This window comes from Cavia porcellus, unplaced genomic scaffold (assembly GCF_034190915.1).
Source record: "Cavia porcellus strain 051 isolate PalLab524CR breed Dunkin Hartley unplaced genomic scaffold, mCavPor4.1 scaffold_14, whole genome shotgun sequence".
Taxonomy (NCBI): Eukaryota; Metazoa; Chordata; class Mammalia; order Rodentia; family Caviidae; genus Cavia; species Cavia porcellus.
Window position 1 is genome coordinate 74161721 of NW_026947497.1, and position 144179 is coordinate 74305899.

Consider the following 144179-nt stretch of genomic DNA (forward strand, 5'->3'; position numbering starts at 1 on the left):
GGGGTCTTTGAAGTGACTTCTTTCCAAGGGGGTGCGGTGGAAAAACCCGACCAACACTGCTCCAGCCTCATGATCCAGGGCAACATGGGCGGGTGCAAGGGACGCTGAGGACACACATGCTTAACAAAACGCTCGTATACTCTCCCCACACACCCACAGCTAGGCATAAGGAAAATGCCAGCCAAAGGCCATGACAAGGACAGGCAAAGACTTCAAGAAAGAGGAAAGTTTGGGGAATTGTCACACTCTACATGCATTCTGGTGTCCCACCTGGGTGGATTCTGGGACACATAAAAAGCAAGAGGTTAAACCAAGGAAATCTGAATAAAATATTATCCAGAAAATACTGGATAATAACAGTGTGGTGATATTGGCTTAACTTACTGTGACAAATATAAAGTACAAATGTAGGATGGTATCAGGGAACTGGAGTGTGGGGCCTCCTGGAGCTCTCTGTACTATCTTCCCAATTTTTATATATGTCTAAAATTTTCTATAATAAAAAATGTAATGTAAAAATTGTGCATAAAATATTCTTTGGTAACCATAAAGCAAAATTCTTTCCTTATTCTTTCTCTTTTGAGATATGATTGCTTGTAAACTACTACCTGAGCTGGGCATGGAGATGCACAGCTGTAATCCCAGCACTCAGGAGGCTGAGGCAGGAGAATCACTGCAAGTTGGAGGCCAGCCTGGCCTACATAGTAAGTTCAAGGCCAATCTGAACTGCATAGAAAAACCCTGTCTCAAAAAATATATATATATTACCTTTCTAATGTATGACTTGACCATTTTATCACACCATAATCACAAAGGTATTTTACTAGTAGGATCCAGGTGCATTTCCATATTCTTAAAATATTTCTTCAACAGATAAAGAGAGGAAATTTTAGGGTGTTTGTTTAGAGAATGAAAGGACAAAGAACTGGATTGCAAACTGCATACTGCCAACTTTCTGATGATCATCAACCTCCCAGTACACCCTTTCCCTAGGGAAGCAGAGGCAGGACTTTGCTTCCTGGTCCCTACCAAGCTATAGAGCCAGGGGAAATCAGTCACTCTATAAGCTTCAGGCTTTGTATCTGGGACCAAAAGGTAATAATCTCTCCCCTCAGGCTGGCTGCTGACATTATATGAGTTCATGTGCGTAGAATGCTCAGCACAGTGGCCGGGATTTATAAACTCTCACAAATGGTAAACATCCCCAAGTCCATCATGCTAGAACTAAATGTTTAAATTAATAAATGAGGAGAACAGATAACTGCCTGCACAGATTTTCAGAGAATCAACATTGGTAGCATAGCTTAAAGAGGGCTATGTGCCTCCCTGCTCCTCGCCTGTGTGTCAAAAAGAGTGATTCCTTTCAAGAGTACAGTGTGGGACGCAGGGTTAGTGGGGAAACCTGATAAACTGTTTTGACCACCAAAATTGATATGTGATGCTGGTAACACGAGGGGATAGAAATGGCATTTATCACTTCTGATCTTCCTCCTAAAACCCCACAGTCCCTGTCTAACAGTGAGGAAGGACCATCAATAGAACCATCAAGCCCCTGGCCAGGGCTCCTCGAAGCTGTCAGGGTCAGCAAAAACAAGGGAAGCCTGAGAAAATTCAGCCTAAACGAGCCAAAGGAAACTTGACAATTAAAAGGTGGTTTATTGGATGAGATCTTAGAACATAAAAAGGGCATTAAGTTAAAACTAAGGAAATCTGGAAAAATATGTGAACTCTATTTAATGCTAAAGTCAATATAAATCCTTTCATTAGCTGTGATAAATGTACAGAATTAATGTAAGGTGTTAGCCACGGGCTAGGAAACTGGGTTCGGGAGGATAGGAACTCTACTATATGCTACTCTATTCCCAAACTATTTGGTGAAACTAAAACTGTATACAAAAACCTTCATTAAAAAACCATGTGAATACAACGCATTTGTCACAGTAATTAGGAACCGCCTATTTTACATTACACATGGTTGTCTTTCTTTAATCATCTTGTTAAAATAACTGAGCATACCTGATAGCAATGTCAACAATTAGATCTAGATTGATGATAGAAACTACCTGAGGTTTTTACAAAACAAATCTTGATTTCCTGAGACAACTCTGCCCCCTAGTGGCTAAACATTCAGCATACAGTTACAGCAAAAGACATCCTTTAGACTCCTGTTACATTTGTGTGTTTGGTCTGGTTTAATTTTTATTTTTATTCTTACAGGTTTGCAGTACACAATGATTACATTGGTAAGGCACATAATACATTGTAATTCTTGTTTTATGCTCTCCCTCTTCTCTCTCTTCCCCAATCCCTCTCTTTGTCCCCTTCTCTTTTGTAAAATATCTATTTCCGTTACCTATTATCTGTTATTCTTCTCTTTAGTTTACTTGTTTCCTGTATTTCAGTATAAGAATTATGCAACACTTAAATTCGTGTATCTGATTTATTTCACTTACTATTATGGTCTCAAGATGCACATATTTTCCTACAAATAGCTTGTTTATCGTAACTTACAGCCAAGTAATATTCCATTGTGTATAGATACCACATTTTCCTCATTCATTCATGATGATGGACATATAGACTCCCTCCAGGATATAGGCATTACAAGTTGTGCTGCTATACACATCAGTATGCATGTATCTCTGTAGTGTAACATTTTTAACTCTTTCAGGATATCTTTAACCCAAGAATGGACTGGCTAGGTCAAATGGAATTTCTACTTTCAGCTTTTTTGAGAATCTCCATACTGATTTCCATAGCTGTTGTGCGTGTTTACACTTTCACCCACAATGAAAAAATGTTCCTGTAACCTCACAGCCTCGCCAGCATTTGTTACTATTTGATTTACTGATGATGGGGGCCAGTTACTTTTAAAGAGTCAGGGTGTACTCCCAGTGGCTGATCTGCTGGGGCCACAGTTTGTCCAGATAGGCAGAATTTCACCCAGCTGGCTGATCACTAAAGACACCAGCACACACATTGGGGGAGCCAGCCCGGGGGATGCCAGGGCTCAGCACGAGGGCCTTTGACAAGGTGAGGGATGAATCTTAACAAATTTGATGTTAACTGCATGTCTAATTATGTTTTGCAAAATTAGCTAATGGTATAAGTCCTTTGGGTGACATTTACTGGGTTTTGATTTTAGATGGAAATTAAGAAAAATGTCTTGAGTTCCATCGGCTCGGTTGATTTGATGAAATGCCAGTTCCAAAACTGAATTAATTTGGAATGGTGATTCCCAACTCGGAGTAAATTGCTCTCAATGGACATTTGGTAATGTTTGTAGGTACTTTTGTCTTAATTAAGACAAGAGAAACTACCGGCGCTGAGTGAGGAGAGGCCAGGGATGCTGCCAAAGCACGCAGAAGAGCCACTCACGACAAAGAACTGTCCTTCAAGGTGGTGTAGCAGCCCACACCTGTAATCCTAGCGCTTTAGAAGGCTGAGGCAGGAGGATCACAAGTTCAAACTAAGAGTAGGAAATGTAAAAATATTTAAAAGACCTGAAAATAGAGCTCAGGATTCAATCCTCAATTAAAGAAAAAGAAAATCCTGCAGCCTAGGACTGAGATGTAGCTCAGTAATAGAATACTTACCCAGCATGCTGTAGGCTCTGGGTTCAATCCCTGGCACTAAAAATGATCCAGCTTACAGGGTCAATTATGTAAAATTTGAGAAATCTTGATTTAGACTAAGGAAGAAAAAGATCTAAGTGTCTAAGAGAACCGAACCCTCTTTCAGAGCTCCCAGGAATCTTCACTGGATGTTCTGCTATCTACAGGTCATGTTTGAATCAACCTTATCCACGTGATCAGAGACAGAGCGATCGGAGTTTGTATCTGGGTTGTGGTGTCTAGTAAGAAAAATAAATCAAGGTTCTCATTTCCAGTAACAGAAACTAACTCTAGAGAAATTGTGCAGGAAAGAAATATAATAGCCATCGGTGGACATTTCATAGAGTCGCTTAGCGGGTGAGGGATGGCATCTAGCTGCTAAGGAGGATGTACACACGCGTGCCCCAGAGCTGGCCCGTGAAGACTCGGAGCCCCAGCACTAACGCCCACACCGTTGGGCAAAAGGCTGTATGTCCTGGCACCGCGGTGCAAAGGCTGCTCTCTGAAGGGAGGGAAGGGAAGCGCGGCACCATTTTAAAGGTGTTTAAATCACTTCCATATTAATATCAGAAGATGAAAATTCAGCCACTTGAGCTCAAAACCTTGGGATCATCTTTGACACCAGGATCATAACCTAAGTCAAAGCATGTTTGAATTATCACCTTCTCAGTGGTGTCCCTGCTTTTAGCCTTTGACTTTTAACCAGCCCTGGTAGGTAAACCTCCCTAGAGCTCCCTTCAGACCATGGGATTCTCTGCAAAAGAAATTATGCGTAAGTTTCTTCCAGTGGAAGGTGCTCAAACATACTTCAACACCGTTCAAACCTCCCTCTGATCTCTTCTGACCCTACTTCATCCTCTTCTCCCACCCCTCATCCAGGCAAATTGTTTCTTCACCCTACATGTATCAAGCAAATACTTTTCTTCCTTTGTATCTTTTCTTCACCATTCTCTCTTTTGAGTTGTCCTTTGCCCTTTCCTTTGCTTATTTAAATCCCACAGTCATCCTTGAAGCTCCAGTGGAAAACTTACAAACCATCTAAAAATACCACCAGCTTGTGTGTGACCTTGAGAAAAAGGACTATATTTTTCAGTTGGAGTTTCTTATAAACTACAGAACAGAAATGGCATTGCCTACACGGCTCCTGGAGGAACTGGTAGCCTTAAATCAGTTGTCCTATAGCACCTGGAGGGGGGCTTAGAGCCAAGTTCTTCCTATGACTTTCCTGTTGGTCCAGTAGCTTCCTTTCTAAATGCACCTTTTATTGGGCATTACAACTAGCAATATAGAAAAGACAATACATCAAAAAGCCTTATTGTTCCAATGCCCTGAAAACACATACACTTTATTAACATTATAATAGAACAATGCTGAAAGTTAAAAAAAACACTTCAATCTCTTTTAATCTCTTGCACTGAGCATATAAGGGATGATTAAAAAGTACTGTGAATATTAAACTTTAAAAAAACCACAATAGTAGGAGAAACATTGCCAAGAACAACAGGATAAGTGTATGCGAAGCAAGGGAGAGCATTTGAGGAGGTTACTAGCAATATTTCCTTTACTGTGATCTATTTCAATAAATAATGTATAATAAATATTATGTATATTTACATCAACCAAATTTTATCTTTCAGCCCTCATTTAGTATGTTCTAGAAAACTCAACCAATGACATTTTGGCAGTTCATCCATCATGGAAAGTAAAATACAATTAAATTATTCACTAATTAGAGAGAGCGTGATGGTCAAATTTAAGTGTCAACTTGATTAAAGGAAGCCCAAATAGCTAGGAAAGCACTAATTTTGACATACTTGTGAAGGAGTTTCCAGCAAAGACTGGCATTTAAATCAGGGAATGAGTAAGAGAGATGTGTGCTCAGGGCTTGTGGATAGCCACTGTCCAACCCCTTGAGGGCCCTGTTTAACACAAAAGGACAGAGGACAAGCAGATTCATTCCTTTATAGTAATCCCCTCTACCCTCTGAGCTGAGACTTTCATCTTCTTCTGCCTTTGGAAATCAGAACTTGTAGCATGGATCTAGTGTGGCCCTGTGCTGAACATCAGGAAAGTGATTGGATTGGGGAACTTTACAGCTAAGTATGCTGGTAGCGGGCAGGACCAGTTGGAAGACGTGGATCAGAAAGAGAATGGCCCAAAGGATTCATTTCTCTCCTGCATCCTCCCTTCTCCCCATGCTTGCTGGTCTCCATGAGGCGAGCAGCCCTCCTCAGCCAGGGCCTTCCACATGCCCTGCAGCCTTGGAGTCAATTGTGGACTGAAACTGTGAGCCGAAATAAACATCTTCCTTCAAGTTGCTGGTATTGGGGTATTTTGTCCCTGCAAAAGGAGCGTGACTCAGACAAAACCACGCGTTCTCCAGCTTTCCAATCCTGGGATTTGCAGCTGCAACCTCTCCTAGATTTTTGGACCTTTGTCCTCAGAATTGTATCGTTGGCCTCCCTAGTTGTGAGGCTTTGGGAACTGATCTGAGCCACTCTCCCAGCGTCCCGGTTCTCCAGCTTACAGACAGCCTGTCATGTGGTTTGTCTGGCTCCATAACTGAGTGAACCACCTGGCATCCAGAACTGTAAGATAGCAAGTTAGTTCTGTTTTATGTCCCCAGATTTATAGCAAGTTGTTAAAGCAGCAATGAGGAAAGGAATATGAGCTGGAACCAGTTCTACATGACTCAGGAGGCTCTGTATGCTTTGCCTCTATAACCTAGAATTATACAGAGGAAAAACAAAAGTCTGGGTTAATTTTTGCAAGAAATAGAGATGCATTTTAAAGATTTAAAAACATTCTAATGCAAATGGTAATGTACAAACTGAACAGAAAAATGTAATAAATTCCTCATCCACCTAAACCCAGCTTCTCTATCAGCTGTGTCACAGTTGTTTCAGCTAACTTCTGCCCACTTCCCAACCGCAGTTACTTGGCACATCTTTATTTGTGTGAGATATATACTCAAAATACAAAAACCTAAGCTATTTTGACAAAGGTCTGTGTCCCATCACGATGTGGACCACTTCTATCTCCTTAGAAAGTCCCCAGGGTTCTCCCCCATTCTCTACAACTATTGTTTTCCTGTATTAGAACATTAAATTAATGGAATCACATTGTACGTCCTTTTTTGATGGTGGCACATCTTCCAGATATGCCATTCATGTTCTCACACACGTCCGTGTAGTTCATTCTGTTTACCACTGTATGTATTTGTTGATTCCATCTTTTTGTTCATGAACATTTGGTTTGCTTCCAGTTTGAGGCCCTTCTGAATCAAGTTCTAAGAAAACGTTTATGCAAAACTTACTTTTAGATAAATTCCTAAGCATAGAGTTGCCTGCCTAGAGAGAAAGTGAATGTTCAACATAGAAAAAAAAACTGACAGATTTGTGCCTTTTTATAGCCTCACCATAAAGGCTGACACTTCTGGTCACTCCATGCCCTGCTCAACTCAGAAATGTGAGACTTCTTATTATTAGTTTCAGTAGAGATAGAGTGTGGTTCTAACTTTAATTGCTCTGATATCAGTAAAGTGGAGCATTTTTCCTTGGCCATGTATACATATTCATTTATGAAATATCTGGTTTTTTGGCCCATTTTGTTATTGAACCATTCATATTATTACTTAGCTATAAAAATTACCTGGTCCATTTTTCATTACTATAATGAAATACTTGAGGCAGGCTAAATTTACAGGAATGGGGGTTTATTTTGGCTCTCAGTTCCCATCCAAGATGGTATAACTCATTAATACTCAGCATTAGTCAGTAATGCAGTAATTGTGGTCATTTCTGTGCCTGTCCTTGTGTTCAGCTTCTCTACCTACGTAACTACCTAAAATAGACATAATAGTGTAACACCTTTGCTATCTTTGATTCTTTTCTGTAAATGCTGCATTTTGATTTCCATTGCTTCAAATACAAACGTCGTTTTAAATGATCTGTCACATCTCCCCGCTGCAAGACTTTAGTTCAAACCCCTCGTAGCTGAGCTTCTCAGTATCTCCCTGCCCAGTCTTCCTGACCCTCAGCCTCCTTCTTTACATATTCATTCTTTTTTGATTTTCTAGAACAACCTTCCTTAAGCCTACCTGATTACATTTTGGCCCTGCCTGAAGGCGGTATAGTACTCCTGTCAACCTCAGCATACAGTTGCCCACATTGATATTTATCTGCTTACTATGAATGTGTCTCTCTCCATCCAGGCCACAGACTGTGTTTCACTTTTAACATCACCTGACAGCGTTCGCAGGAAGTGATTTATACATGTTTGTGGCTGAGGATTATGACGTGAGCATGGAGGCAAAATGTGATGATGACCATGATGATGTAAATATATGTGACTCCAGGAAACCACAGAGAAAAACACAGTATCACAGAACTTGGGTATCTTCCAGGAAGGTCTTTCAAAATAATTATAAAACTTAAAAACAAATATTCCAGCTTCCATTAGCATTTTTTTACTTCCTTTTCTGAAGTTCCTGGTCCAGGACAACTGAAAAGTATTGTTTTGCGTGGCTAGGTAAATATTTTGAGCATTTTAACTGGTGGATTGTTTGATTCCCTCCTAGCTGAATCTAAGACTTTAGCTTTGTTGTAGCTTGGCGTAACTGATGCCATCTTGAGCCTGCATTTAACTAGTTCTCTGTTTTAACCCAGAAAAATAGAAAATTACTCAGGGTATAAATCCCATGAGAAAAAAAATGAGCTATACCCACAAAAAAAATTAACAAAAAGAAGCAAGATTCAGGTGTCAACTAAAAATTAATGTAAGATCCTAGCTAATCTGTTTTCAACAGGATGTCTTTTTGTGGTTCTCTGTTTAAAAGCTTTATAATTTTCCAGTCCACAGCCACTTGACGAGACTCTAAAATGGGTCCACGTGTGTGGTCACTGAGCTCAGCTAATTAAATTCTAAATTTATCAATCTGGCTGCTTGGATTCCTATATTGTTTACGAACCCACTTCAATCTTTAAAATAGTAAAATTATCTCATGATTCAAGATTAGAATATTTTAGCATCTATCTTATTGTAAATAAGACATGTATTCAAATTTAGATATTTAAAAGATTTACAACAAAAGTAATTCTTCCTACTTTTGACTGAGTTCTGCTGAGTCCTCTCCCTTATTAGACTCATCAACACAAACAGTCTCTCAGGTCAGATATGCAACTCAAATGACACAGGAGTGTTGGTTGTATATCATGTTAAATTGCATTCTTTCAAAATCAACAGTTTACTTGCATAATTGTGTTCTTCTGAGGAAAAAGCAGTTTTCATTGTTTTTGGAAACACTTGATTTTCATAGGCTTTCATTTTCTCTGATTTGATATAAGTAGTAGGTCCCTTCCTGAGTTTTTTTAATGAAAGCACAAACATCATGATGAATACCAACTAACATGCTGAATCTCAGAACTCTTTAAAAGCAGTATGAACTATCATAGAAGACACAGATGTCTGAAGGAGAACAGTCTTACTTGGCTTCCAGGAAATTTTTTTGCGTGTAAGAAGGAGGGTTACATGCTGTCAAGTTTCCTGATTTCTTAAGAGAAATCAAAAATTTTTAAATGTGAAATTTCTCAGTTTTTGAATGTCAATGACAAATTTAGTGTTATTTTTATAACTCTGTATAGGCAAGCCCTGTGTAAGCCAAAGAAAACAAATCTATGGGCTGAATTTGGACCAACGGTGCAAAAAATAATCTGCTCTTTATCTCCAGACGATACAGGTGCTCTTCACCTGTGGGTGGGGCTATGTTCTGATAAGCCCATCATAATTCATTGAACACACCTAACCTACCAAACATGGTAACTCAATCTCACCTACCTGACATGAGCTCAGAACACTTATATTCCTTTACAGTTGGGCAAGATCATCTGACACAAAGCCTATTTCATATAATTTCATATAATAATTGAATACTGAAAAGTGCAATTGAAGTAGTTTCTACTAAATGCACATTGACTTGATACGACTGTAAAATTTTAGAAAAACCTAAATTGAGCTATTGTAAATTAGGAACCACTTATATCAGAAATAATTCCTTATAAGGACTTGGTGCTAATCTATAGGCTTTCATGTCTAGTATGATTATATTTATTTTCTAGCTCCTATATATGGATATTTATGTTGATTCCAAACCTTTTAGTACTTCCTATCACAGTAGACATCATCATGCATACATCCTTGCCCAAACAAGGGCTTCTGTGAATTGTAAAAGTAACCCACTCATGAAAGGGATTGTTATTCGGTTTACTGTTTTTATTTTCTGAAATACTTAGGAAGTAGCAGTAACAGGTGCCTGTACAAACCTACAGCCCTAGAAAGAGCTACAGTTTACACTGCCAGTACAGCTAATCCCACAATAAATAAAGGAAATTCTCAGTCCTGCATTTGGGAAGTTGACTTTCAAGCAAAGAATAAGCAAAGTATAGACTTTTTCTATACTTGGTGGTCTTCTGAGTGGGTGGATCTGGATTTATGGTATTGATAGTTAAGGAATTGTGTTCTGTGTATGTATGTGGGCAAGTGGGATTTACCCCTGAAGTAGCAAACTGGGCATAGGACAAGACACTTCGATTTTAGTTCAGGCTAAGGCCATCCGTGAATTCCATCGACTTTCACAAGCCATATCCTTTATAAGGGTTAGTTTCTTCATAAAACATGTAGTGGTTGAGTTGAAAGAGAAAAATGATATTTACAGTCATGCAGCTGATGTTGCATGATGATTTAGGAAATGTACCTAGAGAAGAGATCCACTGTGCCCAAGGTGAGGGAGCTTCCAAGATATTCGGGGTAGAAGTAGGCAGCAAAAGAGACTGGACATCAGTAGCTCCTGTAGGGAAAAAGAAAAAAGAAAGAAAGAAGCGCGGAGAAGCAAGCAAGCAATATTCTGAAAGCCCTAAGGGCAAAGTACATTAAGTCACTGAGAAGTCACAGACCACTGGCAATGTGGAAATGTCAGAGACCTTGACAAGGGCCATTTCAACAAATTGATTATTAAAATTCAGATTAAAGCCGCACGAGTGCAAAAGCAAAGTCATTCTGATTCCTTTATAAACTCCACATGCTCATCCCAAACCCATAGCTGCCCTAAATGACCTAAGTTCCACTCTGGTCTTATCTCAAAGATTCTAAGGCATCTAAACTATCCATGATTCCGTATCTTACACTCTGATTTTACCAAGTACACGAAAATGCTTTTAAACAAAGTCGAACAGCAAGAGTAGACCAAACGGAAAGTTTTTGTTACATTATTCGAGTATTAATTTTCGTACTCATTTTACGCTAAGCCCCTTCATGCTCCCTAGATACCTAAATCTTACTAAATCAGTCGCCACCAGTGAGCACTCATCAAGCCAGATTTCTTGTCCTTCATCCCGTTCCAAACTCCCCACTCCAAGGTCTCTAAATCTTTAACCCTCGAGGATTCAGTTCAGAATTCCAACCCGGAAGCAAAGAGAGCGAGGGAGGCGGAGCACACTCTAGGCGCATGCGCCGATCCTCTGCGGGCCTTTTATGCAGCCCCACCTAGGATGCGCAGGGTGGCGGTTTCAGGGACGGACTGAAGTACGGGTGCCGGGCAGGTTTTTGCGGAAGTCCATGCGCCATTGGGAGCGCCTTCGCGGCGGCTGTGTGCCCTTGTTGCCGAGGGCCTCTTCCTGGGTCATTCCTAGAGTAGGCGCCCGACTGGGGCTGACATTGGGGATCCCACGTGGCCGTCTTGGCGCCGGTGTGACCTCTCCGCCGGCAGGATGTGGCGACTACATCGGGCCGCCGTGACCTGGTAAGCACGGGCTCCGACCTGGCCCCGTTATTTCTTACCCCCGAGTCCTCTTGGGAAACAGGGCTGACCCATCAGGACCTCCACTCTGTGTAATTGATTCTCATGCCCCACTGAGGACTGCTGAAGAACTCCTGGGTATTTTCGAGGACTCAGAATTGACGGGACGCGGAGCCCTTGTCCCTGTCCCTGTCCAACTCAAAGATTTGGGGCGCCTGTCTCGGTTCTTCCTGTCTCTATTGTCCTTTCGTTCCTGCCGTTTACAACCTTGTGACCTGGCTGTTATCTCTGTGCCCCCTGCCCCCGCCCTTCTCTGCCTTGGGTGACTGTCCATATTATCTCCCTCTGCATTTCGCCTCTCTTTTCTTCCATCCCCTTGGGGAGTGTGCACTGCACCTGCAGGCACCTGGGCGCTTCTCCTGGGTCCAGGGCTCTCTCTGTATCCCTGGCCCTCTGATTGGAGTCAGATCTAGAGCAGTGACGCACACGATGTCAAAGGTGGTGTTTAGAGATGCCCTCTTCAAAGCAGTGTTTAGGGGAGGAGACTTACATTTTGCTGCCAAGTGGCGAATGTGGCACCTTCTGCCTAATCACTGTCATTGTTGCCCTGGCCTGGTTTAATCCTTCAATAGAAAGTCGTACTGTACAAGTCTTTTCATGTCTGTGGATTGCTATATGCATTTCAATAGTATTAAGTTTGGTTTTATCTTGAGAGGCAGTTTGTTGTGGTAACTATTACCTTAACTTACTGTTGCAGGCATTCGCTAGGGAAGATTGGAAAATTTTAACTTTTCCCGAATTAACTCTACATCAAAACACCTCTAAATTCCACCTATACACTCAGCACCGGCCCTATGTTCCTGCATTGAATTGTTCAGAAATTTCAAACTGGCTGGGGATTTAGCTCAGCGGCATAAGCACCTGCCTTGCAAGCAGGCAGTCGTGAGTTCGATCCCTGGTACCGGTAAAAAAGGAAAAACACACACACAAAAAAAAGAAATTTCAAACTGGTAAAGCTGGTCATGGTGGCACACACTTGTAATCCCAACACGTGGGAGGCAGAGGCAGGAGGATTGCAGTGAGTTCAAGGCCAGTCTGAACTATATAGCAAGACCCTATCTCAAACCACACCCTCACCAAAATAGAAAATTACAAAAATAAAATGTTCTAGATAATTTATGAAAAAGGAATCCATTTATTTTGTGACAGTTAATAGGACTCCAAATGGAAAACTGGGTAAGATATCATAGTTATAATGTTAGCAAATTGGAATAATTGTATAATTATTTTTTAGTAACTCCACAACCCTCAGTATTGAAGCAAGTTATTTACAATCTTTATATTTTTCCTTTCAGTGTTTAAAGGGTAAACATCTAATTTTCTTCAAATTAGAAGGAGAAAAACTGAGGAAAGTAAAGTAGTCTGTTGGAGAAATCAATGTGTAGGAAAAATTTAGAGGTGCATGTACAAACAAACTGATTTAAAATTAGTGTTTTTCTTTATTGAGTTGGATGCTGTTGGACTAAATTGTGAAGCCACTTCAGAATCACGGCTTTATAGAATCATGGCTTTAAGATGTCTCATGCTGCTAGCACAGGTTAGCTACCAGAAGAAATGGAAATGCAAAATGTCACAAGCTCCACGCTCTGAAATTTGTCTTTTGCTGTGTATAGTTCTTCTGCATGCTTTGAAGGAACACATTTCCTGCTATTGAACAGATGAAAATGTAAATACTGTATGTTTGATATATACATATAAATCATGTCTGTGACCATTGAGCAACATTTATTTGGATACAGTAAATATTTGTGTAAAATTAATACTAAAAAATACATATTAGTAGATTACATATAGGTTATAAGCAAGAGGTAGGTGCTTTCTTAGGGAAACTGTTTTGGATTACATTTGGTTTTTGTTTTACTTACATGTGGATGCCTATTTTTCCTTTCTTGTGAGCTTCTAGAATTTTTACTTTTTTCGTGTCTTGACTTGAATGTTTTTCAAGGTATTGCCTGTGCATGGGTTTTCTTTTTCATCTGACTTGATACTTGCTGAGCCTTTCCTATTTTTATTCAGTTCCAGGGAATTTTTTCTCTTTATTTTCTTGATTTTTTTTCCTTTTCTTTTTCTTTCTATACATCTTTTAAATGAATATTAGTCTTAAATAGATCCTGTATATACATGATCTACAAAATATGATCTGTATCCTTCATCTGTTAAAAAAAAGCTATGTATATGTACACATTGATTTTAAAATCATGCATGTGTGTGTATATGTATCTTTAAAAGTCTACCCTAAAATAATCTTCCAGGATAAAAAACCCTGCATCTAGAAATTCTGGTACCTTGTTCCTGAATCCCAGTGCATCATTTTGTGTCTCTTTGGCATATATTCCACCCACCCCTCTTTCCAGTCTCTTTGAATACCACTTTTCTGCATCTTTTAATTTTTCTCTGTGTCTTCCACATTTTTTTACTTTATTCTACTTTATAGGGAGTTCCTTATTTTCTAGTATTGCTATTGATATTTTAAATGTATTGACCGTTGTGACTTTAATTTCCGTGGACTGCTTTTTAATATTTGTTAAGCTAGTTTTTAATCTCTTAAAGACATGATTAATTCTGTAAACTTTGTATTGTTCTTTGATGACTATTTTTTAATAACAACATGCTGTTATTTAATGTTTGCAGTGCAGATTTTCAGCAATCCTTGTAAGAATACAGGTAAAAATTGCATATATTTGCTTCCAGTGTTGTTTATCTTGGTGCTCACCTTAAAGAGTTGCTGGTCTTCTTCAAGAGTCTGATTATCTAACGATATTTAAACATAAATGACTGATGATTGATATAGCAGTCTTGTGCAGGCTGCCTCTGAATGAGAAGACAGATTGAACAAACTGTTAGGAGTCACAGGCTTTATTAGAGCTTGTAAGTAGTAGGCAGACAATCTGAGATTCTTGAAAACAGCATTGTCAGAGGTGCCCCAATCTGGGGAACCCCCTCCCCCCCGTACGTACGTGCATGGACACACTTGCGAGCCTTTGCTCTTCCCTGGAAGATTGATCATTCGCTCTGGAACAAGTGGTGGTGGGGAGTGACCCATGTAGCTTTCAGTCACATGGAGCTTCAGTAAGTCACAGTTACCTCTTCTCTCCTGTATCTCAAGAGGACCTTACTGTCCACTAGTCCACTGATACATGACCACTTATTTTTGAATTGGAAATTCTAGAAACGGTTCTTGTGGATACTTTACCAAATACTAGAATTTGCTTTGGGTCAATTGTCTCTTCCATGAGACTAACTGAAGAACATTTCATGTAGCCGGCCTACCCTACCTCCCTGTTCCTACCTCTGCTTCTCACCGTGGTTGTTATGGCTGCCATTTAACTGGCAAGACAACTTTAGGAATGTCGAAGCAAAGGAGTGTGAAAATAGTGAAAAGCCAAAACATCCTTTAGGGATAAAATCACCTGGAGTTTATCTAGTAAGCTACACATTGGATTAACTCTTTTCTAGTATGGGGAGATAACTCTTGGAAAAATAACGAGCTATTTATTCATTCATACATTAATAGAGTTTAGTGCAAATTAATATTCAAGTGACATTATGGAGCACTTCTTTGCTCAGTTCTTGCATTTGTTTTTCAGTCTAATTCTTCAAATAATCTGTGTTCATTCAACAAATTTATTGGGTGTCTACTATTTGTGAGGAGCTAGACTTTGAGAATATTGTGGTAAACAAAGCAGGCAGGGCTCGGGCTGATGAAGATTGCGGTTTACTGTTGGAGGATATTAACCTAATCACTGCATTACCATGTAATATGAACTTTCGGAGTGCTTTGAAGTGCAGAGCCCAGAAACTAACTGCTGCAGGAGGACCAGCATCACAGTGAGGTTTGGGGAAGGGAGGCAGCGCTGGAGGAGGACTGACTGGAATGGTGGGAAGAATGAGTAGGCAGAAGGTCTCTGGGCTCAGGCAGGGCGGACTGGCAGTCCAGGAGCTGATACTACTCGGTGTGGGTGGAGCTCAGAGGACAGTGGCACACAGATCAGCTTGGCGGAACCTTCCAGACTTGTGGTTTGGATTTTATTCTGAGTGCAGGGAAGCCACTTAATAGATTCATGGAGACATGGAACAGTGGTTAAATTTGCATTCAGAACGCTATGCAATGGTGAGGATGAGGGAGGTGTCAAGAATGATCCCCAGACCTATGGTGTAGCAACTGCCTGTGCCATTTCCTGAGACAGGGAGGCTGCAGGAAGATCAGGGTTTGGGGCACAGCAGGGAGGGAAATGATGGCTTCGCATGTCTTGAATTTGAGGTGTTTTTTGGATATCTAAGTGGTGATATTGAGTAGGCATTTAGATACAAGGGTGTGGAATTCAATTCTTTGTGTTAGAAATTTGAAACATGTGAATATGTAGGTGGTAATTGAAGAAGTGGGTGTAAGGAAGACTTCCAGGAAGAATGAACAGAGAAGTAGGTTATGTGTAAGCCTTGATGACCTTTCAACAGTTAGAAGGTAGCTGAGGGAAGAGACTGAGCAGGAGTGGCCAGTGGGGTCAGGGCAAAACTCAGGACTGCCAGGGGGAAAGGCAGTTCCAAGGAGGAGGCAGGTCAGTGGGTCATGGCAGGGACACACATACTGAGAAAAGCAAGAATTGCAAAAATGTGTTTGGGGAGCCTTTCTTCTGTACCTGTGTAAAAGCTGTTTTGCTGCTGAAATGGAAATCAGATTGGTTTGTCTTTTAATAAAGTGGCCGGGAAATTAGTGAGAAATTAGTGTTTTTTCCTGTTTCTTTAAGAGGGAAACTTTGCTTATTCCTGAGAGGGCAGAGGGAAAGAGGATACAGGGATTTGCCTTGAGTGGACGAAGCATGTGTGGCACCCTATGGGGAGGGGAAGGAGAAGGAGAAGGAGTGTGGGTGCAGCGGGTGCAGCTGAGGCTGTGCCCCGTTACCGTCGCGTCTCACCCTGCGCTGAAGCGTTCTGTGCTTCCATGTTGTCTGTGAGGCGAAGTTCATACTCCCGCCTGACGGTCAGCGGCTCAGCAGTGTGTCCCAGAGCTAGACTGCCTCTGCAGCTTTGTTTGTTACCGTGAACTTTCTGGCTCTTATTGTTCACCTCTGTGCTCTTCTCCTTGGCTAGGATTTCTCTTCTTTCTGACTCTTTACTTTCCACTTAATTTTTAAGTTTTACTTTTTCTAGGAAGTTTTCACTGAATACCTCAACTCCTAAGATCATTCACTTTCTTCCGAATTCGTTTCGTGTAGCACCTACCTATCTCTTACCTCCTCTGATTTGGTAGAATTTGTTAATAGTTTTCATATGCGTTTGCTTGTTGGCGTAGAGGCAACTTAAGCTGAGTTATCTTTTTATGAATGCTGAGTTTGAGATCAGAAGTCTCTTCCTTTATAAAAGAAAAGTGAGATTTGCTTTTTATAAGACAATGGAAATTATGATTTATCCTGAGGCAGGGCTTTGAAAAAACTAAAAAAGTACAAAATGGCTACAGCTTTTACAAAGGTTTATGCGACCAGAAATAGCACTTGCATATCTAATTACAAATGAGCAGTGTGCTTATGGTGGCAGCGTGTCGTTTCTCCTCTTACCGTGTCCTGTGTCCCTCTGGTCTCCTGAGTTGGACCGCTCCTGTAGAGTCCCAAATTGGAACAAGGCACTGTATCCTCCTGAGGTTTCCCGCATGTCGCCATTGCCTCACAGCCTGTCTGCTGCTTCCCACACTCTTACCCCACTATCTTTTATTGAAGGATTTGGGCTTTACTGTTGGGCTGAACCATATTGTAATCTCTCTTCCACCATTTACCAGCTTTCCTACTTTAGGCATGACAGGTTTTTAAAAAACAATCTGTAAAACAAGGTACAGATTTTTCCAAGAAGCATGCAACATTGGCGTTTGTGAAGACTTCCAGCGAAGTGTCTGGCCCTTGGTGGGAATACAGGCGATACCCTTTGCAGACTGTCCTCCTCTACAGCATTTTTGCTGTGTTCCGTAATTCATTTTTCTTCATGAGTGAAGAAATTCATAATTAAGTGAAGCAATATTTTATAATGACTTAGAATTGGGCTTGGCTGTAGTCAGCAACTGGGGCTGTGTACTGAGGAAGATGAGATACATACCTCTGCAAGAAGGAGAATGGGGGAATGCACACAGCTGACATGTGTGCGTAGATTCTCTTTGCTTTGGGGGCTTTTTTGCTGCTTTTGTTTTTCTGGGGAGCCAGGTGACTGAGGTGGAATTGATGAATTTCCATTCATGGCGTATTTTAGAATTGACTGATATAGGTGAAGTGGCGAAACATAACCAGTCTAAATTCCTGGAATGTTTCACTTAAAAGCAAAACTTTATGTTTGTTCTTAACTTTTACCTATAGTAAATAGCAGCTAATAAAATAGATACCCACCTTTTCTCTGTTTGGTTTCAATTCCTTGGACTAGTGTTATAGCCCACATACAGTGAATTAGAAGACAGGCTCTGGAGTCCCAGCCTAGCTTTGAATTCCTTTATTCCTCATGTTACTTCTCATGTACGTGGGCAAGTTGTGTTTATGACTTTTTGCCACATTTTCCTCATCCTTCAGTAGGGTTAATACTGGTACATGCAGGGTCTCATGCAGCTCGCGTGGGATAGCAGCTGCTGTGACTACTGTCATACAAGCGGTTACTAAGTGCAGACAGCCGTGTATGCTCACTTGTGCATGTGTGTGTTTTCCCCTTAGCATACCGTATTGCTCTTTGTGCGTCACCTCCTTTGTGTTATTACGGCGTTTGATCTTTCTCCACACTTGTTTTTCTTGCAGTGAGGTCTGCCAGTCCTTGGTGAAGCAGAGCCCTGGAATGAAAGGAAGCTCACCACTCCAAAAACTGCATCTGGTTTCACGAAGTATTTATCATTCACGTCATCCCACCTTAAAGTTTCAGAGACCTCACCTAAGGACATCGTTGCAGCAGTTCTCTTCCCTTACTAACCTTCCTTTACGTAAACTGAAGCTTTCTCCAGTTAAATATGGCTACCAGCCTCACAGGAACTTTTGGCCAGCACGGTTAGCTGCAAGGCTCTTAAAACTTCGGTATCTCATCCTGGGATCCGCTGTGGGTGGTGGCTATACAGCCAAAAAGGTAAGTTCAACTTTCCTACTGGTTTTCCATTTACACCAGCATGATTATTTTAAGTTTTTGTACCGTGTCATTTTTTTAAATGTAGTAAAATATAATTGGATATGTAAACATTTATTGTGTACTTTGACCAAGTCCTAGGTTGCCTTAAAGAAAAATGCCTTCTGAATCTTCACTGTAATCAAAGATGACAAAGATGACCTAGAGGAGAGGGCCTGGGTGGGGAGAGTGGTCACTGTGGTTTGATTTTGAGCCTTGCCACTGAAGAGCAGGGACAGGAAGGTTCGCTGGCTCACAGTACTCAAGGGGCCAGTTCTTCACGCTCTGGGCCCTGAGGCAAACAGTCCCACGTCCTGCTCTTTTGTCCCATGGAGGTATTTAATGCCGGCATGAAACCTTGAAATGGCCATATGTTTTGAATTCTTAAAGAGTTTCCTTTACTAAATAGTGAAAGAGTATTTACACATTTTATTTACTTGCCTTCTAAATTATTTATGGAAGAAGTGAGGTCATATAATTTGTTTCTTAAAAATTTCGTACATAATAGCTTTTCATAAAGTTTTTTAATTTACAGTTTTTCTTTACATTTTTATATGGCATTTAGAGTATTTACTTGATAATTTTTTTATCTTTTAGACTTTTGATCAGTGGAAAGACATGATACCAGACCTTAGCGACTATAAATGGATTGTTCCTGACATTGTGTGGGAAATTGATGAGTATATTGATTTTGGTTTGTATCATCAGCACTAAAATACTTTTTCAAGTTATTTCTTTAGGAAAGAGAAATTTTTTGAGATAATTTCTTAACTTTCAAGTCTAATTATGGTACTTTATTTCAATATAAAGGTCATAAACTAACAAATAAGATTCTTAATTTTGAGTCTAATTATAGTACTTTATTTTAAAATGAAAGTCATAAAGTATCAAAGGAAAATTTTGTATGGATAAAGAATATCTAATCGTCCATCACTTTAGTACAGTTGTTGCTGTCCTGCTGGAATATTTTCTGACTGTACTGACTGTACTGACTATGAATATGTGGTTAATGTTTTAGTTTCCTTTTAATAATTTCCCTTTTAAATGTCTGTATAAATTTCTTATTATAGCTATATATGGAGGTGGAATTTCTACAAATAGTTATTCACAGCATGTTTTGTTTTGTTTGAGCCAAGGTTTCACTGTGCAGTTCAGGCTGCCGTGTACTCACTCTGTAGCCCAGGCTGGCCTCAAACTCAGAGATCCTCCTCCTCAGCCTTCTGAGTGCCAGGATTACAGGTGTGCACCACCACGCCCAGCTCATAGCATTTCTTGAGGATAAAACAGTGCTACATTGACAAAGGCTTTTTAGAAAATACATACTTTCTGGGCCGGGAGTATAACGCAGCAGCACAATGACCGTCTGGCAAAAGGTCCTGAGTTCAATTCCTAGTTCCAAAAAAAAACCCAGAAAAATGCATGCTTTCGAATTGTTTTTATAATAGTCGTGAAGAGTCCTTTTCAGTTGAATACATTTGCCGGTACTGCAGGGTAGTGGCCTGAGCATCTGGGTTCTGAAGCCAGATTGCCTGGACCTGAACCTGGCTCCTGCACTTCTTGCTATGTGTCCCAGGGTTCAGCAGTAAACAGCGTGATGACAGTAGCTCATTTGTAGACCTGCCTTGTTAATACTTATAGCCCTTGAATTCTACTATCTGATTCATGTTCTTATTTTGATACTATTTATGTGTTTTGATCTTCTCCAGAGAAAATTAGAAAAGCGCTTCCTAATTCAGAAGACTTTGCAAAGTTAGCCCCAGACTTGGACAAGATTGTTGAAAGCCTCAGCTTATTGAAGGACTTTTTCACCGCAGGTAAGGACCCACTTGTTTAAGTAGTTAAGAACCATAACAGAAAACTCCATCTATGTACTTTTTACCCCTATATTTTAAATTAAAACATTTAGTACAAATGAAAATGGTTATTTTTTTACATTAAGGTATACACAAAGCTTTCTTTTTTGTGTGTGTTTTTTCCTTTTTATCGGTACCGGGGATCGAACTCACGACCGCCTGCTTGCAAGGCAGGTGCTTATGCCGCTGAGCTAAATCCCTAGCCCCCACACAAAGCTTTCTTGCGCAGTGGATTTAATTTTTGTTTAACTCAATAAAGTGAACATAAGAAAATATGTACTGGTTTTTCCTCAGGGAGGGAAAAAATATTAATTATTCTTGACAAGTAGATGAGACTTCCTATGTATTTGCTTTTCATAATTGATCTGAGCCAGTATGATGATTTTAAAACAAAATCTAATATGTTAAACCATCATGACTAAAATCTCTAAAGTTAGTTTTGGCATATTTGCCCCTCACTACCCTGCTGTGTTATAAATCTGAGGTCTCAGTCTTCTTTGTTTGCTCATTCCTGTTAAATTTTATATTTTCATTTCCTCTTTTGCTGATTTTTCACAGGTCACAAATTGGTTAGTGAAGTCATAGAAGCTTCTGACCTGCTTCTCTTGTTAGGTGTGTAAACAGAAATTTTTGCTGACCTTAATGTGCCTTTTTAGTGCTTCTAATAAACTAGTTGCAAATAAAATTGCACACCAAATTTATACTGCTGCCTATGCTGAACTGTTAACCTCCGAAACTGCAGTAGGCAAACTTATTATCCTGTAAATAAAGTAAAAATAATTATTTTGTGATGAAACTAAAATTCCTAAATGTATATATGTAAGATTAAAGCTATTAAAAAAAATTGCTTTTCCAAAACATTTTCTTGAAATAGATCTAATTATTTTTGATAATCAAAATGAAAAGTAATTTTAGTTTGTCTCATCTGCCGTGTCAGTTAACAATTTAATTTTTTTTTTTTTGTATTGCACATATTATCTAATGGCAGTGATGCATGGTTAAACTGTAAGTAAGTTCATGTAAAATAGCCTGAAGAGTGTCACCTCTTAATCATAAATTCAGGCTGTATGTCTTTTAAATAGGTTAACATGTCCTAGAATTTTTGAAAGTTTTCCACATAATTTAACTAATGCTCCCTAACATAAAAATAAAAGATATTTGATGCTTTTAACCTGAGTTACTATAAAATTCATCTACATTTTAGTTGATTAGATATAATTTGGAATTTGGCTTAGGCTAACAAGATCATTGGAGAATTTAAAGGACTGCATATTTACATTTCAGGTTCACCTGGAGAAACAGCATTTAGAGCAACAGATCATGGATCTGAAAGTGACAAGCCTTATAAAAAGGTAAGTATGAAACAGTGCTGCTCACGGTAGTCTTTAAAGATTTTTAAACAATTTTACCTTTTTGGAAAATTTGAAAGTGATAATATATGAGGAGCCAATACTGAGTCGTCTCACATATGTGTTCATTAATCTTAGTGTATGATGTTAAGTGACAGTTCTGGACATACAGTTAGAGAAGACTGTCTCCTGCAGCTAGCTATGTTTTGTGAAACGGAAGTTAAAGGTCGGCCCTAAGAAAGGATTTGTTATTAAATAATGTGTGGGAAAAGCTGAAGTAAACAAAGCAAGCAGATTTATTTTCTATAGCGCTTTCCAAACTTTAATATATTCATGCATTGTGAATCCTGAGAGGAGTCAAAGCGTACAGAATTTGTCACAGAACCCTCCTTCACTTCATGGAAACTGTAAAAGAGTAGAAAGTGAGTTACTTGGAAATAAGTCGGTTCTTCCACTGAGAGTTGTATATGGGCACTCAGAGTGTGTCTCCTTTAGCACTTCTGTATTCACAGAGTCTCTGTGGAAGTTACGAGCGAGTCACGTATTAAAGCTGTACAACTGTTGAGACAACATGCTTCCCTGTTATTTATAATCATTAGTTTACTGGACATTTCTTCATTCTTTTAGAATTAGAAAAATAAATGATTACTTGAAAAGTCTTAGAAAAATAATAATCTAGTTAAATAAATTTACGGAGAAATATTCTGTGAACATTTTAAAATTAAATATGGAATATATAGCTTTTATACTGAGCTTTCATACATATAGAAAATAATTGTGGGAGCAGAACAAAGTAATAATTGCTGTTAATAGATTTTTACCTCTTTCACTCTGTTTCAACTTTGAATCCCATAAGCTATCCCAAATTTTATTTCAGAAGTCTTTCTTTGACTTTTTATCTTTTGGAGAAAACATTTCAAAAGCTGTGTGTGTGTGTGTGTGTGTGTGTGTGTGTGTGTTGCATTTGCCTTTTAACTTGATCTTTCTTGACGTGTTTGCATTTACACAGTTTTAACCAAAAGAACGATCGTGACTTCACTCTCGCTGTGGGGAGCAGGGGGATAAACACTAGCCTAATGTGCAGCTTATTTTGAACCAAGGCCTTGGTGAAGTAGGGCAGGTCAACTTCTGTGCAGAGATGAGCTCATCAAATGGGGGCAGAGGAGCCTTTGCTGCCAGTCTGGGAGTTTGGTTCTGGGAGTGACAGTACTTCTTTTTGCCGGATGCAGTTAGAGGAGCATGCACGTCTGCTTTCTCTCTGATGTGGTGTGGAATCGTTTTGGTGAGTGAGAAACTTAGTCCAGGTCTTGATTCAGTGGCCCACCAAGGTAACAAGTGAACAATCAGTGATTGAGAGCTCTGTCGTGTAGCTGAAATAAGACACTGCATCTTTTTAATGATATTTATAGGTTTTATTTCATGCTGTAGACATGAAAGTTATTTTATTGCTTTATATAACTTATTCCTTTGCTTGCTTAATGATAAAACCCCTTATAGATTATTTCCCTATAACCTTTTCTTTTTATGATAGTTATTTTGCCCATAAAAACTCTGCAAATGTTTTCCAATTATTTGTTGTAACTACTGAAATTGGATTTTTAGCTGCTTTTCTTTTATTAAGGTTAAAGCAAATTAAAATAATGTTAATATAAAAATTTACCATGTGAAAAGCTGTGTCTCCCACCCCAGGGGATGGCTTTAAATTGTTATACAGCATTGTTGCCTGTGATACTGGAGAATAGTGAGCTGCTCAGGGAAACGCAGATACACTGACCTGACTTTAAGAAACTTCCCTACAAATTGACAGCTGAGGGAAACACAGATGGTTTGACTGGCAAGACTTCGAGCCTGGATTTTGGGAAGTTTAAATAGAAGGCTTCAGAAACTGTGAGAAGCATATGTTTCCCCATAATGCTGCACAGGCTGAGCAGTTACCAGGTTTCTTTGGTTTTACGTGGACTTACATTTGTTTAGTTTGTAGATACTAGTTATTTATGCTGTGTTCACCCAAAGTTCTGATACGTGTCTTTGATTAATAGATCATTGAAAAAATAGTAAAAGCACTTTTCAAAACTAACTTAGACCACTTTATTGAGGTCTGATTGACATACAGTATAAACACAATCTAATAAGTGCTTTTACACTGTGTCTCCTGGAAGAATATACAAGAAATAGCCCATGGTGTGTATTGCATAATATTCTTGAGGCTTAGAAAATTTAAAACTACTTGCACATAAGTTGGAAATTGGAGTAATAAGCCTATTTTAGTGAATTAATGGAATCACTGATTTGTAAACCATCAGATTTCTGTGTATGAGTCCATATACTTAGTATATCTTAGATACACTTAGTGTATCTTCTTTTTTAGTTTCTATAAGACTGCTGTGTTCTAGTGAGAACTGATTTACTATATGAGACATCATCTTATTTCCTGTGCTTTTGTCCTATCATGTTTCTTTTTGGTTATAAACATCTCACAGAAGTAAGGAATATGGCCATTCTGAAAGTAGCAAGTACGTTTATAATTTAAAGAGAATGTTTTTAAAGGCCCAACTCCTACAAAGTAGTAGTAGTAGTGTCAGTGTAGTAAATATTAATATATTAGTGTTCTTCCAACATGCTACTGTGATTCTTATTTTTATGGTCGTTGATGTATCTTCCAGCTGAAGTATCCCTCACCCCTTTTCTTCTTGCTGTGATTACTATGAATTGTTCTTGGCCTTCATATTTGGCAACTGTTGAGAAAAGCATGGAGTTAAGAGTTTTATGGGTTTGATACTGTGTTTTGCTTTGGAATGAAGCGATGTTGCTCACATAGGATTTGCATTTCTGAGATTTCTTATACAACAAATAGTTGTAGTAATTATTGCAAAATTCTCACAATCTGCACTGTGAAGTAACCACAAGTTGCAGGAATTCTTGAGTTTTCTGGGCAAGTAGCAGCTAAGAACTATGCTTGGTAAGATTCTTATCTGGAATCCAAGCCATTGTGCATTGGCGTGTTAGTAGGTGGATGCTGTGGGGTCAGAGGAAGAGCAGGCAGTGTTTCCATGCAGAAGAGTGGAGGGGAAAACAGCCGCCCTTCATTCCGTAATAACTGTGCATCCCCCTTTTAAGTCACGGAAGAAACAGTAAGTGCTTTTAATATGTGTGTACATATAGAATGCTGTCTTTAGATAGCTGTTTAGAACAAAGGAGATTTACTCTTAAGAACTGAACAAATTGTAATGCAAATTATAATTCTGATAATTATTGGTAACACCTGTTTTGTTTTGTTTTGTTTTGTTTTGTTTTGTTTTGTTTTTGTGGGACAGGGGATCAAACTCATAGCCTTGTGCTTGCCAGGCAGGCTCTTACACCACTGAGCTAAATCCCCAGCTTTGTTCATCCTTAAAATTATTTGTAAAAAGTGTTCAAATAGTGAGGCAGGATATGTTTCCAGGTTGGAGCAAGTTAAATAACCCCAAGTGACAAGATCTAGTTCCTTCTGATTACCAGTATTTTTCAGTTGGCTGTAAATATCTCGAGGAGAATTACATATTACTGGGAGAGGAAAATAGGAAAATAGTTTTTTTTAGCTAACCAAATAGCAGAGAAGCAAAAAGTGGGCTGGAATATAGCTCAGCGGCACAGTGTACCTAGCAGGTAGGAGGCTGTATATTCAGTCCTCGGGCCAAAAGGAAAGAAAGAAAAGCAGAAATTTTTTCAAACTTTGGAAAATGATTGTTTAGGAATGTGTTTTTTAAATAGGATAAAGAAACTTCACTTTTATGAAGTTCTTTGCCAAACCAAAGTTCTTGCAAAAGTTTTAAAGCTGAGGTTGACAAAGTTTTCCTTACAGGGCCAGATAGTAAATGTTTTATTTAAGCTTGCAAGCAAAGCCATAGTGTCTCTATAAACTGCTCAACCTGCTCACCAAAGTTCAGCAAGTCCTACTCTGATGTAAATATACCTTCTGTTGTGTTATAGTATTACCATTTTCCTCTCTCAAATGTACTTAGAACCTCATCAATCAAAGATAATTTGAAAAAGGTGGGATCATATTACTGAGTGAAGTCAGATACACACTTCATGGTCACACATTCAGAACCTGCTTTTCCTGCTTCCTAAACTGTATCCTTGGGCAGATTATTTACCTTCTTTGAGTTTCTGGCTTCCTCTTCTGTAAAAGGGCAAAGGCTGCCTGATGACATTATTATGAAGATTGCATGAAATCCTTTAGCATGAGATCTGATAGATTATCAAACTAAGGAAATGTGAGCTCTTTGGAGGAGAGGGGGCAACGACAATGGAAGTTACTCTCTTTCACTTTGAGTTACTGCGAGGGTTAGCAGCATGTTAGCATGATTTCATTCATTTCTTCCCTGTACTTTTCTAGGGAGTCTTCTGGGAATTGTGAATGCTGGAAAAATGAATTGTAGGGTTGATGTGTAGCTTAAAGCTTAGCTTACAAATTAAATTAAACAGTTAAAAAATTTGGAATTTTATTCTGAAAACTTTATATGATTAGTAGGTAAAAGTAAGGACTAATTTGATTCATTTGAGCAAACAAACATGTGCTATATCCTGCTCTCTGCAGTGGTTCTATCACAGCTCATGTGTGCCAGGCCTTATTCTAGGTGCTGTGTAGGAATGAACAGGGTGCTGTGCACAGTGGTATGTGCCTGCAGACCTGGTTGCTGTGGAGGGTGAGTGGGAGGTCAGGAGCTAGAGACCAGGCCAGACAGCCTACCCAGACACATCTCAAGAAAAGTGACAAAAAAACACATCAGGATATGGGGCTTAGTCTGCTATAATTTTAAAAAGTTACTTTTTAAAATAGTGTTTAAAATAATAGTATTTTAAATATACTCACATGAGGGACTTACAGTTGTTTTAGTGTATTCAGGTTCCTCTAACAAAAAATGCCATGTACCAAGATAGGTTATAGAGACTAGAAATTTATTTCTCACATTTCTGGACGCTGGGAAATCCAAGGGCCAGGTACCAGTGTCTGATGAGGTCTCCTGTATAGAAGGCACACTGTCCTTGGGCATTTACATGGCTGTCGGTGGGGACAGCTCTCAGAGTTCTTTTAAAAGCACAGATCCCAGAACCTCATCACCACCTAGTTCATCTCTCAATACTGCCACATTGAAGATGGAGTTTCAGTAGGAATTTGGGGTCAAGTCTTCACTAAACTCATTGAATTTTTCCATAAGCACAGCATTTTAGTTGATATTCTAGACTTGAGTTTTTACTAATTGTTTTTTCTGATGTTATCATTTTTAAAAATGGAGACCATCATACATGAAATATAAGGTGGAGAACACTGCAGTGTCAAATTGACAATGACCAGGAGATGTTTAGGAAGCATATAATCTATAATTGTTAACAGCAATTACTTATTGTTATGTGTGACAGTTAATATATTTTATAAGAAGCATTTTTAAATTATTATGTGTATGCTCTTTCTTGAGAGAAAGATATCCTTGGGAAAATGTTTTTGATAAAAATGTAAGTTTTACATCCAAGGAGTATTTCTGGCACAGTATGTACACACATCTTTTTCCCTATACTCTTCTACATGCTCTTAAGTTAGAGCTAAATAGCCTATCATTTTGTGTTTAGGGTGAGATTTGATGCCAAAATTTGGGAAAAGGTAACCTCCTTACAATGTATAGCATAATGTAAGTAGCTTTTTCTGTGTCTCACTGTTTCCTTCCTACTTTTTTCAGGAAGTAACAATTTCACCACATAGCAGAACTTCAGACACAGACCAGAGAGGAAAGAGAGGCATCACCAGAAAGAGAATGTTTTCTTGTAGTGAAGTAAACATTAGAATCCTGTATTTACCGTACAGGTGCATCCAGATACAAGTAATGACTTAGAGAGGGGTATTTAAGCTAGAAGTAAAGAACCTGGGCATCGTATAAATGGAAGCTCCAGAGTGTGTGATACAGCAGATGTGTGCAGCCAAGATAGGCGCAGCTTTCAAGGCAGTGTTTTAGAAATCTAAACACACGGAGGACTGAAAGACTGATGACCAAAATAAGTGAGCAGATGTGTTGTCAGATTGCTTTCTGTTGGATGAAAACCAGTGATATTTTAAAATTATAGGAGTGACAAGGACAGTTAGATTAACTTTGATAGATTTTTCAGTGACCATTAAATTAATGTATCTAAAAGATATTCCTTAACGATAATTTCAAGTTTTTATACATATGTTTTGTACTATTGAATCTGGAAACTAATGTTGACATTTCTCCTGTTATGCAGAAAAAAAGCAACTAATTTTATTTTGTGTTTAGAGTAAATCATTTTACTCACTAATATTAGCAGAGATTATACTCTAAAATATTAAAACTAGAATCAAAAATTCTCTAAATTACTTATTAACATTGTATAATTTCAAAAGCTTTACTATAGTACTAATATTTCTGTTTATTTTCTGGAAAATCTTTAAGTTTATGGGTTTTTGGGTTCTATTAATGTAAATTAAGTAATCCTCTGGTGACTCTTACTAATTAAATTTTTGGTATTTTTAGTATAATGTTAACCAGCATTTTAACATATTTTCCTAATTATGCAAAACAAAATATTTTTGGCAGTAACTTGAAAAAGTTCCTCTGCTACTTAAAACTCCTAACTTAGACTATGTTAATGTTCCTAACTCTTTATGTTTATGACTTGGTGAAAACTGATCCCCTTGTTCCTCCAAGTCAGTCACCTTGTATAATCCAGTCACCTTATTGACTGGAACTTTGCCTTTTTAGGATTTCTAATTGAGAAAAATTTAGGCTTCTGACATTGTCAACTCTTAGTTGTTCTTTCCTCCACATTTTTCAGTTGATTATCTCAGAGGCCAGCAAGTGAAAAACACTATTCAGAAAATGACACGTTTGTTGACCATGTCAGGCCATATGTGATACACTATAAAAATTGTACCTATTTAATATTTCATTGTTAAATGGGATTAATATTAGCAGCAGAAAAAGTAATTATTTTGTTTATAGGTCTAAACTTTTGTTTCACTTTAAGTTTTCATAGTAACTGTCTCTGTATCTTATGCTCTTTCATAGTGCTTTTGCTTAGTAATTGATATATCCTTGCTGATATTCTCAGAAGCTATTTCTATTTAATGTCAAAACAGCTCATAAAAAGTGAAAACAAACAAACTAGTTATTTAATGTCATACAAAGTCAAATAGAATCTAAAACATTTTTAAATTTATGAAAATCCTAAATTTCAATATGTGTATAAAGGCACATAAATATTTGCATTAGTATACAACCTTGATTAATTTGGTGCTAGAAAACTCAGATTTTTAGGTTTTTTTCAAGACTGTAATATTTATTTGAAATCATGCCAAGGAAAAATGCCTATTTAAGGGTAACAGCTCAATAAGCATTAATGATTATGAGCCTCTAATTAGCACTGTGAAAGTTATCATTGAGAATTAGAAGAGTTAGGCCTGAAAGATCAATGCTGTGTTTAAAAAAAAAAAAAAAATCAGCTTGAGGTTTTTTTCCTCACATATTTTAAGCTAAGAGCACATATTAGCAATTCAAAGCTCAGGGTTTTGCCAGGAAATTCAGTTAAGGGACAATACTACCTTCTTTGAGCATTCCAGCCAGTCTAGTTTTCACTGTGTTAATGTTGTGTGTCTGGCTCATTTAACTCAGCAGTTATTACTGCATTTTTGCTTTTCACTTTTTAAGCTGTGCTGTTTTTTATTTAGAGGATAACCAATCTTGCTAAAGGCAAAATGGAAATGCTGTCCAGGGCCCAGTCCTATGAAGGCTCTGTGGGTGCATGAGTTTCCATTTTTGTTTTAAGCTGTCCATTCCTTCCCCTTACATCTGTTACTTTGTTGTGCCCTTTGATTTAACATTGTTCTCCTCCCCAATTTTCCCCTTCTCACTGTAAACTCACGGCAGGGTCTGCTTGGTGAGCTCATTCTCTTACAACAGCAAATTCAAGAGCATGAAGAGGAAGCACGCAGATCCACTGGCCAATATGGCTCAAGCTATGCCCAGCAGAAGCGCAAGGTGATGGATGGTTTAACGGGGCTCCTGATGTACTCACACTAATCAGCCATTTCTGCCGAGATCATGTCGCCTTAATCCTTTCTTGGACTTCAACTGTGAAAAATCATTTTTAACAAGGATGCATCTGATATAAAGATGTAACTTTTCTGGAATGGACAGTGTAGGCAGAACCTAAAATATCAAGTTCAGTCATAGGAATTTAGGTTTTGAAGGTGGGATTGTCTGTGAGGGCCCATGGGTTTATGTTTAGAATAAAATTATGAATTATTGTTTAGGTAGTCCGGTTGTTGAATCGCCCATATATTTTTTATTGGTGCGATCAAGAGGTCCTTAAAAAATAATCTTTTGCCTGTTAGGCACTCCCACAATATATATTCCTAGGTTCATATTTTGAAGATACTTAGATCAAAGTGATCTAAGTATTACACTTACATTCTGAAATCTTAAAATCAGATAATTATGTTACATCTATTAGGTCACAGCAGAGTTTTACAATTAAATACAAATCTTACTCAGGAAGAAAGACTCAGTCATCTAATTTACTTCTTGTAGGTTCTCACGTCTCAATCAGCCAATATTGAAGATAAGGATTTAGTGCCGTAATGCTACTGGCTAACCTCATCTCATTGGTGGGCGAGTATTGGACAGTAGTTATCATAATCCCATTTCTTTTTCAGTGTAACTCCTGGTTTTTCTCAACTCCATGGCTGTGGAATCAACACCTATATTTTGTTTAGCTTCCAGTCAATGAATAGCTAAACAAATAGGTTAAAAAGAAAAGAAGTTATTTTTTTGTGTGATTACAATAGACATATTACACCAGAGGAGGATTTATTTTTGATAGTACTTGCCATTCTCTGTTCTGTGTGCTGTGAGTGTACCATTTAAATATTCTAAAATTGGCTGCTTATACTGAGTTGTCTGTACCTTAGTTTAGTTACAGAAAGGATTGTTCTGGTATGTAGCTTAAAAATACTGTTGTAACTACTTACAAATTATTCTTTGGTTTTTTTTTTGTACTGATAAAATTGGAATGAATCCTATCTACCTGGCCACTTTAAGATTCCAAGATATATTTTAAAATTACTAGTGTGCCTTTGAATCTGACAATTTATTAATAATGAATATTAATATATTTTCTACACTGCCAAAGATGAATGTTCATTTTAGGACTGATTTATTACTTTTTATGGAGGCCTATGGGGATCATTCCTGTTTCTAGTGTTTATAGGGTTATCCACATAAGTCTTTGCATATGTCTCTGTCCCCAGCTGTGGACAAGACTGGCGGGACTGCTCCTGCGTCTGTTGTGTTTATGAAGTCGCACTGAATGGGCACCGGAAGGGCTTGTTCTGCCCTCTTTATAATTGCCTTGTATGAAACTAAATAACTTGCTTTAAGAAATCCTCCCCCTATTATCCTGAAAGGCCAGTTACTTAGTTTTCCCTCCTCCTCTCCTGTAGTTAGTAGAGTTGCCTTTCATGTTCTTTGCTATTGTGATCAAAATATATATTCATAAGAATTTAGCGTGCTAGGCACTTGAAGTTTGCTTGAGGCACTAAACAGTATAGCTACTGTTTGTTACTTTTATTCCTTTTACTTTCTTGAAAATATAAGGTCTTTATTTTTTAATATTTTGTCAGAAGCCAACTAATAAATATTCTTATATCTTCTGAGCAAAAGATCTTAAGCAGAGACAGTAGATTAAAACTGCCATTGGTAGTTTTGCTTCCTATAATATGTATACATTTATAGAAATTTTTGCAGTGACCCGTATATACATATTACACTCTTAGAATGGCCACAATGTCTTACAAGGGAGAAATACTTAAAAATTTAAAATCAGGCTTGGTTTTGTGAGGAGCTAGTAAAGGTTTTTCTCTTTCAGCTTTAGCTTGTTTCTGCGGAGGATTCCGCTCTTTCTCCATCAATTTCACAGCCCTGGAATTGTAGAAAAACTCTGGTTTCAAGACTATTGATACCATTTCTGTCAGGGTGAGTTTCAAAATAATTTCATAATGAAAACAAAATATATTAAACAACAAGACATGAACATACCCAAGTTACTAGTTAAGACCTAGATTGAAAATACTTTGTGCTGTTCTCGTAAGACAACATGTATCTTCTCATCAGTGTTTACTATTTATTCTGTAAACATTGTACCAGATTTTAGGAATTAATTTTTGACTCCACCACCACCTGTTCTTTTATGACAAACACTAAAATTAATTTTGATCTTCCATTAAACCAAACACATAGAAAGAATATTGATAAACCATGCATCACCTATTCATCAAAATTGTGCCAGAGCAGCAAATGATAAATTTCAGTACTCACCACCCAAATTTATAAAAATTATAATAGTCATGTTCACAAAAAACTAATATTAAAATCAGGATTGTAATATTCTTTAGAAAACCTTATATCACTTAAATTTGATATATAACCTTTTTGTTTAACCAAACTACTAAGTTAAACTTTTATAACCATTGGCTTATAATAAGCATTTTAATTTTTCTTTATATAATTGTGTTAATCTCTTAATTATTGCCCAGATGTTGAGTAATGTTGAACTACCTTTAGCAATTTAAGAGGTAGTACATAAAATTAGTAAATATTCATATTCTAAGCTTAAATAGTTGAAACTAAAATTCTTATATATTTTACACAGTTGTAGCTGCAATTGAAACAGAGTAAAATCAAAGCATCTTTTAAAATGAGTTGGAAATTTAGTCTCCATAAGAAATGGTTTATGACCACATTGTTACAGAAAGACGGCATGCCATGTGATCATAATGCGGAATTCTTTATTTCTTCATTGGCCTGCTAGATTTTGTTCTTTGGGTTGTGGGCTCCTCCTCAACTTCTCTTCACAGTTTAAGACAGTTAATAATTCTTGTCTATTCTATACAATCACGCATAGTCAAAATAGAAAAATTGCTTTCTATCAGTAAACCTGCTTGCTGGAAAAACATATTAAAGTTTTTGTTATATTATACTTTATGTAATTACTAAATTATTTTTAGAGATTTTCAGATGTAAGCTAAGGCAAAAAATAATACTTATCATTTTTAGCAAGCATTATAAAATATTTAAAAGTTTGAAAACTTTTTGAAAAAGTATTTAGAAGTAAGAATTGAAAGATGAAAGTAACTTTTTAGGGAATGGACAAGATTTATTAATAATCCAGTCATTTTAATTTTGGATTTATATTTGCTGCCATGATGTCTTAATTGCTTAAATAATCAACAAGTGAAGCTGTACAAAGATTTAAATCAAAAAGAAAATGGATTTAACTTGATTTTTTTCCTCCTATGAAATATATATTACAATTTTTTATTTTCAGAAACTAGACAATTATTTTTAAAGGCTGAGGATGACAACTTTGTACCTTATTAAGTCAAAAAAGTCATGTGGATTTGTCACAAGTGACATTTTTATTATAATTGTCATTGTATTTCGTATTTGGAATTGTATTGTGACTACTTTAAAACCTGTAATATAATAAAATTCTTCAAGTTTTTAAAATATTCTGTCTTAGAACTATTAGTAATTTGAAGTAGTTTACACAATACCTGTGGATTTTTTGTTTTGTTTTGTTCTATGTTCAAGTCAATTTTAGTTGCTTCACTTTCATCACTACAGGTGAAAGTCATATATTATGGGTTAGCAGATTTGGCCTTGAAATTGAATTTAAAAATAAGCATCTGCCAGGTGTGGTGGTGCATAGCTAAAATCCCAGCACTCAAGAGGCTGATGCAGGCAGGACCACTGTGAGTTAAAGCCTGCTCTAAAGTAGTGAGACCCTGCCAAAAAATAATAATAATAGTTAATTAAGTAATTAAAACAAGAGTCTGACTCTACTCACTGAAATGAACGAGCACTGAAAATGCAAGTTCTTTGTAGTTATTATGAAATTCCCTAAGTACAAGATACACAGTAACCAGTGAGCTTTTTCAGTGACTATATATAGTACCATATCTAATTTCCCAAAACATGATTCTAATGGGCAGACAATCTGTTGTGAATATAGTAACCATCTCTGTTGGTCTCTTATTTTTTTAACAAGTCTTTCACAACAAATGATAGGAGTGGCAACAGAAAAATTACTCATTTTTAAGTTTTTTTTTCTTTTTAAGGTTTTTACTTCATAATATAAGATTTTGAGGAGCTATTCATGATTTAAAATTTGTTATTAAATCATGCATATGAAGCCAGTAGTTTTTATACTTGTTTAAAAAGGTTCTTAATACTTGTTTAAAAATTTTATTTACTGTGCATTCTACATAAACCTAATTCTACTCAAGTAAAATTTTTATTTTAAACATTCAGGTATCAGACAAAGAGAAAATTGACCAACTTCAAGAGGAACTTCTGCATACTCAGGTAATTCAGATGGGTAAGAAAAACTAGGTAGTTTCTCTTAGTAGAGTCTAGCAAAAGTTGGATGCTGTAAAAATTTACTTTTCAATAAAACAAAATTGGGAGGAATGGTTAATAGTATATCCTGTTATCAGTACATACAGAACATAATTGAGAAGGCAAAAGAAAGAACAAGTTGGAAGTATTCAATTAACTCATTTATTTGTAAAAGTACTTTGAGCGACTCTTGTCCTTCTGATTTTAAAAGTCAGCTGCAGTGCAAAAAGAGAGAAAGGTTTGTTGTTGAGTAAACATATGCTTGCATTTTCCACTGATAGTCCGGTATCGGTAGCATTTAAATTTCAGTTGAGTCTACTCAGCAGTTCAGAAGTCCACCATGTGAGAACTTGTTAGAAATGCCGATCTTGGCCACATCCTAGACCTATTCAACTAGAATCTCTAGGAGTGGAACCCTCCAAAGTTGTTTTAAGAGCCCTCGCTATACCTGTGATGCATCCAAAGTGCAGAACGTAGTGCTGGTGAACCTTGCAGACACACTGCCCAAACTGTGACCCAGAAGTCACTTACTTACCACAAAGTGTCAACACACCACAGTTAAACCTGAATCCTGAGGTTTTAGTTCAGAAAAAACAACTCGTACATTAATATCTTTGGTCTTAAAAGGAAAAACAAGTAACACAAATGCCATAAGTTCTCCACCACTTTACCTGGTCCATTTTGGGGGACAGGGAGGCTGCAAGTTGACCCCTGTACCAAAAAATGAAAATGTAGACTCGCATTTTGCAAAGAAATGAGCAATTATGTAAAAACATTGTTCTTTTTTATTATTTCAGTCTCTAACCCTAAGTTCCTAAGCGGTACAACCCCTGCCTCATGGGGTTTCTGACAAAGCTAAAAGAATTAGTGCACGTGTAATACTGGCTCAGCATATGAACTTCTGTCATTTGATATCATCTTGATTAAAAAAAAATAATGTGGGCATAAGGATAATCTGAATTTTTGTTAAATGGCTGCAACGAAAATTTAAAATGTTGATATAATAGAAATTATTGGTCTTTAAGGTGTACCTTAGGACTTTAAATTCTTATTTCTAGTATTTCTAGATAATATAATTTCTTCAATGTAAGTAACAAAGAATTTTTCAAGTTAATGCTAAATTGTCAAAACTAATTTCAGTTTATATGAGATATTCTTAGTAGAGGCTTTTAAAGTAATAATTCATTTTAGATGGTTGGGTGATACGACTTAAGAATTTTAGAGGATTTTAATTAATACTTAATGTTATTTGTTAACCCATCTTATATGGGTATGTTTTATTTTGTTGCAGTTAAAGTATCAGAGAATCTTGGAACGTTTAGAAAAGGAGAACAAAGAACTAAGGAAATTAGTACTGCAGAAAGATGACAAAGGCATCCATCATAGAAAGCTGAAGGTATTTTAACTTTCACTTTTAACTCTCAGAACTTTGACACACTTAACACTGATAATAGTTTTTAAGAAACTAAATTGTTTTATTCTGTTTTTACCCAGTGTCAACTTATCACAAGTTGTAGTCCCCAGAGATTTGCTTTATATTGTGTTTTATAACATCCCCATAAATTGCCTATTTTTAAGAGTAATTTCTTCAAGTTTAGTATATTTTTCTGAAATACCTATTTTATATTTAGGCTTTCTTCTGTGTCTGTAAAGTTAGAATTGTTAGGTTGATGGACATCTAACTATAACCTATTATCATTAATGAGTGTGCCATCCCCCCTAACTAGCAAATTAAATCTTATTATTCCCCGCCAATCCAGATGTGTAAATTGAAGTAATTATTTTAACCTAAATCTCATAAATAAGCAGAATCTCATAATAAGGAAACATGATTTGCTCCAGTATAGCAAAGCAGCAGTAAATCATGGCATTTACTTTCGGTAGCCGTGGTCCAAAGATCCATCCTGGTTTCACCAATGTACATTAACGCTCTGAGTCTAAATCGTGGCTGTACCAAATGAGCACTTTATTTACAAGTGGCACCTAGCAGTGGAGGAAACTTATGTTCAAAAGTCACCGTATGTCAAGAGTTTATCTCAGAAAATGGTATTTTCTCTCATAAAATGCAATGATAATGAATATCTTTTGTTTATTTTTAATTTGCCGCTTCACTGCTTCCAGGTATTAAGAGAGGAAAGGGAAACTTATTTTTTACCTCGTCATTAAATCTCATCCTTAACCAAGCTGAGCAGGCTGGCGTACATAAGCTAGCACTCTGCAAGAATGAGGCAGGAGGAGCACAAGCCAAGCCCAGCCTGAGTGGTTTAGCCACACCTGCCTCAGAGTAAAAATACAGAAAGGCTGTTGTATGATTACCCTTTTTCTCGGACCTAATTTATTTGTTCAGCAGATATCTCACTTGACACTTACTGCATGCAAGGCATTATGCTCAGTCCTGGTCCAGAGAAAGAACGGTCCAGGCCGCCTGTCCCAGGTGCTGTCCTGTGCTAGTCTGCCCCGTCGCTACAGGCCATTTAATCCCTCTGACTGCTTCATGTAGTCTTCCAGTGACCATTCCTCCAGCTCTAGCCTCAGCACCCACTTGCACATGTTCCTTACCCTCGCCTCTTGTCACGCACACATCCCACACTTGGCAAAGGACAATTTCCTTGTCAGTTGGTCACTTCTCCTTTGGCCTTTTTGATGTTTATGGTTTTCGTCTGCTGACCTGTAAAATTCACTCATCAGGATTAATCACTCTCCTCTTTCAGTTAGAAAGCTAGGAAATCCTAAATTAAGGCACTTATTTAATCATTTTACTTCAAAATAAACTGAAGAAGAAATGGAATTTTACTCTGTCTTCTTTAAGATTTTACCATGTAGATGTATCCAAGTACAGTAATTAGAAAAAAGCAATATAATGATTATGAAAAAAGTTTGAATTTATCAACTTTTTTCTCTTGATACACTTGAGTTTTTTCTTAATATTGTCATTGTATTATAATATTGTTTTTTAAAATTTTTACAGAAATCTTTAATCGATATGTATTCTGAAGTTCTTGATGTTCTCTCTGATTATGATGCAAGTTACAATACACAAGATCATCTACCACGGGTAACTGAAAAAGTAGCAGACAGTGAATTTGCTCATAGAAAAACATCACATTAGCTTCGGAAAAGCAGCGTGAGTGCGTGCGTGCGTGTGTTGTATGCACACACATGCATAGATACAGACTGATACAGACATACAGATTTTTTACCTGTATAATCTCATTTATTCCGGTGACGTGTTCAGCTTCTAGTGTTACTTGGCTTTCTGTTTTGTTCTATATAAATGTGAGTAAACATAAATGTCCTGTAACTGTGTATTACTTACACTTATGTATTGTGGGAGAAGACTCAGATAGGTGGCATTATGAAGTATTGTGGTATTAAAATAGCTAAACAAACAGTAGATTAAATCAAGGATATAAATGAAATTTGATCTATAAGAATTCAAACTGCATTTGTAAAAAGTAAAATACCTATGGAAAAGATTTGTGGAAAGTTAGTAATATGATTTTAGAAATAGTGGTTTTAATTAGGACGCTTTTTACAAAATAAAAGTTTCACTATAAATAATGGTTCCAATTAATGTTTGCTATTTATATTTTCAGTGTGCCTACCATTTGAACCATTTTTTCATGGGTTTTTCAGAAATCATTTTTTATCTGTAAATATTTTAAGATACTAAAAGCCATAGGGCAACATTCCAGATCTATTGAAATTTAATTGGTGTCAGAAAAATGCGAATGACTGTCCTTCATTTTCATGGTAAGGTTGTGGTGGTTGGAGATCAGAGTGCCGGGAAGACGAGCGTGTTGGAAATGATCGCCCAGGCACGCATATTCCCGCGGGGCTCCGGGGAGATGATGACGCGCTCGCCAGTGAAGGTGAGCAGGGGCCACTGCGTGAAGGGTGGCCGCTACCTGCAGGCAACAGAAACACAGACTTGGCTGAACAAGGTTTTATGCGGTGTCTGGAACCTGTAGGAGGCGCTGAGTGAGTGCAGTGGAAGAGGACAGAGGACACAGCAGGCCACTGAAGTATGTGGGGTAGGGACAGTTTATATGCCAGTTACAGAGACTTAGTGAGGGGAAATAATGTGAGAGAAGGCACCATTGTAAGAACAGTAAGGTGAAGGGGCTGGGGCTGCCTGGTGAGCGGTCTGTAAGCGGAAGCACCAGCAGCCCATCCGTGGGCCCTGAGAAAAGTGAATGACTGTAGAGGTTTCCATTAAACACTTGCGGAGCTCTTAATCTGTGCCAGCACTGTTCTGGGCCATATGTTGGCACACAAATCAAATGATTTTGCCATAGCAGAGAACATGTTCTAGAGGAGAGAGACAGACAGCAAGCGAGACAGGTAACTAAATATTTTGTTGGAAGATGAACAGTGCTATTCACCGTGTAAAGACAAAAATTGGAGCCAGGCAAGTAGAACAGGCATGGCAGGGTGCTTGCTGAAGCGCGTAGCTGCATCGAGAAGATGGTATTTAAATCAAGATTTGCAGTGCGTGAAGGAGGGAGTTCTGTTGCTTCCTAGTGCCATGATGTTCCAATAAAGCAAACAGCTAGTACGCAGCCCTCAGGGGATGAGGGCTGTCATGTTCAAGGAACAGTGTGGACGCTGGTGTCACCAAACCAGATTGAAGAGTTGTAAGTCATGAAAACAGATGGGAGAGGCAGATTTTAGCACTTTGTAGGCCAGTGTACAGACTGGTTTTTATTTTGAATAAAATGGGAGTTGAGTTTTGAGCAGAATAACATTTTCTTTTATATGGCTCTGGCTGTTGTGCTGATAAGAGATGCGGACAATACAGAATCATGGACACAGATGATGCTTGGACCAGCGCAAGAGGAGTGAAGGCAGGAAGAAGTGAATTCTGGATCTCTTTTGAAAGTAGGATGACAGGGATTTCCTGCCCATTTGAGAGAGACAAAGAGAGTGTATGCTTATAATCAAAGAGGCTTTGAGTCTGAACAAAGGGTGGAGAGATCTGGGCTGTAGACGTAACTTTAATAATGATAGTATTTAGAGCCCTGATCTTGATGGGTGAGATCTTAAAAGCAGTGAGTGAGAAAGAAGACAGAACCAGGACTGCATCCTGCACCTTCCCTACATTATGAGGTAGAAGGAAGAAGAAACAAAGAGAAACAGGTGAAGGACCAGCCAGTGCCATAGGTGAGAACCGGAGCCCGCCATGCGCCAGCAGTCAGGTGGAGACAGCACAGAGAGGAAGTCATCAGTGTGGTGCAGGACTGCCGACAGGCAATGAGGCTGAGAAGCACCCGCTCAGGTTACCGGAGAAGCCCAGGAAGCGGGAGGACGTAGAGTTTTCTGACTGCATCTGCTGCCTTTGTAAAAGGAGCCAAATTACAGGGTGCTGAGGACAGAAAAAGGAAAAGGGATTGAGTTTTTCCTATAGATCGTGGAGGCTCTAGTAGTGATTCGATGAAGCCAGGTGATGCTAGGATTGCTGAATTGGACTGGCATCTCCATTAAGGTCTGGGGGCGTAAATTTAAAGTGAATCTTGTGTGCTTGGGCTTTGTGTTTTGTAGGGTTCTTTCCTGTCATGTTCAAGTGACACGGGTTGTTATACAGTAATCAAAGAATTGGAGAAGTAAAATCACCAAGAATTATGGCTAGAATAGTGGTAGAAAACAAGACAATGAAGCTGTTGTGAAAATCTTTAAGAAGTGAACTCTATTTGTAAGAACAACAGTGAGTGTTGGGCATCTTAGTCTTATTCAAACAGAGTGTACTTTCTGGGGTCTGTGCATTGCACCACGTGATGTGACCCTGGTTCCTTCATCATTCCTCTGGTATTGAGTGAATGTACCCTGCTTTCCATGTCCACTTTACTGTTACTAAGGATTTAGGGTACTGCCAGCTTAGGAGAAAAAATCTCAATAACCCATTGGAAAACCTGCCTTTCATACCCTCATTGCAGAGGCTGTGAGTGATACGTCAGGACAGAGTTAACCTTGTTCTGGCTGGAAGTTATGTATGGACAGATTTCCTTGAAGACAAGCCTGATCTCTTTCCTTCTGGCCAGCAGTCTTCTGTGATTCCCAGGGCTTTGTCTCTTCATTTGACCTGATCACCATATTTTTGTCTCCCCAGAACACCAAAATTGGCAAGTGCTGCCCAGCCACTTTAACCTCTTCAGCAGCTGCTTTTTGCTTGGTTTCTTCATATTCATACTAGAGGAACTAAAGGAAAATGGCGCACACGGTGCAGAGCTTGGTGTTAGAGGTTCACTTCTGTGGTTCACTTTTTCTCTGGGATTTCAGCATGGTAGTCACAGCAGCTTGATAAACCTGAATTCTGGTTTTAGTTTATTGTACCCAAGGAGCTGTTAAGCTTTCCCATGGACCTTTCCCGTGGGCCACAAACCACCAAGTGCTCTGATGGAAAATCTTTGCAGGAAAATCCCACAAATCGTTTGAGATTCTGGCCTCATAATCCAAGCTACCGTAGTTCCTTTCGACAGCTGTTTTTCTTTAGCCAGTTTAGCTAATCTCAATGGAAGGAGTTGTCTTTTTAAAGTAAAATAGTATAGTTATAGAGGAGCTTTAAAAGTTACAGATAAGGAATGGAAAATATAAGAGTTCTCATGAAACCACCGTGGATATATATTGTTAAATATTCTTGGCTAAATGCCACCCATTGAGGGAAGTGTGTCTTAGCTCTTATACCACACTGTTCTCTGCTGTGGCCCCCAAGCATGGTTGCATTGTTCTGTTAGGTTTAGGGACAATCTGTGAGCTCCAGGGACAGTCAATGCAGTGTTTCCCCGTCTGCAGTACTGGGCAGAAAGTGTGTGCACTTACGGATGCTGAACAATGAATTGTCCCCTGGCTAAGTATACTCTTGAAATTAAGTGTAAATTTTTCTTCTTAAGTTTTAGAGTAATGCTCCTGTACTTGGGGCTGTATATAACATTGGCTAGGAAAGACAAAATGGCAGCACTTTTGGTCTAAAAGCCAGCCATCTTGTTGGGCAGTCACGGCATGTGTGATGGCTAGATGAAAACTCCAGACCTACCATGCTAACAGCACTAAAAGAGATGCTGCTGGAGTGTATTGTGAGGGTCTCTCAGACCCAGGCAGGGCAGTGGCAGCTCTAGACCTTGTTGGTGCTGTAGAAATCAATGTTAATTGCAAATATGTTGTTACATGCTGGTTGTTTGCTCATTTCAGGTGACTCTGAGTGAAGGTCCTCACCATGTGGCCTTGTTTAAAGATAGCTCCCGGGAGTTTGACCTCACCAAAGAAGAGGATGTAAGTAGAATTTCTCTAAGGTTAATATGTATAGCATTATTATCCCTGTGTATTTATAAGACAACAAAATGAAGTGTTTGCAAACTAAGATTTTCTTCCGATTTTATTGCTTTCCATTAACAGCTTGCAGCATTAAGACATGAAATAGAACTCCGAATGAGGAAAAATGTGAAAGAAGGTTGCACGGTTAGCCCCGAGGTAAGAGGTGCGGTTCTTTTCAGCAGTAAGTTTATAGGTTCAAAGAAATGGTGTGGTCGGTGTCAGTGTTTACAGTATAGCTGTTCCAAGATACATAGTGTTTTTTAATGTTCCAAATAATGTATCACTTTATGCATAATTTTCTAGTCATTATTTTAGAGTTAAAAAAAAGAATGAATTTTTTCTGAGTGCCATACTTTAATGGAGAATTAAGGGGTTTTCAGAGTGTGTATCATCAAAAATTTTTTAACAAACTTCCCTAAAACCTAGAATTATTTTTCTCTTTCCTCAACAGACCATATCATTAAATGTTAAAGGCCCGGGACTACAGAGAATGGTGCTGGTTGATTTACCAGGTGTGATTAATGTAAGTGTACACAAAATGTGAATTGATTCTATTTCTATTGTGGAAAACACTCACAGTGACATGTCAAACCTTTTTCTTCAAGACTGTGACATCGGGCATGGCTCCTGACACTAAAGAAACTATTTTCAGTATCAGCAAAGCTTACATGCAGAACCCTAATGCCATCATCCTCTGTATTCAAGGTAAATGACATGGAAGATTTCAGATATCCTGATACGCTTTCCAAGCTTTGTCCTAAATCATACTCTTTACGTAGACATGCAAGACAAGTGCTTTTTACCCTTTTTGTTGTTCATTTTATTAGTACAATAAATAGAATTGAAGTCGTGGATATTTCAATAATTTTCCCCCGAAGCATCATAAAAAGTTTTATTAGCTGAAATTTTCTTTCATTTAAAAAAAGTGATTTTTTTTTTTTTTTTTTTTTTTTTTTTGGTGTCAGGGATCAAACGCATGACCTCATGCTTGCAAGGCAGGCACTTATGCCACTGAGCTAAATCCCCAGCCCCCTAAAAGTGAATATATTAACAAAATGTTTATTACTGTGATGTAAACATAGATACATTTGCACTAAGATTTATTATCACAGTTTCATCTTTCAATCTTTTTTTCAGATGGCTCTGTGGATGCTGAACGCAGTATTGTTACGGACTTGGTCAGCCAAATGGATCCTCATGGAAGAAGGACCATATTTGTTTTGACCAAAGTTGACCTAGCAGAAAAAAATGTAGCTAGCCCAAGCAGGGTAAGGGCAAGTTCTTTATCATGAAAATTTATTCTTTGTGCAAGCTCCTGCCGTGACAGGAGTACGTTAGGTAAAAGCATAATAATAAGTATATGCTGACATGTAGTCCCTGACTTCACTGGTTTCCTTCCTTCTTTCTTCCTTTAGTTGGTATATATAAACTAGTGCTCGTATAATTTCATTCTCTATTCAAGACTGTATAACGGATTGTTATGTAACACAAAAGACACTGCATTTGAACTTAGACTCCAGCACTTTTACCTATGCTCCTCACCTGCTGGCTCTGTGTTCTTATGCAGCCTGGTCGGGTTGCTGAATTTAGCCAGTCCAGAGTACACTTCATCAGTCTGTTGAACTAGATTAGGCTAAGGCCATTTTCATTTCTGAAAGTCTATGAGTTCTATGCATAATGTTCAGTGACCTCCATCTGTGTGTTTATAATTACATTGCTGAAGTCTCCAGCAACTTCCCTCCCTCCTCCTCCTTTAACAAGAAAAGAGTTTTATTGCAAGGTAGTATTATGTGTCTTGTTAGGATGCAAGTGTTGACTTAAAACATGCTCTCTAATTAGTTGTAAAGGCCTAAGGTGATGGTTAAGGGATAGAATCTACAGCCAGCTGGCTTAGTTTCAACTCCTGGTCCTACCATTTGCCAGCTATATTATCTTGGATAGGTTAACTTTTCAGTACTTAGCCATCCTCATCTGATAGAATTGGAGATAATAATGGTACTGTCTCATAGGTTGTAAAGTGATAGGAATGCTTCTTGGCACAAGCCTTGTGTCTATAATGGCTATCATCTCTGAGTATTATCATCCCGTTATCTTCCATAGAACAACTTGAGACATTAGGGACCCTGCCCCACTGCTGCTGTGCAGAAGGGCTCTGTTCCACTTACACTCACACTTTCTGGGACCGTGCCTCTGCATCAGAGATCTCCCAGACAGGCAAGTCCAGATTTATTGATTCCCTATGAGTTGGACACAGCTGGCTTGCCTGGATCGTGCTTAGCCTGTGAAGAAGAATTGCCTTAGGCCGCATAGAACATAGTTAATGTATGTAAGTAACAAAACTTCTTTTTAAGAAATTTTTTTTTTGTAATGTAAGTATGTTCAAGCTGTAGGCCACAGATTGGACACATCTGCTCCAGAAGGGCTCGCAGGACTCACACACAGTTGTAGGAACACCTGAGATTCATTGCAGTGAATGGGTACAAAGCAGAGTAACAAAGGAAAAGGGGTGGAGTCTGGAGGCAGCCAGTCCAAGCTTCCCAGAGTGCTCTTCCAGGAGAATCACACAGGCAGTTTCATCCCTGGCGACAAGGAGACTCAGCACCTGAGGCCTCTCTCAGAAGCGCGTTAGGTCAGCATCGTAGCATACCAAATTCCAGGCTCCCAAAAGAAAAGCGGTGTTCAGTGCAAGACATATTGCTTGCACAACGAGCCACTGTTTCTTAGGGAAAGTTTTATGTCAGTGTAGGTGATTGTTTCCAGTTAAGCTCCCAGATACCAGGCGAAGGCAGGCAGGGCTTTTTAAGGGATCTCAGGCTGCTGGGTTAGCTCTTCCTTCCTGGCCCCCTTGGTCTCTGCTTGCCTTGCTTTTAAGGGAGAGGCCTGCTGTAGGAGATTGTCCTGGAGTAAAGGAGGGCAAAGTGGGCTCCCTTCTCTCTTTTCCTTTCAATGCTTTCTCTTCTCTAGGAGAGTCAGTTTGAATTTCATTTGAAATGCAGGCTTTTTATGTCAAAGATTCAGGATTCATGTGGATGGTAACTCACATTAATGGAGAGATTCTTACTCCAGATTAATCTGAATGTGTCTCAGAGGGTAGAAACTTTTACATCATATGTAGATGAATATAGATCTCTGCACTTTTTCAGGGTATAAAGTCTGATTTTGTGCATTCTCAGAAAAGGAAATTTGACCCTGCAGAAATTGAGAACTGTTGGATACAAGTATTAGAATGGGAAATGGGGCAGACAAAATAATAAAAGTTAATCCTCCTTGATTAGAATTTAGTTATTTGAAGAAATTATGGGGAAATGATAAACACTGACATTTACTGAGTGTGATCTCTATGGCTGGCACTGTACTGAGTGTCTCGTAATCTCAGCAGCCCTTTTGGAAACATAAAGTCAGTCACTTCAGGCCTATAGCAAATGAGTGGCAGAGCACATGTTGGGACTGTGGGCTCTCTGACCCCAAAGCACTCCCCATCTTTCCAGAGTTGTGTTGTGGTACGCATCTGCACAAGAGATTGTCAGTATAGTAAAATTGAATACATTCATTTTTCCTCAAATAGCAACTGTATTCTAATGCTTTCACATAAGTCTGCGTATTTTGATAAACATATTTGTGTAATTGTACTTATTTTACTCTCTGAATAATATATTCTTTTAAAAATTACATAAGTCTATATCTCACATTTATTTTTCCCACTTTTTAAAATAGATTCAGCAGATAATTGAAGGAAAGCTATTTCCAATGAAGGCTCTGGGCTATTTTGCTGTTGTAACAGGAAAAGGTATGCAAAGATGAACTATTATAATGTAATTTAATGGGATTTTTTTTTCTTTAAGATAATGCATTTTATTGGTGAAAATGTTGCTGTCTTTCCGTAGGAAACAGCTCAGAAAGCATTGAAGCTATACGAGAATATGAAGAGGAATTTTTTCAGAATTCAAAACTCCTAAAGTAGGTACCTTGTTAAAATATTTAAAGATTTTACAGTGAGACAATGGCTTAAATTGAACTGTATTCACTTAAAAGTTCATGTTTTGCAACTTAGTTTAACTTTGACTAACAGTCTGTATCTAATAAGCAGCTCTAAGCTACCTTTCAGCAGAGTTGGAAGCGGTTTATTATGCCTCATGCATGTGCAGCATGCGGGTGAGATGAACTGCCCAGACACATGGGCATAGAGAGATGGCACGCACTTACTTAAGAAGGAATCTCTTTAAAAATTAATGTTTTAGTTTTAGAATATGTCCACACATTTCTTACTATATTAGGAAAGATAAAATAGAGGTGTCAAAGGAATATCCCTAAATCGATATTGATAGAAATTGTCTGAAAATAAGGTACTAACCAAAAAGCAAAAAGGAGGGCTAATAGGGTAACTGAAATGTTTTATATAAAACATCTCTGGAAATAGATAAGTAGATTCATATAGTAAATCAGAATAGTTCTTGCAAACATAGTCTGGAGATGTATATATTCAGAAGAAACCAAGCCTGTGGAACTGCACAGTCCTATATTGTAGTGATATGTCCTGTGTGGTAATTAAACTTCAAAATAGTTAATATGCAGTAAAGTTTTAAATTCATTTCCTCAGTCACAGCAGCCATGCGTTTCGAGGGCTGGGTAGCCCATGTGGCTGCCAGTTACCTTGTTAGACAGCTCAGACGTGGAACACACTCTCTTCTTGCGGAGCATTTCACTGCATGGCATTGGTATGATCAGTGTAAATAACTGTGTCTGTTGTCACAAGTGCCACTCCAACTCAGTGATAAGTTACTGTGCCTTTGTCACTTTAATATATTTTAACTTTTTAAAAACTAGAACCAGTATGCTCAAGGCACACCAAGTGACAACAAGAAACTTAAGCCTTGCCGTATCAGACTGCTTTTGGAAAATGGTTCGAGAGTCAGTTGAACAGCAGGCTGATAGCTTCAAGGGTAAGTTGAAGTTTTAAAATAAGCAAACAAACTTAGACACTTGTATGAGCTGAAAATCTTTAGTAACCATCAGATTTTTCACTCCCTTTAATAGTTGCTTAGTTTTGATTTACTATTAGTCAATATGTAGAAATTGGAAAAATGAAACCCTTCCATTAGATTGCCTCTTTCAGAGGGAACATTGCTGGGAGCCCATTGCAGAGTACCAACCAGACAGTCTGCAGTGCTGACAGTGAGAAAGATTAGTGAACTACAGGGAACATGGGTTCTTTAATAGGGAGAACGGAGGGAGCTCCCTGGGAAGCCGATCACCTGTGCTTCAGCTGTGTGCACCGCTCCCTGGCTGCTCCCCACACTGCCCCCACCAGGCTTTGCTTCCATGGTGTCATCTGATGGGAACACACCCTCTCTTTGGTTTCACATGGAAGATTTATTTATCCCACTTCTTGGTACATTGTATTATCTTTATTCCTGTTTTCCAGAAGAGAAGACATAGGTACAAAGTAACTTACACCACCAGTGTCACAGCAGGTAGATGTGAATCTCAGCAGTATGGCTCCACAGTCCATTCCTCAGATGTAGCCTGCTAAACTGCTGTGGCTGTGGCTTTGTAAAATGAAACCAGAATCAATGCTAGCTATTGCAAGGGTGAAATTGTAAGATTTTGAAAACCTGGGGTATAAAAGCCATAGGAACACCCTCTGAAATCCAGTTAATACAGAAGATAGGCAAGATAGCCATTAACCTCCATAGCTGGAAGGGAAGAACCATCAAACCTGAACATAATCTCTTCTTCCTCAGCAACACGTTTTAACCTTGAAACTGAGTGGAAGAATAACTATCCTCGCCTGCGAGAACTTGACCGGGTAATGTTTGGGTACTTCATATATTTTGTGTATGTCTTAATTTACTTTATTCTAATGAAATTGATGTTGATGAGAGAAATATGTTAAGCTAAAATTGCTTTGGCATTGACCAGAACTACCTAGGAACATTTATCTCTTCTACAGTAATTTAAATTGTTTGTTATGTAATATTTTAAGACAACTAGGAATCATAAGCTGTCAAAAGCACTGTTTAAAATATTTTCTAAGAAGGTAAAGAATATTCTTTAACGATCATAGAAGTAATACACAATCTATTTTTAAAATAATGCATTACCTTCTGAGCATTTACCGTGCAGAAATGTACTCTTAATTTAGTGGAAACAAAATATTGTTCTTCGATTTTAAAATATCATTAGTTATAAAACACAGAGTTAATTTACTGTTACTGGTAGGCTAAATTGACTGTGTATTGACACTTTCATGTAACATTTCTTATGTGGAAATCTTATGTGAACAAATGCTATGTGAAAAATACCATTCAGGATTGAGGAAGGTGGACATTTGTATCAATTTCTTTTACTTTATTTGGCTAATGATATTCCTGAAAGAATGAGACTAGAAAAGCATTTTTGAAATACATGCCTGCATGTTCAAACCTATACCAAACTGATCTTCATGTCAAAGATTTCCCTTTGGTTATCTCTTAAAATCATGACAGCAAATTTACTACTTTCTATCTGTATTGCCTAGAATGAACTATTTGAAAAAGCTAAAAATGAGATCCTTGATGAAGTTATCAGTCTGAGCCAGGTTACACCGAAACATTGGTGAGTATTTGACTGCTATTATCCTTGTCTCAACCACTTTACTATGTGAGTTACAGTGAAATACTAAAATGTAAATTGATCAAATAGTGAATGATTTTTGCCTTTGGTCACCCTCAAAGTAGGCAAGATAAAAGCATGACTTTACAAAATAGCTGTTACTGTAGCCTACCCGGCCGAATTCCTAAGCTAAATGTCTTGGCACTGTCTCGTTGCTGTGGCACAGTACCAGTATGTACGGTTTGAAGGCCTAGAGGTTCACTTTGGCTCACAGGTTCGTAAATTTCAGTCCATGGTTGGCGGGTGTTCATGCAGCAGTGGCACAGTGGAAGGGACTGTCGTGGAGGAAAGCTGCTCACACTGTGTTGGCCAGGCAGCAGTGAGAGAAGGGAGGAGCAGTGAGGAAAGTAAACCCCCAGGTCACCCACACCTCCACCTGGGCCCCATCTCTTAACAGTGCATCAGGTGTGGCCCCCGGCCTTTAATCACCTTCCAAACACATGAGCCTTCGGAGGCCCTTTCAGATCCAAGCCATGACAGTAACTTTGTGTTCTTTTTACATCTGCATTCATCTTTGTGTTTTCTTTATCTTTTATTTAATAAATCCATAGTCATGATTTCTATAAAATCATTTCAAGAGAAGTTTCATAAAATTGTGCTTTCAGTTGGGTCTGGTGATTATTGTTAGAGTAACCATAGAGCACAAAACCAGAGAAACTTGGTTTATAAAAGAGAGCAGTATGTATTTTCAGATTCTCATTTTAAAGTAAGAATAGTTGGGCGCTTTTTGTTAATATGTGCTCACTGTATTGTATACAAATCACGTTTTGAATTTAATCCTATTTAAGTGTTTTTAAAAGCAAGTGAATGCATCCTTTGAAAAATTCTCATCAGGCCTTTCTTAAGGCAAACTATCACTTTCTACTTAGTTTTATGGAAACCAACATTTTTAAATTTGTTGGAATACAGCATTGCAAACAAATAGACTATATGTACTGCAAATGTGCTGAGTATAGTTTTGAAGTTTTTTTGATATTTTAATTAACCAATTCTTCATCCCTAATGAAGTCTGTGTTTTTAAGAACTTACTATTCTTGAAACAGAGCTATACTTTGGTACCTTTTGTATTTGTTCAGCCAGTTAAAGGTTGTCACCACTGACTCAAAACACAAGGGCCTGATCCTTAGGTTTGAATTTGTTCTCCCTAGTTTCTTCGTGTCAGTTTGTTTCTTCTTCCGGCATGCCAGTGATGATCCCTCATCTCTCCTCAAGGAGTCAGTGTTTGCCCATTTTTAATCTTGCCTTATCCAAAAAGAGAAATGTGTAAAGTCAGTTAGCTTTGGAAGTTGTAAGACATACACAGATAACTAGGGTGTGTATGTGTTGAAAGAGTATAGTACTAATTATCTTTTTAGGTTATGTGTGATGTTATGTACATCAAAAATGATTAAAACATTCAACGCTGTTTCAGATAGGAAAAATGTGATCCTTCTGCAAATTAATTTCTGGCACCATCAAATGGAAAGGTTAGTTTTGTTTGGATGGAGTAGCCCTAAAATCAAATCATGCCTACCCTGAAGCAAGCCCAGAGGATGAATGTCATGTATTAAACATGCAAGGTCTAAGGCAGTGACAGCAAACCTTTTAGAAACCAAGTGCAGTGGGGGATTTAGCTCAGCAGCCTAAGCATCTGCCTGACTTGCACACAGTCATGGGTTTGATCCCCAGTACCAGAAAAAAAAAAAAAAAAATGAAGAGCTCATAAGTAGTGAATACACATATCTGGTATGCATTGCTAGAAATATATGGAAACAAAGGCATACTTGACAAAACTTACAGGCCTCACCATGGTTTTGTTTACAGATGTTAAAAATAGGACAATTCATGTTTTTTATTTGGAGTTACATAGTATTTAGTTTACTGATAGAGTAAATTACTCTGCACAATTGAAAAATTAGTATATTGACATGCGACACTATATACAATATACTTGTAAGTTTAAAAAGTTTATCGATATTGGTGATATGACCCACTGTGTAAATGCACACACCCATATAAACAATTATGTAGGTATTATATTTTTAAATGATAAACTGGAAAGTGGTTGCCTCCTCAAAGAGGTATCATAGGGACTTAGTACTTTCTCTGTACTGATTGAAATTATGTTCTGTAAGTTCGCTCCTTTAAAAGAAAAAAATTTCATTTTAAAAAGATTTTTTTTCTTTAAAGTGAAGTGTGGGTAAAGTTCTTGGGGATGAAGAAGATAACAAAACCACAGCATTACGTGCATTTTGTGTAATTCTGGGTGTTATCCCTGGATGGCAGTGACTCCTGTAAGTCCAAGCATGCGGGACACATGCTGGGGAAACTGGTGATGAGCAGCTAATAGGGTGCAACCCGGCAGGCAGGCGCAAGTACGGAAGCTCTGAGGGGCCAGTTGAGGACTGCTGACCTCACAGAGACTGTGAAGTGAGGACGCGGTTCTCCCTTACTAACTCTGAAGCACATTCGGCTGCATAAGGGAGAGCCAGAGAATTTGAAGGTGCAAAGACCAGGGGAGGAGAGTGAGGATGTGAGGTGGTTCACTTGTTGGGAAAACGATGCAAATTGTGATAGAGAAGAGCAGCAGGAGTCTGGGACAAAGACAGCAGCTCCGTGGTGAAAGGGCAGGGGAGGCCGGTAAGGACAGGTGGCAGTGGCCCTGCCACAGATCGGGAGCAGCAGCTTGTCAGGACTGCACTGGCTGCAGTTTTGTCACAGTTTCCTTGGAGAGTATGGGGTGTAGATTCCTGGCCCACGCACTCCCTGGGAAGAAATTACAAACCGGCTCTGTTCTGAAGCAGGGACAGAAGAATCCTGGTGTCAGAGGCTGGATCCTGGGCTTCTGTTCAGAAATCTTCCTGAACTTGGTTTAAAGTCTGAGGCGCAGGCCCTGCCAAGCTCCTTGTCTCCCATCTTCCTTCTTAAATTCTCCCACATGATGTCAGGAACTCCTTCAGACCTCAGACACAGCCTCTGCTCATATTCCTTCATTTTCTGGTTATGGTAAAGATTTGTGAGGTGAAGCCAGCAGCCGAGTGCTTTGTTCAGGGCACTTGGGTTTGCACAGACTGTTTAGTGGGGTGGGGTTGTTTGCAGTATAGATTCTGCTTCCCCAGGACAGTGCCATTGGCTTAGGGGCAGCAGGAACATTTCTGCTACCTGAGTACTGTGGCTGCGTCCTGCACAGTTGAGGTTACTTCTAAGATTGACCGCAGGATGCGGTGACACACACATGTAATCCCAGCACTTGGAAGGCTGAGGCAGGAGGATTGTCCTGAGTGCAAGGTCAGCCTGAACTACATAGCAAGACCCTGTTCAAAACAAAAGATTGACCCTGATAAACCATACAGTTTAGGCTTTTGTTTTTGTTTTTATCTGTGATATTTTATTGTAGTAGACTTTAATTAATGGAAAACAAAATAAACGTTTTAGGATTTTTCCTTAATCGCTGTAGTTGTCTTTTTCTTAGAGATTTGCTTTAAAGGTTCTTCTTTTTTTTCTTTTTTCTTTTTTTGCTCATTAGGGTATTCAGGCTGGCCTTGGACTCATTATGTAGCCCAGGTTGGCCTTGAACTTGTGGAGATACTCCTGCCGTAGCCTCTTCAGTGTAGGATCACAGGCATGTGCCACTGGGCTCAGCTAAAAGATGTCTTTTGAGGCAAAGCCTTTTTACTTTATTATCTTTTATATGTTGTTATCTTAATCATGAAATGTTGACATAGTCAACCTAGCAGTGTCTGTTTCTATGCTATGTGATGTGGTCTGATAAAGTACAAAAGTTTTGGCTAATAGTTTTTAGTCTTGACCAGGTGTGATGGCATGCACCTGTAATCCCAGCACTGGGGAAGTAGGAGGATCACAAATGGGAGCCCACCTGGGCCATTTAGTTATTTAACAAGACTCAGGGTAATGGCTGATACATTGTGTCAACTTGAGAAGTCTAAAAGCTTAACTAAGTAATTCCCTAAGTAATTCTACATCCAAGGGTTTAGAGGGTATACCTTTACCTCTCTAGGATGTGTTTGTTCACTGTGTCAACTTAGAATTTAACTGAATGATTCACCAGGAGGCCAGGGTCCTGATATTGTAAACATCAGCCTGTCCAAGAGGATGGCCAGGAGAGGGCCAGGAGAGGGCCTGGAGAGAGCCTGGAGGGGACCTGGAGGTGGTGTTAGTGCTCTGCCTGCCCCAAGAGGAAGATGGGGGTTAGCCTGCATACAGTATAAGGCAGGAAAAGAGACTTGTTCTCCCTTTGGCTCTTGCTGCTTTTGCTGTCTTCTGCCTTGCCACCCTTCTTTGGAGCCAGCTGATTATAGACTGAGTCCTCCATAAACTGTGAGCTAAATAAACCTTTCCTTTAATTTTGGGTGGTTTGTATTTTGTCTCAGCAATAAGAGAAAAATAATCAAGATACCTACTCTCAAAACATAAAACATAAAACATAAAACAAGGTTTGGTGGAGTCTGGCAGTGTAGCTTAGTGTGGAGGTCCCGGATTCAGTCAGCCAGTACCGCCAAAAACAAAAGTTTTCAGGCTTGGACCTCGCAACAGAAACATAAGCATCGTGTGTTAATACTAGGCAAATAACAGCATGAAAAGAGTCTCAGAATGATCAGTCATTAGGTAACTGTAAACCATAGTGAATTGCCACTGCAAATCTACTAGAATAGGTGAAGGGAAAGACTTCATACCAAGTGTTTTCAAGAATGAGAGGGTCTAGGGCTTTCATTCTCTGCCAGTGGGAATGTAAAATGATGCAACCATTTGGAAAACCGTCCAGTAGTATCTTAAAAAGTTAAATATATACTTCCCTTGTGACCCAACCATTCGGCTCTTACATATTTATCCAAGAGTAACAACATATATCCAAACAGAAATTTATAAGTGTATTGCCATAACAGTTATTTACAACAGCCAACAACTGGAGACAGCCCAAGAGGCCATAAGCAAGTGGATGGGTAAACAAATTCATACAATGGCGTCCTACTCAGCAGTAAAAATAAGTGAAATATGAATGTATACAATATGATTAATTTTAAAATAATTATGCCAGCTTTGCTGGATGAAAGAAAAAGGACAAAAAAGTACCTGAGTACATGCTTTGGGGTTGCAGTCACGGAAAATTGTAGAAAATACAAATCAATCATAGTGATGGCAGATCAAGTCATTACACCTTTGGGGGTTGTGACACGTTTTCTATGTTAATTGCTGTATTCACAGATGTTTACCCACATCAAACCATAAATATGTGCAACTGATACTTCAATCAAGCTGCTATTAAAGACTTTGATTTGATGTTCCTGAAAGATTATTTTTTTAATTTCAGGGAGGAAATCCTTCAACAGTCTTTGTGGGAAAGAGTATCAACTCATGTGATTGAAAACATCTATCTTCCAGCTGCACAAACCATGAATTCAGGAACTTTTAATACTACAGTGGATATCAAGCTTAAACAGTGGACTGATAAGCAGCTTCCCAATAAAGCAGTAGAGGTTAGGATCTAATTTAATTAGATGGGTAAGAAACGGCACCTGAAGGGAGTAGGCGCTGTGCTTGCAGGTTTATTCTCATCACAGCCGCTATCTTTTCTTTTGGGCTGTGTATTCCAATTCCACTTTGTCCCTCTCCTCTGTACTGGGACTAACCGAAACACTGCTGCCAGTTACAAGTTGGGAAAATGTACTAATTGGTCAAGGATGTTAGTTCTTCCGAATATAATATCTAAGAAAGCCAGCAAAATTTGCTTTAGTGTGAAATATTTTCAACTTCTGTGGATTGAGATGATATAAGGAAAATGCTTAATGGATCAGTCATTTTATTTGTTAATGTTCCACAGGGATTGGTTATACTTACATAATCATGTTGTTAGGATCCTGCCACATTAACTGGGAGTTACGAAAAAATACTTTTGGAATCCATTTTTTGTTGCTCATGCATCTGGACTCTCCTACTTATTAGCTGTGTGATCTTTGGGCTAGTTGCTTTCAATCTTTATTTCCTCATCAAAAAGCAGGGGTGATACTGCCTATCTTACAGCATTGTAGTGAGGGTTCAGTGATTCTGATAGTATCTGGTTATCTAGGTGGATCTGTCCTGCACATTACGTAGTGCATTCTAGCTACGAGTCAGTTGTCCTGTGCTCTGTGTGAGCTGCTCACTGAATTGGTGCTCACGGGCGGTGCTGGAAGTGTCAATGTCTGAGCCCTGAGGTGTGACCTCACTCCTGGACTGTCCTGCTCCAGGCCTGTTCCTAGCACTTCCTCCAGTTTCTCCCTCTAAGAACTGCTGCATCCTGTCTGCCTGAGGTGCATGCTGCTGAACCTTGGTCTCAGCACATCTAAGTGCGCCAGCTCCCCTTGCTGCCCTCCCTGTCTTCTGGGCCCTGTCCTCTGAGCAGGTGTTTTCCTAGCGTAAGGCTCAGGCAGCAGAAGTGCTCATAAAAAGTGTACTGATTTGGTCTCCTGGCACTTCGTACCCTCAGCCTTAGGAGCAGTAGGAAGGATGTCACCAGGCTAGGGTTAGGACATGCAGATTGAGTACTCACCCCATCACTCACTGTGTGTTTGGGGGCAATTACCTGTCTGTATACCGTAGTTTCTTTGTGTTTAAAATGACAGTGGGGTAAATATAAAGTCTCATGCTTCAAAGGCACTACTACTAAGTCATAACTAAGTTTAGTGAGTTTTGCCACCATGTTTTCTCTTCACTCTTCAGATAATTACAAGTTAGCACTAACACAAAGCTGAGTACTACTTAGCTCTGTTTAGAACTTTTATCTTTGCCTAAAGGCAAAGATAAGACACCTGACTTCATAACTAAAAACCAGTCTCCCTTTTACAATGTGGAACAAGCAGACAGGCTCGGCAGCCTTGCAGGGCAAAGTAAAATTGAGCCTGGAGCCAGGCTTGCAGTGCACTTCCAAATGTGGGTGCCCACTTGGCTTCACCAGGCTGCCATGCGCCTGTTTCCATGGTGCTAAAATACACTAGAAACCTAGGTGCCTCTATGTGGTCTCTTGATCTTTAAATGTTGACAAATAATTTTTAAAATTTAAACCACTGTGCTTGTCTAACAAAGCACATCAAGACCCCAAATTTAAATCTGCTCCACTCAATACCAGTGCGAGATCTCTAGACCATATTGACCTGTATATTTACATACTTTCATGTGTATTTTCTGAATAGCTGATTTATCACATCTCTTTGGCTTCAATTCATGTGTTATTTTTCATGTTATATGCATGTGTTATTTTTCATGTTATATATTAAAAGTATGTAGTATAGTGGCAGCTTTTTTTCTTTTTAAATAATTTTAGGTTGCTTGGGAGACCCTACAAGGAGAATTTGCCCGCTTCATGACGGAACCGAAAGGAAAAGAACACGATGACATATTTGATAAACTTAAAGAAGCTGTTAAGGAGGAAAGTATTAAGCGCCACAAGTGGAATGACTTTGCAGAGGACAGCTTGGTATGTCATTTACGATGTCAACATCATTCGAAAAATAACTGTCCGAGCTGATGTTCTTTCACAGGAGGCTGTTTCTACATGACTGTAAAAGGATAGCAACAGATTTATAATCGTAAGCAGCCCTTTAACATTTTCCCTTCTTGTACTGTTTCCTTCTTGGCTGTCAGTTGAAAGAAAAACAGAGTTCCACGATAAGTAGGCTACATAAACTTGCACAGTTGCCATCCGTTAGTCTTTCCGGGCCTGTCTGTAGACAGGCGAGTCTGCAACTATAGCGCCTCTCAGCGGTGGTGAATCCTGGGTGTCAAAAACTGTGCTGTGCATCGCTCTTAGTCCGTAACCAGTCCTGGGACTGCCACTGGCAGAGTGGGGAGTGCAGGCTACTCTGGCTGACAGCAAAGCCACTCTGACCTCACTACCTGCTGACCCACTCCCACCATTAAACCTTCAGTAGCCTCCTGCTCAGCTGGGAGAGCCACAAGATGTACTGTTAAATGAAAGGATTGAGCAGTTTGCTTGAAAAGTACGCAGTTTGCCATGAGCCAATAGGTTGTTTTGGGTTTTTTTGTTTTGTATTGTTTTCTTTTGGGGATTGAATCTAGAACCTTCACAGTGAGCTTCATCTCCAGCCCTTCCTTTATTTTTTCTTTTCTTTTTTTTTTTGCTTTTTCTTTTTTCTAAGTTTACTGTTGGAAACAGAATCTCACACAACTGACCATGATGGGCTCAAACTTTAGATTCTCCTGCCTCAGCCACCCTGAATGCTGGGATTATAGACCTGCATCAGCATGCCTGATTGATAATTTTGTTTTGAAGAAATGTTTATATTGATGTTTGAAAAACATATTTATTTGTGTTAAGTGCCTTAAAGACTGGCTTTCTGAGACAATGGTGTCATTTTCGTTCATTCACTCAAAAGTTACAAAATTTGAGCCAGGCCTGGTGGCACACAACTTTTAATGGTAGCTGCTTTGGAGGCTGAGGCAGGAGGATTGCAAGTTTCAGGCTAATCTGCAGTTAGTAAGACTAATCTCTAGTGCCAAAAGAAAAAAAAGTTATGAAATTTGGAAACCAGTTATCAGTTGTAATAAACAGCTAATATTTACATCTAGACTTTCCAAGAATTTACCACACACACAAAAAATTTCTGTTGCTGTCAATAGTGGGAAAATGGTAATTTTTTTCCTCTTTCATTTTGAAAATGTTACTGCATAGTGCATGTGAGGGAAAGGAGAGGTAAAGATGATCTAAATCTTTAGCCCTTAAATATTGGGCTTCTGGGAATGGTATTGTATGTAGTTAGATATACAGTATACCTATCTCCGTATCTCTCTTTGTATTTTCTGTCATAGTTTACTTGTTTAATTTGGGCCAAGAGAGAATCTACACTGCTTATTTTTCAGATAGAAATGTGACAGGCAGGCATAAAAAAGGCACTCCTGGCCAGGCACGGTGGTACATGCCAGGCAAACCCACACTCGGGAGACTGAGGCAGGAGGATCACCCTGAGTTCAAGGCCAGCCTAGGCTACATAGTGATTTCAGGCAGCCTGGATTACATAGGGAGACATTGTCTCCAAAAACACAAAGAGAAGAAAGAAAGAAAGGCACGCCTGCATTTGTATTGGAGGGAGATACTGTGTGACCTCGGACACTTACTGAGCTGTGTGTGCGGTAAGCTTCTGAGAGCACAGAAGCACACGAGCCTGTTCTGTCCTGCCATTGCAGAGGGTTATTCAGCACAACGCACTGGAGGACCGCTCCATATCCGACAAGCAGCAGTGGGACGCGGCTATCTACTTCATGGAAGAAGCGCTCCAGGCTCGGCTCAGAGACAGTAAGCAGGGCTGCGGGCTGCGGGGCTCGGCATTCGTAGCACTGGGCGCTGTGCCCCTCAGCAGACATCGGTTAGGTGCTGACTGGCACTTGGGCGCTTTCCTCACCTATGAGTTAGGTGTGACTTGTGGGAAGTTTCTGTTACTTCATGACTACTTTACCATTAGATGAATTGGACACGTGACTCGAGTGCGCTCTCAGGGTCTACAATGTTATACTTCAGAACACTGCGTTTGCTACAGCCCTTCCGGGATGTTGCAGACAGTTGTGCTTTTCGTAGCTATCAAACACATGCTGTCTGTAGTTTTCTTATACATGTACCATGTAATTATTTCTTTTACTTCAGCTGATTTTGAATTGGCATAGCACTTACAAATAGCTAAGACCACTATTACTTGTAAGACCACTGTGTAGTTATGTGTCCATAGTAAATGACAAAATTCTGATTCATGTGTATAATTTTTATAGCTGAAAATGCAATTGAAAACATGATAGGTCCAGATTGGAAAAAGAGGTGGCTGTACTGGAAGAACAGGACCCAAGAACAGGTAATAGCAAAGCTCTGGTTTCCTAATGATGCAGACTGGTTCCTCTTAGGTCAAGCCTTAGACCACAGCCTTTGCCTGACCCTAGACAAACCTTAGGAATTTCAGATATCTAAGAAAGTGATTTAAAAAGTGAAGTAACTTTGCTGATAAGAGACATGAAACAGACCCTTTTAGAGTCAAGTACTTTGTTCATCTCAGTTCCCTATATGAGATTTTAAAAAGTCAAAACTTACAAACAGAAAAAATAACAGTGATTTCAGAGGATGTACAGTGAATGTAAGTAGGAAGAAAAGGATATAATGATTTTTCTACCTCTGGATTTTTCTGTTGGTAGTCTACTTAAATTACTTTATGCTTTTTTATTTTTTTCCTAGATTTGGGAAATATGTATAAAAATTCAAAGAAGGTAGAATTGTAGAATTCATTCTTTTAATAGTCATTTAATGGGCACTTCTGCAAAATTGTAAAGCTAAAGAATAATTAACTTTAAAAGTTAGTAAACTGCAGGTAAATGTAAAGGCCTTACCCCCTTTCTACACCGTCTGTATTGTGGTTTCTCTTCCTGTCCAGCATTCAGTGTCATGCCGCTGTGTCATTCCTCACGTCAAAGAGTCCAAGTAGAATGTAGAACCTATAAACGAAGAGGTAGTGAATAGAAAGAGTTGGCATCCAGCCTACTTTGTGTTATTTCCTTTGCTCCTTGAATCCATCCACTTCTAGAAAAGGAACCCAAAAAAGGAAAAAATTAGGAGAGGAGGTAAACAGAATGAAAAATTACCACAGGATATCTCCTTTTTTAAACATATGTTTTCATTTTAAATATAGTGAGGTAAATTATGTCATCAATCCTCTGGTTCCCCACATTTCTCATCTCATAAGTTCCGTATCAGATGTCTCAACTTGAAACACTTTTCCTTCTCTCCCTTTCTTCCTCTTTTCTCCCTGCTGCTGTGATTTTTGTGGAAAACGAGTCCCTAAGAGCCTGCAGAGGAGACAGGGAAGAGGAAGGGACTGGACCAGGCCTGTTCCGGGTGTGTCAGTTATCTCTGCCGTTCGGCTGGCTGAGAGCAGGATGTCCCCCACACAAGAGTTTCTAGGGGACCTGTCAGGTTTCTGGCTTCTAGACAGGAAGAATTGATTAGAAAGAGCTGGCGTAAGGCAGATAAACTCAAGAGAAAAATGGCATCTGGCCTTCAGTGCTCAGTGAAACTGGGCCTAAAGCCTTAAGAACAATCAACAAGAGCAGAATTTGCCTCAACCACTAGGGTAGTAAATATGCTTTGGCCAAGCACCTGTGGAGAGAAAGGAGTCTTGGTTATGGGTTATTTTTCACCAGAAATTGAACACAGGAGATTCCCTTCAAGAAAGGCAAAAGAATTAAAGGTCAGTGCAGAGGATCAGTGAGCCCAGAAGAGGAAGCTGGGAGCCCGCCAAAGAAAAGTCTTCTTCCCCCAGAGTTTCAGAGCAGCATGCAGGAGAGCCAGGCTGATGTGGAATGGAAGCCATGTTTGGACTGTAGAAGGAGGGCGCATCAGCATCACCAGGAGGAGCTTGTCTGTGATCCATTTCCTTAGAAGATAGCATCACGCCCTGTGCGTTTAACAGACGGCATCATGGCTGCGGCAGCCTCCTCTGATGTTGCTCCTCCTCTCCCAGTGCCATTGTAAGCCAGTGATCTGGGCTTCAGACCTGGAGGTCACAGTGAGACATGGATTCTGGAAGGGACTGAGGGTGTCCCCAGATCTTGGGTTGTAAGTGTAAGCAGCTGTGTAGTGAGTCCTCCTGTCTTTTGTGTGACTAGATTTAGCAGGGAAAGAAGCCTAAGATTTTCCTGTGTTAAAGATGAGAAATCTATCACAATTCCCTGTTACTTTTTCATTAGTTTTCTAGAAAATTCCCACCCTTTGAAGCATTCTCGCCATACCTGAGCAAGACTAATGGCCAGGACAGATGGGTGAGAAGTTGTGTTTGGAAGGTTAAGTGCAGCTGCCAGGAGAGGCGCTTGGAATAGGCACAGCTGCAGAAACAGACTGGGCGAGATTGCCTTCCTACTGTAGGCTGACTAAAAGTGTGCGAGTAAACACCGGTTCCTGAAGTATTTCTCCTCAAGTGTTGTGTTTTCAGTGCTGATTCACAGTTCTGTTCACAGGCTGGCTCGTTCTTCTTGTAGAGGTACTCAGATTGAGTAGATGCAGTACTCTTTGGGACAGTACTGTTGTGATTTGTTTACAGTAGTAAGTGAACCGGAAGCTAGCTTCTTTTATTGTGCAACGAATGAAGGGTTGAAGATGATAAATTTATGGGCCAGGGGTTTACCTCAGCAGCACAAGTGCCTGCCCGGCAAGCACAAGGTCATGAGTTCAGTTCCTAGTACCAAAAAGAAAAGATAAAGTTTATTTGACCACAGTATAAGAGTGTGGTTTTCAAACCCACAGCTAGTGTGAGTGTGTTCTCCTTTGTTGAAGGGATTTATGAACAAAGAGGCTGAAAGGGAATTTAAGAATGGTAGCTACTTCACAGGTGCAGTCTGAAGTACAATTTTTTAATGAAAAGTCTTTAACGCTCAAACTGTGAATTTATGTTTATTTCATAAAAAATCATATCAACAGATGTGAGTCCCATTATCTTTTCCCATGCTTTCAAGGTACTTTTTCCTAAATCTAAATTTAACCCAAAGGTCCACAAAGAAAGCGTGTATTAAGGTACCTGGTGCTGTTGTAGCAAAAGTAAAACCACAACAAACAGGGCCACTTCCTGTGGTTTCCCCTTTTGTGAAGCCAGTTGCTCTGCATTCGAAGACCGCTTACCTGTGTTCCTAAGTCAAGGCACTGGCTTTCACTGGTTTGTGCGGTAGAACTTGTTCACTGTTATGCAATAGTAACACATTTACCAAAGTCGGTACTCTGTTTTCACAAGTGCCAAATTATGACCCATGTAAACGAAGCCCTCTTTTAAACATTTTAAAGTGTGTTCACAATGAAACCAAGAATGAACTAGAGAAGATGTTGAAATGTAACGAGGAGCACCCAGCATATCTTGCAAGCGATGAGATAACCACCGTCCGGAAGAACCTCGAATCCCGAGGAGTTGAAGTCGACCCAAGCCTGGTAATAAATGTGGTTGGAAAGCGTGAATCCACCTCCTTAAGCACTGTTTGTTGCAGCGCAGTGTTACTAATTCTGTGTGTTACTTAGTTCAGAGCTTGATTTTCCTTTGATTGTGTATACCTTTGCCAACAAAAAAGTTAATAGTTTCGATTGTGTGAAGGATAGAAAATTATTTTCTGTATTTCTTTTTAAAGGTTAACTTGTAGGTGCAGAAATTTAGACATAAGAAACTAGATTTACCTGGGCAAGGCCAGCTGCTGTTGTAAAAAGGACTTCTATACACTTTGCACTGTGTCAGAGTGTGAGACAAAACTCCTGTTTAATTGTGGCTTACTTATGGACAGATACATACATATCCCTGTGCGTGCATGTGGGTTAGGGAACACCTGGGGTAAGTTTCTGTTGAATTGGATAAGACCTTTGGGTTCTGCCATGTTTCTGTCTTATGGTAAATGGGAGCATTAGGACCGTCTGTTTAGACCGTACTTGCCGTGTGGCCCAGGCTGCCTGGAACCTGCAGTCTGCCTGCCTCAGCCTCTCAGGTGCTGGGATGACAGGCTCATGGCTCCATGCCTAGCTCTGAAGGATAGTTTTTACTTCAGAAGGCTTATTTGTACAAATTTGGTTTTTAAAACTTTCTTTAAAACTTTTTGTGTTTTTAAAGCATTTATTTCCTATTGCTTAGTAGTTAGATTGTAAGAAATTCAAAAGTTCATTTTAATACTAGCTAAGTGAACCTCTGAGAAGTAAATTTAATGGGGAAGGTAATCATATATTTCAGAGGCACTATAATTTTTTTAAAGTTTACCTGCTATTTATGTTTCTATGCTTGATGTGTAAAAGTTGCTACTTTAAATTCTACCAAAAGTCAGAACAAGAAAGTTGGTAAAGGTCACAAAGTTTCTTCCTATATCCATTGTTATGGAACATGATATTTTTAGTTGGCTATAGATTTATTATGTCTGCATTAGCTCTCATTAACAAAAAAGTCATACATATTGAGTATCCCTAATTTGAAAATATGAAACCCAGAATGCTCCAGAATCTGAAACTTCAGCTCAATCTTGAAGCCACAGGAGGAAAATTCTACACCTGAATGACTTCAGTCAAAACGCAGGCACACTAAAAATATTATTTAAAATTGCCTTCAGGCATGTGCGTAACGGGTATATGCAACAGAAGCAGATCTGGTGTTTAGACTTGTGATATGTTACCAGGGTATCTCATGAGTATGCACATATTCAAAAACTCTAGAGAATTCCAAAGTCGGAAACACTTCTGGTCCTAAACATTTTGCATAATTTTTACCCTACCTGTATAATACTTTTAAATTTTATGATGCTCTGATAAATACAATAGGAAGAATTTTCTTTTGATGTGGACTGGGAGAGGTTATGTGTTTTTCCTGATTTTAAGCTTTTGCCCTTATCCTAGGGTATGGATTGGATGTGTATCTAAATTTCTGTAAGCAAAAAAATCTCAGATTTTTTTCAAGTAACACTGTTTAGTATATTTTATAAAGCTCTAAAACAAGTAGCCAAATTCTAAGAAAAGAATTATTAGATATTAGGAAACATGCATTCTAAAACAATTGCATTATATTATCAGTAATACTGCCTTTTGTACTTGATAGCTCTCTAGGCTTCTTTTGTGCTCTGTCAGATAGTACTAATGATGTTGGTTCCAGCTGCTGCTGCGTTATCCTGTTCACAGCAGAAGACAGTAGCTGTATGAAAGAGCATTGAGTTCTCAGTACAGTGGTAGAGATCATCCTGATCTGACCAAGTAAAATTTAATAATCAACAAGGAGATTGAATTGGGCTGATGATGTAGTCTGAGACCATCTCCTGGTCCTTACTCTCCTTAGACAAGGCTTTCCACACTTTTTTGCCATAGTTTTCTCACCTGTAGACAAAGATAATCTCCACCCTGTCTACTCTACAGAGTGACTGATTATAACAACAGTGTTTGTTTAAAACGTTGCAAATGTTGAAGTACATAAACTAGTAAATCTGATCTTTGTCTTGAAAAATAATGTAAGTGGTTAAAAAGAACCGGTAGAATAGCAACATTGCTATTGCCTTCAGTTAAACTTTTTATAGTAAGTTTTGTTTACTTTTTTTTTGAGACATGTTCTCACTGTATTTCCACCTGGTCTTGAACTCACTGTGTAGTCCAGGCTGGCCTCAAACTCCTGGTGATCCTCTTGCCTCAGCCTCCCAAGTGCTAGGGTACAGGCATGCGCCACCACAACCAGCTGTTTATAATAAATTGATCAATCAATATGAAGAATGCACAATAACTTTTTTGTTTGTTTTCTCACCTAGATTAAGGATACTTGGCATCAAGTTTACAGAAGACATTTCCTAAAAACAGCTCTCAACCATTGCAACCTTTGTCGAAGAGGCTTTTATTACTACCAAAGGCATTTTGTAGACTCTGAGGTAAAGATTTCCCAAAACCAGTGAAATATTTCATAACTATAGTTGTTTAAAGATGTATAAAAGATTAATTTAGCTTTATACATTAACTTTTAAGTCCTTTTGATCATCTTGAAAAAAGTATATATCATTTATAAAGAATGATGTAACTTTTCAAAGACACTTGCCATTTGTAATACTGGCGTCTTCCAAGCCTGTCATTGGTCATGCCGTAAGGACGTAAAAGACTATGTCCAAGGAAATGTCAGTATTTTCGCTGACTTGGAAGTCATTTTACTTATCACCTTTATGTATTTATTTCAACTTTTCTACACAGAAGGAGTGTATATGTAACCACTTACTTGCATAGTGGGACTCATATAGCAAAATAATTTTTGTTCACTTTTCATGTATCATAATTCATTCTTTATATTGCCACAGTCTTAAGTGATCTTTAAAAGAAATATATAAAGTTCTTGGACTTTTGTATTATTTAACGTCACATTTTTTGCACAGTAGGCTCTAGGTGGCAGCAGTTAGGCGTATTTTGAGCGTTTCATTACAGTTGAGAATGCTTGCAAATACATATCCTTTTGAAAAAGTTCTCTTAGTCAATGTTCGTACTTAATTGAAGCATCTAAAATGCTTTTCTGTTGATTTAAGCAGCTTCAAACATTTTGTATTGTAACATACCTGTAAAAGTAACCAGTTTCTTGCATAATTTTAGTCATTGAACAGACCTTTCTCTACCAAATAAGGCTTTTTTAAAAAGTCAGTTTATTTTCATGTATACTTGAGTTTTAAAAATACTATGAGTGCACACAGGAATAAAATAAGTTGACTTAAGAATATATTTAGGATCTTTCCCATTTGACTACCACGTTTTCTTCTGTGATAGATTTTGTGGCTATGCTTATGGGACAGATGAAAGTTGCCATGATCTGAAAGAGGGCTTTTCAGTGCCCTCCTCCTATATGAAATGGCTGAACAGAAGGAAAAAAAAAAAGAATATATTTAGGATAAATGTAATTGTTAACTAAAACTACATACAAATTGTGGGTATTTGTTATTCATTTCTATGTATATAAAGCATAATGAAATTTTGTACTTTCCAAGTTCATTTGCTTTGTCATTAGAATTAAAACAAAGCTGTATTTGTAGGGAATAATAAAGCCCAAATCCTGCAGAATTTTATGAATCTTGGCAGAAACATTCTACATCTCTTATAAGATAGATGTTTTAGATAAACCTGAATATTTTTTATTATCTATAAGACTATACATACTGACTTTGGTAATTATACATGTTTCTGATCATTATTTTTACTTTTAATTGTATCTGGGAATCTTAATTACTTAATAATTCAGCTGGAATGCAATGATGTGGTCCTGTTTTGGCGAATACAACGCATGCTTACTATCACTGCGAATACCCTACGGCAGCAGCTTACAAACACTGAAGGTGAGCCACTGAGAGACTGCTTTCTAGTTTTGGTGTTTTTAATAAAAAGATGCTTATTCAAAGATAGCTTTCTCATAGCCAGACACAGTGGTGTACCACTGTGAGCCCTGCACTTGGGAGTGAGGCAGGAAGATCATGAGTAACAGGGCATGATCGCGGGCTACAGGGTGACCTTAAGAGTTCAGCCTGGACTGTACAATGAGACCCTTCTCCAAAAACAAACAAAAACATTTATTAGAAAAGCTAAAAATTATAATTTTCCTTTAAAATATTAATTCAAAAAAGTCATAATGAGGAAATATGGGCACATAGCTGTAGTGTGCTATGTTGTATCTGCTGTCATCACACTGAAATTCTAATAGAGACGGGCTCCTGAGCATCACTTACAGTTCTGAGACATCTGCTCCCACTAAAATGCTACAGGGTAAGGGTGTCGTTCTCTGTAAGGGTGGACCAGTGTCATGCTGACAAAAGTACCAGGTAAACTGAGAAACTGAACTCAAGAGCAGATGTAACAATGATAAAAAGTAAGAACTGTGTTCCCACACATGACTATTTTATCATCCTGTGCATTCATAAAAATTGGCTCCTCCTATTTTTTGTTTATTTTTGAACAGTTAGGCGATTGGAGAAAAACGTTAAGGAGGTATTGGAAGATTTTGCTGAAGACAGTGAGAAGAAAGTTAAGTTGCTTACCGGTAAACGAGTTCAGCTGGCAGAAGACCTCAGTAAGTCTCCTGTTCACCCCACTTCCATGTGTGCTCAGCCATGCGTGTTAATCTCATGTGATGAAAAGTTTCAGCTACCTGCAGAGAACTTTTTCCTCGGAACTGTTAGCATGAGATGCTAACCTAAAGTCTTGTCGCTTCCAAGCACTTTAATGTGTGTTTCCTAGAACAGTGATTTGTTCCACGCAACTTATTGAAAATACTATGTTAACGCCGGTAATGTTACCTTACTGGATCCTCAGTCCCTATGCAGGTTTCACTGTTGCCCCAATATTATCCTTCCATAGAACAGAATGTCCCAGGTTCATTTCCTAACCAGGTGACCTTTCTTTAGAAAATGGTACTTAGATGCTTTGTACTGTCTCTTCCTCCTTACCTTCACACGTGCATCTACTCTTTACCAGAAGCCAGACCACGCTTGTGTGAAGATATCCTCTGCATCCTGCCTGTGTGCATTTCAAAGTAGCAAAGGCTAGTGTAGATACAGTGTTAAAATTTCGATGCATCCATATTTTTATCTGGTTTTAAATAATTTCATTATTTCAGGATCCACTCAATATTCACTAACTGATTGTCTTCTTAAGATGAGCACATAAGAAGTAAAACCAGACCATATGCCAAATTCACTATTGGAGTAAGGCTAGAGATGGAAGTGATGTGGCAAGAGATGTGGGGAGACACTTTCCAGCTTGGAGGTTGAGGAGGAGTCTCACCAGGACACTGGGGATGGGGAGAGCAGGCTGAGGCCGGGGCACTTCCGGGTGTAGCAGTGAGGAGGTGCTGGAAGGGCTGTGGTGCAACCACACAGCGACAAGCAGGACCCACAGGCTCTGAGCCTCTAACTGACCGAGCCTGGGATACTTTGGGCATCAGAATAATAATGACAGTCACAACTTGTAACTCATTGAATGACAGCGACCCATGAATTGGAAGTTCTATTAATAAATGGATAAAATCCATGGTGAAGAATAGCCACACAAAATACCTCCATAGAAAATGCTTATTAGTTAAAAGAGGGAAATTTACATGGAGAAGGCTTACAATCACCACCTTAGTCAAGTGTTAATATCAGTAATGGTCAAATCAAAACTTGTGCCACCTTTGTAGAATGCAGTGAGAAGAACCTAACATCACAGCTGGGCGTGGTGGTGCGCGCCTGTGACCCCTGCACTCTGCAGGTTTAGGCAGGAAGATCAAAGGTTCAAGCCTAGCCTGGGCAGCTTAGCGACTTAGAGACTTTCAAATATAAAAAGGGCTGGGCTGTCGCTCTGGGACCCTGGGTTTGATCCTCACTACTTGCCCACAGCTGGGAGCCCAGCATCACTTCTTGGATATTGTTGTTAAAGATACATAGTTTAAGTTCAGTCATAGTACCTAAGACAGGCCCAATTAAGATACAGTATGGAGGCCGGGGATGTAGCTCAGCAGCCTGCACCTTTCTGGCAAGAGCAAGGCCCTGAGTTCAATTCCCGGTACCAAAATAAAAAAAAAAGATACAGTGTAAAAATCACTGGTTTATGTTCTTCAAATGTGTCAGGACTCTGAAAGACAAGAAAAGGCTGGGGGCCTGTGCCAGGTTGCAGAAGAGGGAAGGACCTGAAAACTTAAATGCAGTGTCCCATCCTGGACTGGCTGTTTTTGTTTAAGTAAAATTTGACTGTTAACACATTAGTGACAGTTTTAAGATTCAAAATATTGACCTGAGATTATTTAAGAAAATATCCTTACTGAAAGCTAATAAACAAGGTTATTTGTGGGTGATGGGACATAATGACCATAAATGCTTCAGGAAAATGTGTTCTTTGTATTTTTCCTGTAAGCCTGAGGTTAGTTTCACATAAAGAATAAAAAGCAGTGTGCATCCTTATAACTAGTCCTAGATATATCTGAATACTTTTCAGGTGCTTTCAGTGAATCATTTGCATCTCCTCAGAGATCTTTTGGAAATGAATGCAGTGGGTCTTCTCATTTTACAGATGAAGTAGAGGCCTACTAGTACCTAGCTCGTAGGTGTTAAAGCCAAGATTTGAGCCAGATCTCTTTAAGTGCCTGTCTTAAACTAACTTAGGGAAAAAATCAAGCCTTTGGCAGATATAAATATCCAAAGTTGTCCTTTCTATTCAGATTCTTCCTTCGTTAATGGTGCCCTTCACAGGGGGAGAAAGGCACATGTTGGGGTTGATGGCTGTGATTATCTTTACCGTCCTCCTGTATACGTCGTCTCATATAAAACGCTCTGGAATTTAAACTTTGATACCATAGGAAAACTTTGATAGCACGTAAACAAAGGGACTCTAAGGTGGAAAACTTTGATAGCACGGGTAAAGGGACTTTAAAGTGTATATGAAGTCATTAAACAGATTTAAGGAAGTTAATATTCCTTTTGTGATTTATAAACATAGCTTAAATGTACTCACATCTCTCCATAATTAAGTAGCACCCAGATTGCCCAGAATTCAGTCTTTCAGTGTAGTTATGTGATCATATTCATACTTACTGAGACTAAAGTCCGCTATGATAGATAAGGAATCTTTAGTTGAACAGAGTGACTGTTTTTCTAAATTTAGCCTTTTGTTGAGCTAGTTTGGGAGTGTTGAAATGTTAAAAGGTTCAGTATATTTCTTCATATTTGCCAATGCAATGTGAAAACAGTAATAAATTCCTTTACGTGGATACAACTTCCAGGCTTTTGTGTGGTGTAGTTTAGTATCTTTAGTGTTGAGAACAGTGTAACCTAAAGAAGCAGGCGAGGAGGAGTTTTCAGTGTCCTCCGCACTCCCTTCCCCTGTTCATTTGCTCTGCTGACTCCCTACACGAGGTGGCAACAGCTGGCCTTTTTACTGGAGCTCAGGGGATTAGAGAGCAGGAACCACAGCAGCGTGCTCGGCCTCTTGCCTCTGTTGACTGTTCTTTATTGTCTGATGCCTGAGCATCTCCCAGACAGCAAGCAATTGTTTGTGGAAACTTAGAGTTTGTTTCTCTTGGGCATGTACAATGCTGTGGGGCTGCTCTTTGTGTTTCTTCACGTTCCCAGTCTCTTATCCTCCACCATGCTTTCTCCTGATAATTAAAAAGCAGCAAAGACACAACCTTTGTCTGTTGGTCTGCATGAGATTCAGTTGTGACACTGAAATTTAGCAATCCAGACTGCAGATGAAAGTCTCTTTTTTCCCTGGACTACCACATACTCTGAACAGAAATTACTTTATTATGAAAACTTTGTTCTTCATAGTTAACTGTTACTTACTGACAGAAAACAAAAGTTTTATTGCATATTTTAAATCATGATGATCAAAAGAGAGCAACAGCAGACTACACCAAAACTGCCAATTGGTATTTGTAAGAATACGTCATGTTAAAACTTGAATTAAAAAAAGCAGGCAGAACCTAACTAAATAGAACGGTTTTCAATAAAATTGTTTTATTTTAATGTATTTAGGAAGGGAAGATGCCTTAGTGCTCTTGAATTTAGTTTCCATTGCTTACTTCATGTTCCTAAACTTCTTCCATACCTGCCATATCTTTGAGGGTTATCATGGGTGAGAAATTCTGCAGAAAGATTATGATACTCAAAATGTGGACTGTGAAATTACAAGAAGGGCGAGTTGTCTGTCTAACACTTCTTCCTGAGACCGTGTTCTGGCATGAATGCTTTGACAAGGCTCCACAGGTGATCCTTGCCATCTACCATCACCACCTGTGTGGTGAGGCCCCTGAACCTGTCTTCTAGATAGCTCTTCCTGCTCACAGCAGGACCGTCTGTCATTCACCAATTGGGAAACGATCAATGTCCTGTGAAGTGTGACTTTCAGAAATTTGTTAAGTTATTTGAACTCCAGTTATATTACTATGTTCATTTTACTTCTGTACACTTAGCCAAAGTGAATTTTAAAAGCATTTGAAGGAAGAGAAGGTGACGTGGAGTTGTAGAGTTCTAGGGATAGAGGGGATTGTTTTTAAAGGGGAAAATGTAGAACCACAGAGCACAAGAAGGTGCCTTGGAGAGCAAATGTGACCTGCAAGGGCTGTAACCCCGCCGGGTCACTTCTCAGCCCTGTCTCAGTCCTGATGCTGTGTGTGTTTGCCCTTGGTGTCCTTTCCTCTCCCCTAGTTTCCAGCACATCACTAGGTCATCTTCCTTGATCGCTCGCGCTCTCTCCCCGCCTCCCCCTCACTGTGCCTCCTCCTAGACCATTATCACTTGAGCCGGAACATGTTTTCCTCCTGCCTGTGCAGTTTGCCTCCCTCCCGTGATTAAAACCTTAATGACCAGCATGCAGTCTTCCCAGCATGTGGGCACCTGTGCGTCAGCCCCAGTAACCATTTAAGAAAAACACTTCATGTCTATTTTGATTGATAAGCTCTGCCACAGTGACTTGGTGCATTCATAAATTCACCGTGCCATGAATAATAATATATTCAATAAATATTTGACATGATTTTCAAAACAGGGTCTTCATGAGGCCCCTTCTTTTGACTCACAAGGGGGAAGAGGGAGACTAATTCTTCATTGTAGAAAGCTTTCTCCTGCTGTCTTTTTCTCTTTAGAGTAGCTTCCATTTGCCGTATTCACTCTTACACTGCCTTTCCTGTGTCTTGCAGTTTGACTCTAAACTGTAGGAAAACCCCTTACAGGTCACCAGTGATTTCCCAGTTACCCGTCCCTCCAAATCGCCAAAAATCTTTCATGACTTTTCATGTTTATTTGGAGTTTTTAAGCTTATTGGAATACATTTATTCTCTTTAACAGTCAAGTACTTCTTGGAATTATTATTACTAGAAATGTGTGTTTGAGAAAGACAAGACTAAGGCAAAAGGGTCACAGACGTAGGCCCAACTGGGCAGCTTAGTGAGAACCTGTCTCAGATGAGGGAAGAGAAGGGCTGGCAGTGCCGCTCAGTAGGAAGGCTCTGGGTCTGATCCCCAGTAGTGGGGAAAGTCTTTAAGGTTGAAATTAAACACTTCCAGTCTTTTTTAAAGTTTTTATGTGTTCTCTTCTATGATGAAGAAAATGGAACCTAGGAATACAAACCTAAACCTACTCAAAAAAAACCACTAACCTGTACAAAGTACATTAAACATAAAATTAACATGATATAAAAATACGGTTTTGAGAAGGAGAACTCTTGGAAGCTTGGTGGGTTGGCACATGCTGAACTGGTAACCTCTGAATGTTGTCCAAGTACAGTAGCTGCAGAAATCAGTTAAGGGTACAAGGAATTATACTTTTTTTATTAATGCATATGTTCCTAAGTCCTTTTTCGCCAAATGAGCACAATTCAAGATGACGTAAAGTGTCAGATTTTAATTGTCCTATTCATGGGAATGATGAAGTGACTCTAATCTTAAAAGTCACGTATTTTCCCAAATAACTTCCTGGTGGTTGTGATACCGAAGGCCACTGCATGGACCAGGCATAGTTGCTGACGGAGGAGTGTCTGGAAATCGCACTGTATCAGTCTCGTTTCCAGTAGTTTCCTGTCTCATGTCTGTGCTCTCAGAATGAATGAGATACTTCTTGAGCTAGAAAAGTTTTCAAGCTTGTGCAGCCTATTTTATTTTTTCAAATTTATTTTTATTTGGTACTGGGGATTGAATTCACGGCCTCAAGCTTGCCAGGCAGGTGCTTATGCCAGTGAGCTAATTCCCTGGTCCCTCAGCCTATTTTAGGTAATAGATTTTCTCTTTATTAGTTACCTGCTATGTACAGAATGTTCCACTTTTAATTTTTTCTTGGAAAAGTGCTTTCCTCTATTCCCAATCTTAATTTTTTGAATTGTAGGAAAACTTCACTATCTTTAGCTTCACTTAGATCACCTTCCTGAGCCAAGAATCTGGTATTTGTCCGTCTTTGCTCTTATTGCACCACGTCACGCGGAGTCACGTGCTCAGATCTGTGTGAGACTTTCAAGTACACTACCAGGACTGTAGGGTTTTTCGTTGAACATCCTTTATTATTATCATTCTTATTATTATCAAAGAATTAATACATTCATATTATGATAACTAGCAATTGGAGATAGCAAAATTTTGTACATAACCCATTAGCCAGAGAGTTCCACTGTAAGGTTGTAAGAATTTTGAGCGTGATCCTAGGGACATAATTTCTGTGAAGAGTTTTTGTGAAAAACTCGAGTTGGCTTCCTTTTACCCCCACATTTTTAGTTTGTTGCCACTGCCCTTATTTCTAGTTTCTCATCTGTTAGAGTGGGCTAAATATAGCTTCTTTCTTTTAGATGAACTTAATTCAGAAATATTCACTCAGAAGAATAAGTAACATTAATAAAAATTAAACCTATAGTGCCAGTTACTTTATATAATTGTAGTGTTCCAGTGTAATATAACTTGCACTTAACATCACTCTCCTTGGGAAGCTAACCCTCCCCCTGTCTTTTTGTACATACGCTTGTGTCTTCATTCTGTCCCTCTCCTCTCTTACATTATATTCAAATCATTCTCCTCTTACAACCAACTTCACAGTTTTGCTGCTTGATTCTCTTTTACTCAGAAGAACTCTGAATGTTTGCCTACTGCCTTATCTTTTATTCTCACTTTTACTGAAATAACTTCTCCCAAGATTATTGAAAACCAAAAGAAAGCAGTGATCTGGGTAAGCATGTAGGAACAGGAAATACTCAGATGTAACTGGGTCATGTGGCACTTTGGAATCCATATCCTGCTTGAAGCTCTCACATCTGTGCCTCACATCTAGAGTGCTTTATAGTTTGGAAGACTTACGCGTCTTCTAGAATCATATGAAGCCAGCAAGGCTTATCCCTGTTGTTCAGCTGGAGAAGTTGATGTTTATTTCAGTTAATGATTAAATATTTATGGTATAGGTGGGGCTAACAATATATGTTATAGATACTATCTTTGGGTTTGTGTTTGTAGATAAGTATAGTTAACCCAGTTTGCATCATTTGGCTTCACTTTTTTGCATTTTTGCTGTTAGTTTTGGAGTCTAATCTCCCAGTGAAACTAGTCATTGAGAATTAGAACAATGAGGGCTGGGAACATAACTCAGCAGCACAGCGCCTGCCTAGCAAGTACAAGGTCCTGCGTTCGTTGCACAAGGTACCAAAAAAAACAAAAACAAAAAGAAATGCAGAACAGTGAGTTTGTCTCCATACAGAATTGTTTAATTCCTTTAAAAGACAACTCAGGATTATAAATCTATGTAGTCTTGTTGCTATTTTAATTTTGTGATTTTCCTTTTCTGCAGAGAAAAAAATTATAATTTAAAACTTAAAAGTGGTTTTCTAACTTAATATGAAAAGTTATGAAATTATTTTCATTTCTCTGATTTATGGAACCAATACAGGGTTAACATTCCTAATCCAAAATCTAAAAAGCTAACAAATCTGAAACTTTTTGATTGCTCTCATGGCATTCTTCTGAATTTTGGATTTTGGCATATTTTAGAATTTAGATCTTGAAACTAGGGATGTTTAACTGCTGAAATATAAGGTAGATAGTTCAAAAGACAAAAGTTATAACATCTGAAACATTTCTGGTCACAAACACTTCAGATCAATGATACTCAGCCCGTGTCATCAAGGCTCCCAAAGGGTTGTGATAAGTAACAGAACTACAAGTCAGCCAGACAAAGCCGGGCAAGGTTAGTGACAAGTTCAGTAACGCTTCATCATAGTACACTATCTTATTTGAGAAATGTAACTGATATTTCATCTTGCTGTTCATCTCAATTTGTAACTATTGAAGCCTGTAATTCTTAATTCTGTACTTTTTTCATTAATTTTTACTTCAGTTAATAAGTGGAATTATGTTCTGATTTTACATTTTTTTATGTTTAAAATTACATTAATAGGCTGACTGTTTAAGAACCCTTCTCAGGAGTCATTCATCTGTTGCGCCTGCTTTTTAAAGCTTGGTGACTGAGGGTCTTTTGACAAACCAATATTTATAGCAGTTTGACAGTAGCATGAGGAACAGCATTTGTCTTTGTAGCAGCTTGAAGAAAGACCCTTTCCAGGACTCAGTCATGCAGTGACAATCTTGACCTCTTTCTTGTGCTGGGAACATGCATACAGCGGCACCTCCCAAGTGTTTTCCTGTCCCATCGACTGTCCATTCACTTCCCATCTGTTTTGCAGTCTTAAAGGAACAGAAGGGGCCCTCTTGTTATAAATCTGTCTGTCCAGGTGATAAATGATGTCCCATCTCTTTAAGGGCTATCTGGGTGGTTTTCCTTTTTTTAAGATGTTTCAACTATTTTCCCAACAAAACTCAGAGGGAAATACACTTTTAAGTCAGAAAGGGGGAAACATATATTTAATTGATCGGGACAATATTTGACTGACTTTAAAATCTCAAATTATTCCCTGAATTATATTTTTTAAAATGTATTGGTATTTAGGTTTTCATATGAGTCAAAAGAAATATGTTTACTTTTAAAATACACATTTTAATCTTTTTTGGAGAAAAAAGTATTACTAATGAGCAGGTGAAACTTTTAAAACTTTTGGGGTTATAATTTGAATTGATGTATAACATTTTATGTACAAAATAAAGCATAATAGACAATTATAATCTTATACAATCCATCTTTTATATTTTTTTAAAGATGATCGTGAATCCCATAAAACTTTATATTTTATTTTTGTTGCTGAAAATAAATGCTATAAATACTTAGAATGTTGGATTTTCTAAGAATTGAGCATAAGTAAAAGTATCTTTTACCATGCAGAAGTTACTCCTAGGTTAAATGTGACAAATATTGGTGTTTCCACCCTCACCTTGCAGAATGACCTTAAATTATAGATAGAAAAAGCCTTCCCCATATAAAAAGACCACTTTCAGAATAGAATAGTACATTGTGTAAATTAGCTGGCTAATGGAATATCTTCTACAAACTAGTGTGTTAATTTCATTATTGATTCCATGGCTTACCCAAAAAGGATTTGAGGCAGCTTACAATCAATATGTGAAAGATAAAAATACTGACCTGAAAACCTGGGCAAATGAAATCAAGTAAAAGTTGGAGTAAGATTGGTAGCCTCTCAAAACCTACATTTAATTAAAGGTTCTGCATACTCTGCAGAGATCGCTGGCTGGTGCCCAGTGGAGGAAGGTAGCACTGATGTCCTGGTGGCCTCAGACCGTAGCACAGCAGTGTCTCTCTTAGAGGGAGCACGGTGTCCCTGGCTCATAAACCTGACAAAAGCGTCTTCCATCCGTGCTCGTAAGAGGGCACTGGATCCTGAGTTAGTGACACACTGAATCAGAGGACTGTATGTGATCCAGAATTTCTTGGACCTCTTTATTGTCATATCTCTTGGTGGAGGCCAGCAGTGAGCAACCCTGAGGTAGTCCCAAGGATGTAGTCCAAATGCATGGCAGTCTGGTTTGGAATTCACATTCCACCTGCCATAAATATTACATCTTTTAATCATGACCAGACAGCTCAGGGTTTTATACCAGCTGACACTGACAAGTACCTGGAATGACACTACTATTCCTTGTTAATTGAGGCAGATTCATAATCATTATGAATAGTTAGCTCTCCTGAAATTAGAGTTGACATCTACTTAGAAGGATCAAAGGGTCTAGCAAGTACAAACACCTAAGTGGAAAGTTAGTCCATGTTCAGACTGAAGTCTTTTAAAGAATACACTTCAAAACATAAAGTGTTTGAAGAGGTTTTGATCATACTAGCCCTAAGAAGCATGGTAGACACAGGCATAGTAGCACATGCCTGTAATCCCAGCACTTAGTAGGCCGAGGCAGGAGGATTGTTGTGAGTTCAAGACCAGCCTGGTCTACACAGTGAGCTCAGGGCCACCCTGAACTTCATCGAGAGACTCTGTCTCAAAAGAAAAAAAAAGATAAAATATTTGCATTAAGTTTTTTTTTTTAAATATGTAGTTTTAAAACAGCTGAACTTTCTACAGGCTGCTCTTCAGCTATTTATATATTCAGCAGCATAGTAATAATTTACCTCACTGTTTCATGAGGCAGTTTTCCTCGAAATTCTTGTTGGTTTGGGTGATAAAATAGTATTTTTAATAATCATTTTAATGTTTGAATTAAATTCTGTTCAGTGAGCTCTCTTAAAACTATGAATGACTAAACAATGAAAGAATATTCTTGTGCATCTCTGTTGTACTAGGCAGGTGGTTTGAAATGAGTCTTTTCTAAGTACGTGATTTGTGTAAGCAGTCCCTGGTGGTCCTCCATTGATTCTTGGAAAGCATCATAAAACTGATCTTTCCAAAGTGAATCGTGTGGCCTGTGAGAATAGTAGTACATTTTGTGATTGCCTTTCTTTCTTTTTTTTACCAGAGGTTAACATCAAATAAATAGGCACTAAGGAATAAACAGAGAGACATGTTTAAAAAGATGCAGTTACAAACGTGTCATCAGGATGGTCCATATGACTCTGAATTGATTGTTTGTTTCTTTGTGATATAATCTTGCTCTGTAGTTCAAGCTGACCTTAAACTCATTATTTAGCCCAGGCTGGCCTTGAACTCGGAGTGATCCTCCTGCCTCCGCCTCCTGAGTGCTGAGATTACAGGCATCAGTCTAAATTTTAAAGTAATATAGGCTTTGAATTCTACATCAGTTCCCTCATTCTATAGATAAGCTGTGTCTGTGAGTCCCCCCACAGGTTAAAAGTAATGGCAAAATACACTGTAGTGTATCATGTAAAGTATACCTTATGCTCTTCCCTATATGAAATGACAAAAAATAGCTGAGACTGTTTTTAAATTATCATCAAGCCTTTTGTTGTTGTATGTTCCTATAAAATGGATGTTTTAGAAATAGTTGTCTATAAGACACTTACATTCTTTTCAGTTAGAACAGATACTGGGTATAGCTCCTATTCAGTCTAAATAAACAATTATTAGGAGAATGGGTATAATTCTGTCCCAAACAGAAATTTTCATTTGGATTTTTAAAATAATGAAATAAGCCAGACTTTATAGACTCCAGAAGTCCGGTAGCCCAGCTTTGACAATACTAAGCCCATCTTAAATAGTTTTATAGAATATAGGAATTAGAGCCTCCTACTTCTATAATAATCAACTATTTGTGTTTATCTCTTTATTGAGTCCGTTTAAAGGTAGTCATGTCCCTTTTGGGGTAGAGACCTAGACACAGAAGGTAAATGTGCTAGACTGAACTGTGTGCTTTGACCATGTCTCTAATTCATCAGATATAAAAGGGCCACGTATTTTTCTTGTGCTGAATCTTAAGATGTTGAATCTGGTCTTTGGTTCACCTCCCTCCCCTTGTTCCTCCATACCCTAGATTCCTTGCCAGACTTCTGAAGGGCACTTTTATAATGCAATTGCCTATAAAAAGAAACCTGTTCGGGGACAATACGGGTTGCACAGGGAGCCTTCCTTTCACTTTCAGCCCTTGCATGAAATGCCCATCACTAGAGTCTTAGCTACGAGGTGTCAGAAAACGTGGCCTGCAGCCTGTCAGGAAAGCATTACCGCGGGGTACATTTGGATCTTTGGGAGTGCTTAAAGCACACTGCCTTAGGAAGTTTGCAGCTCATTCCTGCTTTCTTCAGAAACATCCAAAGCTGTAAAAGGGTTATTGCAGTGCCTGTGGTAGTGTTTTGTGTGTGGCTCTTTGTCCCTGTTCTAAACTCTTATTAGCCACTGAAGTGAACCTTCTCCCGGGTTTGGCCTTTTGCATTCACAGTGTATTCAAAACCTAATTACAGATCAGTCTGTATTTGAGAGTTTTAAAGCAAGTATCAGAAAACTCAAAAAGAAGATGAGAGTAGCAGTATCATTTCACGTGGAGATAAAGAGACCCAAAATGTGAATGGGTGTCAAGTCATCTGAAGAAAAGAAAAAAGGAGAAGCAACTTCATTCACTGAGCTGGTGGTTTATGAGCTGGGGATTATGGAAATATTCATGACTCAATCAAGAAGCACAATGAATTGATGTTTGAAATAGCTCATCTTTTAAGTAAACTTCGGGTAAATGGAAAGTAGACTCCCTATTCATTGCATGCAGAACTGTGTAGCAGAAATAGTTGTGTGCTAATCCCTTCCTGAGTTGCTTTAATTTGTGAAGTAAATCACAATACTTTTAGGAATTCTCTAGTTATGAATATTTCATTCAAATATTTAATAGGAAAAGGAGTAGGCTTTGTAATTAGCCATAATAATCTATACTTGTTCTTGACTTTTACCAAAATGTCTTTTTTCACATAAAAGTAATATTTATAACAAGTAGATTCTTCACTTTGCCACCAATTAGATTCAGCAGGTGGTCACCCATCTAGGATGCATTTCTGAATCAGAGAAGTGCAAGTGGGCTAATTCTTTGTTTTGTTTTGTTTTGTTTTGTTTTGTTTTTGAGACAGGGTCTCGCTATGCAGTTCAGACCAGCCTTGAGCTCACTTTGTAGCTCAGGCTGATCTCAAATTTGTTATGATCCTCCTGCCTCAGCCTCCCAAGTGCTGGGATTATAGGTGTGTACCACTATACCTGGCTCATCATTCTATCTTCCATCCTACTGGAGTACATACTCCAAACTATAACTTTGATTACATCACCCACCCATCTCTTATCCTGGTTCAAAATTCCTTAATGATTCTCTTATGATATCTAAAGTGTGAATTTCAAAGCCTTGAACTCACTTTGTAGCCCAGGCTGGTCTCAAACTCATAACAAACCTCCTGCCTCAGCCTCCATAGTGCTGGGATTACAGACGTGAGCCACCATGCCCGGCTAAGTGGGCTAATTCTTTAAGCTATACACTCTCGTCTTTAGCATTGATGCCCACAGGATCGAGTGAGGACCATGTGAAAGATCAAGTTTGAAATCACTCCATACATAGTAGACAAAAAAATTTTGAATGAGACAGAAAGTAACAAATGTTCCTCAAAGGTGGGATATCACCTGTGTCCCAATACCATTCCATCAGGTCCATTGGACAGGGACAAAATGACAAAGGCAGAACTTTTTTATTGTTGAAAGAATACACCTGGCCATTATTCTTTTTTCTTGTAACCCTGCCCTCCATCCACTCCAATCCCTGTCACGTCTAGTAATTTAAGTTCTTCTGTGCCATTGGGGAGGTTTCCAAGCAAGGTAGTACTGTATCCTCATATCATAATGGTAAAACCAAAAAAGTAAACCCTTTTAAAGGGAATTTGACAGTTTTTTATGCTTTGGTTTTCATGTTAAGTAATCCCTTTACTTTCATATAGAAAAAAATTGCTTTCCACTGAGTTTTAGATGGTTTTGATTTTCACTTAGATAGATGTTGCAGAGTTACACACATACCTCAGAGCGACTCTGAGCATCGTTTAGTGCAGATAGCTCTGGGCCAGGGATTTAGCTCATTGGCGTAAGTACCTGCCAAGCAAGCACAAGGTCATGAGTTCGATCCCCTGTACCAAAAAAAAAAAAAAAAAAAATTAGAGTTCCCATTAAGGTCTTTAACCCTGAGAGATGAACTAATTAACATGAGATAGTTCTGCCATGTTTGGGGAGTGCCCCCCCCCCCCGGTGTGGCATCTGCAGACAGTCTGTCAGTCAAGCACAGAGCTCGTTCACTGCTGGGGCAAAGAGGGGACCCCCAGCCCTGGAGCTGCTGCTGGCACTCAAGTCCTGTGTCAGACAGAGCTGCATCTTCCCTCCCTACACTACAGCGTTCCCCAGCAGAAAGACTTCTCCATGAAGAGTGTAGAGGAGTTATGAGGCTCAAAACCCTCTCTTCAGATTCTCAGTTGTGCCATTCAAGGTAGATAAGTTTTAAAAGACTGTCCCAAAATTCTATGAAGCAACTTAAAAGATCTTTTTCTCCTACCATCATCCTTTTTAAAAATTCTTCCACTAATGTTAGAACGACACTTATGCAAAACTTTCTAAACATATATTGAAAAAAATTAGTTCAGCTGTTTCTAGGCAACTAGATGAATTAATTTTAAAATTAAGAATGTGATCTTGTTTGGGGAAAGCAGGTATGTCACTGGTTTAACTGCTGTTACAGAAATGGAAACCAACCTAGCAAAAAATATTGACTCAGTTTCTAAGAGATGGGTTGGGATTGTTTTCTCTACTTTAATGTTACATAAAAGAAAAAATGCTGCTATATTGTGATATCTAGTATTGTATTTTCTTAGTAAATAGTTTGATTAACAGAGCCTCCCCCCCCCCCCCAGACCTTCTATTAGTTCTAATCTAACACCAGAAACCTAGAGCCTAGTGTTAGGTTACTAGAAAAAGAATATAAAAATACTATGCTCCATGTATGCAGCCGCAGTAGGCTTTGTTGATTTCCTGCAATGCTAAGAAGAATTATAAAAAGGACAACCACTCCTTTCCTTGGTCACTCATCACCAATGAATCATTGTTAGTAAAAAAAAAACAAAAAGATACCAGAAGGTACAAATGTGGTATATTAAATGCATCTCACATGATCTTCCAGTGGATAAAAGATAGTTTGCCAGTTTACTTCCAGACATCTGACTTGGAATGAATCAGCTCACTTCTGCTGGTAGCTCCCACTGATACGTGAAACCGTGCTGAAAGAACAGAAGTGTGTGTGTTGTCATGTTAGCATACACTGAACTCTGCCCCAGGAAGTCAGCAGCGGAGCGGTGTGAGTCATGACTTCCCTGCTCTTAGGGCGAGATCAACATGTGCCTGCAACAGTTTGCACCTGTGGTGGACATCTACATTTCAGAGAGAAATTAGAAACTGCTTGGAAGCCTTTAAACTTAAAAAACTAAAAAGGCAAATAAACAATGTAAGCCTACTTTTAGTTGTTGTATTTTTAAACTATATTCATTGACAGCTGATAAGTACTTTATTGTATTTTTAAAGTATTAGTTCCCTTATTTGTTGTAAATATTTCCCATAGTTTTGTCTTTATGATTTGGACATATGAACAAAAGTGATTCTAGTCATAATCGGTTGATCGTTGCTCTGTAATTTCTATTACTTTATACTTAAAACAATCATTTTTCATTCTTAGGCCAGTTAAATACCTGCTTGTTTTTTTTTTTTATTTTTAAAAATTGTTTTATTTTCCTATTTCAGACATTGCTAATTATGAAACTTAACAAGACTTTAGAGAGTCAGAGAATTTATTAAAATCATACCCATAATTATACATGTATGTTTTTGTACATTTTTCTGTGTAAGAGCCCACAGGTTTTCTTAGTGTCCCAAATGAGACTCACACACCTCTCTTCTTTGCTTCCAAAAAACAGCTAAGCACCGCTACACCAAAGTATCTGGATATTATTTGGATCTAAAGTTACTCAGACTCTAATCCTTCTCTTTCTTTGAAAAAGTTTGAGAAATATACCAGAGCGTTTAGTAAATTATCTTCTATAATTTGAGATGCTTTTGAGAAACTAATTTTTCTTTAAATAATTTATTTTGTTTTCTTTCTTAATAGAAAAAGTTAGAGAAATTCAAGAAAAACTTGATGCGTTCATTGAAGCTCTTCACCAAGAGAAATAAATTGTATTAAGTGAGTAAAACTTCTGCTACTATGTTGGTTGCTAAGTACAAAATTCATATAGTAAGGCTTCCTAATGGTTTACTCTTGCCAGTTTGTTCCTTATGATTTTAGTGGTGTGAACCTCTGAACTGGCGTATAACATTCCTTTGAGTAACTTGGTTACCTTCTGGCTGAACTAAACCATTTGGACTGGACAAAGGTGAATAGAGGGCTAAGGTATTTTATAATATGCAGGTGCTCAGTTTCCTATATGTAAAGAACTGAACTATAGTTGTCAGTATTTTATTCCTAATGTGCATAATAAATAATTATGCATATGTTAGTCAACATTAAAAGCTTGTTATTTATCTAGTTTAACTAAAAAGTTTAATTCTTAGACTTAGCCTTTTGTTTATAAAAATATCTAAATAAGGCCTTTTCCTGTATAAAGTCACTTATATCACTTTGAATTTGATGCTTTTCTGAATACGTTGGCTTCTGTCTGATTCTGTAATCAGGCATTGTAGGAATGTTCCTAGAAAAGTACATATTTAAGGATTTGGTAGCAGAATTGTTAATTATCACTGAAAAATTATAATCAGTAAATCATTTGCCTCTGTTGAAGAAGTCTAGAAAAGAATGTGGTGATTAAGCCACTATTATTTACTTAAAATATTTTGTCACTGTGTCTGTCGCATCAGAGTTCACATAATATTTTTGTTTAGATGTAGCTTTGAGGAGGGATTTCCTGAAAGCCATGGAAGCCACAGCTGCATTGCTGGGGGTTTTATTTAGTATGAGGACATCCAAAGCCACCCAGCATTTCTCGTAACAGTTCTGTGCTCTAACTTGGTCAGCAGAGGTGCCACAGCTGCCCACTTGTGGCTGGTTGCTATCAGAGTGTCTGTCCCCAGAACAGCCTGGCCCAGTCCTGTAGGCAGCTGGTGGTACTGTGTCTGCATGGAGAGCCCTGGCCAAGGGAGTCCATACTGATTTCCTCACTGCCTGACTGCTCAGCTCCAAGGCCCGCTCAGCCCTGGTGATTTATGGCCTTGTGAACTTAGGAGATATCTGTGACGTGGACAGATGATCTGTTTTGCACTCTGCAGGTCCATTTAAAAGAACAAATGTGGCTGAATGATAGTCTTGATTCATTCCAACCATTTTATAAGTTACCAAGCATCTGAAGGAATAGTTCTCAATAATTTTAGCATACATTGGATTTCTCAGAGTGATAGTGTTGCTTTTTAAAAAATTAGTTTTCAGTAATTGTAATTCTAGCATTTGCTGAGGATGTTTCCATTCAGCATGGTCATACAGATTCTTCAGTACCAATTTTTAATTTATTCTAAAGTCATTGTGTAAGAAGTTAATTTCAGTATATTTTTATTGTCATATCATGTTTGATAAAATCATGCTAATATTTTATGGTAGGAGATATTCCAAATAATTTTAGTAACACTACCAAACTTAGGCAGTAAAGTTCAATTTTTTATGATCATGAAGTAGTAAGTTTTTCTAGAAATTTCACATTTGTCTTCCTAGATCCAAATTTATCAAATAGGTTTCTCTTTACAGATTGCTACAGATAATATAATCACCTCTGCATACCTCTGAAGAAAGAAAACTTCAGTCTTTTGTCCTGCCTCTTCTGCTGTTCCACCTTTCTAAACATACAATAAAGTCACGGGCTAAAGTATCTGATGTGTGGTACAGGCGCGCTGACCAGCAGCTGCCTTTTGAATGGAAGAACAGTGGAGATGCGTTACCGTCCCATTTGTACTGACAGGACAACTTGGGGTAGCGTAACTGGTGTGGCTGTCGGTATGGCCCTTGAAAATAAGAACCCGGCTGTCTGCTTGTTGTCTTTTGTAGTGGCGCTAGAATAATTCATTAGCAGGTATTACTCACCTCAGTTTCTTTTCCAGAAATGTAATGCTAGTTGATTTGAAGTACAATTTGCAGCAATTGTTAAGAGTTATCAGTTGTGGGGCTGGAGGTTTAGCTCAGCGGCGCAAGTACCTGCCTTGCAAGCAGGCAGTCATGAGTTCGATCCCTGGTACCGATAAAAAAAAAGGAAAAAGACAAAAAAAGAGTTATCAGTTGTATATAAAATGATGGTAGCTTACTAAATTGCCATCTGTATCTGTAATGTCTGTATGCAAGGAACCATTTGACCATGAAAGTGAAAGTCCGTGTATATTTACCTTGTGAGAAAAAAAATAAAAACTCACTAGCAAAAGAACCCTCCAGACAGGTTGGTTTGAATGACAACAGTTCAGTGTATTTTCATTTCAAAAACTTACGCCTTTCATTGCTAGCTTCGAAATTTGCCCTAGAAGCCAGCTGCCCTCCTCTTGCTATTTTCTATCTCTGTATCCAGTGAAAAAACTCATTTTAGATGTTATATTCTTAAGTTGGCTGTTTGCTGTGAGGCTTTCTGTTTTCCCAGAGCCACTGGGTTATGACACAGGGTGAGTAAGTGAAGGGTGTCAGTGGAGTAATCGCAGTTAGAATTGTGTCTGAATGTTGGAAGCACGCATAAGGAAAGTGCTTTATTTTGTGTGACCATTTTAGTTCATTTCTTTCTTCTTGTGTACTAGGAGTCCAACCCAGGGCCGCGCACCCTGGGCAAGCACTGTACCGCCGGGCTGCATCCCTAACCCCGGTACGCACTGCACACAGAAGTCCTGTCAGCAGTTAGGCCTCCTGAGCGTCCCCTCTCAGCTGGAAATGGAAAGTTGAATTCATTGCAGTTCAGTTGCAGTGATATCCTCCACACATTTTCTTTTGTTTTACAGTATATGATTTTTTTAATTGGCCAAAGAATTTTAAAACAAAGAAATATGTTATATTTTACTTAAACTATCTTTCTCATCTCCTACCTTTTTTTTAAGCCTTTCTGTTGTCATCGTGTGACTTTTTATTTTACAAGGTATTACATGTTATAGTTTCTTTGGGTTAGTTTTTTTTTTTTTTGGTAACAATTCCCTTGCTATCCTTTTTTTGTTTTGTTTTTAACGTCAGCAAGCTCTTCTTTATGAAGATCTGACACTTAATATGCAAGACTGGAGAATGTCACAAAATACTGGTTTTTTGGAAACTCTGAACTCAGTAGCTAGTAACAGAGGGTGTGTTCTTGGTAGATGAGCAGTCGTGGGAGCCTTTTGTGTTTCTTTAGTTCTCGGTGTGAGCAGAAGAGCGAAGCTGCCCTGCTGCACCCTCGGGCCCCGCGACCCCGCCCGGAAGCAGGCAGACCTCAGACTTCATGTGGCAGCAGTGACGATTTTCAATTGCAAGACACTCATGTCAGCCACACATCTGTTTCTAAAGCAGGAAGAATAGGGCCGTATTTTTTTCTGTGAACTACAGTTAGAGAAAATGCCATCTGCTGTATTTCTACACATTTCTCCCAAGCAAAAACCTGATTCTGGGCAGTAATCTTATCATGTCCCGGAAGCTCTCCAGAAAGGAGAGCCATATTGTGACTGAAATGTTTAAATAGGTGGTAAAAGTACATTAAGAATCTCACATGACCCCTGACATTCTCCCCACTGGCCTCAGTAATATCGCTTCTTGTGTGGATTTTTTTTAGCTGATCTCATATTAAGCATGTTTTTCCCCCTTGAAAGATAGGTAGTTATTAAATGCAGATGTTGCAGGAAGAAAAAATAAAATTCATTCCCAACAGTGAATCCGTGTGTTTTCATGCATTCAGTCTACAGAAGTTAGAGGCTAACTGGACAAGGAATCATTTGTTTTTTCATGACAGAATTTCCAGCGTATGGAGTGGCGAAAGCGCTGTGAGAAAGACTGATTAATTTTAAATCGCTGCTCTGCCAAGTGGACAGGTGAAGATTATGAAAGCGAGCCTGGCACCGGGCAGCTCCTGCCGCTTCAGTGGGGCTGGCGGAGCTGCAGCGTGGCAGAGCGCCCCACCTTGCTGGTACCCAAATTTCCTCTCCTCTTTCCCAGGCTCTTTCCCCCATGGGCTCCTTCTCAGAAATTTAGTGACCAAAGGCAAAGAAACACTGTAAAAATGAGCGGGTGACATTGCCAGAGCGGGCTTCCTCGCTGTCTAACTTGGGGATTTCACATACAAGACTCAGAGTGCAGGTTTAAAAGACTAATTCCTTAACTAGCTAATCGTTTTGTATTTATTTATTTTAGGTATATTTATCTGAGAAGAGAAACATGATATTTTCTCCTTCCAGTAAATGTGATCTAACAGTGGCTTTTATTTCAGTTACCCAAGCTGGCATATCTTATACCTTCCTACTTTAGCAGTGTGGAAATGTGCTTGAAAATATGCTGACTTTTTTGAATGATCATGATTATGTATTTTGTAAACATTCAGAACTTATCTTGTGTTTGCTCGTACACTGTGGATCAACTTTGTATTTCTAAGACCTCACATGACATGTAGATATTACAGAACTTATATTTTGCCTGTGCTTGTTCTAAGTTCCTTTGTGTGGCTGAGTAATTAAAAGATACTTAAATCACATTATAACTCATCATTGGAGAGCATCTTTTAAAGTTTTCCCTGTTTTATGAGGCAGAGAGAGAAAACCCGTGTGGGATCCTTTGAGCCCCCCAGATAACCAAATCCGTGAGGTGGCAGACGTTTACTGTGGCTCTTGCGGTGCTTCAGTTCCCCTGCCATGCACTGCACAGGTGTAACCGTGTTCGCTGCATGCTTCGTCTCTCCACAATACTTAGCAGAGCATTGTGATATTTTTCTTGGTGAAGCACACATAGCCTCTCCTCTGATTGTGCTTGCTGCTACGGCCATCACCTTCCTGAATGATGCTGATTTGTTCTGTTACTCTTACGCTTGAGGCTCGCTGAAAAGTGCCAGCCGGGTCAGACCCAGGTGGAGCTGTGAAGATGGCCAAGTCCCCCAGCGCCTCAGTAAAAACTCCGTTGCTCATTTTTTATTTTTTATTCCCACCAGCACTTTGCTCATGTGTGATGCTAATTTCTTGATCATTGGATGTGTAAAGTCAGGCAGAGTACAGGTTCCTTACTTGGCTAAAGTCAAACCCGGGAAGATTCCAAAGTCACGATTACATCTGTAAGTGACACATATCTTTGGTCAATAAGTGTCAGGAAATTTTTTTACAAATTCCTTTAGGAGAATCATAGGCAGTAATTGTATTTAAATTAATTTTCATCATCTCTGTGGCTCAAGTTAAAAGGTAGTTTTAAGAAAAAGTTCTGAAGACTTAGCAGTTGCTTTACCATGTGCAGTTGGAGTGTCAGTCAGTCTGTCCTGTGCTGTAGATGATACAGATGGCTTCATCCTAGTTTAAAATAACCATGAAGGGGGCTGGGGATTTAGCTCAGCGGCATAAGTGCCTGGCTTACAAGCAGGCAGTCGTCAGTTCGATCCCCGGTACCGATAAAAAAGAAAAAGACAAAAAAAAAAAAAAAAAAATACTTGGGGGCTGGGGATTTAGCTCAGTGTCATAAGCACCTGTCTTGCAAGCAGGTGGTCGTGAGTTCGATCCCCGGTACCGATAATAAATAATTAAATAAAATAACCATGAAGCCAGGCATGGTGGCGCATGCCTGTAATCCCAGCACTCGGAAGGCTGAGGCAGGAGGATCATGCAAGTTTGAGACCAGCCTAGACTACAAAGTGAGCTCAAGGACAGCCTGAACTGCATAGCAAGACCAGTCTCAAAAAGACAAAATAAGCATAACCCCAGATGGTGATTACTAAGCTGATAAACCCGGAGTACTTAGGAGAGAAGATGAGTACTGCAAAACATTGTTTGCAAAGATTAAAAAGTCACACTGTATCAAGAAAGGTTAAATTGCAGGTGATCTTTAGTTCAAGAAGACAGTTTATAAAACTAAGCGTAAGAAGCACCCACACTGTAAATCTTCAGGTTAGAGCTGCACCCCAACACCAGGGCTGCCTTCCCAGCTTGGAGGCTGACAGTATGTTGTGCTGTCTGCGAGGTACCAGGTGAGCGGCGTCCACGGCCTGTAGAGCCCATGGAAAGGGTTATTCGGGATCCAGTCCATGGCGGGGTAAGTGCTGCCTGCTTTTTCAGATCATCTTATTAGTACGTAATGTTCTTTGCAGTGTGTGATGCTGTTCTCCCTGTGGAGCCAGTGCTTGTAAGCAGCACGTCTTCACCCCTGTTTCCCTCCCCTCACCCCTCTCTGCATCCCCCACTTTTGTACACGTTTGCATTAGGTGAGTCCTGTAACTACTGCTTCTAAACGGTTTTAAATCAAAGTTGTTCTTTGTGGTAGACGTCATTGTTGCAGCTGGTGTTGGTTTAGTTCATTAACCCAGGTGTCAGCTGGTTCCTATGCAAGTATTTGGGGATATTCAACAACTTGAAACAAGTGAGCTGAGAGTCACCCCTGAAAGCCCCATCTCCGCCCTGCTCCTCCTGCCCAGGCCTCCCAAGCCCGGTCTCCACAGTCAAGGCCCAGGGGCCACCTGCTGCTGTCACAGAGCAGCAGCATAGGAGTCCGAGCATCACCTACTATTCCAGTGCACAGAGCCTAGCACATACCAGCATCTTTTCCCAAGACCTCTAATGTTGGCGGGAAGTTTTATAGGGAACAGGCGAGCTCCACCTTCTCGCTTTGTTGGTTTACCTGAGAACCAGGTCAGATGATGAGAGCTGCTCTACCTGGACTCCTTGCCTGCCTCTCAATCCAGTGTTGCAAATCCTTTATGGTGCATCTCTGTGGAGAGGACACAGAGTGCCTTCTGCAGAAACCTGTCAACCCATAGGTTCGTCAGTTTCAGGGTGCCAGGTAACCCGTGCCAACAGGGTTCTCAGCTGCGTGTGCTTCCTCCTGACCATGAGGACTCGAGGCCCTGGCCAGGTCCTTTGCTTCATGTTGTCCACCTCTCAGCTGAAGCAATGAGCCTCTCCCTTTTCCTGCTCACTTCCTCTCTTCCCATTTGCTGTGAGCCTCTCTTGCAGAGCTCTCACCCAGAAGCAGTCCCACAGTCCTTTGCATTAGCAAAGTGTGGTGCTTCCTGTTTCTCCTTTAAGAAATATATTTGTCCAAATAAGAAAATGTATTTGGAATTAAATGTTCAGAGTGCTCACATTTGCCAGGATGCACCTGCTGGTCAACAGCCAATCCCCTTGCATGCTAAACATACATCGTTTTTATACAATTTCTGTGTGATAAAAAGCAGGTATCATACTCAGCACTTGCCCAGTAACGGCCATGAACCTGCCTTCCTGTGGCCGCGAGCAGCACTGACAGCGGAGGGACCTGCCTAGGCTAGCAGCTCTTGCTCCAAGAAGAGAAGGGCATCTCCCCCCCCCCCCCCGGGCCAATTGTAAAGCTCTCAGCTGGGCTCAGGTGCTGCTGTTTCCACTTGAGGACCCACCAAGAAGCTCCCCTGACACTTCTTTATAGTCAGTTTATGTCCTGCCAAAAGATGGGTTCTATGAAACTTACTTTTCTTTTCTTTCTTTTTGGTTTTTGGAGATAGGCTCTCACTATGTAGCCCAGGCTGGCCTCAAACTTGTAGTGCTTCTTCTGCCTCAGCCTCCCTACTGCTGGGATCACAGGCGTGTGCCCACCATGCCCTGCTTAAAACTTTTATTTAAAGGAGAACTTAAATCAGAATATCTTGTGTTTGTCATGCTCTATCACAGGAATTATTTCCACATTCTAGGTGTGGAAATCAGGTAGGCTCAGAACAGCTTTAAGTAGCTCAGGAGATCATTCTAGAGAGTAGTAAACTCAGAATCTGAAAGCAGGTCTCTCTGCTAACCTATGCGTTCTTCAAAATAGTACCCCCAAAATATTTAAGGAAACCAAACATATTTTTAATACTGGGAGCACACGAGGGCGAATGAAGCACCTAAGACACACAGCATGAGCTCTCTGATTTCCTGAATGATTTCTCTCACAATCCGAGGCTGCTCTCACAGGGCAAACATGAGGAAGTCGCAGCAGAGATCGTGGCCCCCGTGAGGACGTGGGGTTCAGGACGCCCTGTGTGTGTCCCCCGGGCCCTGCGTGCCAGGAGTGACCCAGCGGCTTTGCAGTTTCTCCCAACCGGCTCATGTTCCCGTCCAACCCGCACAGGTCCTCTGCTCTTTCTGAGTCAACCTGTAAAGATACAGTTCCTTTTCTCTTGAGCTTTTAAACCTTGATTCCACACCCTATTTTCCCAAATGATTCCCTTTGACTGTTTCTAATAAATCTTAATGCTTTTCAAGGTGTTGGCAGAAGTCTTTACCGTTTCAACCAAATTTATAAAATTCCAGAAATCTCACACGCGCGCAAGTGTCTCCCCTGGAGACTTTGCCAGGGTCTCTAGCCAATCAGGACCCAAATGGTCCGGATCTGATGATGCTAATCACGCTGCTGGGCACACCCTTCTCATGGGCATCCTTCCGCCTGAACACCTCATCGCCACGTCCTTGCTGATGATACTAATTACCGTGGTCCCCACGAATCGAGATCCCCGAGTGGAACCTCGCTGCTGTCTGTCTGAAGCCAGGGCCCGGGATCCGGCCGTCTCCCCGTCGGGCGCCCCCCTTCGGTGCAGTTCGCCAGCTGTGGACCCTGTGATTGGCTGGGCTTTTTTGATGTGCAGATACTACAAGTCGGTCACAAACCTGTGTACAATGGGCCTGTTCTGGTTCATGTGAAAATCAACACCCTTTTTTTTTGTGTTCCTGGGTGACAGGATGCTACAATACTATTAGCATTTGCAAAGAGCATGCTCTGCCCAAGGGCGTCACCGCAGATCGCGCGCTGCTCAGTTTGCGCTGCTCTATTATGTGACAGACACAAAGAAGCTGAAGGCTGGCAAAGGCCTGTCAAATCCTGTAATGTAGCGCTCGACCCCCAAACTCCCCTTGGCCTCTAAGCATCTCTTGTTCCCCATCCCACCCCTTTCTGTGAATGCGCGCTGAGGTAGGTAAATGCATTCAGCAGCCCGGTAGGCGGGGAATTCCTTTCTGACCTCATCCCTGTACCATTTGTTTGCAGGCTTGTAGGGGGAGAGGAGGACATTTTGGACCCCTTTGTGTCAAACCGTTTTCTCGCAGGTTGGGGAGTTAATGGTAACTTTGTCTGAAGCCAGCCAAGCAGAAAGCCTCCACCGATGAGGCGTGGCATGCGCACCCTCCCCAGAACTGCAAGATGAGGACTGGGAATGGGGGTATTTGGGGCCAGATGGGTTCGCAGCACGTCTGCGTCCTACGCATCTGCCAGTGGGAAGCTCAGGCCTTCTCAGGGATTTAGGCGTGGACTTTTCGATGGCTTTAAAAACATTTTCCTCTTTCTGAAGCATCGTGGCTTTTGTACACAAGCCTGTGCATCATCTTTTGTGCAATCACTGATTTATCTGTTCTGAAAGCTTCCTTTTACCTGGGTAATTCTATGAACAAAATACTGTGTGGCCTGGAGAGTAATGCCACTTTTTTTAACTTTGTATTTTTGTTTTTTAACCCCCCAAAAATGAACTACAGCCTTGGAACAGCAATAGCTTTTATTCTGCAAACAGAGAAGAGAAGCAGTTTGTGCGAATGGTATTTTTGCTAGCAACTCTGGCTTCCGGTTCCTGGGCAAGTTCTGTTCTGTCCCATGAAGATTGAAATCCAGAGCCACAACTCAGGGGCTCCACAAGCCAGGCATGTTTGTAAAAGTTGGGGATCTGGAAATTCATATGAAACCTACCTATTGTTTATAATTCTGATTTCTAAAACCGAAACACTCATGTCAATCAAACAAGAGCATCTACAACCCCCACTACTTGAAACCTGACTTCGGTTCCTCTCTGGCCTCAGTGGGATTTGGCGATGGTACCACAAAAGCCTTCTCAAAATATCATGCCTTTGCCATTCTTGGACATGCAGCCTTCTTCATCTCGAGGCTGGCCTGGGAGAAAATTCTCATTTATGAAACACCTTAAATCCAAACCCTTACTCCTGCTTAGGACTTCCTTGTCGGCTTCTTCTTTTGCAACGCAGAACTTCCCAGGGAGGCCTTCTCATCCTTTTTCCCATGGGTTAACTCTTGCTGGAGAGGTTACCTGGAGTCCCACAGCTGGTCAGCTAACAAGGTCCACGTAAATAGGCCTGCAGAGCCTAAAACAGAGCCGGTGCAGAATGGGCTGCAGGTGCAGTAATTGCTCCCTGCCCTAACCCGGTCAGCGATGCCCCATTCCTTCTCATGCCATGAAACAGTTGTGGAGTTTGTATCCATTGAAAGAGGGAGGCCTATGTGTGCTACTTCTAGCATCTGAAGGAAAGAGATGCACAGGCTTTTATAAAAGCTTTTCATTCCAAACATCAGGCCTTTCAAAGTTCTGCAAGGCACCTGGATCCCATTTCGACAGTGGTTAATCTTACTAGCTCTGGTGTCTTCCCAATGCGGTCTGCAGAGGTGGGGTGGCCCAGAAGCCCCCCTCCAGCACCGCCATAGGCCTTCACTTTCATCTGTCATGGTCATCGAGGTCATCGTACACCAGACAGAACCAGGATCTAAAGTGAAAACTTGGGGGCTGGGGATTTAGCTCAGTGGCATAAGCGCCTGCTTTGCAAGCAGGCAGTCCTGAGTTCGATCCCTGGTACCGATAAAAAAGAAAAAGACAAATAAATAAATAAATAAATAAATAAATAAATAAAAATAAATAAATAAAGTGAAAACATGATCATTTAGTTAAAACCTGTCTTTCTGGGTGTTGTGCTGTATTCCTGCAATCCCAGCTTCTTGGGAAGCTGAGGCAGGAGGATCACAGCAAGTTTGAGGACAGCCTGGTCTACCATAGCATGAGTTCAAAGTCAGCCTGGAGTACACAGTGGTACTCTGTCTCAAAAAACAAAAACCTGTAACTTTACTTCTCCATTCAAACCAAACCATTTGACTGCTTTCCTAAAGGGCCTTCAAATGCTGACATTTATTAAAGCCTTGATTCTGTTTTTATGTGAAATTGCCTTTTATAGTAAATAGTATTCCCTTAATTGGCTTATAGATTTCAGAGCTATTATTTAATCTCTAAAATACATCAGTGAGGTAGACATCTAGTCATTTTAATGAACCAAATTCAGTTGTTTTTAGTTTCTCGAGCATTTCATCAAACAGCGTGGTTGCGCACTAAATGTCTCCCGGTCCTAACTGAAGCCCGGATGCGTTTCTCCTTCCCTTAGTTCAGAGCTGCACTCAGGTACGAACGTTTTCACAAGACACTTGCTGCCTTCCTGTTGTTGGTTTTGGGCCCTCGCAAGCCTTCCCATTCCAACTTCCTTGTTCAGTGCCAACTCTTCCTCTGCACCAGTGGAGGACAAAGGGTGCTTGTAGACTCCCAGGGGTCCCCAAGATCTGTTCAGGGGCTCACAAGGTTTTACTCACCTTTGTCGCTGTAGTGGCGCTCACTGGCTGGAGTCTCAGCATGAGTGGCACCAAGCTGTGCTAAGAGACTGCCTGTCACCTTCTCTGCGTTGCTAGTAATTTAACAAAATGAAAAGGCTGTGTGACAGTGGAAGGTTCACACACAAAACTTGGCACCCAAAGTATAACAGTGATCTTGAAGGCAAGATTTGAACAATTGTTTCATTTGTGATCAATACTTCTATTATTATTATTTTTTGCAATTTTATTGCAAAATGTCATTTGCCTTAAAAAAGTGACTTCCAGTCCTTGATGATGGTCATATGTCAGACCTATTCTTCTTCTTTTTTTAGACCTAGTCTTAATAAATAAGCCCAGCATGCTGCCACTGTCAGGAAGTCACCCTCTTATATTTGTTGCCAGCAGTAGATAAATATATGTGCAAAAGTGAGGATTTTGAAAAACTCGCCTGTCACCATGAGGTTGCACCTACTCAGCTATTTCTGAGCAGAGATGGTGCCAGAAGTGAGTACAATTTTCTGATATTGTAGAGTGAGATTGGTCAGCAACTGGAAAATCTGCATGACCTGGGGAAACGATCCTTTCCAAACGGTGAATGAGATGTGAGCGATGATCTCTACAAAGTTCTGATGGATGTGAAGTCAGAAAATGAGAAGTTCACTGATACGGCCTCACATCCCACGTCACAACTCACTTTCTGTCAGTGGTTAAAGAAGACTCCTTTGAAAGGCTATGAAGTCTACCTCTTCTCTCGCTGCTTACCAAGGTGAAGTCCAGTTTTCTTCACAAACTCAAGCCAAAAGAACCATGAGTGAAGACCAAGGCAGGTGAATCTAGTTGCTGTTGATCAGACACCAAAGAGCTGCCACAGTGACAAATCAGGGCTGCCATTACCACTTCTTTTGTTCTCCATAAGTATAAAGTATGTTAACATGTAATTATTGTTTTTCAATAAATTAATGAGTAAATATTTTAAATTTTATTTTATAATACAATCAGTATACACAATCAACATATATTCTTGAAATACTCATTAATTGGGGGCTGGGGATTTAGCTCAGCGGCATAAGCGCCTGTCTTGCAAGCAGGCAGTCGTGAGTTGGATCCCCGGTACCGATAAAAAGGAAAAAGACAAAAAAAAAAGAAATACTCATTAATTTTAACATTAAAAATTTGAAAATCCTCAAGCGCCTGCCTAGCAAGTGCAAAGTCACGAGTTCAATCCCGGGTACCAAAAACAATTTGAAAATCATAGCTTTTACTGTGTGGGATCTGATCCCGTGCCTACACCTCATACTACAAGGTGGCAATTTGTTTAAAATAGAGCCTTCGTTCTTAGCTGGGTGTGGTGGTGCACGCCTGTAATCTCAGCACTCGGGGAGACAGGATGATCAAAAGTTCAAGTCCAGCCTGGGCAACTTAGCAATTTTTAGCAAGACTATATCTCAAAATAAAAATAATAAAAGAGCTAGAGATGCAGCTCAGTGTAAAGGCCCTGGGTTCTGTCCCAGTACCACAAAAAAGAGAAATAAACACAACTTTTGTTTAAAACATTCGAGGTGCTGCCCTTGCCGTGAAAGTTACATTCGGACTCCTCAGCTGGGACCAAGATGTACCATGTGTCCCTCACATGAAAGTGTGTGAAGGTCGTCTAGCGGGTGTTGGCCCTCTGTTCAGATCATCCGTACCACCCCACTAGCACTGCTGTCCCTGAGGCCCCAGTAGCCTCTGGTCACGATATCCTCTGGACGCTGTCCAGGCCGCCTCTCTGCTGACCACTCGTGCTTCGGAACATTTGGTGTCTCCTGGCTTCCATCCCAGCACACTTCTGCTTTTGTTGGTGGTTTGTTTGAAGTCTCTTTTGCCAGTTCTTCTAAACTTGATGGTTAATTCCCGATTCCTACTGTCCAGTGTAAGAACTCTCCAGGGTGGTGGCCTGGCCTGCCCTCCCTAGTCTTCATCCACTCTCTGTCATTTCATCACCGATGACTCCCAATGCCCGTGGACATTATCCCTTGCAATGCTCCAGGTGACCCGACACTACTCTCAGTCATTTTCCACAACATACCACCACACCGAACAGCAGCGCCGTTTGCCTTTTTGTTCAACCTGTTCATCAGACCCCATGCACCTCTCAGGCATCTTGCCCCTGCCACGCTGGCCCTGGCCACGAGCTCCTGCAGAGACTTCCGACCACTTTGCTCCTCCTCTTCCCTCCAGCCCGCCCTCTGGACCGCAGCCATGTGACTTTCCGAAGTCCACATGCAATTGTTATTCTGCTTGAAACCCTTTGGCTGGTCTTAGGATGAAGCCCGAAGCCCCCGCTGAGGGGATCTGGATAGGCGCCACTCTGCTTTCCCAGCCGCGGGTCACAGAGGTGAACGCACCCTTCCACACACTCCATCGCATGTGCCCAGCACACTGCCCCTCATTCCAGCCACTTGGCTTCAAGGTGATCACCTTTGGGGGCTTTCCATGACCTCGTCCCACTCAGTCCAATTGGCTTCTCCTTGAGATGCCCCCAAGCACCCTAAACCTTGTCTTCCTGGCAGGTGATGCATCTCTTAGCTCCCTTTCAGTGTCCGTCTTCCCCATGTGGAGGGTGGACCCTGACCAGCCAGGGCTCCTCTGATCTCCCCACACCAGAGAGCCTGGCACAGCACAAACCACTCTCAAGTGAGTTCATCAGAACACTGGGCTGCACAGCATTCTGAAGCCTCAGTCCCATCAAATGTGTGACAAAAACGAATCCCTTGGTGGAGAACAGTCCAAAGCTACATTGCTATGGCAATGACCTCTGAACCCAAGAGGCCCAAGTATCCCAGCTCCTTCCCAGCAGGGTGTGTGGGGTGTTGGTGAAGACTGTGGGCCCTGAACACCAACAAAGTGGGCTAAACCTAGGCAATGCTATGTCCTTGCTGGGTGGCTGTCAGATAAACCCAAGACAACAGTGACATCAAAATTGTTCTTTTGGGCCAGGGGTTTAGCTCAGCAGCACAGGCACCTGCCTAGCAAGCATGAGGTCACAAGTTTGATCCCCAGTACAAGATAAAAGGTTTTATTTTTATTAGCATATAATACTTACTGCCCTCATAGGGAGCTGGTGCCTGCACATGGCACAACTCAATGTTTCCCTTCCCTTTTCCTCTCCTCCTCCACTCTCCTTCCATCTCTTAATTCCTTTCCCACTTGAGAAGAATCTATCTCCCTACTTCCTATTATCTGTATTTCATTTTGCTTTGTTATTTTACTTTGGGTTGCTCATGTGAGAGAAACCATGCAGTATTTAAGCTTGCAATATTTTGGCTTACTTCACTTAATATTACAGTCTCAAGGTACATCCACTTTCCTAGAAATGACTGATTTCATCCTTCTTTATGGCAGAGTAGTACTCCCCTGTGTATAAATATATTTATCTGTGCACCTGCCAATAGACGTATAGGCTGCTTCCAAGATTTAGCTATGATAGAATCTTTCCCTTCATGCATTGTCTGCTCACAATGACAGCTGAGAAAATGCAGAGAAGCCAGTTTCAGGCCATCTGAGCACAGCTCAGTGAAACCGGCATTAGTGCTAGGAGATTAGGGGTGAGATTTTTCAATGCAGCACACAAGAGCATGTGGTTTCATGTGTGTTTTGTATGTGTTTTGTGTGTTTGAGGGCCCTGGGTGAGAGTGGAATCTAGGATCTTAGCCTGACAGAGACTGGTTCCCCTTAGCAGATCCATGCTTTTACTTGCTATGGACACTTTTGTGCCTGTGGCTGCCAGGAAGTCCCAAACTGTATTTTCAGACCTTGCTCTCCAGGGCACCTTTATATGTCTATGGTATTAAATTCCCAGACTTGATTTCATTTCGTAGCCTTTTTCCATCCTGTTTAGCTTGTGTCCCCTCATCTGAATTTTTGTACCTCCCAAAGATGACCTCCAGTCCTCTTGCTGCCTGAGGTCACGTGGAAGTTTGCAGGACACCACTGCCAGGGCTGTGGTAAGTTTGTGCTCTGGGCCCTGAGGCCATCTCCTTGGTGGGCCACAGTGTTACTCTTTTCTTATTATTTCCATTAATTCATCTATAAAATAAGGACCTGGGTTAGGGATGGAGCCCAGCGTTGCCATGGCAGCTGATGAAGCCTTGGCCCCAAACCCAGCCCAAACCAAGGTCTTCAGAGCCAGCAGGGCCCAGGCTGGGGAGCGGAAGCCGAGGGGCGGCCCGGCTGGTGGACAGGAGGAGGTGGCCACGGGAGGCCATGAGGATAGGGTCTGCTCCTCTAATGAAAGTCCCCTTCTTTCTTAAGGGTTTTGTGAATATTCATGACCCTTGAGATTAGCAGGTGAGGCTCAGCCATCCCCACTCATCCGTTGGGCAAACAGTCCTGAGACCCGGGGCTGGCCAGACGAGAAAGGAACAGTGGGTGTGGGGAGCTTTTCTGGCTGCCCTTGCCCCGGCCCCCTTTTATTTTCTGAGGAGGGCAGGGTGGGGGGCACTTGTCCTGAGGTAAAGCAAGGACTGTGTCTTTCATTTCTAAAGAGCAGGCAGTGAGGCCGAGCAGAAGTCCCGTGACATGACTTGGGGCACAAAGTGGTATCTTAGCATCGAAGACCCCCTTTGACAAGGAGAAGAAAAGCCCCTTTCTTCCAGCCGGATTAGGAGAGGAGGGAATTCTCCGGAACGTGTGTGCATTGTTCCCGAGGGCGGCAGGGCTGGGCTGGGGGCTTCCTCCCCAAAGTCCGCCCAAGGGAGCCTGTCCCATGTAATTAAAAGGGAAGGAACACAGCAGGGAGTCTTGTTCCGCTGCTGCCCACCAAAGTGGGGTCCCCAGGGGGGATGGTGTGGCCCAGGAAATTGGCTAAATTAATGGTTATGGGAGGCCCCTCTGAATGTGTGGGCCCGGAGGCAGAAAGGGCAGGGCAAGGGGGTCTCCGCAGATGAATGAGGGACAGAGGGGCTCTCAGAGCAGAGGGGTGCGACTCCTCACCCCCTGACTGGGCGGCCAGGCTGCCTGGGGACCCCAGCACCTGCAGCCAGGGCTCAGTGCCCCCAAGCAGAGGTGCAGGGCTGTGTGTGCTGGAGCGCGTTCATCTAGCTGATGCAGGCTGGTCGCAAGCTTTCTCCAGCTGATGGCCAAGTGGGGAGGGGGAGGTCACAGGTCATGGCTGGAATGGGGACCCTGGAGCTTACAAAAGGGGGAGCAGCCGCTTCCCTTGGCACAGAATTTCTGGAAAGCAGGCTCTTGTGTTTGTCAGTGGCAAAGCATCTCACACAGACATTACTGCAGGAAGCGAAATGATGAATAGGTATGGCATGTGCAGGGTTAAGCCACTTGTGAAGAAGAAGTTTCTGTTTCTAATGAAAAGGAAAACATCACTGTGGAGAAGCGCTTTCTAAGCCAGGTGTGGTGGGCGCGCCTGTAATCCCAGCACTGGGAAGGCCAAGGCAGCAAGATCACTGCAGGTGTGAGGCCATCCTAGCCTAGCACAAGACCCTGTCTCAAAATCACAAAAACAGCAAGAAAGAAATGCTCTCTAATTGTGCCATTTCCTGGAAGCCTCAGTTGGAGAAGGTGGGCTTCAGGCCGTTCACACCTTCCACACCTTGTGGACTGCAATTCCAGGATCAAGGCAGCTGTTAGCAGCACAGGCTTGCTCCACGGCCTGACCCTCCAGGCATGCCAGAAAGATGATGGTGACAGAAGGCACCGAGCCACCTGACCAGGGCTGGGTCTCCCAGACCCCACGCATCCTGCAGGAAGCCGCACCCTTCACTCAAGGTCACTGTGAGGAGCAGACGGGTGTGGACACGCAGGTTTTCCTGGGAAGCAATGAACAAAGTCAGTGTTGCAAGAGCGACCTGGCTCTTCTGACTCTACCAATATTGGAGCAGGGACTTGAGCGAAGCCCCACTGTTGACAGCTACCAGATGATGGCATTGTTGTCTTTGTTACCATGAAGTACAGCTCTGCAGAGCCAACCTAACGCCCTGTGTACACAGAGGGGCACCACACAGAGGTCCATGTGTTAGCAGGGCCCAGCCGCACCCTGGCCTCCCTCACCTCCCCACCACAGTTACAGCTGGGGTGTCAGCCACCGGCTGCTTGTCCTCACTCCAGGGCTCAGTTCCTCGGATAAACCTCATTAATAAATGTGGCGTACACCCTCCATCTAGGCAGACTGATGAATTTTCATAAGCTGGTATCAGGCACCAGGCAAGCTCCTGCAGGTTCCTGCACCCCAAGACCCAGTTGCGCACCCAGCCAGGAGCTACCTGCAGCCAGCAGAGCTGCTCCCCTCCCCTGCAGCCTGGACCAGCCTCACTCGCTTTAAGCTCCAGGATTCTGGAACCTTTCCCTGGCCTGTGAAGGCCAGGACTGTGAGTGTCGGTCCAGCTGGACTCAGCCACCACACAGCCGGGGGTAGATCTGCCCTACTTAAGCCCTGCTAAAGGGTGGCGATGGCCTTCATGTCCTGTGTGCCTTTGCAGTGCTAATGTAGAGTCCCTGGCTACCCAGTTCAATCTGTGTGTGCCCATGAGCCCATCAAGCGTTCAGAGAAAGGATCAGCTGCCCAGCTTGCCCTGCCTCACCTGGCCCTCACTGGCCCCCTGGAGCTCACAAGCATCCCAGCTGGATTTGGAGTAGGGCTGGCAGTGTCCCTGGAGATGCTTCAGAGAGCCTATGGCCTTCGCTGTGCCAGGGGGCAGGTAGGGGGAGGAGGTTGGGAGCGAAGGCTGCCAACAAGAGTGGGCCCCTCCACCTCCTCACTCACAGGAGGGGAAACTGAGGCCTCAGTGAGGAGAGGAGCTGCCTAAGACCAGGCAGTGTCTGGGGCCAGGACCCAGTACACTGAGTCCCAGAAGGCATCTGAAGGACTTCGAAGCTCATGGCAAAGGGCAAAAATAATTCAGCCCTCTTTCCCCGAAGGGGACGCGCGTGCATGCACGTGCACACACACACACGCACGCACACACACACACACACACACACACACACACACACACGGAGCAACAGCACACATAACAAACAACTGCTTCCAGGCATCGGGATTTCTATCTCATCTGTCTGTCTGTCCCCTGCAGTCACATCAAGCTCTACACTGTCCCTGGCCTGCAGCTGCTGAATTCACCTCACCCACCATCAGGACCACCCTGTACCGTTATCCTGCACTGTCTTACCATTGAGGCCCACAGGGCTGCCTTGAAAATCCCCAGTGCTGGCCAAGGAGCTGGCATGGAGAAGCTGCCACCAAGGAGCTTCTGCAGAGGCCTCACCAACTTGCTCCCTGCTTCCTAGAGGTCAGGGGCGGTAGCTTCAGAAGCTCGGGCACCGGACCCAGAGCTTGGCTCTCAGAGTGCCACCCTCTTGTCTGGGCACACATGTGGGTCCAAAATTGCCAGAATGTCAAGGGACTCAGCCAAGCAGAGAAAGAGTGGGGCTTAGTGGGGACCCAGCTCATCCTAACCTTCAGGCCTTGACTGATGCAGGGACCCAGATGCGATACAGCCCAGTGGGAACTTTGTAGCCTCCTGTCTGGACACCTTTGCTCAGCTTCCTTTCAAACCACGAAGGTGGGGCTGGGGGTGCTTAGGGTGCTGTGTCTGGGGGAGGAGGAACCCTTCAGCAGCACCACAAGTGGCGTGGGCAGGGCTCAGGGACAGGAAATGCCTTCCATTCAATCCCAAACCCACCATCCCAACATCCTGCTCTGGGAAATGAGGATGAGAGAAAACATGCCCCAAACTCCAGAGGCTCCCTGGGCTGCATGACAACTGACATGAGGAGCACACCAAGGATGGGGGTGACAGACAGGAAGTGACTAGACGTAGCTGCCTCAAAGGGACACAGTGCCATGGGAGGCCGGAGGAGCAGCTGCAATCCGAGTGGCATTTAGGTAAAGGTAGGACTTGAACTGAGCTGCAGAAAGCAGAAAGGAACCATCATGGTTAGCACAGCGCACCCTTCCTCACCTCCCTTCCTAACCGCTGCCACGGCCAAGAAGCTCATGGTGCAGACGCAGTTAGCCAGGGATCCAGGATGACAACAGCTCCGTAAATATCATGTCGGAGCTGGGCTTCTGTGACTGAAGCCACGCGTGTATCTTTGCAAGGAAAGTGAGGAAGGCGGGGGCGGGGACCCGAGAGTTGGGTTTCATTCACACTGGGATAAGGTAAGGAATCTGGATTCGATACCCAAGGGGTTGGGAAACACTAAATGGTTTTGAGAGAGAAGGTAATGTGATGAGAATTCTTTTTCCAAGGTCATTTCTGAGGGAGAAAAGATTTGCAAACTTCATATCCGATAAAGGATTCCTATCCCAACTACCCAATGAACTCTTACAAGTCAGCAATAAAAGCAGTTTAAACTTGGATCAGAGAGCAGGGGATTTAGCTCAGTAGCAAGTTTGTCCCCGGTACCAAAAAAAGAGAGAGAGAGAGAGAAAGAGAGAGAGAGAGAGAGAATGCCTCACCAAAGACAGTCAGATGGCAAATAAAGCTAAAAAAAATTCAATATCATACACCACCATGAGTTACAAATGTAAACGGAGACACAACTACGCATCTCTGGGTGTCCAAAATAAACCCCAATAATGCCAAATTCTGGCTAGCATGGAGAGCCACAGGAAACCTCGCGTATTACTTGTGGAGATGCAGAATGGCACAACCATTTCGAGGGCAGCTGTGCGGTGTCCACAGAGCTAAACGTACAACTCCTGGTCCTGCATTAAGTCGCGTGATTCTCCTGCTTTCCTAAAGGAATTGAAAATATACGTTCACACCTGCACGTGCACATTTATATCAGCTGTTTTTTCCAGCGCTCAGACTTGGAAGGAGCAAGCTGTCCTTGAGTAGGAGAGTGGGCGCACCCTAGCACATTGAGACGGTGTTGTCCCCGCACGCTCATGCACCGCACAGGGCTGTCTCGCTGTGAAAAGAGCGAAGGAATCCTAACCGGAAGTCCCGAAGCAGAAGAAACCCATCCGGAAAGGCCCCAGGCTGTGTGACTCCAGCTTACTGTGCTTTCTGCGTGTTTCTTGTGCCCATGCTTTGTGGACCTTTTTGGATCTGGGATACGTAGCTTTTGTGTTTTAATCAAACTTAACAAAACTTCACCTATGACTTCTTTAGTATTATTCCATGTGCTCCCTCTCTCCTAGGAGCCCTCGAGGACCGCTTGAAATTGTCCCACAGATCACTGATGAGCTGTTTACCTCCGTACTGGTTTTCGTCTCATCTAGCATCATTTGGGCTTTCATTTTAGCTATCTGTTGCTATGTTGTTAAATGCGCTAAAATCCTCTCTGGTCACCACTGTTGTCCTGTGAATTCTACCCAGGGTGCTTCTCATCTCAGACCGGGGACCATGAGAACTACAGTTGCAGGGGAGAACCTGCACAAGTGCCTGGGGTGATCAGAGAAGGCTTCCTGGAAGAGGAGGCTGTTGAGACCAGCATCACAGCCAGGCAGTGGAGGCATTTCCTGGAGAAGTAGTCAGAAAAGGCAGAGGGCATCCCTTGTAGAGGGACACTGCAAAGGTGGGCACAGAGGCCAGCAAAGGCCCTGCTGGGGTGGACACTAGTGTCCAGACTCTGATAAAAGCCCAGGAATGGGCTGGAATGCACCTAAAAGAAGCCTGGAAGGTCCGAGTCAGTCTTCTACATTACTGAGGGGAGACGCCTGGCAGCCATTAGAATCAAAATCTTGCCATCACGTTCAAAGGCAAACAGAATCAAGGCTGGAATTCTGCATGACAGTGGGGCCGCAAGCCTGTGACTTGGAGTTACTCCCCGCTTTGGGAACCAGTGGTCACATCTGAAATAAGAGAACTGAACGTTGCTTCTCTGCTTCGATCCAGATCATCTCCAGTCTTTCTGCTCTCAATGTGCATGACTCGGGAACCCCTTTCAGGATCGCCGGGGAGTCACCGATTGTTTTTGAGCAGAAGATGGACACATTTTGTCAGGAAACGAACATTTGAGTGTTTATGAACAAATCAGGCGAATAGGCTTCCAGTGTGATAGAGGTTGGTGAGCTTTGGAGATGAGGCACTGTAGGTGCACTCGTGTGGGTGGTTCCCATGTGCCGAGAATGAAGAGGAAAGAGGGCCGAGGAGGAGCTCAAATGGCGCATGTTTGAAAGTGTTTTGCAAATAAGTAAACATGGAATGAGAATCCCAGCGGGACAAGATGTGCCTTGCAACCAGCTCCTTTGAACACTATAATGTGGTTGGGTCTGGCAGGAAAAGTTACCCCAAACTTATCCAAGTTTCTCACCGTGATTCTACCACCTGTGTGAGTCTTAATTTTCACTAAAAATGGTAATAATGATGATAGGATTTTTAGATTTGTGGTGAGGATTCCATGTTGTCTTAGTTACTTTTTACTGGTCGCTGAGACAAAATACCTGATGACCAAAGTTGGGAAAGGAAAGTTTTATTTCTTGGAGTTTTTGGAGGTTTCAGTCCATACTCAGTTGGCTCCAAGGCAGAGTGGCATGGTGGGGCCGCAGTTCATGGCAGCTGCAAACAGCAAGGCGGAAACTGGGAAGAGAGCAAGACACGCCTTCTCCCTGCCCTTACATCACATCCTGGCTCCACCCCTACGTAGGTGTAGCACTGACACTATCAATCCAAGCACTAGACAATGAACCAATCACAGATGCATAATGTAAATGCACGAGGCCTGGGGCCCACCAACATAAACCATGACACATGTGAAAGCAAGTAACTAAGGATATGAGTTTCAACACTATCACAGGTATTTTTAGTAGAAATTGACAAATTGATTATAAACAATCAATTGGAAAGAATTTTCCAGGGGAAAATGGCCAGAACAAGATCAGTGCTATCTGGTATCAAGATTTATCACTGAGCAATCAGGAAAGTATGATTTGGCATAAAGACACATAAATCCGTAGAAAAACACTCAAAGTGCAGAAGTAGACTCATGCATAAGTGGACACCTGATGTGGAATGAATGTGCAACCGTGACTCCACATAGTTTTCCAGTAGATGATACTGACATAATTGGACAGTTGCATCCCAAGAAGAGGAGGAAGAGAGAGAAAAAGAGAAGAGGAACAGAAAGAAAGAAAAGCTATAGGAAGAGGGGGAGGGAAGAGTAGAAAGGAAAGGGAAAGAAAAAATAAAGAAAGAAAAAAAGGAGGCAGAAAAGAAAAGAAAGAATGAAAGGGGAATAAATAAAGAAAAAAGAACCCAACTATATAGCCTACAGTATCTCTCCTTGCCTATAATTCCATTTCCTTCAGTTTCAGGCAGCCCCCCAGTGAATCATAGTTTGAAAATACTAAAAGAAAAATTCCAAACCTGAACAGCTCATAAGATTTTAATCATTTTCCACTATGAGTCATATGATGGAGTCTCACGCTGTCCTGCTCCATCCTGCCTGAGGTATGAATTGTCCCTTTTGTTCAGTGTATACACATTGTATATGTTACCTGCCTGTCAATCACAGAAGTTGTGAAGTTATCAGAAGTTGTCTGGGTTAACAGATCCACTGTTACTGTATCATAATGCCCATGACCAGATAATGCTCAGAGAGTCACCTAGCATGATGTCAGTGCCTGAGTCATTTCCCCAGCTTCACCTTGGGAAGCACTGTGTCACCACACACTGTTATAGGAAGAAGGGACAGTACTGTATAATAAGGTATTCGGATAGACAGAGACCAGATTCTCAGAACTTTCTTTACAGTATATAGTTATAATTATGCTATTTTAATATTAATCTCTACTATGCCTAATATATAAATTAAACCTTACCATAGCTGAGTATTGATAGGTAAAAACATGATATATGATTCAGTAGTATCCACAGTTTCAGGCAACCACTCAGGGTCTTAGAATGTACCTGCTACAGATAAGGAGTGACCACTGCATATAAACTAATATGAAACTGATCATATTATCTACAAAACTTAGAAAACAGAAAAAATTGCAATCATGGGTTAGAAAACCTATCTTCCTTTCTTTCTTTCTTTCTTTCTTTCTTTCTTTCTTTCTTTCTTTCTTCTTTCTTTCTTCTTTCTTTCTTTCTTTCTTTCTTTCTTTCTTTCTTTCTTTCTTTCTTTCTTTTTTGAGACAGAGTCTCACTATATAGTCCAGGCTGGCCTTGAACTCACTATGTAGTCCAGGCTGGTCTGGAACTCATGGTGATCCTCCTGCTTCAGCCTCCCAAGCACTGGGATTACAGGCATGTACCATCACACTGGCAGCAAATGTTTCTTAGACAGGATAATTAAAACACTGTAAGAACAAATTGACCAAATCAATGTCAACAAAACTAAGACCCCTCTTCCAGGGACACTTAAGAGAATTAATCAGAAAGCCATATCTAGGAAAAAATATTTGCAAGGCAAATATCAGGAAAAGAATTTTGTATATTCAGAATATATAACATACTCAGAATGAATTCATACAGCTTACGGATCTAGCACTTGCCTGTCTTGTGTTTTCAATCATATTAAATCGAAAAACTCAATAAACACATGTACAATCCCCATTCTAACATGTCCCCAAAGAAGATAAAAGTGGCAAATAAGCACCTGAAAAGATGTGAGACTACACTCTATGCACCCACAAAGATAGTCTGCATGAGACATCCACCAGACCAACACAGAGAAAGCATCTTCTTCATACCCTCCAGCAAAATGCAAAATGATACCATCATTTAGGAAAAACCATGAGCAGGTTCAATAAAGCATGAGATACAGAACTCCTGCAGGATCTAACCATTCCTCTCCTAAATGTTTACCTACAAGAAAAAGTGTCTGGACAAAGATTTGTACCCAGCTATTCATAGCCGCTTTATTTATAATAGCCCAAAACTACACGGAAAGCGATCGGCACATCATAGCTTATGTCCTTACCATGAATATGCACCACTCAGCCACCCAAAGCAATGCACCCATGTTGCATACAGAATAGTCATGCTGCAGGAAAGAAGGCACTGTAGGATCCTAGGAACTAACTTAGGTACAGCCCTCACTGCCAAGATAAAATGCCAGACACCCACAATGTAGGGCGGGCAGGACAGCATGGCACAGGGGTCTGGTGGAGGAGAGCTGCTCACCACATGATGGACAGGAAGCAGAGTGCATGCAGGAAGGGGCTATGACTTTTGTCGTCACCCACAGTGACCCACCTCTCCGGACCAGACCCCACCCCTGAAGGGAAGTCAGCTCTAATCCCCCATAATCCAGCACAAAAAGCCTAATCTGTAAACACAATATGGAGATACAACCCATGACAGAATGTCAGACGGCAGGAACTGCAAACTAATACACAGTGATACTAGTTGTGTTTGGCTAGGCACAGGAAGATGTCGTTATGAAGATGCACAGAGGAGCCTTTGAGTTGACAGGTTTGTTCCTTGTGTGGATTACGGTGCTGGTTTCCTGCATAGTGGAATTTATCACTTCAGGTGTATGTGATGTGCTGTATGTCAGTTATATGTCCTAAAGAAGCACAGGATGGGAGGCCAGGTTGTACAGACCAACTCAAAACCCACGTTCAAAGCTGTTTCACCACTTCCAGGTTGTGTGATGACCTCAGGCAAGTCGCTCAACCTTTTGAGTCTCAACGTTCTCATTCGTAAAATGATGCTGACGCTTTTCTGATTTTCCTTAAGAACCATTAAGAACACACTAGAATAATACACGTAAAGTGCTTAAGACAATGCTTGGGGCATGCTAGGTGCTTGATAGAAGATGTTAAAATGCTCCCTACAGCACCTGGTATTCATAAAGGTTCACTCTGTCTTCACTTGGCCCTTCCCCCTCCACAATGAGCTCTCTGGGTCTGCTCAGAAGTCTCAGTGCTCTAGGCGCACAGAGGTCACACCCTGCACCAGGCAGGGGTGGCTTCTCTTTCATCTTGGCCTCATGGGGATGTGGCTGATGGTCCCACAGGTGAAGGTCCCACAGGTGAAGGTCCCACAGGTGAAGGTCAGGAAATTTTCCCCTCAGGATTGCGATGTGGCCCACGAGAAACCTTGCACAGTGAACACCCAAGTGCTCCTTTTCCCTCCGAATCAGCAAGTACTGGTGACCTCGCAGTCGGGCAGCTGGGGTTCTCCCTCTGGGATGAGCCAAGCAGGAAGTCTCTGCATCCCTGGAGCCGAATGAGGGCTAGGACTTTCAGGTTAAAACAAGGCCTGCTCTACGTGTCCACAGCAGCTAAAACCCTAACAGAAACCACCAATACAGCAGAGCCTCCACTAACTTACTATGGCAACCAAGACCTCTCCTGGGAGATAACCTTTCCTTTCCTTTCCTTGGAGTTCCTTGATGGTGCGGTACCGACCCAGGAGGCACAGAGCCGAGAGGCTTGGGACAGCTGGGGTAGTGGCCAGGGTGAGGTGGTTTTAGACACACTTGTCATACAAGGAATCTGGGAAGCTTTCTGGGCAAGCTCATGCACTTGCCTGGTGGCAGGTGACATGCCGGTTTAAAGCTGCTGGACTTTAGGGACTTCAGTGTTCGCTTCTGATGAATGGAAGTATAACGTGTTGCTCACATGATCACCATAAGACAAAGTAGAATGAACTGGGGCGACTCATATCATATTCCCAGGGCCCAGCAGAGTGGACACTCCACAGTTCACCTCGAGGACTCCCCGGGGTGGAAGGGATGCAGCACAGGCTGGATTGGGATTCTCACTGGGTCTACATTTGATGACCAGAGCCAAGGGAGAGCCCGGAAACTCTGCTCCTGAACCTGTGTCCCTTCTGGACTGGGGACAGTCCAGGGACCACGTTTCTAAAATCTAACTCCCTCCCAAATGAGAGGGCCCTGCTTCCACTAAGGTGGTGGTTTTAGAAGGTGCTAGATTCGAGTTTCTCCATTCATTGAACACATCTTCATGAGCATTTCCATGGGCCAGAACCAGGCATGTGAGTTAAGCCCAGTCCAGTGTGGGGATCCAGGCAAAAGTCAGGCAGCTATAATATATGTGCCAAAGGTCTCGGAGGAGGCACCTCTGTGGGGGACCTCCCGCCCGGGTACCCACCACAATGGCTCCACCACGCAGTGCCTCTGTCCTCCCTTGCTGTGGCCACGGCCTGGACCATGTTCCCCCGAGCTACTGCAGTCACCTGTGTCTCCCGGGTGGCTTCCCTGTCTGGCATGTCCTGCCGCATTACTCACACTGAACAGAATTCCCGACACAGCGCCTCTTTGCTGAAAAGCTCTGGGGCTCCCGTGGTTTGCAGAGGTTGCCTCAGAGGTGGTACAGCCTGACCTTCTTGTCCAAGCCGAGCTCTCACTGCTCCAGTAAAACTACTCGACATTTACACTTGGCCAGCACTGCTGTTCCTATCGCCAGTCCTGCCCAGCTTCCCACAGAGAAGTCCCATTCCTGCTTCGGGCACCAAGTAGCATGTGATTTTGTATACGATGTGTCATGGTTTAGATCTGGATATCCCCATGAGCCTCACGCACTCATAGGCAGGGCTTTGGGAAGGTGACTGGATTATAGGTGCAGACTTGCTGTAAGGAAGTGAGGTCTGATCAGAAGAGGGAGGTCGCTGGGGTGGAAGGTTTGTCTCCTCCTGGCTCCTATGTTCTATTTCCCATCCATCATGCCATGAACAGCTCTCCTCCTCCATGTCCCTGTGCCACTGACCCTTGCCTTGGAGCCAGGATAGAAACCTCTGTGAGCGAAAGTAAACCTCTCTTCTGATAAGTCTTGGGTGTCAGTTGCTGTATCTCAGTGATGTGGTAAACTAAAGGTCACTGAACCAGCACGACCCACCTGAGGAGTGTCGCCAAAATGACACAAAAGAAAACAAGTAGGGAAGACTGTGTGCTCCTGATTCCCCAGGAGACACTTCGTTGTGGCTGGTTTTCCTGTTGGGGACTCAACTGTTCCTGTCTTTGGAGGAGAAATTCTCGGGTCCTTGCAGTCCCTGGGGATGGCTGTGATTCTCTTTGGGGGACACCAGTCTTCACCTTGAGCATCACTTCTGGCTCCAGTGCAGATCCTCAGCCTGCTGGCACAGATCCTTTACTCTGCTGGGGCAGACATTCTAGCTTCCACCGCTGCACCACTTTCTCAGTGTAGATCCTTGAAACAGACTGGCATGAGACATTCCCATAGCATCCAGGCCCTTAGCTGGACTCCTGTGAGACACTGCCCGGGGATCCAGGCACTCAGCTGGATTCTTCAGGTCTCCAGCGTGCAGACAGATCACTTGGGTCTCCTGCAATTGACTTTATCTTATAGAAGATACTTTTATAAATTTATGTGTCCTTTGTCAAATCTATTGCCTTGCAAACCTTGAGTATAACAAACTATATATATATATATATATATATATATATATATATATATAATGATTTTATATATTACATAATATGTATGGCATACTTATATATAGCACAAGTCAGTCTTCCTCTGCTGTCAAGCTGATTCCTAACTATTGACAGCACACTTCTCAGGGTGGGCGGGTTTGCTATGGCACCATTTATATCCGTCCTATTACAAAGCACCCTTCACTCAGGAAAGAAGGTGGCAGGGTGGGCAGGTGAGGGTGGTGTTATCATCCCGACTTCTCAGATAAGACAGTCGGGTCCGAAAGGTCAGGTGACAAGCCCAAATGAACGAATGGTCTGGTGGGAAGCCGAATTCAACATCCGCTGCTTGGCTCCTGTTCCCTCCCAAAACACTCACAACTTTAAGGCCACATTCCGTTCTTTTCCACCATGGAGATCCATGTGGTTAACACACGCTTGTGAACAGAGTGGTAGGGGACCTTCTGGGCACTGCGGCCGATGGCTGAGGTCCTGGTGGATGTGGGGTGGCCACTAGTCAGGCTTAGCCCGCCCAGAGACAGCTCCCCACTGCACACCCCTCATTCAGCTGGATGAACTGGACACTTCCCGGGCCTTCACCAGGGCCAGCAGGGAGCACAGGGCTTTCTCAGACACCGCCCTCCCTGACTTCAAGGACCACATGAGTGAAGAAAAGTGATCTGCGAAGCTCCTAGGTTAGGCAGGAGGTTACAGACTGCTACAGACACAGACCAGGACCCCAGGGAGGCAGCACTCACTCTGGAGGTGGCGTGGGGGTAGCACAGGGTCAGGAAACCTCACAGGGAGGCAGTGAGGTTTGCCACCAACTCACAGAAAGGGACAGGTGGACAAAGGACAGCATGGCCAGAAGCAGCTCCGGGAATAGGAGTGGGAAGGTGGATGTGGAAGGGGAGCTCTCCCATTCCAGAATATTCCCTTGCCGTCCTACTGCTGCTCTGAATTCTCTGTTGATCAACAAGAGCACAGGGCCACTTGGTCTCATAGCTTTGGGTTTAGATGGGCATCTTTTATTCAGTCCCCGGCTCATACTTTGATTAATGAAGTCAACACTGCAGGGAATGTTGCTTTTTCTTTCAGATAGAAAATACGGGGCAATTTTAAAAGCACAGGATCCCAGTTGGATTTATGACGAAGCGAGCAAACAAACAAAATGAAACGTGGTTTTCCTTGTTCCTGCTGTAACCCAGACTAACACTTGCGATGCACTCTCTCTGCAACCACAAGAAAAGGCGAGGGAAGCCAGCTCGCCTGGCTGGCGCATTCCCTGTGGTCTGGCTTCCTGCCTGGCAGGGCTTCCCTGCTGCTGGGAACAGGACGGGCCCCCAGGAGTCAGCCTGGTGAGGTACTGCCGGAAGGAGTGGAGTGGTGTGGGGGGGAGCAGGACCCAGCAGGCAAGGCTGCAGGGCAAAGTCACTCTGAGGGCGAGGGGCCGCATGCCCCTCCAAGCCCAGGCAGGAGCTATTGAGATTTAATTGTGCAAACCCACGTGGCTGATGGGAAGGACACAGGAGAGGCTCAAGGGGGCTTCTTTTCCTTTCTTCTCTTTCTTTTTTCCTTTTTCTTTTCTTCCCTCCCCCCCCCCCACCAACGGATGGAATAAAAGAAACCATGTGTCTGCCTGCTGCGGCCCAGGGATTTTCTTAGGGTTCTCTGTGTAGTGTTATTTGAAAAAAGACAAAACCCCCAAACAAAACACAGTTGTATTAACACAAAAGTCCAACTCCACGGTTGAAATCTCCCTTTCCATTCCCAGGGACCATTTTCCCAAATGAACCCTGGCTGTCTGGGCAGACAATGGGGTCCCCAGGGAGCTGCACGTGATCAGACCCAAGAGAGTAAAGGGCCAGTGGGTCAGGGACGGGTCCCTGTGACCTTCCTTCCTGCGTCAGTGGGGAAGGCGAGTGTTCCATCCCTGGGCTGCTTCCGGTGGCCGAATGTGATGCTGGAGAAGGCACCGGGCACATCATGAGACCCCCGTGTCACCTTCTGGGCATTTGCCAATGCCCCCACCTTAGACTGCCACCTGGGCACCCAGCACAGGACAGGGCACAGGCACACACACACCTGCTACGGAAATGTGCACGGTCATTGTCTGGTAGATTTTTAGAAGATTTTAAAGATCCCTTTGAAAAAAAGACATCCCCTCAGCCGCTGGACTGGGGACCATAGGGGGAACTGGGTGCAGGGACTTCCCAACCTGGAGTCACCTATGGGGTGCTCCAGGCTGAAGTCCTGTCCCAGAAGAGCAGAGGGCTTTGCTGCTTTTGACGCCTGAGAGTCTCATAGCAGAACCCAGTTTGGATAAAACCTCAGGTGCATCCAGCTGAGCTCTACACACGAAAACCCAAGTCGGGTGTGGGATCTGCAGAGCTACAGGAGGGGGGAGAAGAAAGCCAGAAGTTCCTTGTTCCCCAGCTACAGAAAGCAAGCCCCCAGAGGAACCCTGTTTAAAAGCCTGGCTGAAAACCTGGCTTAGCCCCAGAAAGTACATTTGTCTGATGAAATTCCCTTCCCCTGCTTCTAGTATTTAGATCGCTTATTGCACGAAGGCTTAAGTTACGAAGCTTGGTGTGAAGGAGGAACGCTTTTCCCACTCTCCAGCTTGCCCAGGGCCACTTAGAAAATGCTCGAGATGCAGGGCCTCACTGGGCTCCCATGGGCCGCAGAGTTAGACAATGCCATCAGCAGGGTGAGGTGACATTCTCCACGTGGCCTTCTGTCCAGTGGGCCCCAGGCGCCTGCCAGCTGCAGCATACACGGAGACTGTAGAGCCCAAAGGGCACTCAGGCCAGTCTGGGCTCTCTCAGGAGCCAAGGCCCCGAGCCAGTGACAGCACATAAGCACTATGCGGACCCTGGGGACTCTGCTCCCCAGCTCATGCTTTACCTGCCACCCCACGAGGCCACGACCCCACCTTGATTTGGCTGTGTCCTTGCTGTTCTTCAAAGTGCAGTGTAAAGCTCTTGAGTCCCCGTAGCCTCAGTGGAAGCACTGCCAGTCCAGGGCCGCTCTGACAGTCTCTTTGTTCCCTCAAGGATCCTTCCTGCACAGCTGTGTCAGCTGCCTCTGGCAAGCCTCATGAAGCGACCAGTTTGTAGCCATCAGGGGCACACTTATATGTTTGCCTTGTTTTGTTTTTTGGCAGTATCTGAGAATTGAATTCACAGCCTTTCCCCTGAGCCACATGCTCAGGCCTTTCCATGTGTATATCCATGTGTCTGTAATTTTGAAACAATGTGTGTGTGTAATTCTGAAACAATGTGTCACTAACTTGCTAAGTTGCCCGGGCTGTGCTCAGAGTTGCAACCGTGCTGTCTCAGCCTCCCAAAGTGCTAGGGTTCTAGGCATGTGCCACTGTGCCTGGATACCTTTTTTTAAATCCTTGATCAGCCCCTCAGAGTGGGCTTTATCACTGGGGGCTTTCATGGGGCACACAAGCTGCTGACTCTCCCCTGGGCTTCCCAAGGTTTCCTGTGTTGTTGGGCTTTCCTGCCACCTAACTCCTCCTCAGATGGGCCTGCTCTTTCTCCATGGATGAAGGCTGGCGCGTACTTAAGGCCGCAGCAGAACTAGAAGAAAGCAGGAGGGCTGAGTGGAAGCAGACAACATTCATTGAGCAGAGTCAGGCCGTGCTTCCATCATAGAGCTGTGTGGCAAGGGAGGTCCCTTCTTTGTGCCTCAGTTTCTACATCTGGAAAGCGTGGATCCAGTTGGCCTATGGTGTGAGTTTGTTTTAGGGTCAAAAAAAAGAATGCCTACGCTGGCACTTTGCATACTCGTGTGGCCCAGATCTGCAGACTGGCAGGGCCCACAGAAGCCTCGCTACTGGAAGATAAGATGGACCTTCTCCCTATGCTAATGCAGTGCTTACACAACTCTGGCCCTAGGTAGAGGAGTTTCGGGAGGAAATCTGAGTGTTCCGCCCCTGGGGAGTGAGCAGGTTCAGGTCAGGCAATGGTCCCAGGACAACAAGAGGTGCTCAGTCAGACTCCCGGAGCGCCCTGAAAGAGAGAATCCTTTGTGATTGCCCATGTGCGGGCAGCATGTCTTATATAAGTGACGCTTGGCAGACACTCGAGAATTCAGGAACATGTTTAAACAACAGATTCAAGAATCCTCATCAATCCTGGGTCCTGAGCTTCATTTTTTAAAAAATGATCTAATCCCCTTTTTGAGGCCAGTGAGTTTCCTTTGATTGGCTCAGGGACCCCGAGAAGAGATCAGCAAGCAGCTGAGTGATTCAGTCAGCAGAAGACACTGTCCCCACAAACCTCACTCCCTGGCCTTCCATCCTGCCCTGCTCCCCCAATGGCAATTCCTCTGGCTCCTCTCGGAAGCCAGTGAGAGCCAGAGAGAGACAGACAGACAGCAGCCAGGATCTGATCGGTCACTGAGCAGTCTCAGGGCTGAGGGCACACTATTTTTAACACGTGTACTATTCTGCAGCTCCATCTTTTCATTTGCTACATCTTGTATGTCTTTCATTTCAGTAAACACAGCCTTCCAGCGTGTTTGTTTAGCTGCTGCACAGAGTAAAAAAGAAGCTCCCAGGAATCCAAGTTCTCTGGCAACAGGATAGTAGCCTCGGAAGAAAGGGGGCTTTCCATCCCGGAGAGTGGCCCAGCAGGGACAGGGCTTGTTTTGAAGGATTCCTGATTGGATGTGCTTGTCATACTAAGGAAAGTAAGTGGCCAGCACTTTTCCTCAACACTTACGGAGCCATCACCCTGTCTCAAGCACCATCCTGAATACTTGATGTAGGTTATCTTTACGGCACTCACAGAACGCTGGCATGGGGACTGTGGTCATTCCCATTAGTACAGATGAGGAAAGGAAGGGGCCCCTGAAGTGAACAGCCATGAGCAGTGTCACAGAGCTGGTGAGGAATTGGGAAGGACACCCCCAGAGTCCAGGCCCTCAGTTTTAACGTTAAACACCTGCTTTAACAGGAGATCCCTACATGGGGTCCCTTCCAGCTCAGGTGTCCCACAATGCCAAGCACTGTGCCCCTCATGTTGTGTCAGGTCAGACCTGACCAGCTGGGATGTCCCCCCACCCAGCCTGAGAGGTCTCTGAGGGATGTTTGAGGGATAATGCTTGCTTGGAGGAAGGAGACAATAGGAACTCATGGTTAGACGAGAAGGGCAGAGGCAACCTGCAGCTGACATCCAGCACCCAGTGCCAGGGACAGCAGAGACCCCCAGGGCTTTCATGGTCCTCCGAGGACCGCAGCAGCCACCCTGGGGGGATTTGAGTCTGGTATTTGCCAGGTCCGTGCACGCAGGACCCACCTGAGGCCTGGAAGGAGATGACGCTGTCAGGGGCCGGTGTCTCCTCCTGGCAGCTAACTGTCCAGCAGCCAGCTGAGAGCTTGCTTCTCCAAGGCCAGCGTCCCTTGAGCAGCTCCTCTGGAACCCTGGCCTGCAGACTGCATGTCTGGCAGATCCCTTTTATAGAAAGGACAAAAAAGTAGCAAAAGGATTCCTGGGCACAGATTCCTGGGCTAACAGCAGTTCTACAAGCTACCACGAATCCAGTACAGCTAAAAGCCAAGGCCTTGACAGCGGCTACTTCTGCTATTGTGGCCACTCCAACCAGCTACCACAGAGGGGCACCTATGTCACCTGGAAAACTTCGTGGGCCAGTGCAGTGGTTAAAAATAAGCCTGCTCTCCTGTCTCCTGATTCTGACTCTCTGCCTACTGTGATCTGGGGCATTTTACTGAACAGTTCTGTACCATATGTATTTTGTTTGTTCCAAGACAGGGATCTCATAGATCCTCCTGCCTCAGCCCTCTAAGTGCTTCTTACCACCACAGCTGGCTTGTCCTGTACTCTTTTTAATCTATAAAATATGAATATGAAGAATACATTGCCCTGAGATTAAATGAGCTATGACATATAAAGTATATATATAATGCTTAAAAACATTATTTATTTCTATTAGCATCTCATTGGTTATTAGCAAAAAATTACTAGACCACTTTGTTATCCCCATTTTATAGGTTAAAAATAAAATAAAGCACCGAGAGGAGTAGTAAATTTCCCCAGATTACTAACAGGTCATACTAGTAGATGACAGCGCCAGGATTTAATCACAAGTTTTCTGGCTTCAAAATCTTCACTCTTACCTGTCAACTAAACTGCTTCCAGGGACCCCTGGAGCTTAATGTCAGCATCCAGGAGTTCCTGAAGCTGTTTCTAGGCATCGACGTTCTGCCCAAATGTGAGCAGTTCCCACTGCTGGGAGGACGAGGCTGCACATCTGGAGAAACTGCTTAAATTGCTCTCAAGGTCAAGGGTCTTCCACAAGGAATTTACTCACAAGCCTTCTAAAGAAGAGGGGAGTGGTGTCAGATTTGAATCTAGAAGGAGTGTAGGCCTAGAGGGCCTGGAGATCCCCCTGGCAGGGTGCAGGAGGTTAATATCCCTTCCTGGGCTGTTCCTGATGTGCTGTGTGGCCCAGGAAGTTGTCAGCCTCCGCTGGGCTCAGTCTCCTTCTTTGTGAGGTTGACACTCAATGCCCTTCAAGAGGCCATGTCAATGAACTTTTCATTTAGCCATTTATTCAACACATTTTGTTGACCACCTACTATATACTGGTTTAGGAACTAGACACACAAACAGCAACCTGGATGAGGCTGTTGGCTTCAGAGAGGTTGCAGGAGAAAAAAGCCCAGTGCTGAGAACCACAGGGCGGTGCAGAAGAGAACCCTTTCTGCTGAGAACCACAGATGGAGTAAGGGCCAAGATGATGAGGCAGGTCCCACAAGGAGGGGACAGATTTATGGATCTGTGACCCTGCTGCACGTGAAGAAGCACTGGAGGGCAGGTGTGGCTGGGTCTCTGCAGGGATGGGGAAAAGCTGGCCATAGAGGTGGTGACAGGGAGGCCAGGTTATAAGTAAATGGAGCACCTAATTAGATGCTTTCGGGGAACCCAGTGGTCAGTGGGCTCTGACCTTCAGTGTGGCCAACTCAGACCCTGGACAAGGCTTTCTTTCCCCTAACACAGGTACTCCTGGAGGCCTCAGCTCTAGCCAGGGCATCGCACCCCTCTGCACTCACAGCCCAGGTCTCCATTTCATGTCCAGCACAAGCTTCACATGCATCCAACTGGTCAACCCGCCTGGCCATCCCTGAGCTCCGCAACCTAAGGCCACCGTGTGTCTTTCCTACCCTCTTCTCCTCCTCTTCCCCTTGGGACACTATCTCTGCAAATTACTTTCGAGTAGAGGCTGCTCACTTCTATAGAGAACAGTGCGCACCCCCTGCAACATCACTGAGCACCCCCAAACTTTGGGTTCGGCTCAGCAGCTCATCACAAGGGGCAGGGCAGAGGGGTGAGCAATTATCGGCCTTCAAGACTCCACCTGCACTGTTTTTTCCCTGGTGTCAATACGAGCCCAGGGTCATTTTTCAGTGCTTGCCAATGGCTGTAATTGCTTAGGCCTGAGTGGTTCTCCAGAGACACCCCGCTGCTCCCCTTTCTCTCCTCCCGGAGGCTGCTCTATAGACGCGCCCCAGGCCACGGATCATGTTTTTCACATAACCCGTTAATTACTAAATAAAACAACCCAGCTTTCAACCTGATTAGCCCAGATTAATGGCCAGCAGCGGGTTTCACGAGCCTGCACCATTTATCACTGAAAAGAACTGTGTCTTTAATGATTTAGCTACCTGGCCTAGCAGTGCCTGCTCAGGGCCCAGGGCCTCTGCCAGGAGTTAATTGCTGTTGTTCGCTTCTGACCTGGAAAGGCCCAGGTGACAGTTCCCATTAGCCAGGCCTGGCCTGCCTGATGACAAAGGACGACAGGGTAGCCTCCCCTCCCGCTCTGTTCAGAAGATATATGGAGGCCAAGTGTCCGCAGCTGCAGCTGGAATTGGGGGACTCAACCGGAGAATCTGTAGTATGCTTCCTCCCTCCCTCCATATGTGGGGAAGGGCTCACTCGACGACTTTAACTGTTAAATTCCACCAAGAGGTCTACAGCGTTTCGTGAAATAAGAAATCGGTCCTTCCCTCTGTATGTTTTTTCGTTTGCCCTGTGACATGATTTGGCTTTTCTAGGAAGGAGCCAGAGCAATAACATTTAATCATTTATCAGAGAAAGACCCTTTGATGCATAGGGTCTTCCTGTCACAACTGGTCACTACTATTTGACCCAACTCTTAGGTTTTCCAATCAAGGATGCTGAGGCCTCGGGGCGGAGCGACTGAGAGTTATCCCAGGGTAACAGAGTGAGTTAGCGATCATACCGAGCTGCCAGGCCCGGGGCATTTCCCGTGCCAGGTAGAGGCAACAGGAGCACCGAGCAGCTCCCGGTTTACAAATTCTAACAGCGCTGGAACTGGGAAGGCGGAAGGTGTTATCCGAAACTGGGTCTGATCTAGGCATCCTTTAGTTCACAGCCATCAATCACAACCTGAAAGAGAGGAACTGTTCCCTTTGTGCTGGTGATGACACAGAGTGACGTCTGCAGTGAGGGACATGGTCGCCTCCATCCAGTCCCACAGTGGCCACGGCCCCCAGGTTTGAATGACAGCCATGGAGACGGGATTTTCAGGCTGTTCTTGTCATCATATAGAAATGCACACAGTGGATTCACATATGTTAATTCTGAGTCCCCATAATCTTGCTGGTCTCATTTAGTAGTTCTAGTATGTTTCCTTTTACTTCAGAGAATGTACTTCTAGAGTAACTTTAAGTTTACAGAAACCCTGGGCAGAAAGCACAATCCCCCGCCCCGCCCAGCAGGAATGTTCTGCGTCCATGGATTCAGCCAAATACGCATCGAAAATATTTGAAAGGAAATTTCACTTCTACCGAGCACCTGCAAACCTTTTTCTTGCCATTATTCTTAACAAAACAGTAGCACAGCTACTAACATTGTATTCTATGTGCGTTTGTGGTTCGATGTGTTGTGTGTGTAGGGTCCATATTTTAATATTTTTTAGTAAACCTGGGAAATTTTCCAGCCATAACTCCTTTAATTTTTATTTTCATTATTTGTCTCTATTTTTCCCACCTAATACCTAAAAAACATGTATGAGACCACTTGGTGTTTTCCAAACCATAGAGGTTATTTAATCTTTGATCTATTTAATTTACTGTGTGTGTGTGTATGTGTGTGTGTGTGCTGGGAATTGAACTCAGCACTTTGCACTTGCCAGGCAGGCAGTTATGCTGCTGAGCTAAATCCCAGCTACACCATCATTCTTTGCTTCTTCCTTTGTCCTTTAATTTTTTCCTCCTCTATAAAAGGTCTACATTACAAAGCCTTCCAAAGTTGAAGCCACAGCAAAGGCTTTGAAGGCCAGGAAAGCAGGGCCACAAAAAGAAGTGCCTTGAGCTTGGTGTCACTTCACCTTCAGTGGCTTATGACAGCTGGCCCAAAGGGAGTTCAGATGTCCTTGGAAAAGCACCCACGGAAAAGCCACACTGACACCATGCAGCATCAGGTTCCCCCGACCACTGAGTTGCCATGAAGACGGAAGGCAGCCTCTCCTGTGTCCACTTGAGATGTCGAGGGCCACACCACCAGATGGCCAGGCTAAGCAGAGCTATGTGACACTGACATGGCCAAGATCAGTGTCCTGACCAGGCCTGGTGCAGGTAAGAAGGCTTATGTTCGACTCTTATGATAGTTCAACTGTTTCCAATAAAACTGGGATCAACTAAACATCACCAGCTGGCTGGTTTTAAATATTTTTTTTTACCCTAACAACAGTCAATATTACACAAGTTCTATATAACTTAATAAGAATTAGCAAAGGGATCTTTATCCTGAGTTCAAATCATTTCTTCTTGCAACTCAGTACTTCCTGGCAGGTTTGTTTTCTTCCTCTGAAGTACTTTAGCAAGGATCTGTCTAAGAAGAAATTCCTCAGTTTTTATTTGTCTAAATCTTCTTTATTTAGTTTCCTTCCTGGAATGGGTTCATACCTCTCAGTTGACAATTATTCTCTCTAGCATTTTGATTTTCTGTTGCCTTCACAAGTACACATTCTGTATATTGCTTTGGCTCTGTCTTCCAGTTCACTACTTTTTAGGTGGGCCTAATTTATGTTTAGTGCAAATTTGGCTTGAATAACATTCATTTAGCATTAAATTACCATTATTACATTTTCTCACGATTCAAACTGTATTTGATTGTATTCTACAAAATCTGTCTGGGAAATTTTGAGAGTTTGTTGTTCCTTGTTCATGTATATATCCTCTCTTATGTTTCAGAATGACTGTTTTTATGTTCTAAAAACATACTTTAAAATTCTGTGTCCTGTAGTCAACTTATCTGAAGTCTTTTTTTTTACCTCCCTCCCTCTCTTACCTGAAGTCTTGAGAGTATGATTTTACCCTTTGTCATTTGTTCTATTCTTATTTGTCTTGGTTGAGTGTTTAAAGCATTTTGAAATGTTAGATTGTGAGCCCCTGTTCAACTGGATTTATCTGTGGGAACCTGTGAGGCCCAGATTTGGGGGACCTCATTTTAGAAAATGCGTGTGCTTCTGCCAGGTGACCCTGTGAGGTTACCATGCCAGAGAACTGGAGTTAATTCTGGCGGGGCTTCCAGCCAACATAAATATCTGGGTGTCATTCCTTGTGCGTCTAAGTCCTATTTTCACCACCCTCGCTTGTCAGTAGGCAGCTGGCTTCTGGCCCCTCCAAAACACTGTGGCTCTTGAGGCTTCTACTTTATTTGGGGCCTTCTTCCCAATTTTCCATCTTACTGGAGCTGAATGTCTGGGGTTTCTGTTCCCGCAGGACCATGGCAACTCAAGTTTCCTCCAGACTGACAACACCCTCAGGACAGCACGGTTTCAGGGCCAGCTCACTCTCAGTGTTGCTTTCCTGGTGCTTCCCCTTCTCTTGTGGTTAGCTCAGCTCTGCCTCGTCCTGTGGTTGGAAACGGAAGTTCCCCAAGGACCAACGGCTTAGACTTTTGTTTCCCAGTGCCACGCTGTTGGGAAGTGGTGGGGATCTTTAAGAGGTGGGACCTGGGGAGAGTTCATAGGTCTTAGGTCACAGGTCACAGACATGGCTGCTACAAGGGCATTATGGGACCGCTCTCTGGTCTTCTTGCTTTTTTCATTCTTCCTGCCTATAAATGAAGGCTTTGCTCTACCATGCACCAGGATGTGCTGTCATAGCTCCAAGGAAAACGGGCCAGTCTGTCAGAGGATAAAACCGCCAAAATGGAACCATTTACTTTATAAGTCGATTTATTTCAAGGATTGATTACTGTATGGAAAACTGAGTAATACAGCATGGACTAGTTTATCCTGAATATCTATACTTTTATTTCAGGAATGGTTTTCAGGCTCTTCAGCTACTTGCAGAAATTCTATAACACAACTTTCCTTCAGAAAGCAATCCCTTCCTTCACTCTGTATTCAGTATCACTTTTACTTTGAAGGAGTAGGCTGTGTGTGTGTTGAAAATACCTACAGCCTAGCGGATAAGATTGACAGGTACATATTCCAAAAGAAGGGCAGGAAATTTACAAGAGTTTCCATTTTTGTAAGAAGAAAATACAGTATAAAACATTCTTAAGCACCTTGCCGTCATAGAATCTGTGAGATCTTCATGGTTTCTTTCTTTTCTTTTTTTTGCAGTACCGAGGATTGAACTCACAACCTCACACTTGCCAGGTAGGTACTTGTGCCACTGAGCTAAATCCCCGGCCCTCTTCATGGTTTCTTGCTCCCGCCACTTGAAATAGTATTAAATATCTCTAGTTGGGCACATATGGGCTGTGACTCTTGTCATATGTTGGAAGTGGTGGGACAAAAGAGAGTTCCTCTGTCTAACATGATATATCTCACCTAATGGCATTATTAATGAATACCAAATCCTATATCTTTTAATCAAATAAAAATAGATGGAAGTCCTAGTGTCTTCTGCTCTGAATGGCTAAAAACACCTTCTTTCAAAGGTACAGGTCTGAGTCCCCACAGTGAAAACAATTTTGGTATCGCCAGGTAGGGGAAGGTATTTCTGGCATTTAGTGACTGGAGACCAAGAATTCTGGTTAAATGTCCCATAGTGCACAGGACACCATCCCTCTTTAAATGAAGAGTTGTCTGGTTTAAAATGTTAAAAGATCTCAGGTTGAGAAACACCAAATCGAAGCAGAACTCTCCCCTGGTGCTTCCAGTGTATTCATTTCATCCCTGGCTGCCAGGCTTCTCCAATGCTGATGAGGGTGCTCCGGGCTACATTTCTCCTCCCCACATACCCGAGTCTGGCTCATGTCTGCGCTTCCCAGCCCTAACACACTTCCTGGGCTTGGTGCGTGCTTGGTTTCCCAGCTGTAGCACTTCTGATTTGATCTCTGCCTCTGAACTAGATGGTGTCCCAGGACTCAAGAGAGGGCACTTCTCATAATTTACTGTGGGCGATTATTCAGATCACATCATTATTCTTAACCAGAGAGACTGGCTGCAGGCAAAGTGTAGCGGTGTTTACTTTGCCTGCAAAGCAAACTCACTCAGGGGATGACAATGCAGCATCTCCTGTGGTCACAGGGCACTGGTTCCAAGAGCAAAGGCAGGGCTGGGATGCACAGAGTTGGTGGAGGAAGCACAAGAACAGGAATGACACAGGAAGGGGCGCATGTTGGGGGAGATCTTTTTCTAAGCACCGTGTTGGGGCTGGGGAGCCCTGTGTGGTTTTCCTGAAGCTCAGGTAAGCCTGGATATGCAGCTGAGCCAGCGCATGCAGACAGGAAAGCTGGGGCCTAAGAGGGCCAGGAGTGGGACATTTCTAGCCAGGCCTTTGGGACGCTGGCTAGAAATTACAGGGGTGCTGTCATCTGTTTCCATTCAGTCAAGACACACCCCCAGCCTTGACTGACAGCCAAGGTGTCAGCGAATGTGGTACAGTGAGCCCAAGAGGGCTCAGCTTGTCCCCTCCTGACTTCCCCTGGCCTCAGCCCTGCCCAGCAGAGCCCGATTTAGCCGAGTAACATCCAGTCTGATCTGGTGCCCGACTCTCAGCCAAAGCAAACCTGCAGAACAGCTTCTAAGCACGGATCAATGCCCTTTTCCACAAGGAGAGCAAGAGAACGTGAAGTCCGTGCTGAACCTGCTGCCGCTGTTAATGCAGAGGAGACAGAGTCAGCATGGGGACAGCCCAGAGTGTGAGAGGGGTGTCTATCCATTGAGCTTTTTCCATGCAGGCAATAGATCTTCATTATCTTCCCTGTCCTGTGGTCCCCCAGGTCCCCAGGGAGATGCTTAATGATATAAATTGCTTAATAAGCGGTGACCTGTGCTCCTGAAGAGCTGATGGAAGAGAAGGCAGCCACTGTCTATCTCCCAGTTCCCTGTGTTTCTGTTCTCACAGCTGAGCTTGGAGATGAGGGGTGGACAGAGAGAAAGGTACTGACTCCCTACCAGGCCTCCTCACCTCTTGCTCCCTGGAAGGGGGATCCCCAGGCATCAGCTTGGAGCCACTTGCCCTCAGGAAGGGAAACAGACCTTTAATCTCTATCCCCTTAAGCAATGATTTCCTTCATGAGCAATGCCTGTTTTAGGCCCCACCCAGGAATTCACAGACTTGTTATTTACCAAATGTATATCTCGCTCACTATGTGCCATAAGATAATCTGTTTGTGAATGTTAATTTATTCCTTAGAAACCATCTTGCCATCCATGCGGCAAGATGGTTTCTGAGGCAATAGGAGCGCAGAGGTAAGTAAGCCTCACCCAGGCTCAAGGAGCCTGGCACTGTCTTATACCTGGCAGCCTGTGCCGGGCCCAGGTGTCCTGTTTCCTCTGTGCTCTCTAGCAGGCCCCTCCTTTTTCTCTAGAGTCCCTCTCCCAGACTGCTCACTAGGTGTCCCCACAGCTCTCCTGACCCCTGGGTCCTATACTGTGCCACCTACACATTGCCTGCTAATTCGCTGTCCAATATTTTCATGGATGATCAAAAGTCAAGAAAAGACATTTCTCCCTCAAGGAAATGATCAGGAAAATAAATATTCAGGATTATGCACAGAGGGATGATCCCAGGATTGTTAAGACTAAAAAACTGGGAAGAGCCATAGTGATCAGTTATCAAAGTAGACAAGCGAATCGTGCAATCATGGAAAATTCCTGAGTCCAGCAGTCTTTGATGAGGGATAGGATGGTAGGGCAGGGCATGAGATTCCCATGAGATGCAGCACAAACGTATCCCTGTTATCGGTGAGTGGGAGGAGACTGGGTCGGTGGACGGGAAGATTTTATGACTGAGTTTCCTTGCATTGCTGACACACAGTGATGATGAAAAGCAGACAGCTTTTAGTGGAGTCTGTCATTGTTTTAAATTGGCTGTAGACGATTCACTACATTTGTTGCCTGTGCCCTGAGCTGACTGCTGTTAGCAAGCGCAGCCTCTTGGCTGCCAATCACTGTTCTTTCTCCGTCCATCAAATGCTACTCCTCAGCCCCTTCCTTGTCTGTCTTCTTTATGGGCGGGACTTCCGGGACCTGGGCAGCATGGGTGTATGTTTTGTGATTCAAGCAACTGGGATTGTTTTTCTTAGGATGGAGCCAGAAGAATTCTAGATACAAGTTCTTAGTACATTTATTACACAGATCTTGATCTGAGCAGTAACTTGTTTTTTATGTTTAAAAAAATTTTAAGAACATCTATTTTAAATTTTGATGTACTTATTTTTAAAATTTTGTAGTTAGAGCTTTAATGTCTTTTTAAAGGAAATTTCTGAGTGCTCTAACTTGCCAAAAACTATTCTATTTTTTCTAAAAGTTTTATAGTGTTAGTTTTTGGTTTTAGATCTAAGACCCATCTTATTTTTTTGTAAATTACGTGGGGTAAGAATTGGGATATTTAATCATCATTTGCAGGAAAAGCTGTCTTTTCAACATTGATTTGCTTTGATGCCTACACCAAACATTAACTGATTATATATGTGTTGTAGTCAGGGGTGGCAAGGAGAACAATTAAAATCAGGACACAGACTTTGTAATATTATTTTATGATGGCCACCCAGAGTTAAATACAAGAAAGTGCAGGAAATCTACCCACAACTCTAAGGACCTGGCATATTCAGCCAAAGGCCTCAATCCCACAGCAATGTCCTGCATGAGTCCAGCTGAAGACCTAGAACCCATGACAATGCCTCCCATGAGTCCAACTGGAGGTCTAGAGCCCACAAGGACTCATACCAGTCTGTTTTATGGATCTTCTGAGAAGGCCCAAAGGTCAGCAGTAGAAGCTAGAAAGTCTATGCCAGTGAGGTGAAGCAGTTGTGCCAGTAGGTTGAAGGCTCTATACTGGAGCCAAGAAGTGACACTCAAAATAAGGACCAGAGCTCCCCTGAGGAGTACCACAGCCATCCTTAGTGACAGTGAAGTCCTAAGCTCCTCAAACAATGCGAACAGCAGAGTACATGCCTGGGAGCCAGTGTGACAACTTCTGGTGATTAAATAGCACATCATCTTCCCTTCTGGAGCCAGAAAGCGATGCTCAGTGTAAAGACAAAAGCACCCACACACATAAGTGAACTGCAGCCACTTTCAGCAACAAAGTCCCAAGCTCCTCCGATGAGAATGGCCAAATTCATATCAGGGAAGCCAGCCATGATGAGCTCCTCCGGACAGCCAACAGCTCAAAAGCAGCAGCACTTAGGAAAACACATCACACCTAGCTCTCCTTCTCCATGTCTCTATTTATGCTGGCAACTTTCCTCAGATAGGCCATCTATGCTCAGCACTTTGCTGATTTAATTCAACTGGTGTTAGTTGGCCACCAGTTCTTAACTATTCAACGTGCTTCTGGATTTTATTCTGTTGTCTTGATCAAATAATCTTGTGTTGCCCACATGCTGCTTTAGTAATCAAGTAGTGTTACAGTAAAAGCTTCGGGTAATATGAGACCTACATACTTGTTCTTTTTGTTTTAAGACTGTTTTAGGCAATGCAAGGTATTTGGATTTTTCTATAAATTTTAAAATTCAACTTTTCACATCTACAAAAAATGCTTGTTGGGCATTTTATTGAGATTATGATGACCATAGAGATCAATTTAGGAGAACTGATATCTAATACCTGAGTATGGTATAAATTTCCACATCTTAGAATTCTTTAATTTCTCTCAGCCATGCTTTAAATTGTTAATACAGAGACTGTAAGTGTTTTCTGTTACGTTTCTGAGTATTTTATGCTATTATGAATAGAGCTGACTGTTAATTTCCTTCTGATTACTTGTTCTTGTATATTGAAATACAGTTACCTTTTATCTACTGACCTGTGATGTGGTTCAGCTCTAAAATACCCCTCAAAAGTCCCATGGTGTATGGAAGGTAATCGGATCATGGGGGTGCTGTATCACCAGTGGATTCATTCACTGATGAGTGCATAGCTGAATGTACAATTAAGAGATGGGGCCTGGATGGAGGTGGGTCACAGTGGGGAGGTGACACAAAAGGGTGTACTTTTGTCCCATTCTTTTTAATTTGCTCTTCACTTCCTACTATAATGTGAACAGCTTTCCGCCTCCGTGTCCTTCCACCATGTTGCCTCTACCATGGCCTTAACCCACCGAAACCGTGAGCCAAATAAGCCTTTTCTCCTCCAAGTTGTGGATCCCAGAGACGGAAAAGCTGACAAACTTGCAACCTTGTTAAATATACTTAATGTATTTGTAGGTTTAGTGGATGTTCTTCGGGTTTTCAAATATTCCTGGAGTCACTATGTAAACAATCACATTGCCTAGGAATAACACCAATTTTACTTCTTCCTTCCTTTCATATCTCCCCTTGTTTTTATGAGCTGGATAGGGTACCAATTACAATCAAAATAGCAGAATTATGTGGGATTGTTTTTATTTTGTTTTCTTCCCCCTGTGTTGTTACATATAGTGTTAACTTTAGGTTTTACATGGATGTTCAGATTTAGGTGGAAGAAGTTTCCTTCCTTTCTTTGTTTGCTTAGAATTTTATTTTCCCCTTTAGGTAATCAATATATAAGTGCTTTTTGGAGGCATCTATCAGTTGATCATGTGCTTCATCTTGTTTTTCTGTTAACATGGAAATTTATAATGACTAATTTTCAAACATTAACCCAGCCTTATTTTTCTGCAATAAACTCTATTTGGTCATGATATTTCATGTTATAGAGTCCTTTTATCCTATTACTGGATCCAATTTCTTATTATTTAATTAAGTATATTCATATCTAATTTCTTGCAGGATATTGGCTTATAGTTTTCTTTCCTATAATGCCTATTATCATTATTGTTTTATTATTTTTGTTTCAGGAAGTGTTGACCACATACAGTAAATTGGGAAATAATTCTCACTTCTTTATTTTCTGAAAGCATATCTAGAGTTCATCACATTTTAAAGTATTTAGCTGACATTTTCCAGGGTTTTTCAGTCACTGTTCTACCTCTTGGCTGCTTGAAGTTATACGTGGAGGCTTTGTCCTCCCCTCCATCGCATCTTTTTCCCCTCTGTTTCATTTCAGAAAAATTTTATTGCTATGATTTTGTATTTATCCTATACAATGTCCAATGTACCCTTAGTTCCTTCCACTGTGCTTTTCATTTTAAAGACTACAATTTTCACATTAAGAAGTTCAGTTTGGGTTTCCACATTTTGTGGTTGTGGTTGTATGTTCCATGTCTACTTAATATGCTCCATTTTTCCAGTTGCTTGAAAATATGGAATTCATAACTCTTTTCATGTTCTTATTTCCTGAAACTGCATCATTGGGTCAGTGTCAATTGATCTTTTTTGTCTTTACCATGACTCATTTTTTTCTGCATCTTCACATGCCTAGTATTTTTTCGAGTTGAATGCTAGCCGTGTTGGGCTTTAGGTGTTGGATACTAGACATTTTTGTATTCCTAAAAGTAATCTTTCACATCTGGACAAGATAAATGTCAAGGTCCCGATAGATTCACCATTAGGAGGTAATCCATTCTGGGCTTTGCGGGGGGGCGGGGGGGGGCAGGTATTGTTCATGGTGCAGTATAAGCTCGGGTTCTGTTTCCTCGGGGTATTTTGGGTGGTTATTTCCCAGTTTCAGTACTTGGCTCACACACCTGCAGTGATCTGTACTCAGCTAATGCTTCGTGGAGGAATCTGAGAATTTCACGTTTTCTCTCTCTATGGAGCTCTCACGTGTCAGGGCTCCTCCACACAGCTGCTTCCTTGGCTAGTGGACTCCCATTGCCCCTTAACTCAGGGAGCCTTCTGGATTTCACTTGGGGTCCCTCCCATGTGCCCCCATGGCGTGGAAACTTTCTCCAAGTGGCACGGAGACCAATTCCAGCCTCCTCTCCTCTGTTTTGTCTCCTGCCTGTCCACCAGTTTTTAAGGTCTAACATCTAGTACGGCCATTTAGTTGCTGTTTTAAAATTGTTCCAGCTGAAAGCATAAATCTGTTCTCCATTATTCATTTTGAACAAAAGGAAAAGTTAGAAGCCTCATGAAGCTTGATATATGTTTTTGATTATCACTGACATCAAAATACTGCCATTTATTTTATAATTTCTTATATGACCCTTGCAGTATTGAGTAATATGGAGCTTAATCCACAAACGTTTGGGAAAGTTTCAGATTAAGTTTTTATTTTGATTTCTCATTTGTTTTTACTGTGGTCAGGAAGTATGTTCAGTATAATTTCTCACCTTATAAGTTCAGTGAAACACGTTTTATCACCTAGAATATGATGTATTTTGTGAGTGTTACATAACTGTGTAAAATAATGTATATTCTGTCATTGGGAACTGTGTTCTATAATATCCATTCCGTCAATTTGATGATAGAGTCTACATTTTTCGATAACCTTAGTGTTCTCAGTTACTGAGAGAGGATGTTGAATTTATTCCTTCCATTCAATTTTGTTTCATGTATTTGAGGCTGTTATTGTGGTCCTGAAAATTTAGGATTGCTATATTTCCTTGATGAGTAGACTGTTTTATAATCTTTTTCCTACCTTAAAATTTACATTGATATCATTGGACTATATTATAACATCACAAGAAAGTCACTTTAGTTTTATTGTGATTAGTGTTTTCATGCTACAGCTTTTTTTTCTTTTACTTTGAATCTATCTCTTTATGTAAAAAAGGAATTTTAGAGACAAAATATAAATGTTGCTTTTCTTTCTCCTTACCCAATTCTAGAGTTTCTACTACTGAATTAATGCATATAGATAATTTATATTTGATATAATTATGACACACTTGTGTTTAAGTCTACCATCTTGCTATACATTTTCTATGTTTCAATTTTTATTTATTTCTACTATATCTTGGCTTCTTTTGGATTGAATATCTCTTTGGTGCTGATCATAATGTCAAAACAGGCATCTTAAACACCATAATCCCAAATCTTGAAATTCCAGCACATCAAAATCTCTCAATCATATCCCTGTATTAAAATCCTGACAATTCCATTTGAGTGGGTAGGGAGGAGAGTATTTGTGTTATTGGGTTTTCCAGTTACACACTGATTAGTTGTCAAATTATTCAGTCATGAAGCACTTTTGACTTTTTACACATATTTGTCAGAGAATAAGAAGAAATTCAACAAGCTCTACAACCTTTGAACCAGACAATTGCAGACACAGAGGTTCTTCCAGTGTTAAGAGAATGGTGAACAATTCTTAGAGATTTCACTACTCAAGAAGATACAGACTTTTCAGGAGGAGCAAAGATGGCGGATAGATAACAACTGGCAACAGAGGCTCCCTAAGATAGTCAACTTAGAATTCAACATAATACAGAGTGGGGAGCCCCAAACAGAGGGAGATGAATTCTCTCATCTCAAGAAGAAATTAAGGTGACTTGCCGACATCCAAGGTCCCTCTGTGACTGGCTGAGATCCCGCCGTGACTTGCCAGGGTCCGGCTGCAACTTGCTGAGCCACCCAAGGATCCGCTGCTTTGACTCACTGGAGGTGCAGTTACATTGAGTTTGGGGGTCAGCGAGCTGAACGGAGAGCTGAGTTGGCAGGGTACCTACATTGACCTGTGGTGAGTGACGGGAGTGGAGCCATTCAATAAATAGGGGGGCTCCAGAGGAGGACATTCTGGGGCCAGGCAGGACTGGTAAGTACAAGGGGCAGCAGTGACTTCAGTCAGTTGTTCCCTTCCTGAACGAGATTGGTGGAGTGAGCTAGACCTGGGTCACGTGACCTGGCTGAGACCCAATAGATTATCCAAGGTCAAGTCCCTGCAGTGATGGTGCACACTAACCACACTGGCCCAGTGGGGCCTCGGAGGTTTGGCTGGTCCACAGGGGAGGGCCCAGCATACGTTGTCCCTGTCTACAGCTCACTAGCACACTGCAGTGGGAAGGGTCATGTAGCCAGCGCACTTCAGAAGAATTGTAACCAAAAAAGAAAGAAACTGGGGCCTCCTGGAAGAAGCAAAAAAAGATGGGAAGAGGAAGCAACAACAAAAAGTTCCCAGGCCCCAACCCTGAGAACATTGATCCAGGACAGTTAAATGCAAAGGAGAATAAGAACTGCAAACATGCAATATCTGACACAGTGCCAGTGGACATAAAGAGATATATTTGGGACCTCATAGATGAGTTCAAAAGTGAAATATTTAGCCAAATAAAGCAAGATATAAGACAATTAATAAAAGAGATACTAAGCACCCCTCAAGCAGACACAGACAAAAGAAGGCAGGAAGTCAAACAAAGAGAGAACCATTTGGTGAAGAATATAAAGAAAATATAGAATACATGAAGCAGATTCAAAGAGATCACCAGGAAATTAAAAACTCTATGGAAAGATAGCAAATCAGCTTGAAAAAACTAAGGATAGATTATCCAAACTGGAGGACAATTTTGCAATGTGGGAGTATGAAAGGGAAAACTTTTTAAAAATAACAAGGAAACAAGCAGTAACAATGCAAGGCTAGAAGATGACAAAAGGATCTATAACTTGAGAATAAAGAATGTAAATGAAGAAGCTGGGATACAAACAAAGGAAGTACAAAGGTTATTCACAGAAATAATTAAGGAAAACTTCCCAAACACAGGAAAAGGAAATGTTATTCTGATATATGAGGCATATAGAACTCCAGCCACCTACAACCAAAACAGAGCTACACCCAGGCATATAATAACCAAGATCCCAGAAATTCAATATAAGAACAGAATATTAAAAATTGTTAGAGACAAAAAACAGATAACCTGCAGAGGAAGGCCCACCAGAGTAACAGCAGACTTCTCAACACAAACTGTCAAGTCAAGAAGAGCCTGGAGTGAAATATTCCAAACCCTGAAAGAAAATAACCTCCATCCCAGATTGATATACCCTGATAAACTGTCTCTAGAAATAGGAGAAATAAGATGCTTCCAAGACAAAGAGGAACTTGAGAAATTTGCAACCACCAGTCCAACTCTACAGAGAATACTGCAGGGCATTCTAGAGAGAGAGAAAAGTACTAGGATTCCAGGAACAATGGCAGAGAGAGGCCTCAATGAATGGAGCAGAAAACAGAATGAAGAAGATGAGCAAACAACTGATGGCAAAAAAAGAGCATAACAGAAATGAGGCAGAGAAGATTTTATTCAAAACTGATATGATTGATAGTATCAAGTCTGAAAGTATAGGCAACTACACTGAAGATGACAAGACTCTATGATATACATTCTGGTTTGATAACTGCCAGTTTTTGAAGTTCTATATACTATATTCAAAGTTGTATTTTTATTAATACTGTTATGTACTGATATATTCAATTATACTATGTCTGATGATATAGTCGATTCTATTGGAGATAACAAGAGACAACACAAGAACTATGGTAGAACTCTTTGTACAATGGTCTTATATGTTTATTTCATTTCATGTGTTTATAGGGACATGTTTTGTTTTGCCCTGCTTTGTTTTGTTTCTCCCTCTAATATAGAAAGGATAGAAATACGTTTTAAGGGTCATGCATGTGTAGAATCTATAAACAGTTTATGAGAACTTATCTTATGACACATGATGAAATGAACAGATACTTTGAAGAAAAAGAGACACTAAAATACCCAGTGCTGATCCTGGAGTGCCATAATGTGAAACCCAGCAATAGTATTATTCTTTGTTCACAGTGATATTAGCCTGCTTGGGTTTATTCAATCTCAAGATAATTGAAGATATGGACAACTGCATGTATGTTTACATGTATAGGATTGACAACCATGTTACTAAGTTTTTGTTGGACAGTTGAACAGAACTGTTTGCAGTCTCGCTGTTTGAATTCCCCTTTACATGTTCCATTTTTGTATCTTGAACAACTATTTGTAAAATGAAAATATGTAAACATCAACTAGTGATTTCTTACTGTTTATTTTTTTCTCTGAACGTATGTATTATTTCTACCTATTTTCTGTTTTGTTTAGTCTTTCTTTAAATAAAATTTTAAAAAAGGAAAGAAGATACAGACTTTTTACATTTATCACAAATTCTGACATAGCAGAAATGGACCCTGCTGTATTTTATAAAATATGTACAATTCATCCTGTTGAGTCCAAAAATTCTAGAATTTGTTTGTTTATGTACTAATGACTAGAAAAAGCAAAGCCCTTCACAGGTACTGACTTGAAATTTTGATTAGCTTTTGAGAATAATATAGATTTTAATGGAATTCTGAAACCTTCCTGATAGATTTGGGATCAGATGCTACTGAGACTTCTCCAAGTGAATTTCGAGTTGTTTCAAGGTTTGTGCTACATTCAGCTCAGGGTATTTGCAGGAAACTTGAGGAGTGCACCGACCATGGGATACGGCAATAGTGGTTGAAAAATGTGTCATCTTATCACTGGCGTTCCTCCAACTAGTGAAATTCCAGGAGCTTTTCATGTATTAAAGCTGCGCTTGTCTGAAGAAGCTGCTGAAGTTACTGACTGGTTTGAAAATAATCCCACGCCTGGCAGGACATGAAGATGCTGGGATGTTTTCTCACCAGTCTGTGGTCTGTGTAAGAGCACAAGTGGAAGAGGTTTCCTGATCCGGCCTGCGGACCAATCTATGGGTCTCAACCTGGAGAGGGGATCGGGGATGGGGGCAGGACAAGAGAAAAGAGAGATGGAGACAGGATGAGATTCCAATCGAGTCTCCTTTATTTTTAAAATGGCTACAACTTATATAGAGTGGGGGGCGGGCCATAGGCAGGAAGAAGGCTTAATCTGATAGGTCATCGTCACATTCGGTTATATGATGTAAGCAGGAGAGGATTATGGGTAATGTAGGCAGGCTAAAACAGGAAGTTTGCTTGTCATGTGCATTGCAGGCAAGGGGAGGATCATGGGAAATGTAGGCTGACACACAAAATGCCCTCAGGCAGGAGGGGCAGGGCAGCAGCAGCTATTCAAAACCGCTCCCTACAATTTCCATGTACCCAGAACATGGAGCATGACACAGAAGACAGGGACATTTCATGACATTTCCACAAGAGCAGCACCACACAGACGACGACTCTGAACATGTACTCCAGGCAGGGCTTGTTCTGAAAGAAAAAAGCAGCTACATATTTACCCCGATGTAAGATTAGGAGATAGAATCAATGATCATGCAAACTGGACAGCTTTTAGGAAGGCCCTGCATGCAACTCTCTGCAATTCCTTGTAATTTCCTCTATGTATAGTTGTTTTTAGCTATTTCTGACTTTTCCCCTAATATTTTGAATTGTCATTATTTCTTATAATCCCCTATGCTGTTTATTTTATCTTTACATTGTTTGTAACACTGGGGGTACAAAATGGGTAAAAATTTTTATGGAATTCTAACTCACTTTATGTATTTGTGACAGATTTAACTCTGGAAAAGTGCACTGTCACAAAGGTTGACTCTCTATGTAAACACTGTATATAAAACACTGCAACTTTCTTAGCAAGCTAGATGTCCTTATTGTACGTCTACATTTATAAAAGACAAAATTCCTTCTCCTTCCTCTTTCTCCTTTTCCTTCTCCTCTTATTCCTCTCCTTCTTTTCCTCCTACTCCTTAGTCTTTCTTTCTCCCTCCTCCTCCTCTTCTCTGTCTCTTCCTCCTCCCCCTCCCTTTCCCTCCATTCTCCTCCTTTACTTCTTCCTCTTCCTCCTCTTCCTCTTCATACTGAAAGGTGAGCCCAGGTCACCTTCTGCCACTATATTCCTAACCTATTTCATTTTTAATTTGAGACAAGTTCTCACCAAGTTGCCCAAGCTGGCCTTGAACTTGTGTCCTCCTGCTAAGGAGCTGGAATTACAGGCACCATTCTTGGCTAAATTCTTTTAGGTCTTGGTCTCTGGGCAATTGTATATATAGTAGAATCCCTCATAATTTTTGTTTTTGTTTTCTGTTTCCTGGAGATTCAACCTAGGGCCTTCACCCTCAACTGTATCCCCAGAACCTTTGTTTAAAAAAAAAAAAATCATTTTTGGGATAAAGTCTTGCTAAGTTGCCCAGGCATGGCTGAAACTCTCAGTGCTCCTGGCTTAGCCTCCCAGAATGCTGCGAGTATCGGTGTTGCCACCACTGTTGGCTGCACATGGCTTTTGATTCATCTCATCAAAACACTTAGGTTGCTATCATGCAGTATTTCCCATGACTGCATTGATAACGCTGGATGCACAGAGTTACCAACCATTGTGAGGTGTGTAAATATTTTGTTCCTTGTTCTTTTTTATGGATGTGGTTTGTCAGCTCATCACCATTGTATCTGCACAATTGTCATTAACATACCTGAGGATTTGTGTTTACAAAGATATGTATGTCTCTACTGCCTATTTTAATTCTGCAAAGCCAGCTATGGAGTATTCTGTGTTATTATATCTTTCTGAAATAAATTCCTTTTTAAATGTACATGTCCTTTAAAAAGTACTTTAAAATGATTTTTTCCAGAGTTACATTTTTGAGACTTGGACATTTCAGAATTTTAGATTTTAAGGATTTATAGGCTTTGCAAATTTTGATCTTTAAGATTTCAGCTTTCAGAACTGTAATATTTGGGACCATGTTTTTTGGCACTGTGGCTCAAACTCTGGTTTAGTATTATGGATTTATTTCCATTTAACCCATATCTATTTGTTTTACTTATTTATTTATTGTAATTTCTGTAGGGTTTACAACACATTGTTTAAATTACCACAGTCTACTTTCAATTTCTATTTTGCTATCTTAAAAATGATATAAGAATTCTACAAGAATACACCTTGATTTTCCCTTTCTACCTTTGTAACATATTTTGTTTATATGTTATATTAAACACATAATGCCAATACCATGATATAGTGTAAACAACCAATTTTTTTGTTTGTCTTTTTGAGACAGAGTCTCACTATGCAGTTCAGGCTGGTCTTATGCTCACTTTGTAACCCAGGCTGGTCTCGAACTTGCAACAATCCTCTTGATTCAGCCTCCCGAGTACTGGATCGATAGGAATGTGCCACTATGCCTGGCACAAGCAATAATCTTTGACAGAAATCATGTTGGTCAGCTTTCTTTAGTCACTAGGGCAGAGTACCCATCACCCACTCCTTAAAGAAACATTTAATTTGGCTCACAGTTATGGAGGCTTCAGTCCATGATCAGCTGACATCAAGGCAGAAGCATCATGGCTAACAGACATGATAGACGAAAGAGGCTCACATCATGGCAGCTGGGACACAGAGCCCAGGGAAGAGCACCAATGACAGACACTCCAAAGCACACCCCAGAGAGCCCCACCTCTCCTGGGCCCCTCCCAATAGCACACTCAGCTGTGAACATTGACGGATTAATCCACTAATGAGCATGATGTCCCCCAAATCCAGTCACCTTCCCAAGACCTCTTAACCCAGTCAAGTTGGCGTTCTTGTCACAGAAGTTAAATGCATTTTTTACAATCCTGTCATGTATTTCCACACACTTACCATTTATAACATTTTTACTGTCATCCTCCCGCATGAGATACTTTCTTCAATTTTTTGTAATATATTTATTCTTCTGAGGAAAAACTCACTTGCGTTTGTTTGGTTTTTACAAAAAGGTTGTTTGCGCTTTAATGTTGACACATTTGCCAGATGTAAACTTCAGAGTTGAAAACTTTGTGTGTTTCCATTCTGAATGGTATTCTGGGGTTCACTGTTTCTGAATACTTGGGCTGTCTGTCCCACCACTGTTCTTTTTGTCCGTCCTCAAGTTAGTTTTAAATTTTTGTCAGGGTCTGACTCACTGACAGAAAGCTTGGTCATGAAACCTGAAGGCAGCTATGTGCATTTATGTGGATTCTATGTGTGTCTGTGGTTCACTGTTCTCACTGTGCGTGTAAAAGTCATCTTTTTTTTTTTTTTTTTTTTTTTTGGTCTTTTTCATTTTTATCGGTACCAGGGATCAAACTCACGACTGCCTGCTTGCAAGGCAGGCGCTTATGCCGCTGAGCTAAATCCCCAGCCCCAAAAGTCATCTTTTAATGTTTTTATTAATGCTGGGAAAATTTCCAGCTATGATTCCTTTAATTTTTATTTTCATTATTTGTCTCTGTTTTTCCCATCTGGTACCCTAAATAACACGGATGAGACCACTTGACATTTTCCAAGCCATGGCGTTTATTTAATCTTCGATCTATTTAATTTACTATTAATCTACTTAATCTTTTTGGTCTCTTTTATCTGTTTCAAACTGGATATTTTCAAATGATCTATCTTCAAGTTTACCAACGTTTTCTCATTTAATCTCCAATCTGCTGTTAAATCTGTCAAGTGGAATTTTTAATTTTATATGTTACCTGTTTTGGTATCAACAGTTCCAATGATTCGGGTTTTTTTTAATAGTTTCCATATCTCTACTAAGATTTATCATATTTTCATATTTAGTCATTGGATATATCAATAATAACTGCTTTACAGGTAAAGTCTTGTCTGTGAATTCTGACATCATCTCAGGGTCTATTTACATGAACTGAATTTCTGCTTGATCTTCGTTGGGCAGTTTTCTCCTGCTTCACATGTCTGGTAGTTTTTTATGTGTGACCCCTGATATGAATCATAAGGTAGATGTCCAGGTGTCAACACCTTCCAGGCCACTGAGTGCTATTCTTGAAGGCAGGTAAGTGATACAGGTTTACTTTGGTCCTATCCTCCCCAAATACTCTTTTTCTTTGTAAGACCAGGTCTAGTTGTCATGAGCTTAGTTTTTTGTTTTTCTTGTGGCACTGAGGATTAAATCCAGGGTCTCTTGCATGTTAGGCAAGCACTCTACCACTGAGCTGCACTCACAGCTCTGAGCTTAGTTTCTGAACCAGCTCTAACTCTAGGATCTGTTTCTCCTCGTAAGGCATAGGATTTCTGGGTTCCAACTGATTCTGGGAATACTTTGGAAGGAGTATCCCTTCTGCGGCAGCCAGAAGCCCAATGCCTATCAGTTCTGCAGGCCCTCAGGTGTTGGTGTGGCCCTCAGCCCTGCGGCGCGGGCGACCTTGGCTAGCCCTTAGGGGCTCTTGGCCTATGTGTGCATGGACAGCTCAGTCCTCACCCACACACTCACTTCCCATCCTCGTGCACAGCAAAGGACCCATCTCTCGGAGCAGTTCCTTACTCTCTGATTTCCAGCCTCATGAATCCCAGCCTCTTCGGAGACCCAGAACTTTTAGTCTCTGCCTCCTGAGCTCACGGAGGATGCTATGCACTCAGGCCGTATTGCAGCACAGGAGCCCCGGGGCAGAAAGCCAGGGTGATCACGGAAACCAGCACATGGGGTCCAGTTCTCTCCACAGTCACAGCCCCATCTGCCTGGTGCTCAGCACCAATCTCCTCATGTGTTAAGTCCCTGCCTGTAACCATTTAAAGTGAGCCCAAGTTATGTACCAGTTACTCTGTGACAGCCAGATGCAGAAATCTTCATGTGTTCTTAATTCTCTGCAAGATTATCCCTCCTAGTGACAGAGAGTGCAAGGGTCCAATTTCTGTTAAAATATCACAGTACTGCTAACAAGCCTTCTGCTTCAGTCAAGGGAAGCCATGTGTCTGTCAGCCTGGGCTGACCAATGACGGAGCTGAGGAGGTTTGGGGATTAACTAGAGGCTGACAGGTACATTACCCAGGGAAATGGGTGCTTCATTACTAAATGCCATCTTCTTTTCCTGCAGACTCCCCAAAATGAAGCGGCAGCCCTGGGCAAACTCATTTCTATTTTCTCTCCTGTATGCAGTAAGGCGGAGGACAGAGGGTCTGCCCTGATTGCTCTGGGACCTGGGGGGGGGGGGGGAAACAGGGTGGAGTCGGGGGCAGAGCTCTCTTCTGGGTGTGTCTGCCTGTGGCCTTTGGACCTAAGTCTGTCCTCTCTCATCCTCTTCTTCTTCTTGGGTTTCTCTGCTCTGCCTCCTGGCCACCATGACCTAAGCATCTTTCTTCCCTCACATCCTTCCAACTTGAGGTTTCCCTCTTAGAGCCAGCTGACCCTCAATTTATCATTTTTAAAATTACAATCCAAATTAAACCTGTCCTCTTTTAAGTTCTGAGCATCAGGCACTGTGCCCGTGATAAAAAGCTGACCATGATACCCAGGGAGTAAATGTGATATCAGAGAGTGAAGCCCTGGTTCCCCATTCCATTATTACCTTCTACCTGAACCTTCTTTCTAGGTTAACAGAAAATATAGCTGGATCTAAACCCAATAAGCACAGAACAAACGTCCTGCAAATAGCCATATGCACTTCTTGGCTTCAGGCCCTTCTCGCTGCCCAGTTTTGCCTCACTGACACTGGTGCCCTCAGGTCCCTCTCGTGCTTCACTGGCAGGGCACGTGTGTCTGTGTTGCTACCTTTTATCAGCCCCAGTAGCTTCTCACCTCTATGAGGCAGCTCCAGTCTAGCACAGAGAGCGACACACAGTAGTCTCCCCTGTGTGTGGTTTCACCTTCCAAGGTTTCAGTTACCCACGGCCAACCATGGTGGGAAAACGTTAAATGGGAAACTCCAGAAATAACTCATGAGCTTTAAATCGTGTGCCTCTGAGTAATGCGATGAAACGCACCAATCCGGGGATAGGAATCACCACCTGTCCAGCGTGCTCACACCTTATATGTGGCCTGCCCACTTGTCACCAAGTAGCTGTCACCATTACCAGGTTGACTGTCGCAGCATTGCCAGGCGTACATTCAAGTAACCCTTATTTTATTTAATCAAGACCTCAAACTGCAAGAGCAGAGATGTGAGTCATTTTATCACAGTATATTTGCTATCATTGTTCTGTTTATCAGTCATTATTATTAATGTCTTGCTGTGCCTAATTTATAAATTAAACTTTCTCCTAAATGTGTAGGTAGAGGAAAACCATTGCATGTATAGAATTTGGTACTGGCTGTGGCTGCAGCCATGCACAGATAAGAAGGGCTTCTGTATTAGAAAGAGCTAATGTTATTTTTTAAAATAAGGACTAAGTAAATGAATCCCTAAATGAACAGGTCTCTTTGGAATAGACTAAAGAGGATTAAAGAGAGAGTTAGCTCCTAAACACCTGGAGCTTTTATTTTTAAGGCTTTGGCTGTAGGTGACTTCTACCAAAAACAAGTTACTCCTGCTCAATCAACCAGAAGAAGTTGCTGCTATGACAACTGGGTGTGACAGCATCGGTCCTCTCGGTGGGGATGGTGACAGTCACACCAGGTTCTTGTGACACCCAGACTTTGTCCCCAGGCTGTATCCCTGTTCTGGCCTCCCTGACAGTAGCATGTACAAGGAAAAGCTTCCCACTTTCCATGCGCATGCTCGGTACACATGGGTATTGATGAGTCCCAGAGACTGAAGAGTGTATATGTGGCCAGGGAAAGTCCAGCCTGAAAGGGTTTTGGCCCAGACAGGACACTGTAGCCAGGAAAGCCTCAACCGGAAGCAGGAAGCCCCTATCTTACCGGCCCTAGGAATTTACCTGTGCCGCCATCTTCCCGCCCCTGGAAATTTACATATGGCGCCAAACCTAGGCCCAATGGGCTACCTGTGCATCCCTAATGCCCTCCTTAGGTTCCACCCCAAACCGAGGCTACTTACATACCCCCATGCCACGTGTCCGCCGGAGAGATCACAGGACTCCAGCGGTGGGGGGTGCCGGCCATCTCTCTCCGTGTTCTCATAATAAAGGCCGCTTTTTGTTTTATACTTCTCATCTTTTGGAAATATTTTTCAGCTTTTGGAAATAATCCTATCACAGCCTTCTTTTGGACGTGGTGGCAATGGCAAATAAGAACAAGGCGGGTTGTTCTTTGATCCAAGAAGCCCTCAACTTACAAAGTACAGGCCATTTGGTGGACACTTCTGGGTAGGAAAGCAATCTGGCAACCAAGAGGGGACAGAGTGCACTCAAGGACACATACTGAGTACAGAACAGCTGATTTGCAGGACACCAGCCTTCCAGTGCAGGCTGTTACTGCTTCTGTGTTCCTCTCCTCATCGTTTGCATTTCCCCTGCCTGCACACCAGACTGTGTCTTATCCAGACCACTTAGAGTCCTAAGTCAGAGCATGAGCTTTAACCCAGCGTGACTGCAGTCAGACACGAGGACTTTCCTTCTGAGACAGGGTCTTGCTGTGTATTCAAGGCTGCCCTCAAACTCACACCAATCCTCCTGCCTCAGCCTCCATGTCTCACTCCCTGTTCCTAAAGAATATGGACACAGGAGCATAAATGTGTACCCCAAAGACCCAATCTGAGAACACTGGTGATGGGGAGCCCCAGAGACATCTACAAAGCTGATCTCCTATGGAGCTGATAAACCAAGACTTTTTCGGCATGATGCCTGCAGTGAGGTTTAGCATACCAGGTTTCCAGTTCCAGTTTCTCCTCTAGCCTGAGGCAAGTCAGCTCCTTTTCCTGATAAGGATTCATTTGCAAATTTAGTAACTAAAGATAGAAACAAACTATTTAGGACTAACTTTTGTAACCTGGAATGAGTCACTTTTGAAGGAAAATATATAAATGTTACAAATATTTAGGAGGATACAATGTTAAAAGACTCAGCTCCTGGGGACAAATTCAAGACTGGCAGGGAATTTAGCCAGACTCTGTCTCCAAATAAAGGCGGGGAGGGGGTGGCTCTTAGTGGTAGAACACATGCCTAGCATGCATCAAGCCCTGGGTTCAATCTCCAGTACAGGAGGAAAAAAAAGATTCTATCAAAGGTAATTTCCTATAATAGTCCCTTTAAACCCACAGATACGTCTAGAACAATTCTTATGTCTTTCACATAAGCAGACACTGCTCTGGCAATGGAATCCTGGTGAAACTGATCATGAACTGTGGCCATCACATAGTCACCAGCCACTACCATCCCAGGAAATCTTAAAGTTTACCTAACAGGACCTGACGCAGAAGCATTGGCCATGCATAGCTCAGAGGACCCCGTGCAGACGGTTGTAGATACAGAAGCACACGTGTGGCCTCGCCTGTTGTCATCTGGTGCAGAGGGATCTGCCGCTGTCTCACGGCTTCCTGAATCTCCGGCTAGTGAGGCTGGAGGCCAGGGAGAGTGCTGCGTGCGTTGACGTGAAAGGGTCTGTGAAAGGCGAGGGGAACATTCTGGGTGTTATGAAGACGACTGGAAACAACTTGGTGGCTTTAAAAGTGGGGAAAGAAGGGTCGGGGACATAGAGCAAGTTAACTCATTTTAGCTAGAATGGGGCTTTTCAACATGTACAGAAATTGAGGACAGCATGGAACTGCTCCGGAAAGTCCTCAGGGTCTTTCCCCGTTGGGTGCAGGTCCAGGACTCAGTGGGCTCGCGGGCTGCACACAGCTTCTGGAAACCCAGAGCCTAGGAGAGCCCTGCAGGAAGGGGCTCCACGGCCCATGGTGGAGCAGATCAGGAGTCTAGAGGACAAAAGGCCCTGGGGGCTCCACGGGCCAGGGTAGCTCCACCCCACTCTTCCCACCGCTCCACAGGAAGTTATCCCAGCAGCCTTCAAATCTCTCCACTCTGTTAGATCACTGTCAGCACTCTGACAGAAATCACTAACAGGACCCCAAATACAGCACCTGCAGCCCTTTGCCATTCTGTAACTCCACCAAATCCCACTCTTGATTCTCTCCTGGTCCCTGCATGACTCCCCAGCTCACTTTCCCTTCGACCACTCTCACCAAGGCCACTGGGGTCTGCACCAGGCTGACCCTCATGGTCCGTGCTCATCTCCTATTTTTCTGGACCAGCGCAAGCACTCACCCAGTGAGTCAGTCCCTGTTCTGGGGGAGGTTCCCCCTGACTTGCGGACACCATACTCTCCTGTCTGCTCCCCTCAGGCTGGGCACCTGTTCCCGTCCCCTTCTCCCCTCATTCTGACTGTTTTGGTTCTGTGCTTCGGTTTCTTCTCCTTCCCTTCGAGTCCCCTGGGTGGTCTCACTCCCCTTACAGCGCTCAGCAGTATGCTCCCAAATCCCTAGCTCCAGGGACAATGCCTGTCTTCTGCTGCTGTAACAGGTGACACAGATTTACTCTCACAATTCCGGAGGTCTGAAGTCTTAAGGGAATAAAAACTGGTGTCCACCAATCTCGCCTCTGCTGAGCCCCTGAGGAGAGGTCACTCCCTGCCCCATCCAGCCCGGAGAGGCAGCTGCTCTTCCTTGGTGTATCAGGTAGGGCTCTCCAGAGGAACGGAATCAATCTGAAGTACATGTATCATACGAAGGGTTACTAGTGGGCTCACAGGGTCCAAAGGGGAGGAAGTCCAATGGCCACTGGGGAGTCAGAGGGGAAAGAATCTGAAATGGCCCTGTGAGCTGGAAGGTCAAAGACCAGTCAAGGTGGGAGGCCTGGAAGCTCGCTATAGTCAACAGTGCAAGTCCGTGTCAGGAGGCTAAAGGGCCTGAAGAAAAAACACACAGACGATGGCAGTCGGGTGTGGCGGCCCAGGCCTGTAATCCCAGCCCTTGGGAGGCTGAGGCAGGGTGATCATTGTGATATGAAACTAGCGTGAGCTACATGGTGAGTTCAAGGACAGTCTGGATTACATAGCCAGACCCACCCTGTCTCAAACAAAACAAAGGCAAAACTCAGAGCTCCTCCAAAAGAGGGAGACTTGCCGTGCATAGTGGCTCACACCTGTAATCCCAGTACTCAGGAGGCTGAGGCAGGAGAATTGCTACGAGTTCGAGGCCAGCCTTGGTTGCAAAGTGAGTTCAAGGCCATGAGTAGTGGAACTCTGTCTCAAAAACACAGGAAAAATTAGAAGGAGTATTTCCTTCTTTTCCTCCTGTCCAGGTACAAGCCTATTGGTGGGTACTGCCCACATCTGGGGTGGGTCTTCCCCCTCTATTTGCTGGCCTACACGTCAATCATCACTGACACACCCATCCTCTGACTTAGCAACTTTTTGCTGGGAGCTTTAGAGCAGACCTCACATGACACATTCACAGATGCAAACAAATCTCAGAAGCAGCTCTCGAGCCTGCCGGACACTGTCACAGCCGTGTGTGTGAGCTCACTGTGCAGTGCGACAGCGTAAGCAGCACAGCGCTCAGTCAGAGCCCAGATGTCCGGAGCAAGAAGAAAAGCAGGGTGCTGTGCGGGGGACGCTGGGAAGCACAGAGCGCTCGTGCCTGTGTGTCACAGGTGCGCGTGAGTTAGGGACGGATCCGACTAAATAAGCACGTTCTCCGGAATGGAACTGGTTTGTAAATCAGAGACTTACTGAAAGGTTTGGCCCAGACAGGACACTGTAGCCAGGAAAGCCACAACCGGAAGCAGGAAGCCCCATCTTGCCCTGCCCCTAGGAAGTTACCTGTGACGCCATCTTCCCGCCCCTGGGAATTTACATATGGCGCCAAACCTAGGACCAATGGGCTACCTGTGTATCCCTAATGCCCGCCTTAGGTTCCACCCCAAACCGAGGCTATTTACAGGCCCCCACGCCGCGTGTCCGCCGGAGAGATCGCCGGACGCCAGCGGTGGGGGTTGCCGGTCATCTCTCTCCGTGTTCTCAGAATAAAGGCCGCTTTTTATTTTATATTTCTCATCTTTTGTTAATATTTTTCATCTTTTGGAAATAACTCTATCATTTGGTGCCGTGACTCGGATCGGCAGGCAACTGACTGTTGGGCCACATACCCAAAGTCTTCTAGCCGATAACCAGATAACATCCTGGATTAATCCCGAGCTTTTTCCTCTCCCGAGACGTTCCTGTCGCCAGCCGCCTGCACTCCTTATCGGCCAGACTGATTTCAGGTGAGCACTCCCCGGGGAACTTTTCGCACTGGGCAGCCCCAGTGGAATGTTCTCCCCGTCTGCGTGGGTCTGTGCATTTTCACGTCCTTAGGACCGCCCAGGGCAGGGTTCTTTCTGGGCAAACCTGCGCCCACAAAATCTCTCACGTTCTTTGGGTTCGGATAGCCCAAAGCAGAGATTTTTGGGACCGCCCACACTGAAAGAATGCCTCACTTCCCTTAAAGCCTTGGGCTTTCACGGGCAAAACTGTTACTGACCCCATGTAGACTCCATTCGTAAATCTCTCAGTGACGACTGGAGTTTACGGTTTGGAACCGTAGCCGCCGCGTGGTACCACAAATAAGTGACGACTTTTTTCTGGACCTCCGGTTTTTTTTCTTGCCTGAATCAGTCATGGGGAACGTATTTTCTAACTCCCAAAAGACGCCTTTAAAATGCCTAATTTCCAATTTACGTACTCTAAAAATTAAAGGTACCATAAAAACTAAACAACTAACTTTTTACTGCCAGGAGGTCTGGCCAACCTACCCGCTTATCGGCAAGCCTTGGCCTCGGCAAGGAACATTTGACCCCTGCATTCTCAGGAACTTGTATGATTTTTGTCAAGCTGGCAACAAGTTATTAGAACTCCCTTATGTCCAAGCCTTTCTTATTCTGAGAACACGCCCATCTCTCATTAAGTCTTGTGCTCCAGCTGAGATACTTTTAGCTAAGTCTACTGCGCCGCAAACTTTTCCTACCGTGCCGCAAACTTTTCCGTCCTGCCCTCCATTGTTTTCCCAGCCACCGCCTGCCTACCACCAAACTCATTCCCTGCTGTTACCTCCCGCCGGACCGCGCTCTCCTCCCCCTGTGCCTGATTCTCTCAGCAGCTCTAATCCCTCTCCATTGCAGATACCTCCCACTGTACGATCGTCTCCCTCTCCGCCTTCCAGGACCCATAATTCTCCCAGCAGCTCTAATCCCTCTGTGTCGCAGTTATCTCCCGATGTTCCATCCTCTCCCCCGCCTTCTCCTGGGACCCATAACTCTCCCAGCGGCTCTGATCCCTCTGTTAGTGCTTCCTCTCAGTCTCCGACTTCTCCTGAGAATTCTGTATCCCCTACAGCATTCTCACCGCCCGCCCACCATACTAGGTCTCGGTCGCTATGTTCTTCCAGCAGGCCGCGTGATTGTTCCAGCTTGCT

At 41.9% G+C, this 144179-nt stretch overlaps 1 protein-coding gene, 1 long non-coding RNA gene and 1 other non-coding gene across 6 annotated transcripts; 2 read left to right on the forward strand and 1 right to left on the reverse strand.

The window, feature by feature from the left end:
• Positions 1-4926: 4926 nt before the first annotated feature.
• Positions 4927-11102, reverse strand: LOC101788167 (uncharacterized). The gene is made up of 3 exons (XR_216434.4): positions 10938-11102; positions 10366-10458; positions 4927-6338 (listed from the first exon to the last, which is right to left on the reverse strand). It is a non-coding gene; the product is annotated as an uncharacterized LOC101788167 (long non-coding RNA).
• Positions 11103-11191: 89 nt separating this feature from the next.
• Opa1 (OPA1 mitochondrial dynamin like GTPase) lies at positions 11192-85695 on the forward strand. Of its 4 annotated transcripts, XM_005006878.4 has the most exons (31): positions 11192-11409; positions 18228-18546; positions 19180-19276; positions 20289-20396; positions 20994-21047; positions 21720-21787; positions 29704-29814; positions 34147-34200; positions 35525-35629; positions 37202-37288; positions 37992-38105; positions 41419-41499; positions 41623-41697; positions 41993-42064; positions 42147-42246; positions 42679-42809; positions 45256-45328; positions 45426-45498; positions 46366-46481; positions 47283-47347; positions 48059-48135; positions 53501-53666; positions 55490-55642; positions 57370-57478; positions 57946-58025; positions 60992-61132; positions 63460-63576; positions 64920-65013; positions 65631-65741; positions 81144-81218; positions 82767-85695. In XM_005006878.4, exons 1-30 carry the CDS (start codon positions 11378-11380, stop codon positions 81206-81208), a joined length of 3048 nt encoding a protein of 1015 aa, XP_005006935.1. In that variant the 5' UTR covers positions 11192-11377; the 3' UTR covers positions 81209-81218; positions 82767-85695. The 4 variants fall into 4 exon arrangements, with proteins under 4 accessions (XP_005006935.1, XP_063117315.1, XP_063117314.1 ...); XM_063261245.1 differs by lacking the exon at positions 29704-29814; XM_063261244.1 differs by lacking the exon at positions 20994-21047.
• On the forward strand, positions 64415-64549 carry LOC111753618 (small nucleolar RNA SNORA29). The gene has a single exon (XR_002788417.1). It is a non-coding gene; the product is annotated as a small nucleolar RNA SNORA29 (small nucleolar RNA).
• Positions 85696-144179: the final 58484 nt, after the last annotated feature.

Excerpts from the sequence above, each read along its gene's own strand:
- Opa1 (XM_005006878.4), top strand. The coding sequence starts at position 11,378 with ATGTGGCGACTACATCGGGCCGCCGTGACCTG. Across the intron at positions 38,106-41,418 it reads TGACGCGCTCGCCAGTGAAG|GTGACTCTGAGTGAAGGTCC; the intron begins GTGAGCAGGGGC and ends TGCTCATTTCAG. Across the intron at positions 46,482-47,282 it reads GCAGGCTGATAGCTTCAAGG|CAACACGTTTTAACCTTGAA; the intron begins GTAAGTTGAAGT and ends CTTCTTCCTCAG.